At 38.7% G+C, this 102,055-nt stretch overlaps 2 protein-coding genes and 1 long non-coding RNA gene across 6 annotated transcripts; 2 read left to right on the top strand and 1 right to left on the bottom strand.

The window, feature by feature from the left end:
• Positions 1–3,755: 3,755 nt before the first annotated feature.
• Positions 3,756–19,176, top strand: FRRS1L (ferric chelate reductase 1 like). Its single transcript, XM_039570163.1, has 5 exons — positions 3,756–3,987; positions 5,654–5,738; positions 6,223–6,361; positions 9,393–9,639; positions 10,112–19,176. The coding sequence occupies exons 1-5, from the start codon at positions 3,783–3,785 to the stop codon at positions 10,282–10,284; spliced, it is 849 nt and encodes a 282-aa protein (XP_039426097.1). The 5' UTR covers positions 3,756–3,782; the 3' UTR covers positions 10,285–19,176.
• Positions 5,810–22,568, bottom strand: LOC109143850. Its single transcript, XR_002044224.2, has 3 exons — positions 21,919–22,568; positions 19,980–20,062; positions 5,810–9,674 (listed from the first exon to the last, which is right to left on the bottom strand). It is a non-coding gene; the product is annotated as an uncharacterized LOC109143850 (long non-coding RNA).
• Positions 22,569–22,621: 53 nt separating this feature from the next.
• TMEM245 (transmembrane protein 245) lies at positions 22,622–101,763 on the top strand. Of its 4 annotated transcripts, XM_019282542.3 has the most exons (19): positions 22,636–23,137; positions 32,626–32,743; positions 33,915–34,016; positions 34,917–35,024; positions 40,009–40,230; positions 44,261–44,430; positions 49,272–49,295; positions 52,481–52,543; positions 55,315–55,419; positions 56,767–56,849; positions 58,993–59,083; positions 59,887–59,985; positions 61,858–61,989; positions 69,063–69,185; positions 73,044–73,189; positions 89,257–89,357; positions 90,732–90,906; positions 93,631–93,825; positions 94,861–101,763. In XM_019282542.3, exons 1-19 carry the CDS (start codon positions 22,637–22,639, stop codon positions 94,904–94,906), a joined length of 2,604 nt encoding a protein of 867 aa, XP_019138087.2. In that variant the 5' UTR covers position 22,636; the 3' UTR covers positions 94,907–101,763. The 4 variants fall into 4 exon arrangements, with proteins under 4 accessions (XP_039426095.1, XP_019138087.2, XP_039426084.1 ...); XM_039570161.1 differs by lacking the exon at positions 52,481–52,543 and having other exon boundaries at positions 22,622–23,137; XM_039570150.1 differs by lacking the exon at positions 49,272–49,295.
• Positions 101,764–102,055: the final 292 nt, after the last annotated feature.

Below are 102,055 nucleotides of genomic sequence, written 5' to 3'. Positions count from 1 at the left end.
AGTGACAGAAGGTAAAAAAATACAATATTGGGAGAAAAGTTATAAACTACCTGATGTAAACCAACACACACACACACATACACATAAACACCCAAACCAACAACAAAAAAAGCTGCAGTTATAATATACCTTGGGACGGGTCCATAGTGCTTACTGAAGCAAAACTCATGCTGATTTAATGTCTAAAGCTGCTGGACTTAGTCTTTAGATTGTTGTATGTTATGCTTAGAAAAGAGCTCAGAGACATTGCTTTTTCCCCTACATTAGATTAATTTTATAGAAAGAGTGCTGTTGTGGGCAGTAATGGCTGCAAAGGCACGATCACTGTTGAAGCAAGACCAGATACATAACTCAGTGGCAGCGGAAAATGAAAAATTCACCAGTGCTGAGCAAAAGATGATCTAATTCAGTTTATATTTGGATGATAGCATGTTTAGAGCCTATATTTTCTTGCCTTTCTCCAGAAGGTCTGAAGCAATACCATGCCTCCAAAAAGCTCACTCATCTCTTCTGTGAGCGCCTTTCAGAAATAGCACACATCTTTTTCCTTTGCAATGCTTTGGTTTTTCTAAGGCAGTTACTTAGTTTTCACTTTTCTCATAGGAGATGTACTTAATCTATTGGCATTTGACATATTTTCCATCATCAATCTGTTTTGTACACTGTGAAAAGGCTCTGCTTGCAAGAAATTCCTAGTGTATATTCTCCCATGTCTTAGTCTGAGTAACTAACACCATAAGCATGTTTCTGTAGAGTCCCAGGTGGTTAACTAGAGCATGGGATAAATGACTACTAATGAAAACATATGATTCAACAATTTCTCAATTTATTGTTGTTTAAAAAAGGAAAGCCCAAGACAAATTACTTGTGGAGTAGACACATTCCCCATATTGAACAAGATTGTTGTAAGAGTTTGAGAAAACTGCCTATGAATTACAAACTCTGGTTCAGGTTGCTACAGATTTACTGTAAGAAAACTGCTGTCTCAGGAGTTGTTTCCTCAGTCACCACTGATGGATACATACTAATTTTTCAGTACATGTTGATTGGATGGAAATGATCAGGAGAACTAAACAAGATTTTTTTCTGAATGTCTGTGACATAAACTATGACTTATCCCTGAAACTTTAATTTCTAGTCCAAAGGCCCCAAAAAGCATGAGCCTCCAGGGCAAAGGTGTATTTTGAATGACAAAACAGCCAAGAAAGAAGGCGCGGTTGGCCTCAAGGATAAGCTGGGGATAAATCTGGTCTCCAGTCCTGGGAAGACACCCACAGACTGAGCGCTAGCACCACAGAATCGCCTGAGCTAGAGCAATTAATCATCCAAAGAATTTGACTGCTAGATTCCCCTGAGGCAGGAGGCGATGGTGCAGGAAGTGGTGGAAACGCCCACATCTCTAATTTAGTAAAAGCAAGAGGACTCCTGCTGTCGGAGGACGGCAATGCCTTCCAGCCCGCGGTTCGCACACCGCTTGCTTGTGTCTCCTCTAAGAAAGGCCTTACAAGCACCTGCAAGCTGAGAAACACGGCATTCAGAAAGTTCAGGCGTTTGAGAGTTAAGGCTGCTCATGCAATTGCAGTTTGGGCTCCTTCTGCTAATGCTTTTTTTGATGACAACCTCAATTACTTGATCAGATAAGGATCTTTCCTGCAGTACTGCTGGCAGTGCTGTTAGTTTCAGCGTAGACCTTTCTGTCTAGTGAAAACTGAAGGTATTCATAAGACCTCGACCTGTTTCAGCGTGATGTTGCTTCCCATGAGCAACCCATTTTTGTGATAAGGGACAACCTTCAGGCAAGCACAAGAGGTTCTACTAAGCAACAAAAAAATTCAGGAGTGTTTTAGTCTTAATTTTTAAGGATTTACTAGGAGGAAGGTCAGTCTCTTAGCCATATCTTCACTTCAGAAAATCAGTGCAGCTCCACCGTAATCACAGACAGTTATCTCAGCTGCCAGATTTAAAATGATAGGTGTCATGTAGGCACAAACAATACATGACAAATATTCTAAGTGTTTACCATAACTGTGAAGCATTGCCCATATCACAGTGTGCTAAAGCCTGTTCCCAGGGAGGAAAAACCAGCACGCAGCTGACAGCTGCTCCCTCCCTGAGCAAATGCTTCTTCACAGGCAGCACAACCCTCGGCTAGCTATTTCAAAAAGGGAGACGGGGGGCCTTCATCAGACTTGATTATTGCCAGAAAGAATGAGCTCCAGCCTTACTCTCCTGTTAGCCTGATTTATAAGGGCTTTTCTGTTGCCATTTGTTTGCTCGTTTTCCACTGGCCTGCTAAAGTTTGCCAAGCTCAGCGAGGTAGGAAGAAGGGACTCAGTATTTTGCAGCTGAACTTGCTGTTGCTTTCCTATAGCTTTTTCCATATGCTACACGAAACACGTTGAATTTGCATGCATTTGGAATTATTTTCGCAACTTATCTTTTTCCTCTGCATGGCTATTCCTCTATTTGCAGTGAGAAATAGCATGCTACTTCACCAGAGTAAACCATGGAGATGTGAATTAACATCCTCCATTTGATGCAGCTGAGCACACTTCGGTATGACAAGCAACCGCTCAGCCCAAGGGAATGAACTGATCCCTAATGCAGCCTAGGTCTTGGGCAGTCTCAGTGCCCCACCAAAAAGTAACTCGGTGCAGTCATTGATACTAAAAAAAGAAAATATTTAAATTGAGGGTTATTTTAATTTTCAGACGATTACTGACTGCTGCGTCTTCTTCTTTCTCCCTCCCTCCCCCCGATGTTTTGCTGAATTTTATTCCAGACTCTCAGAGGAGGCAGTGTGACCATGCATAACAATATAAAAACAAAAGTATAGTTATAACCAGAAGACAGCAATCCAAATCCAAGAAAAAAAAGCCACTTTTACAAATGCAAGGGATGAAAGGCCATGGTTTTTCCATCAACTCGTGGACACCATGGCACAGCAAGAACGCAGTTGTGTCCTTAATGCCTAGCTGCAAGTCCAACATCAGATACCAGAACCCAAGACAACTTTGCGGGCAACCTGGGATCTTTTTCAATCCTGCCAGGTTTGGAGTATATTGGCATCGCTGCAGTTACATTGTATAAGATACAAAGCAAGAACATGCAATCAGATAGCGAACGCTCACTACCATGGGGTTTTACCTGAAAACAATGTTAAGTCGCGCTGTGTCTCCAGTTCCATCTCAGAAGTCATTAATAATAACAATAATAATAATAATAATAATAATAATAAATTTTTAAAAATAGGAAAACAGCGAAGTTTGCCCGGCAATTACTGAGCAGGATTTACACGTCCTCTTGAAGCACATGCCAAGAGTCTTTAGTGAATCGAGGCCACGGCGACAGCCAGGGAAGGCTGGGTACTGCCCCTCGACAGCTGTGCCCCGCAGCGGGGGTTTCTGCTGGGTGGGGCGGGCTGTGGGATGCGGGAAGTCAGTGATCCATGGAAGGCCACCGCGCAACCCTTCGGCGGCGGTCCCTGCGGGAGGGCTCGGTGCTGCCAGGGCTGTGCCTGTCACCGCCCGCGCATTCCACTCCCGGCGCATCCCGCTCCCGGCGCATCCTCCTCCCGCGCACGCCGTTCCCACGCGCATCCCCGCGCACACGCCGCCCCGACACCTCTTCCCCCCAACACCCTCCCACGCCGTCCCTTCGCCCACGCCCGCGGTCCCTCCGGCACCGCCCGTCCCCGGGGCTGGATCCCCCCGGCCGCCTCCCCCGCTCCCCCGCGGAGCCGCGCTCGGGCGCCGCCGCCTCCCCGCCCCGCCGCCGCCGCCATGGCGGAGCGGAGCCGCGGCGCTCGGCGGCGGCTGCTCCTGCTGCTGCTCCTGGCCGGCTCCGCCGCCAGCCCGGCGGAGGAGGGCGGCGGGCGGCGCGAGGCGGGCGGCGGGGAGCACGGGGAGGAGGCGGCGCGGCACCACGACTCCTCGTACGGCACCTTCGCCAGCGAGTTCTACGACCTGCGCTACCTCTCCGAGGAGGGTGCGGCGGCGGCCGGGGCGGGCGGCGGGGCCGGGCGGGGCGCGGCGGGCGAGGGGAGCAGCCCGGCGCGGGCCGGCAGGGAGCGGCGGGCCGGGCGGGCGCGGGGGCGGCGGGCGCGCTGTTCAGCACGAAGGCCAGCGCCCGCCGCCATCTTCCGCCGGCCGGGCGGCCTCAGGCAGCGCTGCCGCTCGGGGCCGGGGCCGCCGCGGGGCCCCGGGTGCCCTGCCCCCGCTCTCCGCAGAGCCGCCGCGTCGCTCCGCGGCCATCCCCGGACACGGGCATCTCCCCGGGCGGGAGGCCGGGCCGGGGGCCGTCGCCTTCTCGCAGAGCGGGGCCGGCCGGCGGCGCCTCGCCTTCCCCTCTTGCAAAGCTTTCCGGGTTGGAAGCGTAAAAAGGAGTCCTGGGGTGTGTGGGCTTCGAAAGGACGTGTGAGGGATGCCCTAAAGTGTCACGAAACAGTGTGCTCGTGGGTTTGGGGGTGTGCTTTTTTTTTTTCATTTACAAATGGCGGAATGTTAGAACTCCACTTTTGCGGCTCGGCTGCATTTGTTCAGTGGATTTGAAAATACGTAAGAGGTGAGAAACTAGCATATCCTGTGACCTGTGTTTCAGTAATGCGCCGCTACACACTGCTGTGAAATTCTGTGAACTTATTTGTGCAGGGTAATTTACCCGGCCCTTGATACAGTTGGTGGAGCTGTGATTTGCAGCTTTCAGCATACTTCTCCATTGCCATTGTCAGAAATCTAGGGAAGTGAGTCAAGGCTCCCAAATGCCCAAAGTTGTGTAGGTCAAAAGTTTGTGTGCTGATGCTGTAACTAACTGCAGTGTTCATTTCCTACTCAACGAAGCGCTATGCCTACTCAATGAAGCGTTTTCAGAGGACTTTCTAGTTTCACAGCCAGCACTTTGGTTTTCATCTGGCTAAGTAAAAGAATATCCTATTAAAATACCTGTGCTTATGCAACAGCCACCAGCTCCCACAAGCCAAGACTGAATAGGTCTGTTAGTAAATGTTCTCACTTTCTCCTTGGTACTGTCGTGCAGCAGACAGAGGATTGCTTGGAATCATAGCTCTCATTGTCTGGCTCTTCTGCGTCTGCCTTCACAAGTGATTGCAGGCCATAACTGCAGGCAGTTCCCTCTCTTGATACTCTCTTACCTTTTACTGCAATATGTGTTTTATTTTACTTCATAAAGGAGGATGTATTATAAGGTCCTTTCAGTATCCATTCCTACAGCTCTGCATCTAGTGCCCTGCCTGCATTTATACCTAATGCTGTCGTTTAGGGCTGAGGAGTCAGTTCTCTTTCCTGAGGGGACTACGAGTGCACAAAGAGATAGCTGAGTGGAGATCCCTAATTGTTGGTTGACTACAGTAGTCCATGGTCCTGCTGCCTTACATTAACTTTTGCCCTTCGGCATTCTTCCCCTTCCTTGATGAATGTAGGAGACCTGAGAAAAGTTTTGTTTTCAGTTATTCACATTACTTTGGTACCTGGATCCAGGACTATCTGAGCAGTGAATTGTGTACTTGACAAAGTAGTCACTCATCTGAACAGTTCAGGTATCAGCAAATTAAATGCTACTGGAACACCTTCTCTTTAGTATTAATGTTTTTTAGTCCTTGTATTTTATTTAGTAATGATTTATTCTGGTTATACAGGTTACCCTTTCCCTGCTGCTCCTCCTGTGGACCCATTTGCAAAAATCAGAGTGGATGACTGTGGAAAAACCAAGGGATGCTTCAGGTCAGTCTGAGATAAGAGATAAAGATACCTTTATGTTTACAGATGCTGACTGATGGTATTGGAGACTTTGGTTAGTGTTTCACAGTCATTTTAATAAATGTTCATTATTTAAGAACATTCTTTGTAGTACAGGCTATATTATTTGAGGACACTAGTTTATTTAAGAATACATGTCATAGTTATGGACGTACAATTCCTTCACATTTCTTGTATTTTCATGAAGCGCTTAAAAAGCCTGAGCAAGGAAGGTCAACAGAGTAATATTGTGTGTAATTGTTTGCTGTACTGTTTGAATACTATACATTCTTACACTAAAAGAGTAATAACTGCAAACAATTAATGCTACTTTATGTCCAGCAGAATATATGTTTTACTGCCATTATACTGAAATGCATTCTTCTAGGTTTTTTTCTTGCAAAACCTTTATTAAGTTCCATAGCAGGAAATTTCAAGGAAAAGGTTATGTTTATTCAATTCCATTTAGGTATGGTAAACCTGGATGTAATGCAGAAACTTGTGACTACTTCCTAAGCTACCGCAGAATTGGAGCTGATGTTGAATTTGAGTTGAGTGCTGACACAGATGGCTGGGTGGCAGTGGGATTTTCCTCAGACAAGAAAATGGTAAGATGCGTACAGTTCTTCGTGTTGGCAATATATGCACTTTCACATGCTAGGATTTCAATGGTTTATATATATTTGTATATTTGATTGGTGAGAAACAGAGCATTTAAGGTAGAAGTGACTTGCTGAAAACAAAGCACCATTCAGTAGCCCCCCTGGGAGCACTGCCTCACAGAAAACTGCTTCATCCTTCCTAACATCTCCTTTCCCTTCTTCTCTGAGAACTACAACAGTATTTCAGTTCAGCTCTGAATGTTTGAATGTCACTAGCTTTTTGTCTTTTTATTAGAAAAGCCCTCAGGGATAAGCCAATTCACATGGAAATGTCCTGTTGTGCTTTATGTCAGTGTAATTTGGGCAAAAGACACACCATAAACTGAATAGCAAGTGATTTTATTCTTCAGTAAATCAGCTGACTTTCAGCAATATAAATTTTTATTTCACTATTTAATTTAGGAAATTTTTGTGTTTCTTTCATACCTATGTGTTGTTCCAGGGAAGCCACAAATGTGTGAGAAAATGATTCCTGCTAATTTAAACATATATACTCTAGAAAGCAGTCTTGTTAAACTTTCTTCCCTCTTCTGGATTTTTATTTGATTTGGTTTTATGCTTATTCCTGTACTTACTTTTTCATTCAAAAGCTCCACTTTTCATTGAGTCTTAATGAGCAAAACAGAAGCATGTAATGTGTGGACTTCAGAAAACCTGGGCAATAGGTGACTTATGCAAAGATGTTTTGTCTGTGATCCTGGTAAAATGTTTAGGATTAAAATTCAGTTTATAATATAGGTGTTCATGTACAGAAACATGCATGAGTATATAAAACAATACTGGGCCTATGTCCTAAATCACAAGTCAAAGAAAGGACTGTTTCTTGTAAGGTTGAAAGTAGCAGTCTGAAAAGATACAGGAATTAGACATCCTGGCCTAGAACCTACAAAAAAAAAATTATTTGGAAGACTTGCACTGACTTAACAGCATTTTTACCAGACCCAAAATGAAAAACAGAAAGCAAAGGTGCTTCTCAGTCATTATTACACATGCTTTAATATGACACTGGAAATAAACACAATGAAGATAGAAGGTTTTTGTGTCATAAAGAACAGTTCCTGTCACAAGAAACAGTTTGTGGTTTTGATGTAAAGAATGGCTTTACAGCCAAGTTTTGGGAAGAGTTTAGAAGCCTGGCAATGCAAGTTCTCAACAGGGTTTTCAAAGCAGCTCAGCACCTTTAAGTATTTGTCCTCAGGCTATCAGATTGTGTTTCCAGTTTGTAGCTCTGAGGTACCTGCAGTGGACTGCAGGGTCCCACTGCCCTCCTCTCATCAGCCACTGCGTATCATGTAATGCCCGTAAGTCAGCTGGGCTAAACCAGCCAGCATCTGTCTTCCTCTCTGGCTCCCCTGCTGACTCCATCTTTTTCATAACTTCCAGGATGTTTTGGTGTCCTGGGATGCACAGGCTTTGATGGTAAAATGGCTCTGAGTCAAAACAGCTCAGCTGTGAGAAATGGGCTGTGCTTTGGAGGCCCTAATCAAAATGGTGTGGCCTGGATAGCTTCAGAAGTTCAGGAAAAAAAACTACTTTGTGTCCTCAATAGATTTTTTAAAAGTCCTATGACCTATTTCTTTGTATCAAATAACATTTGCTTTTCCACTTGCAGGCTTTTGTGCCTTGGCAGGATTTTGTAATGTCATTCTGTTAACTGAAATTCAAAATGTTTTTTTCTTTCTTTTTTAGTTTTCTCCTTCAGTGTAAAAACAGCTTTATTTTTGCCTTTTTCGCCTTAAGAATGAGGGATTTGTGCTTAGATGTATAAAAGTTAAGTTGGAAAATAAGTTATGGAGAGCAATCATAGTCTCAAGACAGAAGCTGGAAAGGTTGTCTGTAGCAGCACCAAGGTGCAGAAACTGTTCAAGCATGTGTTTTACCTAGTCGTCCCCTCTTTCCCCTCACTTTTGGCACATATTTTACAAATGCCCATTGCAATATTCCCACAGTGCTGAAATACATGCTTTTTCTCTCTTTTCCCTGTAACAAAGAACCGAGGGGTGATCACACTAGCAAGCATCACGTCTATCATCAGTATGACATATCAGAAAGATGAGTATGGGAGGAGCAGGGCCTGTGTTTAATACAGCACTGATAGCTGTGGCACTCATCCAGCTTGGATAGTGTTTTAATGGCTCTTGGTGCTAAGGCTTCTGTGAGATAGCACTCCTGAAGTTAATGCTCATCCCTGAGTGTTACAGAGCTCTACCACTTTGTCAGTCACCTTGAGTAACTGTTCCAGCAACTGCTTTGGTATTTCAATGAATGACCTCCACAAATAAGTGTCTCCTTCTTCCTTCTGTCTGTTGGTTCTTTGCTGGCTGTTTATGCTAAGTGAAGAAGCACATGTTGATTACTTTTTTCCTTGTATCTTATGGCACACTGTATTCTGTTATTACATGCTGAACATTTCTTATAAGAGATAAAAGAGATAGGAAAAGTGATGTTCCCTTAAGTGAACATGAGAAGAGATTAGAAAAGACTTACTTTAATTGATGCTATTATTTTCTCATATGTAGTAGATTTATTTCCTCTGTCTCACTAAATAGTGTATTGGTTTTCTGTCCATGATTTGATGCAGTGGATTTTGTACACATCATGGATTCAAGACTGCCACATTTTATGAAGCAGTATCCCAGAACTTCACAAATAGCGAAGAAAACAGCCTTCCACAGATCAATTAATTATGTGATATCAGAGTGATATCATATCCTACAAATATATGTTAAGTAAATAACTTTTAGAAAGATCCAAAAGAGAATTCAGAGATAGTAAGGGTAAGTAACTATTGCTACCCAGTTACATGCTTTTCAATCTTACTGAAGACACCTGGTTAGGGGAACACATATTTGTGTATATATAACTTAGAAAGAAGGAAGGAGTGTCCCAGGTCTTGATTAGTTTTGAATTACATAAATGAGGAAGTGGTTTATGACGCTTTTGTTTTCCATCTTCCAATTTTTTTTTAACCTTGTAGGGAGGAGATGATGTCATGGCTTGCGTTCATGATGATAACGGAAGAGTCCGAATACAGCACTTCTATAATGTTGGTCAGTGGGCTAAAGAAATCCAGAGAAATCCTGCTCGAGATGAGGAAGGGGTTTTTGAAAACAACCGTGTAACGTGTCGATTCAAGCGTCCTGTGTATGTTCCCCGAGAAGAAACCATCGTAGATTTGCACTTGAGTTGGTACTACCTGTTTGCTTGGGGTCCAGCAATCCAGGGTAAGTTGATCTCTGTTACCAGCAGAACTGATGTGCTGAGATGGATAAATGTCTTTCAATAACATGATTCTTACTAGACATGCCCTCCCCGCCAAATTTTTGTTTTTTTTAATGAGCTAAAATTCTGGCAGCATGAGGCTTAAAAATGGATAAAAAGAAAGACAGGAGTCCAACATGTCTTGTTTTTTTGGCTATATACCCACTATCACCACTTCCCAAAGCTGAATTTAGAAGAACTTTGTAACTAGAAGTTCTTAATTCCTTTGAAGAATGTTTGTTGTTTACTTGAATTTCATTTGTTTTATTCAGAAATTTAATTTCAGAAAGGAAAGAAATGAGCCTACTCCCTGACAGTGTAATATTGCATGCTTTTGTAGGTTTGAAAATTACCTGTCTGCCTACCTGTTTCTTTGGTGGAGTTATAGAAAAAATTGCATCTGACATTATTTCTTTCTGCCCTTACCTGCTAAAGGTTCTATAACTCGTCACGATATAGACTCTCCACCCGTGTCAGAGCGTGTTGTCAGTATTTACAAGTATGAAGATATTTTCATGCCTTCGGCTGCCTATCAGACCTTCTCTTCTCCTTTCTGCTTGCTCCTCATTGTTGCACTGACCTTCTATTTATTGATGGGAACCCCATGACCAATGGAAAATAGCAAGAATTTGGCAGTGGAAGTTTCTCAGGATGGACGGCTATATGGATGGACAGTGCATTTTTCTATTGGAATTTATATCACATCACCATCCTCATCTAGCTGCTTTTGAACATAGTTAGCTTCTCAGAAGAGTGAAATAACCATCTCCTTTGAGTGACAGAGTGGTGACAAATCATTTAAGAATAATCAGTGAACACATAGGAGAATATTTTCAGTGTTGTGATTTCTTGCTTAAAGAAAATGAGACTTTTGTAAAATCAATGTGTGTGTGTGCGTATGTGTGTTTGGGAGGGGTGCCTGTATGTGTGTTTAGGTGAATTTAGTGATGGACATCTTATCAAATAACAAAATTGCCTTCCAAATTGCTTCAAAAAAGCAAATTTGGCAAAACACTGTAATGCTGTTTGGTTCTTCTAGAGCAGGGAGCACAACTGCAAGTGCAGTTTCTGATCTGCAGATCTGGATACCAACACAGCAGTATAAAAGTAGTGGACAGTTCTCCCAATTTCTTTTTTTTTTTTGTAATATATTTATCAAAGTGTGCTTGCTGTGGTACTTTCCAAAACTAAACTTGCATATTCAAGCATTAGCATGGGTTTTTTTCCAACAGAAAGAGATGACGAATGTCTTTATTGTGTTTCAGTAGCCTTTTGGAAAGAAATGGCTACTTCTTTTAAGAGTGAGATATAAAGTAATTTAAACAAGGGGAAGGGAGAATACAGCAATATAAATTCTCCATACATAGGAAAACCAGGTGTAAAGCATGCAGAATATAAAAGTTCCCAACAAGCCATAGGATGTCCTCCTAATAGATTAAATCAATTTTTCTCTTTTTATGAAAAAAACAGTAATTTTGCTGACATGTAAATATATTTTTAAGTAATTGTGCAGTAGTATGAAGTAATCTCTTTTTCTGTGTTGTATGCCATTATATCCTGTTCATGTTAAAGGTGACTGTGGGCAGCTGGTGTTATCTTACAAAGAAATATAAATGAGATTATTTGTAAGGAAAGACAGGGATTAATAAGAACAGCAGTATCTTTTGTTCATCAAACCACTGCTAAAATGTAGCTATTGTGGAAAAAGATGAGCTAAAAAGGAAACACGTTAGCTGTTTTTATCACCAGTAAATAGTAGAAGAGGAATGCTAAATATTACAGAGATGAAAAGTGTCAAAATGTATTTATGAACCACAGAATATTATAAAAACTTTGAGTGTTCTTCACATAATAGGAAGCGTACGACACATTTACATGTAGCAGTCAAATGTACTTAGGTAAGGTTACTCATTCACTTTCCAACTTACACTAAAATTCTACTTAAGTAGAATTAAAATCTAAATAGTGCCAAAGTTTTATCTAATGTGGTGCGCTTGAGGACTCTCTAACATAGAATGTGGTAAAGTATTTGTAAAGCAACTCCTTTCTAGTCTCATTGCTGCATGGAGTATAAAATAGTTAACTAGCTTGGCTGGGTTTGCATCCTTATTCACAGAATGATGTTTGTAAACTAAGTTTTTTTAGGCTCAGAATTCTTCAAACCTATGCTTAAGGTATATGAATTAGATTGAAGATGAACTTACCTTCATAGCAAACACTTTGTCCCTATTTCAAAAGAAAGATTGGTTAATTTTTTATATTTTCATTGATGTCTTTAAGGATTTGTTCACTTAAAATTACTGGACTAGAGTTGGGGAGAGGGAAGAGAAATTCAGAAAGAAGTGAACTTTAAAAGTGCATACAATAGCTTTATTTAGTATAGATTACTTCTCTCGGGTTGGTTTACTTACTCATCACCTGATCAAGTAGAGACCACCTAATAAGGTCTGCTTTGGCCCACGACAGCTGCATAATTTAACTTTAAGATTGGCTGGAGCAGATAAGCAGAAGCCTGGATAATGAGCTTTACATTCAGCAAACAGGTGAAGTGAAGAAATCATTAGAGTAAATTCTTTGTCCTTCGTACTAATTTGTAGGCAGCTGGGAGACTGCAGCTCTTTCAGGGTTGCTTTAGTTTATGGCTTGGTATTTACCGTTTCAGCGATTTGCCTGATTACCCACTAAAGGGCTAATTTAATAACTTAAAGGTACTGAGCTAGGATAGAAACCCGGTTTGGCTCCTCTTTTCTTTAATAGAGTTCTGGATTTAGGATAGCCTGGTTGGACCTGAGCACACAGGTATGTTATAGATGACAATAATAATACTAAGATAAAATTGTGTGACAGCTGTCAGTCTGCTTTCTACATATATGAAGTTGGGTGTGTTTAAAATACAGGATTTAAAGCAAGAGCAAAGTACTTTACATTATATTTTATTCCTTTTTCAGATTACTTGTCAGTGTGCTGTGTTTTTCTCATCATGTTTTTTCTCTTGTTGAAGTACTAGCAGAAATGAGCAGTTCTAAAAAAAATTTCACCTAAGCTTCACAGTACTTAATTAGCCTAATAAAGTGTCTAATTAAAAGGGAGGAAATAAAAGGCCACAGGAAGCAGAAAAACAATCTATTATCTGGCATTTAAGTGGATGGTTGAGTTTAGCACTGAGTTTATCTAAGAGTTCCTCTTCACAGTGGGAAAATCAGGACTATGGAATTCAAGTTAACAAAGAAGGTATGAGTTATCTAGAAATTACTAGTTGGGATGAAATCTGAGGAGAAGGTTATAAGGGAAATGTGGTATGTAAGTTTGTATGATCCTTCGTAAGTCTTAACATTTGAGTGGGCATGCATAGTAACTTGCCATGGAGGGTATTTTGGTTTTCAAATGTTTTGTCTTTTTGGTTTCTTTTTAATATTGGAAAGTAGGATTTATCCCTGTTATACAAAGTTACTATAAAGTAGCAGTCTTCAAAGTAATTTTTAAGTGATTATGGCATTTCAAATATTTTCTGTTTTATTTTTTTTTCTAAGTGACTGGTACCAGCAGAAACTAGAAGAAAAGGCCTGCATTGGAAAAGGAGGCAGATATTTCCCTCTCCAAATAATTTTTTGTTTCTCTAGTGTGATTACGACCAAACAACTGTTAAAGAGCACATTTCCTAAGTACTTTAAGAATTGCTTGCTGCACAGTGACTTAATACAGAGGCAAGGAGCTTAGAGAGGGCATATTTAGAGTATGGTGGTGGTTGGAAATGTGACTGTAATTATTAATTAGAAAGATTTTTTTTTTGCGTAATTCCTTTTTTTTTTCATTGCTGGTTTCAAATAACTGTATATTTTTAGGTATAGGTGAGGTGCTAATTGATTTCCCCCATCAGAAAAAAAAAAGCACCTAGCTGATTTGATAATGTCATTGAACACAGGGTGATGCTGTCTTCTCTTACCATAAGGGAAATATTCTGGTTTTGAAAGAGAACATATTGATGAGAAAAGTTTGAACTCCCTCTGTGGCCTTCTTGTCCATCTTGACTGGTTTTGCAATACTTGGGTAGCAAGAGAATAAACACTTGTGGCCTCCCTAATCTGAAGGAACCCCCAGTTTGGGTTAAATAATGTTAAAGCTGTGTTTGGCACTGACTTTCCCAATCTTCAGTGCAGGGATTAGAGAATGATTGATGTGGTGTACATCAGCATGCCACTCAGGCAGTGGTCTTGAAGCTCACTTGGGGCACCATATCCTGGGTCTGGAACAAAAAAAGAGCCCTGCAACTGCCTCCATGTACTAAATATCTACTCAGTTATTTCTCAGTTACTGCTATAACTCACATAACTGCTGTAAGTTTAAGGGAAGACACAGGTCTTTCTTTTTTTTGTTTGGTCTTCTCCTTACTTTCTCATCTGTCAAATGCATCAGACATTTACATAAAAGGAATTTTTTTTTGTTTTAGAGAGTAGACCTCTGTCAGTTCTTTCACGTTTTTTCTGGGTCCATAGGAAGTTTGCACCCTCTGGTACTCTAGAGTCAGAATTAAAGTTTATATGCAAATTATGTAACTTTAACAGCATGTAAATGGCATTTTGTGACTTTGTGGTTTCATTGGTTTGCCACACTCTTGTGTAGCAGGTGTATTTCCCCCCACCCTCCTCTTGTTCTAACATCTCCAAATAATTTCCCAAAAGTAAAGTATTTGTTAATAGCTTTACAAGAAGGAAATACATATTTCAGAGAATTACAGAAGGTCTAATATCAGTTATTTTCAGAGGTAACTATTGTAAGTGTTAGTGTTTTGTACAAAATATGACTTTGCGTAGAGCCTTACATTTATGATAAAAATCAGAAATACATTTAAATATTACAGTGTTTCTCTGCTTCATGGAGCTGTGGATGCGCATAGCTGACATGAATTGGTATGATCCCTTTCAACCCTGACTCCACAGCATGTAGTGACACTGGTAAAGCAGTTTGCTTGAATGCTGCACGGTGGGGCATTGATGACTCCCAGCAGTTTGGAACAGAAGACTGGAGAGACTGGGTAAGGACAAATGACCCGGGAGGGCTAATGGTTTTGGCATACCTTCTATTGTATAAGTTTACATGTGACAGCGCCCATCTGGCACCCTTTATCCAGGCAAATATTACTTGATGTCATGAGAAGGGAGTCTGATTTGAATGAGATTTTGGCTTTTAGGCAGGTCCCAGCTGTGTAAGGGCTGATGTGGGCAACTGGTCAGACTATGCCACAAGATGTCCTCTGCTGTTAAGCCTCAAGGTAAGAGCTGGAGGCTTGATCTGGCCTTCAGAGGTATAAAAACCTCTCAAGACCCCAGAGGCAGTAGTGGCAGTGGGCTGCAGCAGGGAGTACTTGCTCAGTTTGTTTAATGGCCAGTGAGCAGGTACTCCCTACTGGCTGCAGTCTGGGTATCAAAGGATGGGGGCTCTAAATCTTACCTTAGCGGCTCCGTACATTAGCTCCTCTAATTAAAATTTCATTATCAGTATTTCTGTAGCAGTGTGTTTGGGCAGCTCTCCCTCAACCTGCCCAGGATAGCTATGGCTCTTAACTGAAAGATTTGAAAGAAAATGTCAAGTCCCTGTGTACAAAAACTAATAAAAAAGAAAATAATTTTTTTAACCATATGCCAGCTTTTTACATTTTTTTGTCCATATCTATTTATTTATATGCAATTTGTATGTTGAGGTATCTGATTTTTGCAAATACAGAGTAAGATCTAGGTAAGCCTTCCTTTTCTAAACATTTTTTATTAATATGAAATAATCACTTTGGTAACTTTTTTTTTCTGTTTTCACAGTAGGTTTTATAAAATTACATATGCTTAGACATGGTTATTTAACTAATTTGGGCTCAGATAGTGAGGCAAAAGAAGTGCAATTTTGAAATGTCAGAGAGGATATGTGCAGCTTGTGGAGTCGATAGGTGTGAAAATACAGACTTAAAAGACATTACTTGGTTTGAAAATCTGTGTTATGACTTGGCAATAGCAATGAATCTACTGTAAAGAAAGGGGCAGATTTTTTTTCTTGGGTTACAAAGTATTTTGAATAGCACTCATAGACTTACAGACTATCTCAGGTTGGCAGGGACCCATAAGGATCTTAGAGGCCAACAAACACCCTGCTCCTCACAGGACTGCCTGAAGCTAACCCATATGACTAAGAGCATCATCCAGATGCTCCTTAACTTCCCTGCAGAGCTTGTTCCAGTGACCGGCCACCCTCTCAGAGAAGAACCTTTTCCTAAGCTCCCATCTGAACTTCCCCTGACACGGTTCCATAGGCATTCCCAACTGTTGCTTTTGCCCTCTTCCTGTGTTACTTATCGAAGTAGGAATGCTCTTCCAAACCAGTGTGAGGTTGGAATAAGTGCAGGACTTCACAACCTGTATCTTAGAACAGCTGCTGCTCCACATAGGCTCATTCTGATCTGCAGTTAGAGGCTGTTTAGGAATGTCCTTACAAGATGAGCTTTTCTGTGGCATTCTTAAGAAATTTTCTGTAAAGGTGTTGTACTCTTTATAGACAAGAGCATTACAGAATTACCAGTACTCTTCTGAGCTGTTCCTAAATGATTCTTAAATTCATATTTGTGTTTTTAAAGAAGTAATTGGATTTTTCAGAAGTGCTGAGCAGCTGCAAATCTTTTATGGCTCCAATGCTTACTCAGGGAAGCGAACATTTTATAGTAACTAGTGATTTAGCTTCATATCTCTCTCTTAGTTTCGACATCATTCAGTTCAATTTCCTAAGGTGGTGTTGGTAGAAGGCTAAATAAATGAAATATTCACTTAGGTTTTGTGCCAGGGAATAAAAATATTCCTGCTGATTTTTCACAACAGTGATCTGTAAGGTTTAGATTAATGAAAAATATTCTTCACAGAATTAATGTTTAGGCAGTGTGGTTTTGCTGAAGATATTTGTATGTGCATGTAAAGTCTGAGGTTTATATAAGAAAGTATAAAAACAAAAGGCTAGATTCTGCTCTGGAGACAAGACAAAATACAGAACTCTACCTGTTCCCTGGCTGCTAGCTGATTTTTGGGAGACAGAATGATCCAGGAAAATATATATAAACCTGAGATACTATGTGTGTGGGGATTATGTTTGCAGTTCTTATACATACACCTTCTTTCACTTTCTTCAGTACAAAAATTAGCCTCACAGTCTTAGACTTACTATGGTGTTATCTTCACTTTTTTTACTCTGAACAAGCTGAAACAAGGATAAGTTCAGTAAGTCAAAAGAATGTTGTCATATAGAGTATTAGGGTAATAGGAAAGTAAGCACAGATGCCACAGTCAAACCTAGGAGAAAAAAAAAAAATCTCATTATTTAACTCCAGAATATGGTGTGTGCTTCTAAAATACTTGGCTGCTCACATATAAAGCAATGGGTACTTTTTCAGTTTTTTACCTTTGGTGATATGAAACGAATGATAAATATTGAAATATAAAAAAACTACCACAATAGATTTTTTTTTTAAATCTGGAATTAGCATTCAAGTCTTCATAAAGTGATTCAAAGATGAAATTTCAAACCTATTAACTCATTAGAAAAATGAAATAGTGGGACCTTGACATTTGTGTGTGATGTCCCCAGCCTTTATTTTAGGCAGATATATTTCATTAGCATATTGAGTTCTGTTTAGGTTAAAACAGATGCTTAGTATGCCTTGGTATTTCTGATTTATATGTCATGAGGTCTGGTTTGCTTTAACCTCTTTGCAGATAAGCAGGCTGTCATAACCGTGTGAACTCTTGCCACTTGTTTTGTATTACATGAAGTGTAATGGTTTAACCTGAAATGTCATCTCTACCTTTTGACTTTGTTCAGCGTTCTCAAGACTAATATACAGATAAAACATACAAATAAGCAACTTGTAACTATAGCGTTAAGTGGTGTTCTGCATTCTTTATGCCAGGCTTCGTTCTGTACGCCAATACCCAGCAGCCACATGGAGTCAATGAGCATTTGGTTGGGTAAGAGTGCAGAATGGGGTTTTTGTAGCCCAGAAGAATTTGCCAAACTTCTTTGTATTTATGCTCTAGTCTTTTCAGCAAAAATAACACAGGGTGAATAGATAATGAAATTACAGTGACCTACGGGACTGCTTCACAATCAGTGCATGCCCTAAAATATTGCTTTGTAACATCTGTTTTATACTAAATGTTGGTGTTCAAGTGAGCCTTGTTAGCTATTTGACAGTGACAGACAACAATATTTATAAAACTGTTGCAATAAATGCCTTTTTAGTCTAAGAAAATGTGTGGTATGGCATTTATAAAGGGGGGAAAAAGTCTCTTTGAGGTTAAAGAAGTCTCTGCTGCTGCCTGTGTTAATAATTAATTCCCATGCCATGGGCTTGAATTTTAGCCTGACTAATTCCATTTAAGTCAGTGAGGCTGGTCACAGTAGCAAATTAACAGACATGAGAAGACCACCTTTTTTTTTCACCATGCAAATCACAGTGAAGCTGTAAGTAAATGTGATCATCTCTATTTTAGCCAAGTATTAACCCCATTGTCCCTTGCTATTAAGTATGTAGAATTTAGAGGTTCCTATGGTGACCTCTATGCTGTGTTTTTGTAACCTATTTGATACAAATATGATCGAGTTGCAATATTACAAATTTGGGTGTTCTTTATCTACTGTCATCACTGCCCTGTTCTGTGGCCAGAGTGGCTCCTGAAGCAGCCAGAACAGGCTTTTGCAGAAAAGAAGGAATGAAATTATATTAAAGATTGGCAACAGAGAGGAGGAAATGCCATGATACTCGGCAAGCAAAAGCAGCTGGAGAAGTCTCTCAAACAGGGATGTTTTGATTTCTGAGATCTCTCAGGTTTGAGCAGGTATTTTATCTCCTTACTGGTGGGCTGAGAAGAAGAGTTGGCTCAGGGCAACAAGAAATGTTTTGCTTTTACACTGTGTGGTCTGTTTGTTGTGTTTGTAGTATTATTGCAAGCCTGTAGCTGCAGGACAGGATGGCTCTTGTGTGTGTCAGCTACTTCTGCACTGTCCAAGCCATCACGATCAGTAGAGGCATTACATATACCAAATACATTTAAGTAGATTTAAATAATATTCTCTTTGTCTTGCACTATGTGACTGCTGACGGATCGGTGAGGAATTTGTCACAAACCTGACGAATCCAACACATTCTCCTGTTACTCAGATCTCTCTATATCCAGCTCTTGTTCTCTGCACACAGCTATCGTGTGGGATAACCCTGCAAGATAGTGCTCTGGATTTTGTCCATCCACAGGTCCTAGTGGTGCTGTTTTGCATGCCTTTTCCAGCGACTCACCATTTGTGTTGGTGCTATTGACTGCTCTGCCTTACAACCACACATTCCATTCCTCTTGTTAACTGAACGAGATTCAGTCTTCTGTGTGAATCCTTCAAGTGTAGCTCTGCTATAATTTTGTATACTTTAACTGAGATGTTGAACAAAGTTGTTTCTGCAATAAAGTCAGGCACTGCTATAATCACTGGGTACAATCAGACATGGTGTTCCTAAGGATTGGTTTTCATTTTATTTTCACCAATATTTTATACATGACATTTAACTTGGAGCCTTCTCACCTTAGCAGTTGAGCTGCATAAAAGACTAATTTTTTCTTTAGCCCAAAATGCAAAGGTATATGCAGGTGACCTCAAGATGCAAGGTTTGTATCTTAACGATTAACTTTAAAGATAATATTTTTTTTTCTTTGCTTCTGCTGCTAGTGAAACTGTAGTAGTTTACATTGAGTATTTTTCATTGATCTGAAGATGGTATTACTTTGTCATTAAACTGAGGTGAGTTAATGAAGTGACACTATCCTCAACTGAATGTCCACAAATGTTCAGGAGTGCAGGTTAAAACAAAGTGTCTCATGCAGGGAGTTATTTTCTAAATACACAGGCCGGTGCTGACACCTTGTGGCTTTGTTCCTGACTTATTTTATAGCTCCATGTGGTTATTTTGGGTGTAAATAATGATTAACTTCCAGTTGCTGGAGACAATGCTGGCATTGTCTGTCTCCTCTGCTTTGTGGCTGCCTCAGTGCCCAGTATTTTGGTATCATGTAAGACAGCTTAGAACTTTGGTCTGACTGCACATCGAGTGAATAAAGAGCTAGGGGTGTCTGACCTCTTGAACAGGACTCAAAAGGTGTCAGTTCAGAGCACAAAATCGTGGGTGCTAGTGCAGAAGCACACAGAAAGTATAAGTTTCTCTTTCACTAATTAATACTTGATTTAATACTTCCCTCTACACAGGAGAGCACCAAAGGCTGTCAGTACTTACCACATGTACTTTTAGGTGCATACATATTTTCTCCACTGATGCAAAAGCATTCCTTTGCTGCCCTCTTCACCTTCAAAGAATTACTAATAGGAAAAATATTGAAAGAGACTGCTGTAGAATTTCTGGCAGTATAGGAGCCTGAGGTGTGCTACTTATCTTCGACCCTAAAAATGCCTAAATCACAATGTATCAGTGCAATTTATACCTAAATGGGTATCTAATCTAAGATCTCTTACCATTTCAAATCTTAGACAAAATCAGCTGTTAAGTCGCTATTTGAAATCTGTTGTGGAATTAAGCTTTAGAGGCTGGGGTGTGTCTTGTGAAGATCACACATCCTCTCTCAGCTGTCAAAGAGATTCAGAGATTGTTTACTGATATTTATGGGTCATGTCCCTGTCCCTAAGTGTTCCTGTTATGGTAATACATGAATTAGAAATCTTTATTTTATTGCATTGTTCGGTTTTTTTCCCCTTTCTAATATGTTTAGTTGTTTATAATGGATAGTGAAAAACATAATGGGAAAGGAAAGGCCTTAAATAGTAGGGACCAGATCCTTGGCTTATGTAAATCAAGTTGAAGAGGTGACAATAATTTCTGTTCCTGAAGAACACGGCTGACTGAGTCTGTTAAGAAAAATGAAAGGAATAAGGATGTGCCTATGAAGATTTGATTGGCTGGCATTTCTGTTTACCTAACAGAAGGATTGGAACTCTCTGCTCTCCCCCGGGTAAATTTTAATTGACACTTGCTAATTGAATTTTAATGCAATAAAGGTATTGTAATGAGCCATTAGAGTTTGGCTTCTGAACTAAAGAGAGTAGTTCAGGTAGCAATGCATTCTTGTTACCTATTTCAGCACCCTGCCAGGAGGCAGATCTATCTGATCAAAGGGCTGTGAGTGACAGTATCAGTTTAAAGTTCAATAAAAGCTTCTCGTATGGACAACTGTTTATAATGCCTCATCACCATCAGGATCAAACAAAGTGCCTGTAGGTTTTTAAGTGCTTTCACTGCATAAAATTAAAGCACTTTGTTGAACCTACACGTGATCTATTCAGCAAAGGGGAAACAAGGAGCTCCAGGAGCTCAGAGGAACCTTTACATGTGTGAGCTTCTGTGTAACTGGCAGGAAAGGCTTTGCAGGGACAAGTCAGGACTGCAGTGCAAAAACCTCAAAAAACTGGCTTGGGCCCAGCCCCACCTACAGTTTCAGTATGCAACATAGTCACAGGAAGTGTGTGGGAAAACCTCTACCTTTCACCCTTGGTATGATGGTAGGGATAGGTCTCATCTAGCCGTTGTCTTTGTATTGCTCTGCATTTAAAAGCTAGGTTATGAATAGGTATATTCCCACTTTACAAGTTAAAGACAATTGTGCTCAGATCATTTCAGCTTTTTGACATCTCCATCCTGCAAGAAATGTTCCGTGGACTCCAATCTAACATGAAGTTACATAAGGTTAAATGTGCACGTAAATTGGAAAAAATACAGGAATTTGATTTTTTTTTTCTTTTAAAAAAAATATCTGTGCACTTTCTATATGTTCAGTGGTATGAGACCTCTTTATTATGATGTAGAGGATATGCTCTATCTCCTTGAAAAGAAAGAGGAAGATCCCTCTGAGGGTTTAATGGCAGCATTACCAATAGGGTTGTGTTAAGCTGTGGAAGGAAAACTGAGTAGCACAGTGCCAGTACTGAGCTAGTTCAAACGTCATGGATTTCAGCCCTTGCAAAACTTGCTCAGACGACGTGTATTTATTACAGATGCATTCAGACAACCTGTTAAAATGGTAGCTGTTGCCCCCATGCCCTTTGATCAGGGGTCTGGTGTATGCCAGCTGCAGGAAATCAGCTCCTCTAGATTATTTGCAAATAGCATTCGATGCGATACAGCGTCATAAATGTCAGGTCTAAAAACCAGACAGAACACCTACCTCTTCAGTGTGCCTGATTGCCAATAAAAGAGTGGATGCTTCCTTGTTAAATACTTTGGTTCCAGAACATGTTCAGACAAGACAAAATTCTCCAGCTGGTCTAACCAGTCTTGCTCTCCCACCATGCAATGACGCTCCAAATCTCCGAATTTGTTCCGCTCCCCGAGACTACAACAGCAGTAGGGAGAGGAGAGCGTATAGCGAAGCAGGACGGGGCTGCACTTCTAGGATAGGGGTGAGGTTGTGCCGTAAGCTGCTGCGCTCTTCCGTGCTCCAGCCCTTGGCCGCCTTCTTCCCAAACGTCGCGAAGGGGCCGGGCAGCCTGGGCCCGCACTCGGCGGCGGCCGGGCAGTGTCAGAGCCCCGGGACAGCCCCGCAGGTGCTGCCGGGCGCAGAGGGCGCGGCCGGCGGCTCTCCCGGAGCAGAACTACATTTCCCAGCACGCTTCCCGGCCGGCACCGCCCCTTTCCCGCCGGGCTGGGCGCACGCCCGGAGCCCCTCGGCGGCGGCACTACAGCCCGGGCCCCCTGCGCGCCCTCGGGCACGACCGGCCCGGCCGCGCTCCGCGCCCGTGCCTGCCATGGCTGACAGCGCAGAGCCCGCGGCGCCTCCCGACGCCGGTCCCGCCGCGGCTCCGGACGCGGGTCCCGCCGCGGCCCCTCCGGGCTCTCCGGCGCGGGAGCGGCGGCCGGGCGGCTCCCCCGGCGCGGGCGCGGCCATGCCGCGGCTGCCGCTGGGCGGCCCGGGCGGGGCGGCGGGGATGTCGCTGCCGCGGCTGGAGAAGCCGATCAAGCAGGCCTTCTACAACACCGGGGCGCTGCTGTTCGCGGGGCTGTGCTGCGGCGCCGCCGTGCTCGTGTACTTCATCCTGGAGGCGTTCCTGCGGCCCCTGCTCTGGGCCGTGCTCTGCGGCACCTTCCTGCATCCCTTCAAGACCTCGCTGACGGCGCTGGGGCGGCGCTGGCTCGGCCGCCTGCACCGCTCCCGCACCCCGGTGCTCCTGGCCGCCCTCCTCCTGCCCATCTGCTTCGCCAACTACGGCGTGGAGGCGCTGGGCGAGCAGGTGCTGCGGCGGCGGCGGCTCCTGCTGCTGCTGGGCGCCGGGGGGCCGCTGCTCTACGGGCTCTACTGCCTGGGCAGCTCCTTGGGCGTGCAGGTGCTGCTGACACAGGCCGCCCGCGTCATCTGCCAGGGGCTCGACTACTTCAGCAGCCAGTGGGTGAGTGACTGAGTGAGTGTCGGTGTTCCGCGGCCGCGCTTTAGTCATGCCCCGCTTCTGGAGATGCTGTTAAGTGAGGGGTGATTCGGTTGAGTTCTTGTGCAAACATCGAGGCTTGTTGAGCTCTAGGGTGTGTATTAAAGTGTTGTGAAATAGCAGCACAGCTCCACAAGTGACCTGAGGTGGGGGAAGGCACCTTAAGGCTTGTTTCTCAGTGTACTGTGTAGGGTTTTCTTCTTGTTCTTCGGATATCAAACTGCAAACTCAATTTGAACTTTAAAAAGTAAAGTTGTTTAATTTACGAATGTTACTGATAGTAACAAAGCCTGGGGAGACTACTTTTGCCTGTGTTCTGTTCAGTAGGTAAGATAGTTAAAAGTTCTGGCAGAAGTCTTTTACACTTTGTTAGTTAAAATTGAAAATACAAAAAGTACTACCTATCAGAAACAGATAGATATGTGAAAGATCAGAAGATTGGCAAGTTGTACTATCCTTAAATACTGATGTACAACTGGTGTACTCAGATCTCTTAGTGTCAAAGACTTTCCAAAAGCTGCTCTGTTTTTTTTAAAAATCAAAGTATGCCCTTTCCCTGGGTAACAATATTCCTGAATGGACTGACAGAGAATATTTTGACACACTGCCTGTAGTGTGAATAGAATAGACAGGAGAATGTGTTTAGTCTCTTCAAAGTAAACAGTGGAGGAAAAGATATTCTTGGTGCTGGAAGATGTCAGAGGACATCCATTTGTCCTCAGAAGTATAGTTAGGACTGAGTAGACAGAGATACATTCTCACTTTATAAAGAGGCAAGATACCAGCATGTTTACTTTCAGCAGAGTAGTGGCAGAACTAAAGCATGACCTCGTACTGGTGGGAAGCTTTGACTTGTTGCCGTACAATTTACTCGATAAGCTTTTCTTTTGCACTGACCTCTCTGTTTCATTTTTAACAAATCGATAATATTGCTACACTAACTGACCTGGCTAAGTTCAGGCTTTTATTAAAACTTTGTTAATTAAACCACACTTACACTGCGTAAATATAGGAGTACTGAAGGAAGCTGCACTTTCTTAACCTCATAACTATGGTTGTAATGCACTGCTGGATGTCTGTGCATGCTCAGTGCAACTTTGTTTAGCAGTCCCTGATCCTTCTGGTTGGCACTGGTGTTTCTGATTTAACTCTTGTGTTCATTGAACTGCTGTAATATTTTAACTGCACAAGACATAGTAAGCTCCCAGAACTCTTCAGACTTGAGATCTTGGGAAGATTTTGGGTCTGTGTCAAGGTAACTGATCACAGACTTCCTTAAGCAAACCAGTTGCTTTATAAGCAAGCTGTCTGTCTCTCTTTCTGGGACCTTACAGGAGAAAAAAGCTGTGGGCTTTCTTTTGTAAATGACTGCAACTCGGTCTGGCATCATCTGTACACTTTGCAGTGTTTTCCTAGCCCTGTTTTTTGAATTTAGATGTTACTTGATGCGTATTATCTCAGCGCTGTAGCAGGATAATTTAATTTTATCCATGCTGTTGAGGAGCCCTGAGCTGGATCAGTTAATAGTGTCAGCTTTAACTTCAGTTAAGCACTTCAAAGCCCTTTAATTGCCATGTTATGTTGCAGGACTGTTTGCATGCATGTGTTGTGCTTGTTAGCTGCACAGGAATTCTGGATATTATGGGTCGGTTTCTCCATTGTACTGGTCTTCTCTGGGCTCTCAATCCTCCACGATTCCTTCTATATGCATGATTGTCTTCTCCCTTTCGGATTCCCTCTGCTGTACTAGAGAAGTGAGTGGATGCCTATCATTAGAACTATGGGGATTTGCAATACTAATTTGGTATTCTGTAACTAAAGGTATTTTTATGATGTCTATTAGGCCATGATACCGAGAAAGAAATTCTCCTCTTAAGTTCCCGAAAAAAAAGTTCTTCAAATGCAGCAATTGTGTGTGACAATGACATGGTAAGGTGTATCTTGGCACCAGTATGTTAAAGAGCTTTCTTGTCCTGTGGTCCTCAAATTTGGCAAAGCCATTCATGACGTTGATGAGTGAAGATTCAGAAGTGCCTATGTTCCTGCCCAAGGTTCTTAAGTCACACTTGCAATACAGGAACTTGCAACCCCAGGGTACCTCCATCACTGGATTGTTGATAGCTGATTGCAAAACACTGCATTTGAAGAGCAAGTTCAAGATCTTAGGCTAGTCTACAAGCATTGTGCTTCCACGGTCTCCTTTTCTTTCCCTTCAGACTTTATAATCTTTGAAGAAGCTTGCTCAGGAAATGTAGTTGGCTGCTGGGCCTTAAATCTAGGGGCTGGTTAAAAATTTCAGATGAGTTACTTGTTCTGACTCTAGCCTTCTCCAGGTTATTTGCAGAATTCTTATGCAGAGGGCCCTGCACAAACTGCAGTTTCATTTACTAGGGAAAGGGAATGTTTTTCTCTATCTTTTTTTTCTTGGAATGGGTGGGAGTTTGTCCCATAGTGCAGTGAATATAGCCCTACACGCTTTTGTGCTGCAGCAGTTTCAGTAGTTTTGTCAGAAGTATGCCTGTGTCCAGCACTGTATCTAAAAACCAAATCCTTTTGCTTTGTGGCAAGAGTTCAAATTACTTTGGGCTGACATTTTACCCTTGGGTTAATATACATCTAATGCCAGCTATTCATTATATTTTCTTCATTTTTAGAAGAATTCACACACTAGTATTTATTTGGAATATGGATAGTTTGTAGATCCCAGCAGATGTGAAGAATTATACAGCTGCTCTGTGTTGGCTCTGAGGTTCATCTTAGTAAATTAAATTTGATGTAATCATAATGAGCAGAATTCTCTGTAATGAACTTGATTACAGGGCTGTCAAAATCTTTCTCTGCTGGCCAGTCTTTCTTCCTTGGTTTGTCACAAGTTATTGGTCAGGCTCACAACTGTGTACTCACATGCATTTGTCACTGTATTTTTATATCTCTGACTGTACTAGGTACAGCTCGTTTTGTTTTGGGGCTTTCCACGCAGTTAGAGGACTTAATCTTAACCTTACCGGGGTGCTGGGCAAATTTGGAAATGCCATTGCTGTGTCTGCTGTATTGGAATATTGTCAGAGTATGTGTTAGCTGTTTTGGCCGGTGGACTGTCTGCTCCCCATCAGGGATTCTGCGAAAGACATCCACCAGGGAAGCCTCCATTTGTGTTGGCATTAAATATCAGCAGTTCCCCAAGCAGCCCTTGCAGAGTGAAATTCTCCAAGTGGGCAAATTTCCTGGCAAATGCTTTGGGTCCCATGCTCTGAGATGTTTGGCTTCCACAGCCCTATTGAGTATCACGTGTGGGGGCAAAAAAGCATCTACATTTTGTCAAGTTCACCTGATGGGGCAATTTCCCTTCTAGTAAAGGAAAAGACATAGTTCTGATTTTTGATGTGCACGTGATTTCTATTTTTTTGAGGGTTTAGGATGGGTGGGCTTTTTTTCCTTCCCTTTCTTCTTAAAGTAGGCTTTCAGGTTTCTAAAACCTGCCCACCATACCCCCCCCCTCCCCACCCTCCCAAAAAAAAAAAAACCACCAAAAAAACACCTGTAAAAACTCTTAAGTATTCTTTCTGCTGTTTATAATCCTTCATTATTATGGCATCTTGGCTTAAAAATCATACAGTGCTTATAAATCATACAGCCAAGTACTGTCTGTAAACACATCTTACAAAACCACAGTTTTTGGTTTGTTTTCACAACTTTTCTTGGTAGAGATAAACTGTGTAGAGACCACACGTGGCCTACTTAAAAACAAGACGGGAGAGAGGCAGGGAAAGTCTGCGATGTTGATAGTGTTTTCTTTTCTACTGTTGTTTTTCTCTTCCACACCCGCTCTCAGTTTTGGAAGAGCCTGCAGTGAGGTACCTTTCTTGGAGAGGCTGAGGAGCTTGTTCTGATTTATATGCAGGAACTACAGCCTTGAAGCTAGCACTACACTAAAGCCTAATGATATGTGCTACATAATATTAGTTATTTATTGGTATTTATATGTATTGGTTGACCACAATGATGTTTCTTTTTCTACCACCTCTGAAAGGAATGATCATTATGAAACTGTCCAGCAAAATTTTAACAGTGCTCTATATAGTAAAAGAAGAAGGTGAAGAAATTGCGTGTGTGGAGGAGCCATCTCTTGAAAACATGTCACCATGAAGTATTTCAGAGGAGTGGTGCTCGTCTGCATGGAAAGAATTTGGTGTTCTCTTTCTTTTTGCAAGAGAATCTTGCTAAGTTTGATTTCTGAATAGCATTTTTATTGCGAGTTTCTTGTATGTAGCTTTTGTATTGAGACAGGAAAAGTGAACTAAAGGAGAAGTATTCTCAATATCCATTGTTGCAGTTTTCTGGATATCTTACATTTAATGTTTTTTTTTCTTAAATTCAGTGTAGGAAATGTTGCAGGACACACTGAAAATAATTTTTAACCCATGTGTGGCAGCGTTGACTTTGATGGTCCGTTCCCCCCACCCCAGGGTTTATAAGTTCATACTTTTATCCCTTCAAAAAGAGGTGATCTCACTAAACACCATGTTTCTTTTTCACGTACTTTAGTAGTCTGTATGTTTTAATGCCAGAAATATCAACATGAATATATGTCACATTTGGGGGTTCTAGAAGAAACAGAATGGGTGCACTGTTCTAGTCCTTTGAACTTGGGACAAGGAATAACTTACTTGTGTTCACTTAGAACCTGCTTTAGGTAAATGAAGGCTTCCTTAGTGAAGGGACGAGGTGGTTGTTTTTGCTCTGAGGTGAACAATAGTCTTATAATAAATTGTGATTAGTTGAAGTTTGGGTATTTTCTTACATGTTTGACAAAGGCTGGCTCCATGCTAAAGGGCAGGCAGTTACATGTTCTTATTCTGCCAGACTCTGCGCATCATGGGATGTTTCCTCTGGTGTACTAGGAAAAATGCACTAAAGCTACATTAAATTTTGGTTCTGGAAACTGGAGTCAAAATGACAGTTTTATAATTTGTCACCTGCCTCCTTATTATCTTTTGTATTGTTTAGAAAACCATTTTCAAATGAACAGGCAATTAGAGAAAACACTGTGATATTTTTGAAGGCAAACACAGTTTGGCTTTTACCAGTGCATTTAATGCCTTGTGTCACTTGATTTTTCAAGTCCAACACTCTTCTGCTCAGCTGTTGTGGTAGGTTTGTTTTTCTTTGTCAGTCTGAATCACTGCTGAGGAGGAAGATGTAGAAATAGTGAACTGGTGTCGTAAGATCACTTCCTTCAACCATCTCTGTTCTGCAGCATTGTTTTAAAAGGTTGTAAAAGTGCTGTGTTAATGCTTTGTCAATATTTTTAATGATTTTCTATTTTAAGAAAAACTAGTTATTCCCAAATGAAAATTTTGTTTTAAGATATTAAAGGGAACTGATGAGGTAGTTCAGCCTTCTTTTCTTTCTTTTTTTTTTTTTTGTTCAAAACACTGAAACAAACTGGAAAATAGAAAGCAATTTAAAACAGTTTTAAATTTAAAGCTTAATTAACATCCCCCCAAACAAACCAAAACATAAACAGAACTCTGAAAAACCTTGCTGTATGATTTCCAAGTGGGAAAGAGCAGCCTGGGAAAAAAAAATCATTTCAAAATGGCCAAGGGAGACGGTAGAGCTGCAATTAAAAAAGGAAGGAATTCAAACACTCCATTTTGTAGGTACTGACTTGCTAAAACCTGAAAAATTTTGGCAGGTTGGCAGGGGGTACATCAAAAGAAGTAACTGCTGGTTCATCTTCTCAGTGTTCACCGTTGTGTTTACTTGTGGGGTGGTTCATAGAATCCCAGAATATCCTGAATTGGAAGAGGCCCAGAATGATCACTGAAATCCCACTCCTGGCCCTGCACAAGACCACCCCAAGAATCACACCATGTGCCTGAGAAGGCACGTGAAGGAGGTGGGAAATGTTTGCTGCTGGATGTAGAGTTGTTGGGGCAACATTCCAAGGAAGACTGAATCATTCCAACAGCTTTGCTGTCTTCTACAGTGGGAAGCTGTTCTTGCTTATCCCACTTCTGACATACACTTTGGTTGCCCTGTTGTTGGTGCCTGTTCTATTTCTGTGAGCCTGTTTTGCTATAACTGAATTACAGGTAGGTTTTTTATGAGCTTAGGGAGCTTGAGCTGGCTGGATGAATGTTGAAGCTGTTGTGCAGAAGAGGTGGGACTGCCCAGCTGGCGGTAGGAGACAAGGAATTGGCACTTTCAGTAGCAGTGAGTTACTGAATGCTCTCATCTGCAAAACCCTCCCCTTAGAGGTTAACTTGTTGATCGGAAAAAAGGGAGGGAACCGTGTAAACAAGGAATTTCACTCTCCAGTATCAATTAATATAAATGTTGTCCGAAGTTGAGTAGTGAGAGTTTTTTCTTGAAAAATAAGGCCAAAGCCAAAAGAATGGCTCAGATTTTCAAATCCTTCACTTCTAACAGGAAGAGGAAACAAACTTTCAGTAATGCTGGTGATAGTTCATGCTGATAAATCCTAGACTTTCCAAAACTGAAACTTCAAAGAAAAATCACTGAAGCAGATGCTTGAATTTAACATAAAAGCTGCATCTTTCTATGGTGTAATTCTGTCTCCAGTTGGCAATTTTAAGAGAACTGAAGCCCTTCATAGTTGCCTTAGATGTCTCAAAATCTGCCTCTTAAATTTACCACTTCAACACAGAAATGGATGTTAAAATCCAAAAAGTTACACTGCAGTCTTAGAGCTATTTATTCAGAGAAGCAGGCAGTTTTACATGTCTAAAGGCAAAGCAACACTTTGTTCAGTTTGTGAGAGATGCTACAAAATGCAGAGGAGATGTGAAAAAAGATGTTTTTGCTGTCTATTAAAACAACAAAGATAGGTGAAGGAAGGAAGAAGGGCAGCTTGCAGGATTAAACTATTCCAAAGTTGTGATATATGGAAGTTGTGCATGTCTGTAAATAATAGTTGTGATTGAGTAGTTATTTAAAATCTCACAGTACATGGTGAAAGCTAGGCATCTGCAACTAACTTCAGCTTGATAAATAGTTTATGGTAGCTAATGCATTCTGCAAAATCTGAAGTGTATCTATTAGTTACCTGGTTAACTGCACGCTCTTAGAAATCAAATTTATAGGCATTTCAGCTTAGCATGGAATCTTATCAATTACAGTTTCAGTGCAAGAATTGCAGTAGTTTAATTTTAGTGAAAGTAGGCAGTATCTTTCATTCTTTGTTTCAATTATGTCAGTTCTTGAGAATGACATATAATAGTCATTTATAGAGGCTATTAATATTCTCCATGCTTTTCCAGCCAAAACCTTTGGAGACCATCCAAAAAAGCAGTGGGGAGGATTATGTAACTTGCTTTTAAAGGGTTAAGAAAAAAGAGAAAGTATGCTATTGCCAAGTTAGTGTGGGATGAAATCCCAGTCCATGTCAGTTTAAGTTAATTTGCTTTGTCAGTTGCTTTCAGCTATGAACTGTTGGAAGTAGGCTACCCTAGTTCCTGTGCAGCGGTTCTTGCAGCGTAGGGATGTGCTTGGCCATAATATTAACCAGTGAAGAGCTGATTATTCTGTGGTGCCGCAGAAATGGAACTTCTTGCACCAGTTGACTGCATAGTTCTTCTTACAGGGCTTCAGAAAGGTTATTGTTTGATCTCTGAAACAGGGTGACTGGTTTATTTTAGAGTGAGCTATTTCTCTCTATTCAATGGAAATAAATTCTTTTACTTGGGTCATTTGCTAAGCTTTTAGGAATGAGAACTGATTAATTATGTTAACTTAGAACACAAAAAAATTACTAAACCTAAACCCTATCATGTTCAGCTATGTGCATGGCTAAAAGCAGTGCAGTGTGTTTTTCTGTGTTGGCTGTTAAACACAGGCTTATACCCTGTTAGTCTCCTACTTTTGGCTTGTTTTTAAACAGAAAGTTCAAATTACTGAACGTACTGAGTCTCCTGTTTGTAATTTATCATTAAATTTCAAAGCTAAAGAGAAAATCAGCTTGGAAGTGGAACATTTATCATACAAAGATGCTGTGTGGCTGATGTTGGGGAGTAGGATAGTATCTTTGTGATGAGTTCTCTTGCAATTACAGCTGTGCTGTGAAGTGCCTTATGAGGGAATTTATGTTTCAAACCTATGCTGTTAAAGGACTGCCACTGTGCATTTCTGGTAAAAATTCGTGTTTGTTTGTTTATGACTTTACTCTTGATGTCCATGGGTTGTGTTAGTTTGGGGCATCTGTCTTGTGTCCTCACTTGGCCCATAAGCATTATGCAGCTTTGTTGATGCAAAACTAGGGATGAGTGAAAAGTTGGAGATCTGCTTAGATGAGAAATAGTAGTGTGCAAAGGTTACACCTTTGTTCACATATCTTAAGTGGTTTTAAATTACCTTGCATATGCAATCGTTCCCTCTGAAGTTATCAAGGACCATCACTCGCTGCTTGTCTGCTCAATTCAGTACAGCTAAGATTGCCTCTCCACCAGTTAGATACGTGGCAGTAGTCACACAAACCTGCTTTTCACAGGGACTGTTGCCTCTTCAGCATGAATTGTATAGTGCAGAGTAAAGAGGTGAAAACTCTCGTGGTGTGTTCTGCCTAATTACTTGTTCCACGTCTCTGCTGTGCATTCTTTCTTCTTACAGTGATGTCTGATTTCAGCAAATGCTCTTAATAGAAATTCTGTTAAAACTTCATTGAGATTTATAGATTTGTAAGTGTAAATTTGTAGGTGTACTTAACTGGTAATGGATAGGTAATGCTTATTCTATTTGAGCCAGAAATGTCTTTAGTTATTTAAGAATGCAACACTGAGTTTTAATTTTTACAGGTTTTCATAGTTCTTTTATTTCATATCTTCTCCTGAGTAGCAACTTTTCACCTCCTGTTGCCTCTTCTGGTTTCTGCTTCCTTCTTTCTTTTCAGCATTTTCAAGATCAAATTGATTATCTCAGGATTCTTAATTCCAAATCTGTATTGTGATTTATCTGATGAGTGGAGTTGTAGAAGGCAGAAGCAGCAAACCCAAGTTGTCACTGATATCTTCCTGTCTCCTTGGTTTTTTCTAGTTAAAAAAATTAAAAAATTATATGTCACACGTCTTATAAAGGCATCTCTGTTTTGTGGGCCAACACCACTGAGGAACAGCAGTTTTTGTTGTGCTTCCTAATGGCTTCTTTGGCTTAACCCCCTTTTTGTCTCTTTGGACTGAAACAAGGAGCTGGCAAATTGCTCCATGCTGGAATGAGTGCTGCTGTGCTGGCCAGCTCTGTCTCCCTGTGGCCACACAGGTGCTGCTGATGAACTCATGTAATTAATTGAAATGTGGGCTTCTTAAAGACTTAGAAGCTGACTTCTGTTCTCTCTCTGTGGCAGTTATGGGTATGTGTATGAACATGCATACACAAGTACAAATAGCTCTCTTTTGATGTATGTATACATACCTATGTGTATCTTTTTCTTAAAGATATGGACATTGGTAGTTGGTTACCTGCTGATGGTTTCATTCAAGTGGAATATAAGCACTGAACGTTACTTAAAAGCAGTCTCTGTTCCTGTCTGGATTATGCTGCTCTTTCACTTAGGTGAGTAACAAGAAGTTATTCTTCTGATAACTGTGGGTTCTGTCAACGAAGCTCCTCACTTGCTCTTCTGCTACATCTGTAAAATAAGAGTCTTAGCTGAAATGCAAACTGTTTTGTCTGCTCAGTAATTCTGGCTGCATGTGTCCAGAAGGGAGCATTTGAGTAGGGAATGGGAAGGCATCAAGATGCTGAGCAATGTGTCTTCCAGTCCTCATGCCTAGTTTGTACTTCCCATGGTTTTCCCTTATTTGAGTCACAGACTAGGTACTGCTTGGCAGTGAGGAAGGGTTGGGGGCACATGAGGCTGGCTTTAGACTTTCACTTGTGATATTTTATTGGAAGCCTGCCATTAACCAAGGCTGAAGCTGTAAAATGCATTTAATAGTAGTAATAGAAGCAAAAAAAAAAAAAAATTCTATCAGTAGTCAACAATCATGTCATGATGCTATCACCAGTATAAAATACATTTGCCAGTAATCTATATAATCTGTTTACATAAATATAAGATTATAGTAATCTTTTAGACTTATGTTACACATTTAATGTAATAGATTATCATCTTATGTTCTCATATCAGAGTTTATGGTGGAAGTATCGTGTGATTAATAGAAGACTACCATGATAGAAGGTTTCACAGTGTACTTCATGATTTACTTTACTTTAGCAGCAGGTTTCAGGAGTTCTTCTGACCATGTGGGGATGCTTTCCTGAGGTTTAAGCTATATGTAGTGGCTTTGCATTTGCTTAAATTTTGACAGTTTTGTATTTGCTGGAAGTACAGGCTGAATAGGCAAAATGCAAGAAAAAACCCATTCTGTGGAGATCTAATGTAAATACACATTTTTGGGGGGAACATGACTTTCCTCTGATATCTAAAATACTTTAATTTTGTGTGTATTTTCATGTGATTTTGAATGTTGTTTATAAAATTGTTCTCTATATCAACGTAAAGTCACTGAAGTTAGGAACAGTCACAACTTGGTTTGCTCATTGAGAAACTTCTTCATGTTTGTTTTCTATTCTTCGTTTTCTTTAATGTAGAAAGCCTATTTGTTTTATGACTTCTTTGTTTTTTGGTTGATATGCTGACTGTCTTGGTTTTGCTAAATGTAGTTATTAATGGTGTCATTTTTCTGGTAAAAAAAAAAAATCCCAACACTGTATCTTTCAGCTTCTGTGGCAGGTTCCTGGAGAATTCCTGTATTTCTGGTTATAGTTGTTCTGATGACAGTAGGCATGTTGCATGAACAGCAGAATGGAAAGGAGTCTTCTGGTAAGGAAAAGTCACTGTTTCTTTTATTGTTAGAGGCAAAAATTCACTGAAGTCACATGAAATAATCTGGACTGTATCCCTGTAAATTCAGCAGCATATGGATTGGCAGAGTTTACTATAGGATGTTTAGTGTGTTTCAAAGTGGTTTACTCATGCTGAAGTGAATCTTGGATTCTTTACAGAAAATGATTGCAATGGACTGATGTTTCTTTTCCTTGTCAAAGTAGCGACTCATTATGGAGCCAAATTCCTTGAGTTTATAGATTTCAATATGTAGTTCTAGGCATGACGGTAGCCCAGGGCATTTGAAATCAGGGGCCAATTTTGAAAGAAACGAGCAATACAGGTTTAGTAGCTCCTATAATACTGAGTATGAGAGAAACGGAGACAACTCCATCCAGCAAGTTTCCTATATCCAGTCATTTGTTTTTAAAATAGTTTCTTAAAAATATGTTTTGAGTTTAGATTTTGAGAAGAATAGGTTTTTCCTGTTGCAAGCCAGTTTTGAAAAAAGCAAAGGCATCGTGTTTCTGATGAAGGAAACTTTTTTCCTGTCTTGCAGTTTTAGTTGGTTAGTAAAGTTGATTAACTGGTATAAAAATTTGTTTAATAATCAGACTGCCAGCAGCTGTGAATGTCTTGGTTGGTAGCAGTTCATTACCAAGAAAAGCACTGAGCAAATAACTGGTTTTGAGTTTTGGCTGCAGGTGTATTGGAATACTAAAATTAATAGCACTCATTCCTGTTTGATCACATTGACTACATATAATACATACTAAAAACTAACAGTGTCTAGCCATATAATTTCTGCTGCTTGACAGCTCCAGTGGGTATCTAACCAAATAAAACATTTTAAGACTCACGCTTTTTGTTACTTACATGCACGTATATATTTTACAGGGGCAGAGCTTCCTGGTCAGATGATTTCCATTGCTGCTTCAACAATTGCCATGGCAATTTCAATGACAGAAGATGAGTCCAATAATGAACACTCCTCCCAACCCTCAGGTGACTGAATACTCTGTAAGAAACATTTGAATTTGCTTTAAAGGCATGAAACTGGAGGGAATTCAGAAAAAAATTTCAAAATAGTCCATAACCTCTTCATTCTGTCCAAAAGAGTGTCCAAATTGTGGATCAGGTTTATCTGTTTTAAAAAACTGTCAGGAAGATGCTAGTATAAAAGCTATCTAGCAAAGGATAGGTTATGTGGCTGGCTGTACTTTTTGAAGGCCTGACTAGAAGGATTTATTATGGTTTTGGGTTGTTTGTTTAGAATGAAGGTGTGATTTTTTTTTTTCCCTCTTATTTTCCTAGCCTTTTGATTTGTTGGCAGTTACATGTTATATAACTGGATTTCTGGACCAGATACAGACGGACTGGAGGAATTTTTGTGTGCATTGCAGTGAGAGAAAAACCCCACTTTAACTATGGCATGCTCAAAGTTCTTCCTATAGTGGGTTTACTTGACTTTGTAGCTTGAGTCCCATGATGCTTTCATTTGGAATAACACAACTGGCTTAAAAGAGTTGAAAGAAAGTGTTTTGCTGTGCATCACTGATTTTGAACCTTACCGTAACTTCTTTGGGTAGGTCTTTGATGAAACATGATACTGGAAAGTTACACTGTTACTGAGATCTCTGGAAACTGAAAAGTTTCATCCATTTCCTGCAGGTAGACCAAAAAGATCATTCGACTTGACAGAATGTGAACTTCCCAAACTTAATTTTTGAATCTAAAAAAGGCAGCTTTGGACAACTTGCTCTTATCTTTTTTTTTTCCTACATTTTACATGACTAACATCAATATAAACATAGAAGCCTATGGAACTATGTCCTGAAATTGGAGATCAGAGCATCATGGTGACAGTTCTCTTGTATTTCTGTGTCTAATCTTTAATTTTTTTAATTAGATTTTTTTTTTGAGCTGAATTTTGAAATCTGGAAAAGCAACAGATGCCCACAAATGGGCTATATAAGTGGTTGTGTTATTTTGTTGTTGTTTTTTTTTTAACTTACCAGTTCTTATTTTTCCACTTCTTTAAGACAGTTTCCCTTCTGTTTTCAAGAAGAGAAAACTACAGCAGTTTTTCAAAGGTGTCTTTTATGGTTTTTTTTACTTACTTTCTTGAAACAGTAAACCAGATGAGATTTTTTTTTTTCTTGTGAATTCTGTTGTTGTTTTCCTTCACAGCAGAAAAAGAACAAACATGGAGTTTTCTTTTAACTCCTAACACAGTTAAAATAATTTTCCAACAATCTGGCAAAAATTAGTGTTCTGTTCTGCGATATATTAAGCATAATTTTGGCCATCTTTGGTTTGGATCTTTTGTGAATGGTGATGAAACATTCCTGTACAGCAAAAGGTTTTACCTACAGGCTTAAGGACCTACAACTTTTTTGGTTTTCCTTATACTGTATTAAATCCACTACAGAACAATTAGTATTTAATTTGTTTATTAAAAGACCATCAAGGGATATAAGCTTTGTTAATTTTCTGGGTTTTTTTGTGAACACTCATGTTTTTCCATATTTTATTGTTCACTACTGGTATTCAGTACTGGGGACGAGGAGTTTAATGATACCAGTTCAGGTGGTCTGAGTGGTCCTTCCTGGTGTTCCAAGAGTTTCCAGTGTATACAGCAAAGAAAAAGCCTGCAATTTCTGAAGCAGATACCACTGCAGTACTTTGTAGGCAAGATTCAGTTGTCTTGTTGGCTTTGGATATGATAGGTACTGAAATCCTTAAATGTAGTCATGACTCTTAGGCTCGCTTTTGGCCTCACTTCTTTGTTTTCTTAGAAAAAAGCGTAAGAAATATTTTTCTCTTGGAATTACAGAAAGATGTGGTTCTTCATGAAGGAGTACCTTCATACCTTCAAGGGGTACCTTGTTCTGAAGACTTCTTCATTAATAGTAATAAAATCACTGTTTTCCTAACTGATGCCCTGCACAGAGGTACAGACACCTGCCTTTCTGTGTATGTTACTGTTTCATTTTCTTCTCCTTGGGGAGGAGGATAATTCAAAATTCTGTGACAGCAAGAAATGGAGGTGACAGAGAACGTATTGTGTAAGGAAAAGAACAGGTCTTAATTAGACTGGCTGGAAAATTTGCTTTTTTTGTTGTTGTTCAGAGAAGTAGCATACATTCTGATTTTGGTAGAATTCTTTACTGAGTATTGTGCTAGCTGTTTAGACTGTCATACTTCCATTAGCTGGAAGGTAGAAAGGTGTTTTTTAGGTTTCATCTCTCAAAATATGAAGCACACTAAATGGGATTTTATAGAACCTGAAGTTACTCAAAATCACTGTACTGACAGTTCTTTTTTTCCTATTTGTGTTGACAAGGCACTCATGCCTTGGTTTGCAGAGCATATCTTGCCAGCAGAAGGTGAATTCTTTCATTTGCAATTTTGGTAGTTTTCTGGGTGGATCAGCTTTGTGAACTGGCTTATGAGAGTTATCTGAATGGCAGTTCTGATGCAGGCCTGTGTTTGTCATGAGAAGAATACTGGGTCACTGGTAGTGACAATTTAGCTTTGCTAAAGTGCTGCAGAACAGCATTCTGAAAAAACTTTCTTGGCTTGGGATCCCCTAGGAGTTTTTCCTTTTTTTCCCCTTTTTTCCCTCCTCTTTTCCTTTTTTTTCCCTTTTTTTTTTTATTTTTTTTCCCCTTTTTTTACCCCCTCAGCTCTCTCCCATGTGATTTACATTCTGTGTACAGTCTGCTTACCGGGAAACTGTAAGAAATAAGGCTCTTTAATTGTTACTGCTCTTAACATTACTGTTGCTGTTATTTAATTAAATCTTCCTTCATTGCAAAAATACATCAATCAAACTTTTCATTACGAAAAGAAGGAATGTTCCTTTTTATTTCACAAAGGCAACTCTACTAAGGAGTTTTTGGGCAAAAAATGTTGAATAACTTTAATCTTAGGTATAGACTTCATCTTATTACTCTGTTTTGGCTTTTAGTGCTTCTTTCTGTTTGATAAATATTTGAATTTCTGCTTGTTGTATTGTTACTTCTTATGTTGATTATATTAGTTTTGGAGCAAAACAGTAAGAAGTGTTGAATATACTGAAGGGGAAAATTCTTTATTACAGGTATACTGCTTTCAGATTTTGTGTTCCTTTAGTGCTTCCATTTGTTTCTGTTAGTACTCTTCTACTTTATTAAATATAGACTGAGAAGTACAGGGGAATCATAGACCCTTTTCTATATGCCAAAAAGTCTTTTTAGGAAAATTTATGTTTACAGGTAACTTCTGCTTTCCCCTTATGAAAAATTGAGTCTTTTTCTCCAAAATGTAGTTTGTATAGTTGGGCTGACTGTCATCCCATTGAGATACACACTGATTTGCCAAGAACCTTCCCACCTGAAGCTTCTGCTGTGCTTAGCTGCTTGCAGAATTCCTTCTTTCAGGTTGTGTGTTGTAATTCCTTCACGAATATTCTGAAGTTCCACCAAATACATAACCAGCAATCAGCTGGTGTTTCTGTCATTATTCCAATGTCAATCCCAGTTGGGTGAATCAGTCAATTTGCATTGTTGTCTTAGTGTGGTGGGGGATGTGTTCATAAGCTGTACCAAGTAGTTCCACTTACCTGGAGAACACCAGTGCAGATTTCTGCAACAAAAGAGGAGTGTTCATCTGCTGTGAGGATGCAGTTTGTCACTTACTGCTGCTGTATGACAAATGAGCCTTGCCTTTCTGAACATTTTAGCTGTCATGCTTTAGGCTAGAAATGGCTTCAGTGACACACTGCAGCTAAAAACACGTGTGGAACATGAGTTGTTTGACTGCTGTGCATGTAGTATTTTGTAGTACAGTTTTTCTTCATGGGAGAAACTGTGTCTGTGATACAAGTCCAGTGAAAGAGTTGTGCTCATTATTTACCAACTGTGGTATGTACCAGCATAATAAATTGCCTTTTATTCTTCAGCACAGAGTAACTTTTCAAGTTTCCCTGTGTGTGCATTCCTCCCCTATGGCTGCAGACTTTTCTCAAGTAGGGGTGTGTGGGAAATGAGTGCATTTCGACATCAGCACGGAGCCTCAGTGAAAGTTAATACTGGTGTTTTCAGGGAGAGATTTTACATAGAGTGGCTGAAGATAGATTTTGTGTCATCCAGCAGCTGAAAGATTAAATAGATAAATGAATTGCCATTGTCTGCATTCAAGAATTTTAATTTGAACATAATATTTGTGCATGAAACGACTATTGATTATGTGTAGGGTCTTTAACATGTCAGTTTACATTTTGTAATTTAATTTCTCGTTTGCTAACTTAAGAGTGATAGACTGACAAAATTTGTTATCCACTAACTTGTGCTTGATGTTAATAGTGTTTGTTACACAGAGTAAGGAATTTAGGATGACAGTGTGAGTGCTATGTTTGTGTTGTGAGTGTTCAGGAAAAGTAGCAGTAAGACAGTTGTAAGATACAAGCTTTCTCTTTTATGTATACTCTATATTTTTTGTTGTTTAAATGAGCTTTGAGCAAATCTAAGATTCCTTTTTGAGTACTTGAATGCAAGTCAAAGATTTATTTTAAGACTTCAGATTTCTTTTAGAAGTTAATTATATTTTGTGTTTTTCATGGTTTTATGGTTCTTTGATAAAATATATTTGGCTTGTAATTTACCTGCAGTGACTGGAGCCCTCTTAGAGGCTGTAGCAACTTTTCTTCTCTCCTCCTCTCAGCATTGCTTGGCGTGGTGTTGCAGGATGTGGGAGAGTTTACACAGCCCTGTTCTAGCTTTTCAAAATGCAGACCAATGCCTAGGCAGTTTCAGTCTTTTAGAGAAATTACAGAAAAAACCCCAACACCAAAACAACAGAAACACAGCCTTCTGCTGCTGTCCCTCCCTTCACCCCCACCTTCCAAAAAAGAAAAAGATAATTTGGGAACAGGGAACAGATTCTGTTTTGTGGTGAATGTTAAGGTGATAATTTCTGTTTCTTTGTTTGCATGTGTTTGTTTTAGGAGCAACAGAAGGTGATCAGCCTCCACCTCCACGTGCTTCATTATCTTCCACTTCCTCCTCTTCATCATCTTCTGGGAACAGACAAAGACCTGAGATTGGATCTTTTCTTAGAAAAAAGAAAACTAGTGATATTTACTTTGTTACTCTTGTGTGGGCCATTGTCATTGTTCAGATCTGGCTAAATTTTTGGATTGTGCAGCTGTTACCAGTGCCTTTTGCAGGTAATAATCCAACTGCTAGAAATGTTTGGCATCATGTTCAATAAAACAGGAGGAAAGGCTTGTAGGCTTGTATGAGTTTTAAATAAAAACTTTTTCAAGACTTGTTAAGACAAGATGAACTGTAGCTTCAAAAAGGAAGATTGATGTGTACTGTCTGTCACCATGTAGTGGACAACTCTTTAATTACTTTGTCTATTGACTATTGTAGTTACCTGAAATAATGTTGTGCCATACCTTACATAGTAAGAATACTTCTGGGTTAGAGCAGTTAGTTTTATTTCCTCTTGATGTCAATTCCTTCATATTTTTGCACCAATAAATGAAGAATATTGTAGCAGTTTTTCAATAGTGAAGTAGAGCTCATGTTAACTTTTAATTTCTGTAAAAAAGGGGTTGCTAGGCTCTGTGGACAAGTCACAAGATAAATTTGGTTCCAATTTTAGCTCTGAGGTTAATTAGCTTTATTGTTTCACATCTGCATACATCTGTTCTCCTATATATTGAGGAAGAATTGGAGTAGTTATGATAGCTGTTGAAAGACATTATTTTAAGACTGTATGCCTCTTTTCCCTGGACTCTTTTGGGGGAGTGAAAAGGGAAGATGGGAACTCCAGGAGTATGTCTGAGCTCCTATGAACTGGGAGGCATTTCTTCCCATCCCCTTACTGTAAACAAAATGAGTTTTTCTAGTTTGCTTGGATTTTCTCTAAACTTCAGTTAAAATGCTAGTTTTTAGCATTTTTAAATGCATTTAGCACTTAAATGTAGCTATTTTTTTTTTTACTAAGTGTGGTGGGTTGGCCCCAGCTAGTGGTCAAGTACGCACAAAGGCAGTCACTCTTCCAGTCTTTTAATGTGGGCTTATCCATGAGCTGCATTCCCTTTAGGGAGGTGCAGGCTCAGGATTCTCCTTATCCCTAGGCCACGGTCCCTTCAAGAGGTGTTCCTGCTCCAGCATGGATCCTCTGTAGGCCATGGTCCCTCTGAGTGGTGTGTCTGCTCTGCTGTGGAGCACTTCTGCTTCCCTGGCCTTTTCATTGCCTCTGTTCATCCCTCTGTTCCTTCTTCTCTCTAGTCACTTGTTCTGTGTTCCTTCCACTTCTCCCTGCCAAGTGCTTTCTGCCCTTTCTTAGATACATTTTCACTGCAGTACCACACCCGTGCCTGATGGGTTCAGCTTTGCCCAGTGATGGATCTGTTGCAGAGCCGCCTGGAACTGTGTCTGGCACAAGTCAACTCCTGGTCCCGTCCTGTGGAGGCCACCCCAGAGGCCTCCCTGCTACCAAAACCCTGAGATCTGCACACAGTACACAAAGCTACTGTAAACCATCTCGTTGTCCTTCTGGAAATTGTAGCTTGGGGTCATACTTACTGATTTGAAGGGCTGTGAGCTCCGAGGCACGGAGAAAGGAACAGCTGCACCTTTGGCTGTGGCACTGCAGCAGCAGCTAAAGGGTAATGTGATGGCAAGACGTATAAATAGCTGAATGCAGGGTAAGAGAAGAGAGGGGTTTGACCTTTGTTTCATTTTAGTGTAGTTACTACAGAAGAAAGAAACTTCCCAGTTTTGGTGTCTGGGCATCATGGGAAATGGCAATCCCAAGTGAAAAATGAATTAGAAAATAAATTTTAGACATATTAGAAGCAGAGTTTATGTGGCTAGTTCATTGAAAGGTCAAGGAGTAACTTAACCACTGTTCAGAAGCACCTACGTGGGAGGAAGAAGGGAAGCAGCAGTTCTGCAGTTAGACAGCAGTGAATGGTTTTAAGCTTGAGCCACACAAATCTAGATTAAAGTGCGTATCTATAAATGAAACAGCTGAATACTGCTCCTGACAGTCATTAGGTCTAAAATAACTACCCAAACAATAAACTCATGACAAAAGAGAAATTACTTTTGGAAGTATTTGTGACTTGTTGCCTTAGCAGTGACACTGGGCCATTAAGTGCTTTTTCATGGCATATAACTGAATCATCACAAAAATATTACAAATAGGCAGTATAATGATGAACAGAGCCAAATTTAGATTACATCAAACATCAGAAGGTGAGAGATGATAATCTGCATGGCTAAAAGAGAGGTAATACTAAAGTACAAGGAAAATAGGAAGGGTAGTAAAGCAAGTTTCCTTACAACTGTGCAAGTTTAAGGAGACTAATAACTTGAGGCACTTCTGAGACCTTAAAGAGGATGCTTCTAGTATGTAAAAAAAATGCAAAAAACTCCCTAAAACCTTCAATAGAAAGGTGTTAATTTCACCAGAATTCCTTCTATTGGTAAAGAGGACTCATAGAAAGCAGCATTTAGATTATGAGAAACATCTTGGTATCATTAACATTTTTCCTTGAATGCATTTGTGCTTCAATTGGAATGAAATGGTCTTTTAAAATTGCTTAGTGTAGAGAGTGGAAAAATGATACCATAATTAAACCATAAAATGAAAAGGTGAAAGAGCTGCTGTGAATTGAAAAGCTAAGCAATGAACCGCGTTGTGGAACACTTGGCAGCATTTTGTTACAGTGATGTGAGCCTGGAAATCCTGGTATTGTCTGTTTTTAAGGTCTTTCATTTTCTTCCTTGCTTGTTCTGTTGTACCCCTTTTTTTTTTTAAATTGTCTTCAGGTAATTCTCTGCTTCCTGGAGATGTTTGGAACTTGTTATTATGCAGCCTTTTTCTTGTTTTGCTCACTGCTTTCTACAATCCTGTAGCTTCTTCTCTCTTGTCTCTTTTTAACCTAATATAATTACGGACGTTTGATTGACTGTAGCACCTCCTGACACCACCTGTGCAATGAGCGTACACTCATTTATTGTAAAATATATTGTTGAAACAAATAATAGTGGAAGGTTAGAATGCCATTTGAGGTATTGTATTTGTAAATGCAAGCTTGCCTGGCTTTGCTGAGCAGCAGTTTGTGTAGTGACTGTGAGCTACATTTCATCATACAAAACTTCAGCCTTTAACTTCAGTGCTGGCACTTGCACTGTATTTTCTCCTTTTTTGTATGTTTGCCACTCATTTTATTGGAGAAATTATTGGATTATTCTGTTTCTTCAAGAGAATAAATCCTGTATTTGCCACGTGGTGGTGCCAGAGGGTAAGTGAACTAAATGTCAGGAAATTGTTGCACTGGCTCTCCAAAACAAGAACAAGAGCATAAACTGTTAATGTGTGTGGCTTGCAGAGAATAGGCTCTTGTGGAACTTGGATAGATGCCCTGTAGGCAGTAAAAGTTAACCTTTTTGGCTATGTATGTCATTTTACACATCTCCAAGTAGAAACATGGTGTGAATTTTTGATGATGAAGTAGTGTACTGCCAACTGTTGTGGAGCTCATGTATGCCAGTAAGTTATCAGTCTGGTTTGGAGAACAGTCGCAATAAGAAAAAAAGATATATTAGAAGTAAAGTTACTTGTAGTGGTAACTACAAGTTGCTGAGATAAAATGCTAATCTCAAATAGCTTTTTTAATGTTTAAAAGCAAAATCTATCAGTAGTATTTCAATAGAAGATTTAAATGGGTGCTTCGTTACTGTGAAGTTCCACAGGATGTACTTTCAGTTCTGAAAGGAAAGATACACTTAACAGCTTAGAAGGCCTAAAACTTAAGAATTTAGGCTGAAAATTTTATGTGTAATGTGCTGTTAAGTTCTGATTGTGGTACTTTATGTGGAGTCATTTGGCATGGTGTATGTGTGAATATGTAAGAAATCAACTGTACTGGAATCATGGAGCGGCACCTTCTTATCCCAGGCCTTGCTCAAGTCTGTTAGCTGCATTATTGAGTAGTGTGCAGACACTTTGCTTCTGCTGTCATCTAAGTTCCATGTGGATAAGCACAGCTGCAAAGCTAGAGAGGAGATTAGTACTAAAATCACTGGAAAGTTCCAGAGGTGGTTTCTAATGGGAAATAAAACTCAAGAGTCTTTTCCTTTCTTTTTCATTGCTCTTCCTGAATAGAATAGATAAGTAGTCTTGTGGTGCTCCTCTGAAATCTCTGATACTTAATTTCCTTCTTGTGGTTACAGTTTGGGCACTTAAGAAATTAGTGATTCATTTTGGAGTTTTGAACTTCATGGCAAACCACTGCAAAAGTTGGTGGCAACTTGTTGAAAATTTTGTGAAGGAACGTCAGGAAGCTCTTGCACCACGGCCCATCAGAGGACTCGGAAGTGTTATGCTAAAGCTTGACAGTAAGGTATTTCTATTTACTTCCTTAAGCAACTTGAAAGTTTGTTTTATTCTCTGTTCACCGTATTCTGAGATGCTTTAATTCTAAGATAAATGTCTGTCACTAATGAATATGTCTTTCATGTAAAACTCTTATCTGTTTTATGGTGTATTTTAAATTATGTCTCTTCTATCACTATTCACACTTAAGTACACATTTAAATTTAAATGTTCAATGGTTGCATGCAAACCTTGACAGAAGTCACTTTTAAAGTGCTGAATCAGCTGTATAAGATTCCTTATCTGAGTAAGGCAAACTTCTCATGCTTTAGTCACCTTACCTGGTTACAAAGATTTTGAATTTAAACCTAATGAGCTTTAGTCTGAAGGATAAGATGTTCCTACTTCTTATGAGAAAATTTAATTAAAAAGCAGACCATTGTGTTCTGTAAGTACAGCCCGAGTTAGTTCAGACACATTTGTCTATACTGTGTGGAAGCAAAGTTGTTGCACACAATAGTATGGTGGTACAGAAATGAGTCTTCCCTCTCTAAGTGAAGAAATATGTGGGATAAAGTATTTGGGAAATGCCATAGAATAAAGCTTCTGTGTTACCCTCCCTTCTCCCCCCACGTGAAATATGCCTACATTTGCATTGCAAAATGCAGAGTTGGAAAGCTCCATAAGATTTATACAGTTTCTTTCATTAAGAATGGTAAGTTTTCACGTAAATGGATGGATTATTTTGTTTGCAATAGCTATGGCAGTGTATAAGAATGTGCTTTCTGTAACTGTGTTGTTGACGTATTCTCTGCTCTGGAAAAAGCCATTATCTTAGGGCTTCTGTAACTGATGAACTGAACCCTGTAAGTACATTTGTCAGAGCATCTGTACCTTGGCAGATTGGTTTTGCAGTTAATAGCTCTGAATTCCTACAGGAGAGGGAGGAGCTTAAGCCTGGATCTAATGGGTGAATGGAAGACAAAAGGTCAACAAAGGCATGAAATGCCTCTAGGAAAAAAGTAGTGATTTCACAGGGTTCATTGAGGAAGAATATGAAAAAGGAAAAGCCTTTCAAAATACAGCTATGAACACAATAAAGTGGTTTTCCAAAGGTAGTGGAAATTACATGTTGGGATAAAAGCTTACGTTATACAAAGCTTTTCATAAAAACGTTTTTTTCTGTAAGTAAGAAGACTCTCTGGATGCAATATTGAATGTATTTTTATTTCATGAGTTGTCAAGTTTGGTATCCTTGTATTGCATAACTATATGATACAATATCCTTCCTAATTCCAGCAAGTCTTTTCTCCTTAAAGAAGGTAGGGCTTTAATGTGCAGCAGAACCTCTCGCTCTTCAGCTTAAATGTACTTAAGGTCAGTTTATCTACATGTTGTTTTATGTCTAACAGATAGAACAGTGTTGGCACAGCTCATTTCTCCATCTCCCTTCGCCCCTCCATTTTTTAGATGACAGCTGTAATTCCTCCTGAGTCTGCGCTGTGTATTAAAGTAATTTGAGCTCTCCCAGCCATTACAAGAAAGGCGCTTGATAATCTGCATGATTCTGTTGTCCTCATTTGTGCCTATTTTAATTCTGTTTCAGCTGGCATTTAGCATGGGTGGCTGGGATTATATGTAGTCTTCCAACGCTTATCACACTAATACTTCCGTATCTTTTAAGTTCTACTGGCTATGCTTATTCTGTGTATGGTAGGATGATGGATGCATGGTACCTCAGAATTTGGGAAGCAGTGCCACAGAATATTGTCTGTTATGTTTCTTGTAGGGACAGGGAAACAAGAGGAATGAAAATGACATCCTTGCAAGATTTTTTAAGTTGGATTACTGAATGTTTCAGCTTCAGTAGGTACTGTTGAAGAGGAAGTAAAAAATACGCAAACACAAAATAGAAATTTGGGGAGTAAGTTGTTACAGGTTGCCTGTTATGGGTGTGTGTGAGAAACCAAGACCTAGGGATCATTTCGTTTGCAATTAGATGTTTAACTTTTTAATATTCTATTTGTAGTTTCTTTTCATGGGAGCTGAATCTGCTTAGGGTTTTTGTTTTGTTTGGTTTTTTGTTTGTATGCTGAGTTAATTGGAAACTGAACCTTAGCATCAGGATGTATTGAGGCTCTTAGCTACGTACAACAAGCCACTGAGAAGGTCTGTTTTACACAAATATTTAGTGGTACTGCTTGGGCTGGCAAACATGGTATGCCCAGTTAGGAAATAGTTCCAGATTTGAGTGAAATGCAGTGAGAAGGAGGAATACATCTTAGAGTGGCATGTCTTCCTGCCAAACAAATTTTAGGAGGCTAGTGTAGATAGTGTGGAAAATAACCCATTGTGAGAAATGGGTGAGTACTGCTCACACATGCAAATCTGAGCTTTATTGATTATATCTGTAACAAAAGCATCAAGAAAAGAACTGCTTCTCTTCTTTCACAATTATCATTTACCCCGATTATCTCAGAAGTGCAGAGAAACTTGAAATGAAGAGAAATTCTGATCAAGAGAAAAGAAAGGGCATTGTTTTTCTTTTTTTTTTTTTGTAAGCAGTAGGTCAGTCTGTCTGAATGTGCCTCCTTTAAATATTGACTATGAAAATAGGATGTTGCTACTTATTCTTTAGTCCCTGTCTGTGCATTTTCCTCATGGAGGGTCAACAGACAGGTGTGAGAGACTTCCTGGAGGGGAGAGTAGGGAGGTTTCTGTTGTCAGCCACCGAACCATCTTAATAGATATGGTATCATGTGTGTTCTTATTAACAACAAAGAATTAATAACTCTCTTTACTGATAATTTTTTATTTTAAAGAAGACTGTTGTCTTTCAATATGGTGACTACAGTTGGATTATAGAATTTGTGAGTGAGTTCAGCAGCATTGGCAGTAGCTGAGCTGCATGCAATAGACTTTTACTTGTTGGAATGTACTAATATTTTACATGCATGCTTTCTAGTGTACTTGAGTGAATCATGTAGTTGTTATATGCTTTTTCTTGGTATAGTGCACTAGAATTTTATATGTGGATTGTTTACATTATTTGGACTTTGGATAAAGTTAACTTTTATTTCTTCTGGTACCACACTTAGCATATAGTTTAGCCAAGCACAGAAAACAAGCAGAATCTCTGCCAGTACTTACATTATTTTAGAAAATACTTTCATAGACATGTAAGATCTTAGATGAATAGTTTTCCAATAAAATACTGGAAAAATGGTTATAGCCTTATTAATTTTGTATGACTTGAAGATTAGAATTAAGCTGTAGCCTATTTTCAAATGCAGGTTGATTACATTTGTAGAACTACTTAAACATCAGTATTGGTAAGCTAGTAGGCAGGTAGAGCCTCCCAGGTATTGTCTTAAACAAGAATAAAAAATACTGTTATTTTTGACATTCAAGTGTTATTTATTTCCTAGTTACTGCATTTATTATCCAATTCCCAGAGGCTGAAATTAGAGGAAAATACCAAAGACTTCCTTTCACATTCTGGAAAAATCATAGTGCTCTTTTGTTGTATTTTGTACGGAATTGCAAAGGGGAGCAATACAGTACAGCCATGAGCTCTATGGTTTTTCCAAAATGAAGTAGGTTTTAAAGTTCAGTAGTAAAGTTAAAAGTATGTCATTGAATCAGAAAACAACTTCGCCTTTTTTCACAGATAAGTTATTCCATAAGTGAAGAGGTAAAGTAGAAACAAATTCTACAGTGTCAGTTTGAGGCTTTTGAAGCTTTGTAATGGATTTCTCTGACTGTGACTCTTTCCATGAGTAGTAAAAACTAGTAAACGTGGGTGCTTTGTGACATTTTATTTTCATGTTTCCTAATGTTCATGTTTCTTTGTCAGTCTGCTTCTAACTTGATCAACTTTATTAATGAGATTTTTATAAATTTGAAATATTCTTACCTTCTGTTTCCATTGGGAGCTAATATAATTTCTGGCAGCTGGCAAACACGCTAGATTTACTGAGAATTCAGTGATCTTGTTTTCAGAGAGAAACAAAACTTTACTTATGTGATCTTAATCCCTAACACAGATGAATAACAGCATTAAAGCTCTTCACTGCTGTGTTTATGCTAATAATTGGTTACTAATGGTTAGAATTAAGAGTGTAGTCCTACATGAACTAGATCCTAAAATGGGTGTACTTTAGCATGTGGATGAGCATCAGTAAAGAAAAATAACTTTAGTGCAAAAGGAGAAATTGACTGTTGAGAGGTGCAAGGAGAATTACATGAAATCTCTGTACATTTATATGATCTACAATTTGCTGTTGTATGTCAGACTTAATTATGTATTTGATGTTTTGCTGTTGAATATGAATGCTTTAATATGAATGTGGTACCAAAAAAACATATAAAATCTGTTCAACAGTAATTGACATAATAGGAGTGTTTTGAAATGCATAGAATGGGAGTGTTTGAGTGCCTGAATGGGAGTATTAATGCCCTAAACAAATATCTCTTGTTAAGATTTGGTGTTTTACTGAAATGCTCTTCTTGGAGTACTTTTACAAGTCCTGCTCTGAAATCTGATGGTAGCTCTCAGTATAATTAAACTGGAATTGCCCAGATTGTGCTGATAGCTCTGTTAATACCATTGAAGTTGTTCGTATTTGTTATATCCCTTTGTTTCAAAAGTGCATGTTGATAGTAAAACCCAGGTTCTTGCTTTAGAAGTTGTTATCTTTTCTTCCTATTGCAATTTACCTTTGTGTCTAGAACAATTTCATTTTCATTCTGTGGATGACTTTGCCTGCCTCTCATTGCTTTTTTTCCCTATTTACTGCATTTTTCAATAATTTTCCACTGTGTTGTGTTTTTTTCCCTTTTCTTCCATCTCCCCCTGCCACTGACAAGCTGTGGCACTGGCTTAATAAGAAGGTAAATAAATAGAAAAATTGTGATTCCAACTAATGGATTCTGTGGTTTTGGGGAGTTTGATTTTTTTATAATTATTTTTTTTTATTTTGCAGCATGAACACTCTTTAACATGCCTTGCTTCATAGATTTGTCTCTCAAATGCCTCTTTTCCAGCTCTTGGTATAAGCTACTGAAGGTCATATAATTCTATCTGATCTCTTCTACTCCAGTGAATGCACATAGTTAAATGTTTTGTACAGCAGAGTATTGCATTAGCCTTTCAAGGGGTAGTTTGATTTATGGGCACTTTCATTTAAGAACAGTTGATCTTCACCTGGTCCCTACTTGTACGCCTAACAAAACCAGTTCTCTCCAGTCTGGAGAGCTACTCTCTGCTCAGAGAAAGCAGTTAATTGAATTAACATGGGAGTGGCAAGGGTGTGAAGCACAGTTATAAAGCTGAGTGTAAGTGCATGGACTAGGTTCAGTGCGTGCTGTCCATCTTTTACTTCTGAAGTGTCAAACTTGTCTGTGTACACAGGCATAGTATGTAGTGTACCAGCAGTGAATACATACAAAATGAGGCTTTGCATGGCCTCAGAACTGCTGATTCTTAACAAGTGTGAAGGGAAGAGAGAGGCTAGTAAAAAAAAAAAAAAAAAAAAAAAGTAGTTGGTATGGCTAAAATCTCTTTTTTCCTGTTGAGTAGCTTTTAAAAGAAGTGTGTGATGTTTCCTAAGGAATGTTATTCCCAGTTCCCATGGTTCATTTTAGCCAACTAGGTTTAACTATTGTTCTTTGGGGAACTGTCATCCCAAGAGAAGTTACAGCTGCTTTGGCTTCATGTGTGACTGAGATCTGAACAGCAACTAAATTCAGTGATATCTCTCTGTGACTTGAGCAGTGGCATTGCTTCAGACAAGTGCAGAGCTAGGGAGGGATGCCTATAGCAGGCACCATATAAAAAACAAATAACAACAAAAACCCTCAGAGTTTACAGGTGAAAATCTGGTATGTGATAAAATATATATAAAAGGTTCTTGTAAACAAGGAAGTGAGGGTACACAGCTGGTATCTGCCATGAATGGCTGATGGGGAGTAATGCTAATAGTGACACATGTAGTTCTAGGCTGAGCAGATACAATGAATTTAGAAAGTTTGATCTTCAGTATTTAATAAATGAGCACAGGATTCTATGTTGAGAGGGCTTTCTGTGTTTCTGAAAAAGAGGAAGGAGTTGCTTGCTTCATGGTTCAGTTAAAATTGTCCATGAAGAGGGGCATTTTTGAATGTTCTTTTGCCCTTGACTGTATTTCTCCTGTTTTAAAATTACTTTTTTATTTCCCAACTTTGAAATGTTTGTCTTATGTGAGTGACTTGTGGTTAGTAAATATGTGCAACCGTAGTTCTTCATAATTTTTTTTTATTAGATATTGGTTTGTTGGCAGAGTTCAGGTGAAGAGCTGCATTTGGTGAGCCACAAGAGAACGTGTATTCTCAACTGCTTTTTTTCTGGCTCTGAATTTGTCATTTTCTTTGAAAATTCATATGTGTAGATACGTTTTTTTTCCTTAATATGAGTAGGTTCTAAAAAAAATTTAATTGCTCTAAATGCTAAAATGCCTGGATTTTATTTTCACTTTAGAAATTAGCATTATTTGGCAAAACCTTGTGGATATAGTTTCTTAACAGAGTGTAGGTTTTTTTAGTTCCTTGGAGTTGTTTTTGAGTACTTTACAGTTTCATAAGTAGAAATCCTGAAAGTCCTATAGTATTACATACAGTGTTGACTTCTGTGCATGAACATACAGTAGTAATATTATAATCAGTGAAAAAAATGTGCAGTCAGTGGGTTTGTTTTGTTGTGTGTGGTGTTTTGATGATTTTTTTAAAAATTAAAAAAAAAGTCATATTCTGTCACAGGCAAAGAAAGGAGGAGATTTGTAATACAGAACACTGGTTGTAGTTAAAAAGTGATTTTTTTGTGTGTGTCTTTCTCCTTTTTGCTTTGTCTTTGAAGGGAATTACTTGAGAGAACACCAAGATAAATTTCTGATAATCCAGCAGGAAATTAAAAATCATATGGATATGGCAGAGTTTGAAATGATGGTTGATTATGACTGCTAGCGATAGACCTTGGCTTTTTGATTCCTGTTCATGGTATATGTAGCTCAAAGTATAGAACAGATTCCATCAGTCTAGCATAATTTGTTCTTAATAACATTTTCTGTGGCAGGAGTCTTTAGGAGGAATTGCTAAATTCTTCTGCTGCTGTTGGAGGGACACTGGTTTAAGTAGACTTGAGACCTCACATACTCTGTTTTCTACCTTTTCTAGCTTAACTACTCAGCTGATTCATTTCAGCATAACCTTGGGATGTGTTCTGGTTACAGACTTCCCCTTATTCTCTGCAGATGATATTAAGGAGATGGTGGTATCTTCAAATATTAACTGAACTAAAGGGAAATGACAAGTCTAAGGAATGTCTTGGGAAAAAATCTTCATAAATAGTGGAGTTGTTTACAGAAAATAATAAAAGTTCTTGTTGGTAATTTTATATAAATTCAGTTGAAAATGAAGTGGATGCCTAGATGTGCTTCACTGTTTGGGTAATGTAGTAAATCAAACGTGCTAGAAAAACTACTGCTCTGAAGGCTGTGCAGTATGCAACATGCAAATATTAATTCATAGATGATGTATCATACTGCATAACATGGAGAACCTGTCTAGATGGCAGGATTTCTGAATTTTAAGTATGGGCTGTAGTTCTTTTACAGCTTAGTATAATACGGTTTGTATCATCATCCAAAAGCTGAAAGAGGAAGTGCTCGCAAATTATTGAGGAGCTTTCCAATAGAGTGTAACTCAATCAAAAAAACCTTTTTACAGTGAGCTAAATTTAAAAAAAAAACCTTGATAATTGCATTTCAAAACTGTGACAATTAAGGATAGGTTTTTTTGGACAGCCTATCACAAATCAGTAACATTTCAGTTTGGTTTTACGAGTGTGACCTTCTGTAGCTTAGGAGCCTGCCTTTCCTTGACCTTTGCATAATTTCAGATGTTGTGGCAGCCTCAGCTTTCCTCTGTTGACTAACCTTTAGCTTAGAAGCTTGGAACCAAATATAAAACTTCGTGACCTCTGGCTAATGAGTAGCATTTAGTCAGTACATGTTTGTCTCTGTGTGCATGCCCATGGTTTACAGGAAGGGTGTAAAGGGAGGCCTGGCACGGTTGGGGTAGGAGTGAAGTCTGGACCTGATTCAGTGGTAAGTACAACCACACAGGCATTTAACAGTGTAGCTTCCCTGCAGCGAGTAGCTTAGCTGCTCCTATGCATTGTTTAGCATGAGTGTGCAAAGGTGAGGGTTTGCTAAGGAAGTATTGGGGGTTAATGTAGGGAAATGAAGTGTGTTTTTATAGGAAAAAAAAAAAGAGTAAATATAGCCTTAAGTGAATGTTGTCCATCTGCTTTTACTTCTGTGATACTCAGTGCAATTCAGTCTTCTCCTGTGGTACGTCTGTACCACTTGTATAACTTGGATCCCCTTAAGCCTGTGTTGAGAGATGTAATTGCAGTACCTGTAGGCTTGCCAATGCTGGCTTTCATCAAGCCTTCCTTGGGCTGCCTGACTGAGTAAATAGAGACAAGGTGGACTTGCTTGGCTGAGGCTGCTGCACCTCATCAGTGCTGCCATGACTTTGCTAACTAGATTAAAGGTAATCCAGGATTTACATGTGCTGTAACTGCACTTTAATGGCAGTCAGGCATGTTTGAACCCACAGTACAAGTGTCAGGTAAGATACCTTGTCTGTCATGTGCCATCTTGGAGAGAGTCATCATCCTGGTCTTTTGGAGTTTGACCTTCCAGTAGTTGCTACGTGGCAAAACATCTAATGTATTCAGCCTTAGCTCCACTGACATTTCACCTATTTGATACCCCTTACACAACCATTGAGCCTAGCATTTTTGGAAATCTTTGACAGTACTTCAGTTACATGGATTCAGTGATTCTGATTAAGGTGCTCTATGTAAGACTACTGGATTTCTTTTATCTCTGACTTAGAAAGTAAATAGCAGTTTGAACTTTGTCTGAAATGACAAGGGCAGCTTTAATTTTTAGTAGCTTCATTTTGAAGTCCATGCTGTAAAATTTTCTTCCCCTGCCCATCCAGTGGTGGTTTTTTGGTGATATTTTTGATTTCTGTCCTTTAAAACAAGGACTTTTATTTCTTGCTTCTCTTGCATAATCATTAGATGTACACGAAGCTTGGAAGGGCACGGCAAGTCCTGTTTCAGTCTTATTTCCAAAGAGGTAACCTCTATATATACACCATATATATGCCCTGTGTAGGGGGTACTCAAAGTTTTTCAGAGAGCTGCAGTACTACTGCAGGCAGGTCACCTCCTTCCAGCACTGGCAAGGCATTTCTGATGGCTGAAGTATTTCAGCAATGCTGAAAACTGTTAAAACTATGTAAGACAAAAGATTTTTTCACAATGCCTCATGTTCCCTGAGTTCCTTTCTGCAGTTCTTAATGTAGTGCAGATCTTGTTACAAAAACTTGCTGGCTCAACACCTTGTTACTTCTAAAAGGATTTTACTTTCTTTTAGTTTTTGTCATCATTTTGAACAACAGTTCTAAAATGCTGAATATAATCCTTGAGTTAATTTAGATCAAACAAGGAGCTGGTTGTAAAAACCTGAAGTTTAAAAATAATTGCTTGATGTACATTAAATGCTCAGATGCTACCAGATGAACACACACAAAAAGAATCCTTTTTCAAATAGGAGATCTAACTTCAGTGTTGACCAATTCAATCATCACACAGCAGTCTGAGAAGTTCGTTGTTCCAGGGTTGATTTCATGTGTAGGGCTAGGGTAAATAATGAAGAAGGAACTAATGTAAACCATCAGCATGCATATTAGTAGCTTTATAAGATCTCTAACTAAAATGTTACAACTTAATTGTTGAATATGTAACTTGTACTCAAAAGTACTTTTGCTTACTACACATTGGCTTTGACCTCAGTTCTCTTAAATCACAAATTTTACAGTTGTTTTGTTGCTTTTTCCTGTAGTAATGCTAAATGGAGTAGAAATAGACCTGGTATTTGAACCATAGGAGCTAGAAGAATGTATTTGGTCATATTTGCATGTGCTTTCACAGCTTTTTATGTAAACAGTCAATTTGTGTATGAGATGAAGCTCAGCTTGCACTATTCCAGAGCACTCTGCAAAGTCATGTGACTGAGCAGTTTCATTGTTTTGAATGACATTATCAGAATTTCTCTACTTGAATGTGGTATCACCATTTGCTTATGGACATGTATAGAATGGGCCTTTTTGTAAGCATGCCTATTTCCTGTATCAGTCAGTTCAGCTGATGCATGCTTAATGCTGAGCATTCTCCTGAGACTGGAAGTGGATAGAAATAGTTGATGGTGAATAATTGGCCTGATATTCAATAATGTAGAACCCCACCTGTCCCATTTAAGTTCAGAAGGTGATGAGGCAGCTTTAAAAATTTTATTACTTGCAAAAATACCTCATTTGTCATTTAGATGGCTCTTAGCTATTCAAATCTGAAAGTTATGGTTGTGCTTTACAGTATACCTTGGTAGCTTTGAAATCCTGTGCAGACAGTGTCTGTAAGTTTCCAAGTTGCTGAAGGACAAGAAACAAAGACAAAATTCTGGGTTCTAGCTGACATGAATGTCTTTTTTAGGTACTTCTCTAGGTCTAGTAAGTAACTGTTGAATTATTGCTTGCTTTGCAGAGAGCTTGCCGTGTTGTGTGGTAATGTGTACATGTTTTTTGCAAAATCACATGTCATACCATGACCTTAATCATGCTAACATCGCTTGTTAATTGTTCATTTCCAAGCTTGGGCATAAATGCTGTTTGATTAGAGCCTGATTTTGTACTGTGATTATAAATAAAAATAACAATACTGTCGCATAGCATATAGCATTGCTTTCATAAAAGATTGATTTATATGCTATAATTTGTTTTTTCTTTTTTTTTTTCTGCACAGATTATCGTGTGGTTGGAGAAAATGCTAGATAAAATAATCAGCATTTTCATAATATTTTTGCTAGTGATAGGAACCCTTCTGCTAGCTCTTCTCCTTACAGCAAAGGTACAGTGTGCTAATGAATACAATTGTAGAGCTCATTTTCATTGCTGATGGAGGTTACTGATACTTATACGAGATTGTATAGCTTTAAGAGTTTTTATAAATGCTTAGGAACTAATTGCTCTCTAGTTGAACTTGTCACCATTCCAAGACTATAGAATGAATATACAAAAATATACCAAAATCTCAATATTTATATTTCTTTGTATTTTTGTGGTTTTTTACGTATGTGACAAGGCTAATATATAGACATTTGGAAATGCAAAATTTATTCTAGTGAAAGAATTACTAGCTTATGTATTACAGGAACAGATTTATTTCGCATCCTGTCAGCACCTTCCTTGTCAACAGAAGAACTCCTTAGAATTTTTTCTTTTAATTTACCTTGCATCAGAAACATTTGCAAAATGCTTAAGGTGTGTTTGCAGATTTTTTGGTGTAATTGCCTGTAATAACCTCATGGTATCCTTTTCTGAGTTAAATGTACTGAGATTCATGATCAGATATTCTCTGAAATTGATTTTTGGTTTATGGTTGCGTGTGGGTTTGTTGGGTTTTTTTTTGTTCACCAGAAGAGGTCACTCATGGACTTTTTTTTTTTCCTTTTTCCCTAATGGAGCTGTGTTCATACTTGAAACGATCAATGGAGATTGACTGTTTGATTTGAATACAGTTATGGAACAAAGATCAGTCGGTTATGATGTCAATCTCCTTTTTCCAAAATGTAGCATATATAGTGTTGAGTACTTAAAATTGAAAACCTTAGAAGTTGTGCAAACATTCCTGCCTAAAGCTTCCTTATATTCATAAAAGGACTATTAAGATATTTATAAAAGGTGTATTTTATCATTCTTACTGAAGAATTTATTTGGTCAGGCACTTCATAGCATGACTGGTCATGTTAGAGTTAAGTATTCATTAATTTTTATGCTTCTTTGATCCATGGCTTAAAAAATTATATTTGAAACTGTGCTTTATATTTTACTGCTTCCCTTGACAGCACTGCTGTTACTGTTAAATTTTTTTCCACTGATGTGATAAGGTTTAAATTTCCATTTGCTATTACTAGTGACCAGAATTTTCAAAACAGAGTGATGATTATTGTATTGACTAGGTTTTTCTTGGGTTAATGGAACTTCCTTCTTCATAGTGGGTTGTTTGCACTGGAAGAATTATTTTTTAAATGTACAAACTGGTCACTTCCCCCCTCCTCCTCTTCCCCCACCACCCCATCCTCTTCCTCCCAATACCTGCCCCCCACCCCCAAAAAAAAAAAAAAAAATCTTTCTGAATGTAGGAAGAGCTGTAGTTTGCACTACATAACACTTCTCCTCTCTGTCTTTAATTTAGGTACATCAGGAGAGCGTTCACATGATTCAAGTCACAAGCAGCTTGATCAATGAGACAGTAGCCAGTCACCCAGAATGGGCAAAGTAAGAATGCTGAAGTTAAGCAAATAGTATAGGGGGGATGAACAAACTTCCAGGTGCTCTAATGAATAGTTTTTAATTTGAAAAATCCCCTGGATGAACAGAAATGTGGGTGGCTCTCGCAGGCAGATGTAAAAGCTAAACTCTCAGACAGCAGGGATGTTTATGCATCACTGTGGAGGACTGTCAGTGTGATACTTCATTTGAGGACTGGTTGGATTTTGGTGGTGAAGGATGGCTGTATGAACTTTTCTAGCTACAGTTGTGGAGAAGAAACCTGTATAGTGCCGAGAAAAAAAGAGATCAGTATGTTTTTCGTATGAAAGAAAAGTGCTGGCAAAGAATGCTCTCTCTGGAAAGTTTCAAGACAGAGCTAAATTATTTTTTCAGTGTGGAGAGATCGATGCAGAATGCCTTTGAGGGCATAGGAGTTGAAGACATTGTTTCTGGAGTGAACTGAAGAAGAGTTCAAGGGTGGAAAGAATGGTGGATGGGGAGAGTTTGGTATGAATCAGTTGGGGAGGGCCATTCCTATTAAGGGAGATGTGTATAGTGTGCGCAGTGGGAAGTTTGTAAGGTTTAGTCTGTGTAATGATTAAAGTAAACACCAAGGCAAATGTTAAGGGAGAGAGAAGGTTTTGAGAGAAATGCATGTAGAGGAAAACAAGGGCATGCTGGTGAGTAAAGGAGTGATTGCATGAACATCTGAGGGGGAATAAGTGAGACTGAAAAAGTGTGATTTTAGGGGGGGCAGGTTTCAGGTGGCTTTCATTCTGCTTCAGCTAAACAGACATTGGGCAAAGGTGAGATACCAGTTTAATGCCAGGAAAAAAAGATCCCTCCAGAATAAGAATGGTTGACTCTTTCAAGGGCCCATTCTAATCAAAAGTGATGGTGGTTTAAGAAAATTGAAAGAAAGCACATTCAGTATTATAAGAGCAAAACGATTTTTCAGAAACAGAACTAAAAGGATGTAGTTAATAACCACTGTAGTAATACATGCTTTAGCACTAAAGTAATCACAGTGATGAGAACAGAAAGCACTTAAAGTGGTTTTACTTCTTCATGGCATCTCTTGTGTTGTTTGGCCTTTCTGTTTTGCTGTAAGATGGAAATAAGTGGGACTAATGAAAATGGAAATTTGACTGTCAGAAGCTTATTTACATGATGAAACTACTGGAGTACTAGTTGAATCATTAGCAGAATTGTAGCGTAACTTTTTACTTTCAGTGTTTTCTTCCAAATTTGAAGTATCCAGAAGAGTATATTTAATTCACAAAGAGTAAGAATATCTCTTGCCAAATCCATGAAGCTTTACCAGCTTTCAGAGCTTGATGCTCATATTATGTTTAGAGGTGAGTGACTGAAATATCTTGGAATTCCAATCTGGGACATTTCTGAAGCTTTATACAGGCAGAAGAGCTTCCATGTTGATCTTCAGACAGGTGAACAAGTATAGCAGTTTTATTTCCTGAGTGCTTTCGTTTTGTTTTGGAAGGGCTCCAACAAGTGCCGTTGAAATCAAGATGTAAAAAGAAAGTCAAAGCAGAGATTGTGTGCCCTATATTCACAAGTGGTGAGATGCTGGCAACTCAGTAGGGTACATTGCTTGAAAGTGATGTGAGTCCCTGAAGAAATTCACAAGCAGGTAGTTTGGTGAGGACTTAGAAATAAGTGATGTCCAAACCCTTTTTCAACTGGTTGCTTTTTCATGGAAACTATGTTAACAATTTACATTCAGCTTGTAATTCAGAAGGTTGTGTTTGCAGCTAGATGTGACTGCTTCATACAGTATTTTCAGAAAACTCTGGGGGAAAAAAATGTAGTATGAATAGCACACATACAGATTGAAGAGATCTCTTTTGAAAAAGTCGAGATATCAATTTAATTAAGGTTTCAGGAACCTTGGAGGATTTTAAATGCAATGACATGCCCTAGATTTAATTGTGCTTTGCTTATGGGAAAATCTATTCCTTGATATGTAGAAGGAAACATTAGAGTTGTAATAAGTTTATATGTATTTAACTGTAATGATTTGTTGTTGTTTCAAAAATGTTAATTTGCAATGTGTTTTGGGTGTAATGAAATGTGTGTAGTATATGGCAGTTAACTTTGTTTTCCCTCTTTAAACTCCCCCCCCACCCAGCTGGCTCCCAGAAGCCCAGGTCATTCAGAAGGCGCTCAATTCCGCAGCGAACAACGTATACCAGTATGGCCGAGAATGGATCACACACAAGGTAGGAGTCAGCTCTCAAAAACCTCCAGTTGTTCTTTAATTTCTTGTATTTCATAAGAGTAAAAAGAAATAAAAATGTATTTGTCAGTAGTTCTTTTCTGTGTGCTTAACCATTTTGTTGACAGATCTGTTCTTTCTACTCTCTGGCTTGTGACTTTTGAAGGAAGAGTGGGAGTTATTTCAGTAGTCTTTTCTGCTCAGAGGATAGTTTATTTTTAAGAGCTGCAGAATCTGTCATCATTCTAATGATTCCCAGTGAAAATGCATCAAATGAAATGGTGTAGTTTTTTTTTTAACTGGCTTTAGCTGTCCTATCATAGACAGCGTAGACTTCCATTGCGACCACCACCCCTCCCTCTCCCCAGTATTCTAATTTCTGTGTGGGCTGGGTGTGGTGCACTGGACATTTTTTTAATCATAATTTATATAGTTAAGCTAACTTCAGAAGAAATTGCCAAGATTCTTACTTATATATTTTGATATCTAGCACACATCTCAAATTATTTGAAATATTTACCCTAAAGATATGATCAAGGGTTTTGGATTAAGCATTCTAGAGACAGCATTGGTTTTTCAGCTCAGAAAGAAGTCCTTAGTGCAGCAGAATGTTTTTCAACACAGTCTTTGTATTGTAAACCATGTTATCTGAAGTGTGTATTTCACATTGATACTAATTTTTTCTAGTAATTTGGGTGTGAGACATACCTTTACAGACACTCTTATGTGATTCATCAAGCTTGAAGTTCATCAGTAGATGGCTGCTTTATTCTGTCCTGTGTAATAAAAGATTTTTATGTGTTTTAGCTCCATAAGATTTTAGGAGAAAAAGTAAATAACACTGCTGTGATTGAGAAACAAGTGCTGGAGCTCTGGGACAGGCTTTATCACTCTTGGTTTGTGAAGGTGGGTAACTTATTTAAATGGTATTTATATAAACTATCACTTAATACTCTGAGATAATTATGCTAAGTATGCATTTCTGAGGAAGGGATTAGCAGAAAGTTGGAAGGTTGAGTAAAGGTCAGTAAAAAAAAGGTAAAAATGTAGAACGTGTGTAAGATCATGCTGCAGTCACAGTTTGAGTACAGCCAGAGCTGTGTCCTACACTTAAGTAGTTGTGTTTTTATGTGTGCCATTTAATTTACGGTTTTCTCACTCTTTATAATTAGTATTTCTTAGTTTAGCACTTTCTGCTGAATTTTTGTGTCACTGAGGTGTTGGGAAAAGGAAACTGGTCTTCTTCATGATTTGTGTAACTTCTATAAATTTGAAATTGTGAGAAAGTAATTGTCCTCTTGTTAGGTTCCTTGCAGTGCATTTTTGCAGCCATCTTATAATGGGTTCTGTACACTGAATCTTGAAAAGTTCAAGAGTTAAATAATTTTTATGCTGCCAGTGCTGTTTGCCTTTTAAAGGAAAAACCAATTCATTAGTCATTGCGCAATGGAAATACCAAATTCAGAAGTCATATTCCTGAAATACTTCTGTATATTTAAATGATTGTGATTCTATTAACACTTTTCTTCATGCAGTTATTTTTCAAGTACCTCTGAAGTTCTGAGAAGATCTTTGCATTAAAGAAGTAACATTTTCAGTACAGAACTAGATGAACAGATGATAGGTTTTCATACAGTTTACAAATACAGAAGGCCTGTTGGAGGGAGGTTTTTGACTACTCATATGGTTCTGCCCTAAATAAATTGCCCATTCAGAAGAAAGGTCTCCGTGTTGGTGGTGGATTGTTAATGAAGGTTGCTAATTGTGCATCACAAAGTGTAACGGTGCATCTAGAGAGAATTGGTAATAAGCAGAAAATGTAATGCTCTTAGATAAATCAGTGCAGGGACCTCACTTGGGATGTTACTTGCCATTTGTGGCAAAAAAAGATAGTGTCATTTTGAATGCAGGCTGGTAAGGCTAAAAGTGTTCTGAAAATTTTAACAAGTAGTGGAATGCTTATTATAAAAATCAGAGTTAAGAACTTGAGAAGTCTCCTTCTATTAAAGACTAGGATGTTGTAGTCAGCAGGTTTGCTTAAGCTTGCTTACAGACATTTTTGGCATCCTTCTCTGAAACACTTGTCACAGTCCCAGACTGAGTCAAATAGCCTCATTCAAGATGGTGATCAGGTGTGATTCACTGGGCAATAGGCAACTTCATAATTAGGGAGGAGCCACTTAAGGAGTTAGCTGTTGTTTTTATGGCCATGTCCTGTTGTCTTGTTGTGTTGCAGTTACAAAGGTGTGTAGTCAGAAGAAATCCTCCATGCATCCAGTTCAGCTTTTAGGTTTTGTTTGATGGAACATTACCTGTGGAGAGGTAGAAACTAATAGTAGAGAAAAATACTTGCTTCAACTTCTGCTTGCATTTTTCTTTATGGGCTATACTGGGAAAACTTGGATGTTGCAAACAGTAAATTATGTAGGCAATAACTGAAATCATTACCTCTTTCTAGTGTGCTCTCATTAAAAGCAAAATAGATACCATTGTGTCAGTCACGCAGTAGTTAGTTTTTAACAGAGTTGAATCAGTATGATATACAGATATGTAATTAAATGGGATCATTAACTACAGTTTTCTGTCAGATTTTAATTTTCCCAGTGTACAGAGTACTTCCAGCTATTTTTGGGGATACCAGTTAAAGCAGCTCTCAGTATTTAGATGCATGTTGGATCTATTCCTCATTAAGAAAACATCAGTGTAAATCATTAGCTTTTGACTTTCTCATTTCTCTGTATTTTATTTGAATGTCTATTTTCTTTGTCTCTTTTTAAGAATGTAACACATTCTGGAAGACACAAAGGACACAAGTGGCACATTAACCGTCAGAACAGCTGGCTTGGAGATATTTTGGACTGGCAAGATGTTGCATCATTTGTTCATGATAACATTGAAACATTTCTCTCCGTACGTATTCTTTGCACTTACTATGAAATTGGTCTAATTTTTTAACTGATAGCAATTTCTCCTTGGAGTACCACTAAGGTTATGGATTCAAGTACATGGAAAATTAGGGAAACACTGCTAGTGTTACTTACAATTACCTAAGCAATTATTGTAAACCTATTTAAGATATAACTGTAAAACAAACAGAAGTGTTCATGATAAAGAAGCTCTTGTGATTTCAGCATCTTCGTGGATACCAGCTTCCCAGCTGTCTTCCTGAGGCAGGTTGTTACCTGTGTCACCTGCAAGCTGATTTTCAATGCATTATTTTATGCAGTCTTTTCTCTTTAAAGAAGAAACCAGGTGGTATAGGTTATAACTGAAGAAGCTATTAACTAAGAGGTTATGAAAATAAAACCAAGCAATAAAAGCAGGGGTCATCTCTTTTTTTGCCTCAAATTATTATTATTTGTTGGATTGAAAGCAGCTTATTTTTCTTTTTTATGAAAGTTCTGTGGAGAGTGAAATAAATATTTTACACAGTGTGAATTCCTGAATAAAAACCTTTCACCTTATGAGGAGAAAATGAGGAAGCATTGAAAGCAGTCCAAACTGAAGTGTTTCACTAAAAAATCATGTTAAGTCCAAAATGCTTAATATACAGAGTCAATCCCCAATACAGTTCATCTTTGACTTGAGCTGTTGTCATTATTAGAAGTATCTTCAATTTTGGAAGACTTATTATTTATACCTAACTGGCACCATGGCAGCTCTGTGGATGCAATTAAAGCTAGTATTTGCCTCCAGGCAGTTCTTGGTTTAGACTGATAGGCATGTGTGCTTTTTCTGTCTTCCCAACTGCTGCTTAAATTGTTACAGCTTCTACCAGAGAACAAGACATGAAACAAGAAAAAGTTGAGAGAAACTTTATTGCAGTAAACCTTTTTTCAGTTAATAATGAAATTTGCTTAATGCTTTCTCAAAGTTGGCCATGCATGCTTGAGGCAGAGGATTTAAAAATGCACAGCACATCATGATTTAAAATCAATGTGGAGTTTCCTTCTAGGCAAGAGGAGCAGAAGGAGGAGAAACTACATGATAAGAGCGTGTCATTTGCAGCATTGCTGCACAGTGCTCAGAAACCATGATGTAAAGTGTGCTTCAGTAATCTAAGCAGGCTAGAGAGAGGGGAAGAAAAGTCTAAAGAGAATAAATATTTAAGAATGAAAAACATTAATATTAAAATTTTCATCTAGCTAACATGCTTGCTTTACTTCTAAAAACTGGTTTCGAAATTCAAGAAAAAAAGTGCCAGCAATTGACTTGCTTTCCTGTTTATTTCCAGGAACTCATTACTCATCAGCTGTGGGGAAACACCTGTCTTTTTTCTCCATATACTCATGTCCTTAATGACAGACTGTGAAACAGTCATCTTAGTATAAAGCTCTAAATCCTAATTTCACATCCGTACTGGGCAGCATTTTCTTTCCTGGCTTGCTCATTTACAGTGCATTGCATAAATATTACTCATACTAATATTTTAAATTAAAATTTATGAAAATATGATCTCTGTGCTGGTTTAGGTCATTAAAACATGGAGAGTATGAAAATAAGAAAAGTTTTTGCTGAAGTCTGGTATTTTTAAGTAAGTTTCTTACCTAGCCTAAGATACAAAGCAACCTTACTGTATTCAGGATTTATGTTCTTATCACAGCATGAAAATCTTTCTCCTGGTATTTTGAAGTAGAAGAATGGGTTATTAGGATGGCATACTGAATTGGGAAGGGTTAATATTTTAAATTATGTGGGTGCTTTTGGGAGTGTGTGTTCTGGGGATTTGATTTTTTTTTTTTGCTTAGATTCTTTGGTTTGGGTTTCTTGCTTGTTTGCTGTTTTCATATTTTATGGAACTTTGAGTGGGATTTAGACCAGATTAGATGGGGCTTGGAGCAACCTGGCCTAAGGAAAGGTGGCCCTGCCTGTGGCAGGGGGATTGGGACCAGATGATCTTTAAAGTCCCTTCCAACCCAAACTGTTACAACTTTTTTTTTTTTTTTGGTTGAGTGTGTTGTTTATGGGGAGAGTGAGGTTGAACACTTGAAATCAATGCTAGTTTGCAGTTCTTAAGAATATGGCAAGACACAGTACAGTCCTAAAGCTGTGTTGACAGGTTTTTTTAACATGGAGATAATTTAAAGACAATGAGATAGCTGTAAAGAAGTGGATATGCGGCTCTAATGAGATTTCCTCCACTTTTGGAAAAGAATAATTGTGTATGATTACACTACTTGCATGTAACAAATATTTAAGCATAGATTGAGTTTACCAAAAAATAAATGTCTTGCTTGCCCCTTGGCTTTCTGAAGTATTTCAGAATAGAACAGATGTCAGTTTTCTCTGAAAATACAGCTATTTGACAGTGTCATTAGAGCCACAAGCAGATAAGCTCTTTTCCATCGATGGAAATCCTAGGAAGTGTTTTTCCTCCTTAATAAGTGAAGGAGCATTTGCTTTAAGAAAAACATTAAAGGAAGACAGCTGCTAGTGTTTCACTTCAGGCTTTTTCCTGTAGTGGAAGAATTTTTCATTTTAGAGTTGAAAGCATGTAATTAAATCACTGATGTAGGTGTGTTGGGGAATTGCTGCTGTTCGTTTAATTTGTAACAACATGCATTGATTCAAAATTCTGAGTATCAGGTAAAGCTTGGAAGACTTGTGTACCCCCCTCAAAATGTGCTGTTCATTATAGCAGTTATGCTTAGCTGTAGTTTGATGTAGACAGACCTTAACTATTTTAAAGTAATTTACTATATAAACATGTAAATTGCCTGGAGATTTAATATGAAGTTAAGCTTTTCCAAGTCATCAGTTAGCTTTTTTTCTAAAAGCTTTGGTGTTAGCAGCACTGCTACCTTTTTCCAGTATTAAACAGTAGTGTTTAAAACCAGTATAGTATAATCAGTGATGTGTTTCTGAAGTGGAGTTTATTTCACCTCATTCTTTGCAAAGAGAGCAAGAATGGATCCTCACTTATGCCTTGTATTTTGCACCCCATGCTTCACTCTAAGGTAGTTTATCAGATGGATTAAATAGGCAGCACATAGCTGGACTATTAAGATTTAATTTCTAAAAAATAAAAAAGATTCATTCTTTCCTCATTCATCTGCTTTTCCATTCATACCCTTTTTCTCCATTTCTTGTATGCTTGTAGCACTGAGAAAGTGAATCGCTGCTGGCTAAATCAGTGAATGATGACTCAGAGCTCCCTTGATGTTATAGGAGACATTGCTAATGTCTTCTTAATTTGATCTTTCGGCTCCTTGCACCAGAATACTCATCATTCCACCAGCGGGTGGTATCTCGTTCAGAGATCTCCCAGACAGGAAGACAAAAGACCTTCCACGGAGTAGTACACAGGGAGCTTCAGCTTAGTTAGGTTTCTGTTTCCGTTTCTGTGCCTTTAGCATGACTGATCTGTATGTTTTAAATCAAGTCAGCTTCTCAAATATTTCAGTGAGTTACTACATATCCTAATATTTTCTCTGGCTCCAGTAATTTATTCAAGTAATCCCATAAGTTTATAGCTAATTCAGTCCATTTTGCAGTAATATATCAATTAGCGTGGTTTTTTGGGGTTTTTTTACATCTTTGTGTCCAGTTTTGTTCCCTTTATATGTCTGTTGATCTTTAGAATCAAGTTAGGTACATAGATTTATCTGGCTTCCGGAAGTTTGCTGACTTGAAGTTCTGAGCAAATTACTGTTTTGGTCAAGTGCCTTTTAACCCTCATTTTCAGGTGCTGACCAGTTTATAAGTGGCCAAGAGGACACCCTAGATGCCTGAGAACATTGTGTGCAGTTTTGCTTTCTTGCCTGTTACAGATTGGAAAGGCACAGGAACTGATGCTGATGGTGACACAGCACAGTGTGATGTTGAAGGGCGTGCTGAATTCTGCACAGCTTCATAGCTCTTTTAAACATTGATCCCTTATGGCTGCTTACAGAGCAGTGGTTTGGGGAAAGAGGTGTGGTTTTCAGTTATTTAATAATAAAAAAGTAACTGAAAGTACTGTAACATTGCATAAATATTCACACTTGTTGTGCTTTGGAGAACTCTCAGCTGGCAAGGTGTTAACAATTCTTTATGTGTAGTAGGTGAGCTCATCTACTCAGCTGCAGTAGGCTCTGGGAAGTGAACAGCATTATGAACTCTTAGGTGCAGCTGCACATCATTTGATTTTGTGAGTGATAGGGAAGTATTTGAGCACGTTCTGGTACTGTATTCAGTAATGATTAATGTTTGCTCTGTCTGTCTTCTCAGCCTAGCTATGAAAAGCTTGTATCTTGAAATTTTAATGATACATATGGGTAACGAGGAATTATTCTGTAGTTGGAGACGCGTCGTAAAAGATGCAGTTGCTTTCATAAGACATGCCAGAGCTGTAGAAGGGCACTAACTGCACTTATGCTAAAGCAAATGCTGGTGATAACTAGTTCAATAGTTCAAATCAATGACTCCACCAAACAAGGATGTTCATGTAGGAGAACCGTTCCTGATGTTAATTGAATGACGTGATACCTACATTGAAACCACCTGCAGTTTGTATACTCCTGGTTATCAGCCCTCAGGCTAAAGCTTCTACAGAAAGTGTTCAATAAATCCTGCCTGTACTGGAGAAACATCATATTTTGAAGTAAACTGCTACGGTCTCACTAATTGTGCTTTTCTCTGGCAGATGGAACAAGCTCCTCTCTTTGTGAATTCTCACTGGTGTCAGCTCAGCTTATGTGTTGCAAGTGAGGGTCTTAAGAGTTGCTGTGATTTGTATTTAGAAGACTGTTAAATCAGGCTAGTTTTACTCTCTAGAGCAAAACTTGACTAGACCAATTTTCATTACCAATGCACTTCATGCTAATGGTTTGCTTTACAGTCTCCTAGTTTTTTCATTATGTATTCCAAGTGGTCAGTCCTTAGCAATCGTGTCCTACATGGGCTGTGAGGATAAAATACCATCATGATGGTGCTGTGTAGTTGGCACCAATAGAGGCTGTCCTTAATGGTCTGAGTTACAGGAGTCTAAATGAGCTGGCTCAAGAGCTCTTAGGTATGGACAGCTGGAACTTAATGGACATCATCTTCCCTCAAATTAAGGAGCTTGTCCTTTCATAAAGTGTTTTTATTCCAGACAACTCCTGCCCCTTGACCTCTGCCGTGGACTATCTGCTGTCATACTTGGGAGAAATATTAATTTTCCAGGTCATGACAGGTGCCTTGTCCTGTTGTTTGCCTTTTGAGGTGTTTTTCCCCTTTCTTAGTTCCTACCTCATTTTCTTGAAGGAAAAGCAGTCTTCCTAGCTCTAAAGGTTGTGCATCTTCAATGCCTTCTTACTCAAAGCACTGCTCCTGTTTCACGGGCCTTTGTTTTCAACCTGTGTCCCTATTTTCAAGGCCTTTGCTGCTGTTCTGTGATTAAACTCCACATTATAACAGAAGACCTGTGGCACAGAAGCTCCTGTTCGCACTCCTGTTCATACAGTGCTTGTAACAGGCTTAAATATCTGGGAGGGGAACCTTGCATACAATTTAAGGCCTGCTATTAGCAATGATAGCACTATCTTTACTCAATACCAGCTGGAAGGCCTCTGCTTTGGCTACCAACCATTGCCTCAGAATTCACTGTCCTCTGTGTTTACAGTCCTCACAGCATAATGTGCACATAATGTTACCTGGGGGCTGGATGAGCTTACAGCACTGCTGCACCCCCAGGGTGAATTTGTAATCCATAGAAGAAGCAAAGGAACAGGTACCAGTAGGAGAACATTTTTCAGCAGTGTCCTCTTCACTTCTAACCTCACTTGAATTCTCAAGAGAGACTAATAAAATCTGTGCAAAAGATGAGCTTTGACATTCATAATTCCCATTGAATAGTAGGAAGCATGAGCTAAGTAGGTCTTTCTGTTTTTAATTCCCTGTCATTTCCCCCAGCACTTGTGCCCTCTCAAGTTCATGCTTAATAAATTAAGTTTGATATGATTCACTCACTTCTAGAGGAGAGGTGATCACATGGCTTACATTCCTTTGTCTGCTTTACAAATGCTGCGTACTGGGGAAGGGTTTTTTTGGTTTTAGGGGAGTTTTGGTTGGTTAGTTTTGTTTTAATTCACCCTTATTTCCATTTGTTAAACCAAGACTAACAGTTGCTAGTTTTGAAGTCTTCACTTACAACTTTGAACCTGAAGGGCTTTTGTGTCAGAGCTTTACAGTTTTTCCAGTTACCTTAGTTAATCTGAAAGAAGATTTGTTTGTGACCTTGCTGCTTTTATTTGTTAGAATCACTTTGGCTGATACATTCTTACTGTATTCCTTCTGGATGAAATACATGTTTGAAACTGGTGTGCATTGTATTTAGGATGCCTCCATGTTCCTCCTTTTGATGCATCAAAACTAGTCTTTACTGTATGTATCCATAAGCAATCAGTTCCCCAAGCCAGTACAAATTTTAATAGATTATCTAAGATTGTTTGATTTATTTTTCATAGTTACTTGACTAACTGATGCATCCTTACTCAAAATCACAACTTTTGCATTTCTCTGCAGATATTATTAAAAACATGCATTTCATTACCATGAAAGCTTTTAAAAACAAATTTATTGAAGTAGCACTTTTAGTATTTGATTTGAAGCTTCAGATTTATTTCTACCTTGTGATGTTACTCCTTGTTCTTTGTGTCTTAACATTTCTGCCTTTGAAAAGGTGAATATTTTCTCTCAAGGCAAGATCTGCTTGACAGCAATGTTAATGACAGTAAAAAGTGTCACCACATCTAGTTTTTTTGCAATTTTGCATAATGAAATAATTTTGAATATTGGGAGAAAAATTCCAAAACCTTGTAATCAGCTGCATAGAAACTTACCTTTGGTAGACATTTTCACTTGATAGAACCTGCTGTAGTGTAGGTGTGAGGGAAGATGATTTTTTTTTAAAAGTCATTTTTGTATAGCTTGATGGAGACAAAACACTCAGTAAGTAGTTTTCTGTCCTTGCTAATAGCATCCAGTGCCTGACTTTGCTTTACTTCTCCCTTGTTTTTCAGATCCTGGAGTCTCTGTGGATCGTGATGAGTCGCAATGTGAGCCTCTTGTTTACTACGGTTACAACATTAGTGACAATCCTCTTCCACAGTGGCACAGCTCTTCTCAATTTCGTGCTTTCAGTGGTAAGTGGTATGTCATTGGTTCACATGACCCATTTTACTGGAAAAGCCTAATTGCACATGTTGTAACAATGAAAACTCAAACCTAAAGCATTGGAAACATCTTCTAAACTTACCTAATACCAAAATTCTTTTAAGATTTTGCAAATTCCATATCTGTCTGGGGGCATTCTAGACAGAGGGCAAGATTTGTGTAACTTTTACATTAGGAGGTAATAAGTCTTCCTGTCATCCTATTAGTTGAAAATTCTTGTTTCAGGCCTTGAAGATACTAAGCTGTAACTTGTGATATGCTACATAACTGCTGAAGTCTTATGGTGTGTCCTCATAAGCATATCCCTGTACAAGTCATTGCTTTCAGAAGATGGAAAAAATTGTTACAGGGGGATCAGCAATTTGTTCTCTAGTTGTCTTGCATAAAAAAAAGATTGCATGGGAGTATTTTATTTCTTCCTTAGTCCACAACTTCACCCAACATGGCACATTTAAAACTGTGTCTGAAAAGTTAATGTACAAAAATTGCAAGCTAATTGCCAATGATTTCAAGGCACTCAGGCTCAGACACAAAATTTATCTTTAGATGCCTAATGACTTACATCAAGTTCATTGCATGCTGTTACTGTGATGCATGATCTGACTTTTTGTCTGCCAGCAGGGTCCTGCCTCTTGCTGAGGCACTGTGCAGTCAGCTGGTTTAGCAGAGGTAGTTGGGATCTTGCTGTGTTGGAATTCTTTTAAAGATTAGATGCTTGAACTGTACTCTTAATTTTTCAAGTTTCCTAGTTGCTACAGAAAAGTTTTTACTAGTTTGGAGTGGCACAAACTATCCTAAGTTTTCCAACAAGATAATACTCAAAGTGGTTAGTTTTTCTACTGATTACATTTCAGTCCAATTTTAGTCATCTTGAATAGAAATTAAAACACTGAATTTCATTTTGATAAAAGGTATAAAAATTTGTACTTTAAAACATGGAAATAATGGACACTTTGTTCAGAACCTCCATTTTGAAAAATACGTCTTTTATCAAAACGTTCAGTAGGAATGTCAGTCAGTGTAGCACATCCATCCACAATCCAGTAAGACTCTTCAGATCCTCACCAGGCTTTTGAAAACTGATTATTAGTCATGGAAGTGTCACTTGTATTTCACTTCTGAATACCAGTTCCTGTCTGCACATGTGCATGTGGATGTATGTATATGCTTTCGTGCTGGTGTATAAATATGCACATGTGTGTACTCACATGTGCTCCTATTCTGTTACAAAGATTGGAAGAGAAAAAGCTCCATTTGGCTGATGGGCATCTACAGTCCTGCAGGGAATGTGCAGATTTTGTAAAACACACAACTAAACAAACAACCAGAAAACCCAAAACAAGCAAAAAACTCCCAACAAACAAAAACCCTGAAGCTTTACAGCAGAAAATTGAGTATGAAAAGCAGATACAAAAGTGTTTACTGAATCACTGGACCTGATGCACAAGTAATTAGGTTGTATGTTTCTTGGTATCTGTGGAAATGCTGAATTATCATTTTGGAAGAGAGTGTTTACCCAGAGCTTTCTCCTTGAATTCAGTCTATCCCTCCTCAAATTAGAGTATTTAATGTTTTCAGCTACAGAACAAATTCTACAGCATGAAATAGTAATCCATCAACTGTTTAACTATGGAAAAGTCTTACTGTTTTGTATTTGGTAAATTATTCCTTGTAGGCATTGGCAGGATCTTGAATTGTTGCTTAGGAAACAATTTAAGTATCTCAGATATCCTGTAAAAGAGGTCTGAAAACTTATAGCCTCCAGTTGCTCTAAGATAGTACGTATCTTTTGCTGCTGAAAGTAGTATTGAGGCTATTCTACTTGTTGGAAGAGTCAGTGAGCCATTTGATAATATTTTATTGTATACAGTGACTACGGCTTCTTTTTGCATTTCTACACCTATTGTGCTAAAGGAAAAATGTTAATTTCCTAAAAGGCAGGTATTCCAAAATTCAGTTAATTTTGTATGGTGCTGTGGTTACATCCATCTTCTTTTAGCAGAAATTGAGTAGGGTTTGTATTTTTTCCTAGCTTGTAGTTCAGCTTAACACCATTTTATTCCACTGCTGTTCATTCCCAGCCATTGCTTTGGCTTTTACACTGCAGGTGGGTACATCTATCTTGTATCTCCTTAAGAAGGCAAGTTTCTTCTGTAAACACTGGGGAAGAACAGTCAGGATAAGTAGCTATTATACTTACTGTACTTAGAGCAATATGCTGCTCTCTGTGTTGAAAACTGCATGTGCAAGAAGGATCTCGAGGCTGAGCTCAGTGAAAGGAAGACACAGCTTCATCTGGGTGCCTGCTTTAGTATAGAGTTTTCTAGTGAAATCAGGAAATATTACAGTAGCTTAGGAGAAATGGCAGAGCCCATCAAGGAAGAAAAATAACCATAACTGCAGAATTACAAAGGATGTTAAAATGTGATTCAAGTTTTAAGATTCTGTCATTTGAAACTCTAACAAAACATAGTTTATACTGCTACTGGCACTAGACTATTTCCCATTAAAGCAAAGCTTAATTATTTTTATTATTTTTTAATCTCAAAATGAATGTTAACAGCATGCTGTTTAAATCTGCTGATATGACTTGTTTTATTAGCTAGATTGGTTTATCACCCAAGGCAGAAGCTAAACACCTGGGAAGATGTAATATAGCCTAAACCAATATATGACATTTTGGACAGGGGTCATTATAGGTGAATAGTTGAGTGTGACCTTCCAGTTAAAGTCTGGGAGGGTAGAGTAGGGGGAAAATGGTAGTAGCATTTTACTGAGTATAGAGAAATTAGGAACAGAGGCAGATGCCATTCTTGAGATTGGTAATGAAATACTGCAGTGCTGTCTGCATTTTGTTTTCTGAGCATCTTCAGAGAGAATGAAGGAAAAGAGCATGAGGTGTCTGCAAACTGGATAAAATGCTTGAAAGTAAGAGACTTACGGAAGTCAGGCTGTTTGGCTCATAAAAAAAGATTAAGATATGGTTTATTCTAGAATATAAGTAGGTTGGAAAAAAGGAAAGAATTCTTTCTAATCTTGGGAAGAGAGAAGAAATATCTGAAACTTGTAGATGAAGCAAATATAAGCCATAGTTTACATTTGAAGCATACAAAATGGATTTTTATTGTTCGAGGTATTCTGTTTCATGATGGACACAGTTTGTGATTTATGCTTACCCAAGAAGTTGCGGAGCCCACTGACAGGAAAATAAGAGAAATGTACTTGACTGCCACATAGAGGAAGCTAATCCAATCTGATTGTAATTTTTTTGTCTTTTAACTGAAACAATGGAACTGCCATTCCTTCTGCTGAGACTCATCATCAAACTCACAGAAGGAATGTTCACTTAGGAATGCCAGCGTAACATAAAATGTATGGTTGTGAATTTTTGTGTAATTCCTATCTGATACCCAGCTGCATAAAGACTCTTGAGATAGCCCAAATTTATTTGGCACTTTTGTTTGCTTGTTTTGAGAATAGATGTAACTATTCAGCAATTTTTTGATCCGTTAAACATGCTGAAAAAGAACCAAAAACCACCACAACTAGAATGTTTATCAGCATTCTAGTTGTTTGGTCTAGATGTGACTTTGGGAAGAGGCTGAACAGAAGCAGAAGTTTTATAATGTCTGGCTGTGAATATTAAGTCCTTTGTGGAGCAGGGGAGAAAATTACTCTTTCAGCTCTGTGTGTTTTTCTAAATCCAGGCTTGTGGAAGAGTATCTTATTCCTTTCCAGTAAAATTCAGTATCTGAAGCATAGCTGCATACTCTAATTCTGTAAAGTATTTATTACCTTTTAATTTAAAACTTAAATTTGTTTTGCAGGTGATTTTTCTGACCACACTGTTCTACCTGTTGAGCTCCAGTGATGAGTATTACAAGCCAGTAAAATGGGTGATAAGCCTGACACCTTTGTCTCAGCCAGGTCCCTCCTCAAATATAGTTGGCCAGTCCGTGGAGGAAGCAATAAGGTACCTTGCTGATTTCTTGCCCTTTCTTTAAAATTCCTTTTTAAATTTGATGTTCAACTGCAAATAATTAACAATTGCAACAGCTTGTGTTTCAAAGATGAGTTGCAAATCTCAGAGATTTCAAGAACCTAGCATCGATGATTTTTTTCCCCTTTGATTGTTGGTAGAGCAGTTTGATTGGACTTGACTAAAAAAATTTCAGAGATCTGTGAAGTCATGTATACTAGTGTTCAGTGAAACTGCTACACCCATGACATCCCTAACTCATCAGGAAGCAGTGTTTGCAGTTGTGTTGGCAGTAGCAGCTAGGGCAGCTCAGTAGGAGCAGATTCATGCAGCAAAACAGTAGAAATGGAGGAACTGACATCCGTGCTGTACACATTTGAGAAGTACTTGGTTTGAAGTATTTTGTCTAATATGGGAGAATAAGTACCCATTTGTACCTGGAATGTATTAGATATGCTTCTGGAGTATATTTTCCAGTTTAATTTCATCTGAAAGAAATCTAGTTCATGAACTCCGTAAACCAAATTACCTCAAAGAGAGCAACAGGGGAGCGCTCTCCTTATCACGCTTGGAACACTACTGTACTGCACCTGCAGAGTACATTCATGGTGTTTCATGCTTAGTCACCAATCTTGTGTGTCAGCTCTAAACTACTTCAGTAATTGAAGAAGGATTTTTTATGTTTTTAGATATGGTTCACAAAGATTACACAGTAAAGCTATTTTTGGGGTGGTGCAGTAATGTTCATTCGTCACAGATGAATGAAATCACCAGCTTTCACCTGTTAGCAGCTTGAAACACTAACATGCTGGTAATGTAATAAACTAGATTTTATATGATGTGTTTAAATCATAGTGTACTTTTACAAAAAAGTTGATGGTCTGGGCAAAGTGAACAGACTCCATGCTAAATTCTGTGTAGCCATTGCCTCTTATACCACTGCTTTCTGTGTCATCTTGTGCATATGTACAATACATGAGTGAGCTTTAAACTGGGGAGGTATTAAAGTGCTTTCCAAAATTGCTAAGTGATTGCCATTTTAACAATGGGAAAGTTATATTACGTTGTGTAGGGTCTTGAACAACAGTGCTAACTGCTGTAGTCATTTGAAATGAAGGGGCAATTCAGGCAGACAACAACAGATTTGGAATTCTGCCAAACAGTTAATAGCCCTTCTCTTGAGTGACTACTATTGAGTTTTCATTGATCACATGGTTAGTATCTCAGTTCTATCTTTTCTGAATAGTGTGAGCAGATTCAGAAACTCATACTTGTCTCACAAATTGTTCTCTTTAGCCCACGCTAGAGGGGAACAGTGTGAAAACCTAGGATATGGTTTATCTGGGCATGGATACTATGTGAGGAGGATTGTATTAAATGCAGTTATAAGTTTACAGGTATGTGACTAAGGTGACCCAAGGTATTTATCAGAATTAGAATGGAGGAAAGAAAGAAAATAATTTTAGAAAAGCCACAGGAAAATGAGTAGGAAAGAGCCAGCATGCATCAGTAACTGCAAATATGATGAGCAAAAGCCAGTGTCTGGAGAATCTGGAGAATGTGGAATGTGAAGCAGCTTGTCATACACAAGGGATCTCCGTCTTTGTATTCACTAAGGTAGCCTGAATCAGTCATTCATATTTGTTTGGAGCAGCCTGTACTTGGTGCCTTATTTGAATTCTTTGGAATGATTCTTCTGAGATTTTCAGAATTTCCTCACTTCTCAGTTGTACCTAAGGATTTATCCTAATGGTTCTCAGTTAGCTTGCATTCCACTCCAGACTTACTGTGATCTTCAGTAGGTAAGTATGGCAACTACAGTAACAATTTCTCAAGAGTTTATGCATGCCTAATCGGTTGCGTTATGAAAAAGAATTGCTACTTCAAGCCCTTTCTTTTGTCACAAAGTAGCAACTACTCTTTCCTTTTGGAGATGAGTTGTTGCTGCAGGGTTAGGAACCTAAAAATGGCTTCTTCACCTACCTCATTTGTAAATGGCATGCGAAATGAATGTTAGTGCTCGGTGGTAGGATGGAAGAGGCTTCATTTGTGTTATGAATTTTGTCAAATAATGAAACATCTGTAGTTGCTTTCATCATTAGACTATGACAGCATTACACAACATGAATTCACCCTCAAAATATCCATGCTTTCAAGTAGACCAAAAAGATTAAGTTAATGAATCTCAAAAGTCACCAGCTGTGTTCCAGCGCCCACCACTCTTCAGCAGGACAGAGCATGTGCACAAAGCTAAGACAGCATCTAACTAGTCCTGTCTAGAGGGCAAGGATCCTCTTAGCAAGAGATAGACCTAATCTCTCTATTGCTCATAAACCAAATGACATAAAAACAATAATCCTCCAAGTTGTCAGTCACTTCTGTTGCTCTTTTACTTAAAAAGTGTTTGCGAAAAGCACTAGGAAACTTGGATGTAATCACAGAAGTCTGTTCCCTTGTGTGCTTTGCCATTTATTTCAGAGGAAAAGAGCAAGGGGGAAAGAAGAGGAGGGCACTTGGCAACTCATTTCTGTAGCTCAAGAAATCCCTTAATTTAAAGATGTTACCCAGCAAGCTCTTAAATAAACCAAGACCTTTTCCCATTTCAATTTCTCTCATCGGAACTGTGCTGTGTTTTTTTATTTTATGGACTATAAGTAGCTATACATTTTATAAATATTTTTCTAACTCCCTTGATGATGAATTTGCAAATACAGTGACAGTTCTCTGTTCACACAAATAGATTTATGAGCTACAGAGGGGTAAGAGCAGCTTTCCAGGCTGCTTTGAGCCAAGTGTTGAATCTCACTGTTTCTGTCAAAATACCTCAGATTATAAATTTGAACTTGAGTAGTGGGAAAAAATAGATGCAGCTGTAGTGACATGATAGGAGTTTTGAAGAAGCTGAGTGTAATCCAAGAACTGCCTGCTGCAAACCATGGGATGAATTCCCCTCCTGGCCTTTGATGGGAAATTCATTCATCCAGGACACCAGGGAGGCAGAATGCCAGCAACATGTATCAGGTGGTGGGATCGACCAGGGATTTGATGAAGCATCATGCCATGCCTGAGCCAAGAGCTTGTTTGGCAAACCTAGGGGTCCAAAGGCAGAGCCATGAAAGACAGAAGCTGGCTTGGGTGGACCAGCCAGCACAGTTCCACCAAGGATAAGTTGTGCTGGGAATAGCATGCGCTTTGAGGAGGTGACTGTCCTAGTGGGACCAGGGGAGAGCAGTGACTGCCACTTGCTCCGACCTCAGCAAGTGACAGCCTCCAGTAACCAGCTGGGTGAGCATGGACAGGCGAAGGGGACGGCTGTAGGAGCACTGCTGTGTGCTCAGCAGGACAAATTCCTGTGGGGATGCTGCTGGTGATGGAGAAACAATTGTGGGGATGCTGCTGGTTGTGGGATGACTCAGGGCAGTGGTGGGGCTGATGCTGGTTTGAAGTCAAGGCTTGGGTGGTGGTTGGACAGGTTACTTTCTGCGTGGTTATGGGTGTCCCTTCCCATCTGGGGAAGGCAGGACAGCTGGTGGGAATGTCCCTTGCCACGTGGGGAAGGCAGCAGCTTGATGGAAGGAAGGTCCTCCTCTCCCCAGTCCTTCAGCCCTCAGTGCTGAAGAGATGGCATCTCTTCATGAAGGGAAAGAAGGGGCCACACATCCCTTGACAGTCAACAAAAGAACTGTTTTCTAGGTCTCTGTCAGGACTGGAGGGCAAAGGGCAACCCAAGGGATGATCTGCTGCTAGTTTGGTCTTTTCCCAGATTGTGGATGTGACTGTAAGCTGGGCATTTGCCCTTGCCCCAGATACCTGCCTTTGACTGAGTTATCCCAGTTCTGACAGGCAATGCTGCCTGCCTCCAAGCAGCCCTCCAGATGGGAACCAGCAGTGTTTGGGCTATAGAACACAGATTTGCAAATTGGTCATAAACCAGTTTTCCCAATTTTCAGTAACTTTCATCACAAAAATGCTCCTATGATTTTAGACTAAACAGTTGTGTGTGCTTTGTTGTCATATATTGCATTTGCTTCTCCTCATTGTTTGCATCTTGTGGAAGGCAGAGTTTAATCTACAGGGAAGAGGAGAGGTCAGTAGTTGTATGGTGATTCCCTAAAAGGCAGTAAAAAACCTGGGAGAAAGATCAGTACCAATGGCATATGTGACCAAAGGGATTTCTGACTGATGTATGAAGTACTGGTTCTCTTTCAAATCAACCAGCTAATTCAAAATTCCATGCTGGAATTTCATGTGCCACTGCCTGTAAATGAGGTGGGAAATAAAAATTTAGGGAAGTTATAATAATCCTAAATACTGCTAATGCCTCAGCAGTAAAAGAGCTTCTGTTCTCTAGTAGTTTTGGTCCTTCATGCCCAGTTGGTTTATCTGTTTCCCCTCTTCTTGGTTTGCAATCTCAGGTCTTTCTCAGTTTGATTCTGACTTTCCTGGTGTGGCCACATTTCTTTACTCTTTTTTCTTCTTGATAAATTCATAAATTCTTCATTTGTCCTTTGCTTTTCATCCCTCCACGGTTCTGTCCTTTTTTGTTGTTGTTGCTTGGGGTTTTTTTTGTTTGTTTGTTTGTTTGGGTTTTTTTTGTTAATTTTTTTCCCCTGTTTTCCATATTGCATAAGTGGGTATCAGGAAAAAAATGTGATGAATTACAAAGGTAATATTTCATTATGTGCAAGAGTCTCCCTTGACTGACAGAGGTGCTTAGTTGCCTGTGAATATAGTAAATACATTATTTACTTTCACTGAAACCACTTAAAGTCAGCCATAGGAATCTGAAGAAAGGGGGACAGGGAGGGGAATGGCAACTGTAGCAGAAGGGTTATGCCAAAGTAGGTTCAGCTGCAGGAATTCTTTTGGCACCACCCTATCAGGTTTAGGAAGATTACTTGCTTTACAAATATGAGGACCACTTGGACCAGTTTACTGTATTTAGATAATTTTAGTTCTCAATAGTAGTTAGTGAAATTCTTCGTTGTAACTATAATTAATAATGTAGTACTTTGAAGGTTGAGGGGAATCATTTTCTGCCCATAACAGTGTGAGGTTTGCTTTATTCAGAAGGGTGGTTCATGAGTCGCCTGCTTCACTGCGTAAGTAGGAAAATTATATTCTTTACCCCTGAAATAGGGAGGGGGTGCTCTTGTCTGGATTTTGATTTTTGTTTTGTTTTTGTCCTGAATGGATGAAGCAGTAATTCTCACAGGTTTCCAAGTAGTAGCATGCACACCTTTGCCTGAACCATTTTCCTTGCCCTGAGCAGCATGTTGTTCTCTTCCTGAATGCACCATACCCTTCTTCCCCGAAGCTCCCATTCTGCTTGCTCTGGTGGAGATATTGCACATTACTAAGTTGCATGTTCTCACGGCCTCAGTGCAATTTAGTGTGTGCGATACTTTCACATGAGTGCATGCACACGGGTATGGCTGTGGCTTACAGTTACTGCAGCTTTCAGTTTTGGTGGGGCCTAATTACGTTGTGAAATGGTCTTAAACCCCAGTTAGTACTTTGAGTGATGCCTTGAAACATGTGTTAGTGGAAGTTTGTTCTGTAATGCCGGGAAGATGAGTACTGTTTGTTTTCAGTCTGAGAAAGGTTATCATTATTTGCTCCATTTTCTTCATTTGCCGTGCACACCTCAAATTTGATCAGATTTTTCATTGGTTATAGAAAAGTCACTTTAAATAGTATGTATTTATAAAGAGGAAATTGTTATACTTAGCTGAAATCGGTTGGAAATTCAGAAAAAGGATTTGATATGAAAAAAACCTATAGTGTCTTGACGGATGAAATAGGTTCTCAATGAAATTTTAACTTTTATTTATTAGCCTCTAAAGAGATCTGAAATGAGCTAGCATGCAAACAAATGAATAAACAAACAAACAAACAAAAATCCCAGCTGTTTAAACATCTAATTGGTTGGCTGTGGCATCCTGGCAGTGATTATGGAGAAAATGAGACAATGATACAATTCCCACAGAAAACAATAATCTTCCAGCATGTTAAGCTAATGCTTAGAAAAAGCAAAATGCGTGATCTTGTTTATTTTACCTCAACATTAATAATTTCTTTCAGATTAATTTTTCAAAGATAACTGTTAACTGATTATGTTTTGACAGAATTTTTGCATGCAGTGAATGTTCTTTAGTAGCAGGAGTTATCTCTTGCTGAAATCTTTTGTCACATGACTGCATTTAATAGGACCGTACTGAAATCTTTCAAGCTTTACTTAAGGTGTATGTTATGAGATGGGAATAGAATTGAAAAATACTCTGTCTTAATGTTTCTGTCTTAATCATGAAGTCAATGGCACCTGGCTTGTATCAGGAATAGTGTGGCCAGCAGGACCAGGGCTGTGATTGTCGCCCTGTACTCGGCTCTGGTGAGGGCACACCTCAAGTGCTGTGTCCAGTTCTGGGCCCCTCACTGCAAGAAAGACATTGAGGGGCTGGAGCGTGTCCAGAGAGGGGCAATGGAGCTGGTGAAGGGTCAGGAGCACAAGTCCTGTGAGGAGCAGCTGAGGGAGCTGGGGTTCTTTAGCCTGGAGAAAAGGAGGCTCAGGGGGGACCTTATCCCTCTCTACAACTCCTGAAAGGAGTGTGGAGCCAGGTGGGGTTCGATCTCTTCTCTGAGGTGACAAGCAACAGGATGAGAGGAAATGGCCTCAGGTGGTACCAGGGGAGGTTTAAGTTGGACATTAGGAAGAATTTCTTCACAGAAAGGTTTGTCAAGCATTGGAATGGACTGTCCAGGGAGGTGGTGAAGTCACTATTCCTAGAAGTGTTCAAGAAACAACCAGACATGCCATTCACTGCTGTGGTTTAGTTTACAAGGTGGTGATTGGTAAAAGGTTGGACTTGATGATCTTGGACGTCTTTTCCAACCTTAATGATTGTATGATTCTGTAATGAAATAATTGCCTAGTCTAAAACAGGGAATAACAGACATATTTTGTGTTTCATTACACTGAAGAGAGGAAAGCTTCAGCTGAGTTATTGGAAAAAAAATACAATATGGTCTGCAAATCTGTATGAGATGCTACATTGTTTTAGTGCATATGTGGACCCAAACTGACAGTAACCATAACCTGATCACCCTAGTGGGATAGATAGTAGTATTTTAGCTGCCTGTTTTAGAAGCAATAAACACATGACTTGCTCACAGTACTTTTTTAGTCTTAAATATTCTCATATTTGCAAAAAGAGCCACCCTAGAATTTGTCTTTACCCGTATTTCCTTTTATATAGAGAATACTTGTTCTTAAGCACAGCTGTCTTTGTATTGCTTTATGTACACATGATTTCAATCAGTTATTCAAATAATATTTCAAAGAAAAACAGACCTTCAAAGAAAATTTCAGAAAATAATTTATTTGCTTATTCTTAGTCTTTACTCCAAAATTTACTTGAAACTATGAAAAAATGTTCATTATTATACACATTAATTTGGGTGAAGTATGTCACACAGTCTGTAAATTTAGTCTGAATTTTGCAGTTTACTACCCCTAATTCACAAGATTATCTAAGTGCATAACCTGATGCTGAAACGGACAGTTGTATTCTCTCTGCCCTGCAGGCTGGTATCAAACACATTGAGAGGCTGCTAAGGACTCCTTGCTTTATCTGAGACAGGGCTGATATTTTGCTATTGGCTTCTTTCATATACCAGGTGGCATGTTCTGTATGTTCTAACAGCAGTTTGTCTTAGTGAATATTTCTAGTGTGTAATTCTGTGGCTGCCCAGTGTTTTTTAAGACTGAAGATTTCTGTAAACGTGGAGGATGTAGGTCAGTGTGTGTTTGTGTGGGAACACTTTTAAACACATAAGTAGATTTTCCTGCAACCTTTAAGAATAATGTAACTACATTGCATCTTACATACTAGTCCCTTAATTATGTGTTGCACTTAGGCTTTTGTATATATGCACAACTTTTCTTTTACTACAGCACCAACTTTTTAAAATTTAGTTGTATGTCAGAACCTATTTGAGTGAAAGTTTAGTTGGTAATGACATAAGCTGTATCAGTAAAGAGAGTGATGCTTAATTTACATCTGGAATTTAGCTCAGCCAGTTAGTTTTTCTCTTTGCTTCTAAAGCAGGCTAACTGGGAGGCATGGAAGGACAAGGGTTGCTGAAAGACTTATTAAATATATAGGGAAAAGATCTTCCATCAGGTATTTCTAAGAATAAAAGTATACTATTGGAATTATTTTTGGTATAATGTTGCAGGGTTCTATGCTTGCATGTCTAATAATTCTTCATGTGTGTATTTAATGTTGCAGTATATGTTAATATAACCTTGGTTAGATTTCTGCTATCTAAAATACAGATCTATTGTAGTGTAAGAAGACAGCATGAAATCTTACATAAAACTTCAGGATTTCCTGATATTTCAAAGATTTAACATCACAGCTTTAGCTTTTCCCTTTTTTTTTGAGCTGAAAGGTCAATCCATTATTTATTGTCTCCACCAAGACAGGCAATGAAAATACCCCCTTATGCTTGTGTTTCGTAATTTTATAATCAGAATAGTCTGAACAGTTTGGGAGTTTCTTAATGTAAGACTGCAATGGATCTCAAGCAGTATTGACTCCAGCTAGCTGTTGCTCTCATTCATGAACTTTTCAAGCTAAAATGGGAATCTAAAGAATTTACTTCCTTACAAGTGGTGTGGAGAATAATAAATGTTAGTGCCAGTGCATGCTAACAGCTAAGTAAGGCTGAAGGGAAGAGAGAGTACATACCTGAGCAGCAAAATATTAAAGGCCAAGGAAATGAGAAACTATCCTCTAAAAAGGTGAAGTTTCTGCTAAACAAATGAAAGGATCATAAACTTCAGCAGATAGAAATAAGCCTAAAGTGTGAGGGTGGTGGTGGTGCTGAGTTGGATTCATTTACTCAAAGCTCCACAAAATGCTATTAAACCAAAGTATAATTTTTCATATGTGGCGGGAGCAACAAGCAGTCAGAGGGCTGAGGGATGACAAGGAGTGCTCAGCAACCACAAGGCTGCTGCAGGTTGTTGCAGGGGGGAGGTAAATTGATGCTGTGAAGGCAAGTGGAGGGAGTCACATTGTGAAACTCTTCTTATGGATGAGCTACAGCAGAATCTCTCAGAAATTACAGTGTCTGTAGAAGAGCTTGTAGAAAAAAAACAGATTAAATAAGCAGTGGCAAATGGTTGGGAGTGACTGATGATAACTCACTGTAGAAATCTCAAGGGCAAAATAAAAAAAAAATTGTTCCAGGGAACCCAGAAAGTACTCACTTGTAAGCTGGATATTGGTACTGTAAAGCTTAGTAGGAACTTAAGGACATGCCAGCACATGGTGAATATGATTTAGTTTTAAAGAATCAGCAGAGTTTTCACAGAAAGAAGTTCTGCCTTACTCCTCATGTTTTTTGAAGTGTGGGCAAGCAGGACCCTTAATAAGTTCATCTGTCTGCTATGTTCTACCAAAATTTAAGAAAGGCTTTTTACAGTATCTCTTTCCTGAGACTTTCAAGGACAAGAAGTATTATCTATAAACAGGAAGAGAGTAGGTTTCAATTAGATATAAGGAAGAAATTCTTTACTGTGAGAGTGGTGAGACACTGGAACAGCTTGCCCAGAGAAGGCGTGGATGCAGCAGGATTGTAGGGAAACTCCGTTAGAGGAGAGCAGTGTCTGGGAGATAAAGTGACTGATGAAATGTCATGTACATGAAAGTGATGCATGCGGGCGAGAACCAGTCCTAACTTCACACATAAACTCATTACTGCTGTGTTCTTACCACTTGGGAGTTGTATTTTCTGGTGCACAGGCTAGCACAGTGCTTGGTAATATTTAAAAAACATCTGCCAGGCATATCAAATGTTAAGATTTGTTACCACAGACCTGGACAACAGAAGCACAGAATATTACTCCCATTGTATGAAACCATGATTTGCCTGTACCCTGAGTTACTGTGTGCCATTGTGGTTTCTGCATCTCAAAAAGCTAGGAGTGCAACAAGACTGGTTAGAGAAATGAAGGCATGCATCAGTTTCGCTGGGAGGAGTGACTGAGCTGGTTAGAACTCTTCAGCCTGGAAAAAAGGATGTTGCACAAGTGAAGTTTGTAAAATTGGAACCAGCGTGAAAAGGATGACTGAGTTGGACTGCCTATGGTCTCTCCTAGGATAAAATCTTAGCGTCACCAAAAAGCAAGCAGGCGCTTCCAAAAAAAGTGTTGGTTCATGCAGCAGGCAGTAGGTAGGCATGGGTAGGATTTTGCAAAAGAACGCTGGAGTTGTAGCAACTTGCAGGATTGAACAGGAGGACTAAGAAGAGATATTAATTGAAGATTAATTAATAGAAGGCCTGCATGAGGTTCCTAATATCCCCTGACATGAAAATAGAGGTTGGAAGAATGTTCAGGGGGGATTGTTGAATAGATTTGTCCTATTTCTTTTGTTCCCTTAGCATCTGCTTCTGGACTGTACTGGAGATGTGATGCTGGCTAGACAGATCTTTGGTCTGAACAAGTTTGCATTTTTATATGTTGTGTTCTAAGATCCATTTTAAGACTAGTTCAGTATTGCATTTAGTAAACATCGTCTATTCATGATAAAAATGTGGAAATGTTAGAACTAGGTGATTCAGAAATAACTGGTCCTTTCAAATGTGCTTCTCAGAAGAATAATTGTAAGCTTTTACAAGTACAGGCCAAAGTAGTAATTAAAAAATTAAGACAAATACAAAAGTATTTTAAAGAAATAATCAGATGTGGAATTTCTTACAGGTTGTTATTTGTTGTAGAATGTAGACATTTCTCTGTTAGAGAAGAAAGTTTGTGTGTTACTGTGTCCTTCAGACTGGTTGTCACGCTTTAATGATGTTTTGATAAAGTTATTGGAGCCTTGTCCTTCCTTGGGAGGTGTATGCAGTATTTGCATCAGTTATACTATCTGGAGGAACTATGCTTTGATACAAGACTGTATCACTTTATCTGATTAGTGTCATTACTAGCCTGCATATGTTGGAGCTGTTTTGATCACTTGTATCATTCATGAGGAGGAATTAATTTCAGCAGCAAAGCTGTTGAAATCTTGTCATGGAGTCATCTCTGAAAGTAATTTGCATATTTATATTGCTCCTGAGATGGTTTTACTCTGTCAAGAAACATGTCCTGCCACTTCTCCTTTATTCATAGCTGAAATCTATCTTAGTGCACTTTGCTTACTTTCATGTTTAATTTGAAACTGAAATATAAAGAGGGCCATTTTTTATCCCTAAAAGAACAGAACCCTTAGAGAGAGTCAAAGAACATCTTAAGAGGTTTTTTTCAAAAGGACTTTGAGTCATTTTATTCTTCAATGTTCTCCTGGTGATCACTTGAAATTTGGGGGATCATTGTAGAAGAAGAATACCTTGGTCTTTCTTAAGATAATAGCTGTCACTGGCAGCTTATCTTTTGAAACAGATCTTGGTGGTGTGTGAAGAAAGAAAGTTCTTCAGACACCACCAAGAGTCCTTTGGTTTTGAAGTTACGGTGACAGTGAGTGTTAGTTTCAGCTGGGGTAAGTACACTGATGTGTTCTTGCTCTCCAGCCAGGAGTGTACTGGCTTCTTTCCTGATGGGAATGCAGCTGTTTAAGCCACTGCTTATGAGTTGGCCGGGGATTAGAGACCTGAGCTATATTTTAGTAAAAACTAATGTATCATAAAACCATTGTCAGCTGAATTCATTGTAAAAGGTGTCCTGGCACATAATGGAGACTGTGCTGGCAGGTAGACAGAGGAAGGGTCATCTGGGACAGAAGTGAATCTGGAGAGCAGAGGAATGGGAAGGCTCCTTTCCTGTGACACTTCTGAGCTAACCTGATCTGAAATAAATTGTGAAACCATGCTGTGAAGTTTTGAATGCATTTCACTTATATTTTGAACTCTCTACTTTTAAAATGTGACAGTTGTATTCTCAGAAGAAACTGAATAACTGAAATCTCTTAAAGCATCGTTTTCAGTTAGCTTTCTATACAGAAAGATTTTGCAACGAAGATACGGTACAATCCTTTTAGTGTCTGTTAGAGAATATGGGAAATACCAAACATCAGTGGTGTGAGGAAGATGACAAAAGAGTGAAATTGTCTTTTTCTAACAGTATATTTGGCTGAGGGTGTTCTTGTTACCAAGCCTGCATTTTAATTGGATTGTAAACTGTTGTATGGCTTGTAAAGTGATTTGTAAGGCGTTTAGAGAAATGCTATTTCTTGCAAACTTTTCCAAAGACAAATAGCACTTTTGTCTAGTTTTTACTCTTAGGCCCATTCACAAGCCAGGGTTCATATGCCTGTTCATTTAAGTTTAGTATAATAACCAGAAAATCCCTCTTCTGAACTCATGATATGCTTACTCTAATCTTTCTGGTAACTCAAATCCTCATTATTTCAGCCCATATGCTCTTCTTTCCTTCAGTGCTCTGGGAACAGAGAGATCTAGAAAATCAAATTAACTCTGAGGTCAAAAAAATTCATGATCTGAGCTGAAAGGCTCTTTTCAGCTGGGGTTGTTGCAGTATTAGGTTGAAGTTTTTGAAATCTCATTGTGTCAATAAAAGTGAATAGACTTTACCATCAGGCTCTGTGAAGTGAACCGGAATTCAGGTGGACATACATTTGATACAAACTATAGTAGTAATAAAAGGGAAGCTCCAGACTTTTTATGGCCAATCAGTAAAAAAAAAAATCCACCAAACCCATAAAATGAAAAGGTGGCCCTTTTCCTTGTGGAATCTACAAGTAAATTCCCTAGCTTAGGGAAAGAACTTAGTAGAAGGAACTACTTTTGTACCCAAAAAAAAAAAAAGTAGTCCAGCTGTGCAGAAGCATTTCACAGAAGTTTCTTCATTTTTAATCTGAATAATGTGAAGCATGACCCATGTCCTCTGATTTTTTTTTTTTAAATATTTTACATGCTTTTCAAAACTCTATAAAATGGAATATGTATGTCTAAGTACGCCTTATGCCAAACTGGCATTAAGTGCTCATAAATTACACATTCGCAGATGTCAGCTCTTGCAGGTAAAGTGGTTCATCCAGATACAGTGCCAAAGTGAGACGTGAGCAGCAATCGGATTTTCTGATTTCTGAATCATACAATTACTTCTGTATATAAAAGGAAGCTGTATGTGTGCCAGTAATGTATTAAGAGATGAAACTGACTTACTGTCACAATTACACCAGGAAGGCCTGCATTTTACAGATGGTAATAAATTCATGCAGCACCGGCACTAGCATACCTCATGATCTTTAAGGTCTGGTGTCTCAGGTGCAGACCAGCTGAAGCAAACTGCTGATAAGATTCTGGTTAATGTTTTCAGAATTTTTTTTTTTGGCTGCCTTAACTGTGAAGAAAAATAGATACGAATTTCCAGAGACTTTAAGATAATGATTTTTAGTTTTGGTGGCAGTTACCAGAAAGTAACAAACAGGAGTTTTCAGAGACTTTAAAGTTCTCCTGGTCCACACCTGCCACAAAGTAGAATCCCTTGTACCTTTTTAATGACGTTTTATAACTTTAGTTGAGGCAGACACAAACCAAGGGGAAGGAGAGGAGGAGAATTAAACTAGGTGTAGCCTCCTCTGGTTTCCTGCTTGACCACTTCCCAGCTTCCCAGCTCTGTGTGATGCCTTCCCCTCTCAGCTTATTAGCTGTGTGTATTAGCAGTACAGAGCCAGAGAGAGGCTGTACTGTCGTACAGTCTTTCAGAGGTATGCACTGTTTGGCCATTGAAATATATTCCATGTCAGCTTGCAGAATGACATCAGACCAGGACTACCTCTTAGTCCTGGACTAATTTTTCTGTTGTCCTACTAGTGCATCTGACTGCCAAGTCCTTGAACTGAGACTAAGAAAGTAACTTGTTTTATAGACACCTTCAACATTTTTCTTCCCTGGCTTGCTGTCTCTCTTTGGGTTACCATAAAAGCACTGTTTTCCCTTCTTTTGTAGTCTCTCTGGGAATATCGGTACTACAGTATAGAAAACAGCTCTTGGAAAAAATAAGGAGATACTGAAGGACAGTTAAAAATGTTTTTGACAACTGTGATGTATTTGTGCCACAGTTCCTGTTTGATAAGAAAAATATTTGCTTGAAGATCACTGCACAGGTTCTCCTTAGAAAGATATTATGCTCCTATGATATCCTCAGAAAGAGTAGACTTTGGGTAAATGTCACAGAAGATGCAGAAAAGTAAGACCTTTGAGTAGCTAAAGTATTCAAATATCTTGAATTCTTAATGCAAACTCACATTTAGCATTGCTACTGTGGCCTTGGGTTTGGGGATTTTCTTGCCTCCTCGCCAAATTATTTTTTTATGTCTGAATCTTCTTTTCTTATAACTCAAATACAAGTGAGTGTGTCACTCTTCAAAATCTGTAGATTTTATATATTTTGGAGTGACTTTCCATTTTTATATAATAGAAGTTTATGTAAACTGAGAAGTATTGAGACTTTTGGTTACTGAGGCCACCACATATTTGTAAATATTCCCTCCCTTTCTTTATGCACCACGTAATTCTTGCCTGTCAAAGGTTAGAGTTGTTACTTTAGGTCATTCTTTAAAGCTTGCTTTTTTTCTGTATTTTCCCTTTCCCTCTTTTGGAGCAAAAAATGGCTGACAACAGTTGTTCCTAGTTAGTCTGTTAAGAGAATCTCACATTTTGAACAGTAGTGTTGATGTGTGAGATTTAATATGCACTCATAACTTCCAGTGAATGAATTTTAAATAAGATCATTTTGATTCTGAAGTCATTTAGAAATCTAAAAGTGATCCCTTAGGTAGGAAACGAGGGCAAAAATATTCACACTGCCTACAGAAATAAGAATGAGGATGGTGGCCAAAGAAGCAAAAACTGGGATGGGAGTCTTGGAATTCTTGCTAGTAGTTCAGAAAAGATTCTACCTAGTAATTTAATATCAGAGAAGGTTTCTTTCCTAGAAGGCCTTATGGACTCAATGGAGGAAGGAAACTGTGCTGTTACAGACTTTAGATCCAGAAAGGGCTGTTTTTCTATGCAGACTGTGTTCCCCTTCAAAGTGCAGTGAAAATCTTCCCACTCATCCTCTGGCTCAAAAATTTCTGTTGTATGTCTTCCTGTCCTCTTTGCCCTCTTGCCAGAGTTCCCAAAACCGCAAAGACACAACCAATGTAACTAAAAGCATGAATTATAAATGGAAACTTAACATCAGCAAACTTCACATGTATCTTTGCTAAGAGGGTGCGTGTGCCACCCCTTCTGCAATGATGTAACTGTTAGGACTGTTCTGAGTTGTGAGACTCAGGGTGGTTTGGTTCCTTGGATTCAGGCCAAAATAGTGATTTTGGGAAACTTCACTTCTCAAATATGGGTGAAAATCTGACACAATGCAATAATGAGATTTAGCAGTTTGAGATTATGGGTTTTGTGGCTGTACACTTAAGGCATGGGTTTCCAGTTCAGTTATGGGGTACTCCACATGTGTATATGTCCTAGTGCTGTAAAAATTTCACAGCACTTAGCTGTCTGTTTGCTGAGAGGAGAACTTTGGGTGTAGATTCAGCAGGACTGAATTAGATTACCAGATTTACTATTTAGTTTTTAGTAATGTAACCTAGTAAGCAACCTAAAAGCTAGGGGGATCCAATGAAAAAAAGCAGGTATAGAAATGTAAGCAGATAATGAGTGAACACCTAGAAGTGGAAAAGAGGAAATAAAAAGTACTTTGTATGTAGAATGGTACTGCTTCTCATAGAAAAAAGGTTATTTTTGATAGAGAATGTGGTCTGATACTTGAGCAGTTTCTTTCAAGGGATTTATCCCTGGAACCCCTTGGGTTTTGTGTCTAAATGCCTTTAATGACAGATGTGGTGAATATTTATTCTTCTCAGAGGGGGAACAGATGTATAAAGGGTTCAGTGCTACATTTTGAGATGTGTTATTTGTGGCGCTGATGGGTTTTCAGTTATTCAAAGTAACTTGTGTGTGTATCTTCATAGTTCTTGGAATCCTCTTGCTAATAAAAATTAACAGAGTTTCTTTGATCGTTTTAGAGGTGTGTTTGATGCTTCCCTCAAAATGGCTGGGTTCTATGGACTCTACACTTGGCTGACTCACACTATATTTGGGATTAACATAGTCTTCATACCATCTGGTAAGAATTTGAACAATTACAACATTTTTATAAATAAGATTACATAATTAGTTGGTGTACAAAATCAGAAATATTAAGTGTTGCTGACAAGCTTAGTCTCGTCTTGGAGAATATGGCTGTGGGCAGGGTGGAGAGAAGGCCCTGATTGCTTTCTCACCTCTGAGCCTTGCCTTTTCCTGTTTCCACAACACATTACCTACCAGCTATTTTACCTCTTCTTTCTGTTTCGTTTGCTGGATGTAATTCCTTCTCCCTTGTATTCAGTCCAAGTCTTTTCAGGTTTTAACTTCATTCTGCCTGTCTTGGCTTCTGTTTCTCTCACAGTTGACAGGTGCTGATTTTTCAAGATGCCTAAATGCAGGAAGATGTGTTATCATGGAAATGCATGATAAATATATGCTTCTTATTCTCAGTACTGTTGTCTGACTGTACTACTAGCCTCTGGTTTTCTTTTATTCTTTAATCTTAGTTTTGGAAATGGCTGGACAGTTTCTCAGAGAAAAGCCTTCTCCCTTGTTCCTCTTTTGCCCTTCTTTCTCTAGAAAGAATGATGATAGTAATAGTAATTGCACCATGTTTGTGTACAAGGAAGCATAAGGAAAAGCTATAAAGCCACAAACCCCAATATAATAGGAAATGGCTGTATTATAAAGTGCAACTACCTTAAAGGCATTGTCACTAGACCTACTTAGAAGGTCTAATCATTATTTTTTTTCTTTAAATAAAAGGAAAATCTTTAAAGTTTTTGCTTACTGGTTAACGAGACCAAAAAAAAAAAGAGAAAGAAAAATACCCCACTTGGTTGTGCTTTGTATTATGTTTATTCCTGGTGAATTAAGTTATAGTGGCAGCAGAACTGTTTTGTTTTAGATTACAACAGGTCTCTGTATAATCAGAAGGGTGTGTGCCTGTGCACACACGTTTGCATACAGAAATAGGTGAGCCATAAATCTCCTGTTTGCCTGCTTTCTCACTATTATGGATGACTGCAGGAGATGCAGTAAGTTAGAGTGAGACTTGGGCTCGTATGCTTCCTTACACAGTTGCTAATTTGAAATTATGTAAAAGTTTGAAATGTGCATGATTGGTTTAACTAGAAATTTTTCTAAATTGATGCATCTTTTGGAAGTAACTCCTTATGACTGTCAGTTGCTGAAGCTCTTCTGTACAGGGAATGGTGTAATTTTCTTTTTTCCTAAATCACAGCTATAAAACACCAAGAGCCTCATGTGGCACTTCTTCAATGCTTTATTTACGACAGTTGATGGAAGTGGGACTTACTGGTGTGGCAAAAGTGTCAGAATGTAACTGTAAATATATTTGTGAAATATGTTTCTGTGATATTTTTTTCACTTCTGCTTCTGTGTGCTCTAGCATTAGCAGCAATCCTTGGAGCAGTGCCATTTCTGGGGACATACTGGGCAGCAGTCCCTGCAGTGCTAGATTTGTGGCTTGTGCAAGGACAGGGATGCAAAGCCATTTTGCTCTTGGTTTTTCACCTCTTGCCAACCTATTTTGTAGATACAGCGATTTATTCAGATATATCAGGGTAAGTACATTGAGTGCTTTTTAAAATTAGTATTGTAAAAATGATTGACAATCACTGATGCCTTTAATTAAACTCATTTTGCTGAAGCGTGCAAAACCATATCTTCAAGCACAGGAGTAACCTCATAGTAGGAAGTCTTACTGGCCTAAGTGCCTTTGTTTTCCAGGCCTCTTTTCTGTGAACTTTGACACTTCAGAGGTGTTGAACTCATCATCAGCAAAATGAACCATTTCAGTTGAGATTGGTAGAATTAGTTTATGTTTTCTATTTATCTAATTATTGACTAAAGGTGTGTAACATTTCCTTTATATCTCCTAGTGCCAGATGATGCTGTAGAGCAGATAAAACCATGAGCTGTTTAGGGACCAAAAAAAATAGTTTAGTTTTTCAGAATTAATTGTGAGAATTTTGAGGATTATTTTGTTCTGTCACCATACTCTAGTGCAAAAATCTATTGAAATTGCAAAACTGGAGATAGGCTTTTGCTGAGACAGTAGCCAGTGCTGTTTTCCTATTGTGGGAGGTAGGCACAGACTTCTTGAAAAAACTTGGTAGGTGTTTGGCTGCCTCTTTTGACTTGAAATGCCTCCTGGTTTCAGCTTTGAGCTTGTACACAGAGAAACAAACTCCAAATGGTGGAGACAAAGTGAGTGTTGGCAGTTGTATGTGAGATGCAGCTGAAATGTTCACTGACATTTTGTGCAGCTGAAATATCTCGTGAATCCCTTTACACAACTCGGAGTGGGAGACAGAGCAGCACAGTTCAACAGAGCTGGCAAAGACATGGACTACTGAGTTTCAGACGTACAGGACCTGGTCACAACCGTGTACAATATCGATACCAGGGTGTCCTTCTCTGTTACTGCTTCAGTCCTGATCCTCAGAAACAATCCTAGTAAACTGTCTGAATCAGGGACTTCATGGTCCAGACTTAGTTACGTGCTGGTACTAGACCCGCATTTGTGCTGATTTTTATTACAGGAGAGTTAATGTAGAATAAGGACATAAAGTGGTTCAGTTTTGTGTTGTTAGAAATTTGTATTTTTGTTCACTAAATATAATTACACTGAACAGAGAGTACCTAATGGTAATATGCCCAATATTAATACTAATTTTCATAGACTGTGGCTCTAGTTATTTTACATTAATTAAAGCTACCAAGTGAAGTATAATCAAATTACTTTTTTTCCCAACAGTAAATCATGGGTGAATTTAAGGCTGGTAGCTATTTAAGCAGCCAATAATTCTTCTGCTTACTAGAATACATTTTTTTTTTAGACAGTAGAGGATGCAAACTCTGCTTACTGTCTAGAAAATACATGGGGGAGGAATAGATTTTCTGACAGTGGAGGAAATTTGTATTCTTCCCAATAAATTGAACAGTAAGCATCGTGCTGTCTTACAGATTAGATTAAACCTATTTGAAATGTCTATAATTACGTTATGCAGGGTTTTCTAAATGGATATAGTCCTATTTCATCAGGTGATCTGTTGTTTAATTTAGAAAACTAGCCAAAAGAATGTTTAAACTGATGAACATGCTGGAAATAAAATTGAAGTTTTCAAAGGTTTTGAAATTAATATTGTCTGTTGTTGGAGAAACATAAAACTTTAAGGTCAAGTTTGTCCCCTCAGGAAAGCAATCTGGTCCTGCCAGTAGGTGAAGTTTGATCTAGGTGATACATGACTGAGGTGTGTATGATTTAATAGGTCATGTTTCTTGGCCTTGTTTTGCACACAGTTGCAATGAAGGCAAAGACTTAAAATTTGGGAGTTGAGTAGAAATCAGGACCACAGTAGAAACCTCAGGAGCTGCTGGAGCTCTGAACTGACTGCCTGGTATTTTCTATGTATTACACTCAGAATTTAGAGGAACTTCTGAGAATTGCATGCTAAGTTTCAACTGTAGTTTTTCTTATACAATTCCATATCTTATATAATTCCACATTATTTTAGGTATAAAGAATGAGGAATGATGAGGAGGTTTTGTGTAAATGTTCTTGGTAGAATTCACGTTTTACACCTGAACTGAGACACAGAAAATAAAAATGGCATGGTTTACTTACTGCCGTAAGAGCTCTTATCAAAAAGCTCTGCTGGCCCCAACTTTCCAGTAAATACTAGTATGTTCATTAAAATCCGATTTTGTTTTTCATATGAAAACATTAAAAGCTAATGATAACAAACAGTCTGAGAGGCTTTTTTATAAGAAAATGAGAAGACATGGCTATTTCTTTAAAGACTGTATGCTAACTGTTCTTTGAAAGATGCACTGCAAGTCGCTGTCATCATGTAACTGAATGGCTTTGCTCAGGGGTGCTCATAGTACATGTCTCTAATTTTGTTAAGCTTTAACAGTTCTTGACCATAAAGCATGAACAGTCTGTGTAACCAACCATCTTTCCATTCTCAGAATGGAAGTGTGTTTGCCATTAAGTCCTTCAGACTTTCTTCAGCAGATGTCTATAAAGCAGCTACTCCGTTGTGGATATTGCCAGCGTTCCATGCCTCAATACTGTTTGATCTGTTGTGCAAATACAGCACAGAATACAGCTTGGAACCTTTGTGCAGTCATTCAGACAGCAGTTTATAGTGTAAATATGGGCAGCTATAGCTAGCTGTGTCATTTCCTAGGCTTAATAAAACTTCATTGTTAATTCACATTTCATAATTGATAATGCTGTGTTTGTTGTTCTTAATTTAATCTTACTGTTCTTGTGGCAGAGGTGGTCACCCTTACCTGACAGGCCTTGCGGTAGCTGGTGGAGCATATTACCTGGGGCTGGAAGGGGCCATCATAGGACCAATTCTACTTTGTATACTTGTGGTTGCTTCCAACATATATAGTGCCATGTTGGTGAGTCCAACCAATTCTGTGCCCACTCCATCACAAGCAGCGTGGCCATTACAGATTTACCGGTGAGCTGTCCATGTCTTACTTGTATGAATGATGTTTTCTCACACGTCAGTGTACGTATGCACAGGTGTGGAGAATGTGTGTGTGTGCCTGAGTTTTCTGTAAGAGTGTGCACTCACATCTGCACGAGTATTGTAGTGTTTGAAGAGGATTCAGCTGTCCCATATTCTAGAAATAAAAAGTATGGTAAAGTAAAACACTCACTGGGACATGTATGCTGGAAGTGATGTCTCTCAGCCTCTTACAGAAGGCTCGGTTAGAAAATTCGCTGATAATACCTTTGTGTCCTATAATTTATGTGTTGATGTTGTGCTAGGAGATGATTGAACATAATTTTTAAACTATTATTCATGGTTATCTAATAGAGTTCATTGCCCTTAATAAGGGGCATGCCCAAAAATACTTCATTTTTATGTTCTAATGTACAATACTGCAAAATATAAACATACTTAGATTTAAAAAAATAATAATAATGATAACGTTACATGCCGTTATTCCATTAAAAGTATGGTACTTAGTAATGTCATTATGGATGTTACAAAATGTGGGCTATAGAAATGTATCTTTAAACTGTACAGTCAGGAATGGGCTAATAACAATGATACAGTTAGGAACAAACTTGTAATTGAATAACTACTTAGGATTGTAAATCACATTGTGACAGTATTAACAGTGGCTATTTTAATGTTTCTACTGTCTTGTTAAATTGTATAGGTTAGCTCATTATACATATCTCTTGAAGAGGATTCTCTGCTTGTCAGAAATAATCCTTTGCTTTATTCACATGAACAGTGTTGTCTTCTTTCATCTGGGTAATTTAGGAGAAAAACTGCTCATTGGACCTGTCTGTAGTCTCTGGCTTGTAAAAGTTACATTCCTGTTGCCCTGTATGGACACAGATAGAGCTTCCACATTACACAAAGAAAATCTTCATGTGTTTGTTTCGCCTTTATTTTATAGGAAACAATTGTTTGGAATCACTGGGGCAGATTTATGTCTTACCTTTCACTTTTCTTTTCCTTCCCCCCACCCCCCAGGTCACCTAGAGAGAGTCCTGAGGAGATGAAAATGTCTGCAGAGTGATGGAAGTGCTGTGCTGCACCTCTGCAACATGAGGGAATCGATGTCTTCTGTCTTGGGTTCACAACAGCCATGGCCTTCTGTGCCTGGGGCAGCTCACAGGGAAGCATAGCTTGGGTTTTAGGAGAAAGCACTAGAACATCTGCTGGCCTTACATTATTGTGCACTTTGCCTCTTCAAGAGAGAATGTCTACTTCCCATGGCTTTGCATACCAACACACAGTCAGCTGCCTTGCTGAAGACTTTGAAGACCTTCTGTCTTACCAAAAGAATAGTTAAGAGGACAGGTACATCCACTGGAGTCATTATCTTATCTGCTGAAATTACTAACTTGGCTTTTATTTATTGGGTTATTTGTCTTATTGAATTGTAGTAGCTTTAAAGAAAGCTGTAATTCCAAAATATTTATTTTTAGTTAATCTGGTGGCAAAAGAAGTGCAAACCCCTCATTGTGAAATGAAAGTATAATAGAATAGTTTGTTCCTCCTCAAGGTATTTCTTTATAAGCTTCAATCATCATCTGTAACTCATAGCACTTAAATATTATTCTCTTACACACACTAAATTTAATGTTGTTGGAGATGGGTATTTTTAATACCTTCCTGAAATTAATAGGAATGCAAACTGTTAAATGTGGGTTTTCCTCTTACTGACATAGGAGGACTTGTTTAAATAGTTTAAATCTTGCCCACATTTGCAGTGAAGTCTGATAATATTTTGCTGTTTATCCACCCTCCCAGTGGAGTCATCTTGTCAACTAAATTTAGTCAAAGGCCTTAAATGTTTGCAGACAGTAGTAATGTAGGATGGTTGCATCTCCTTCCAGTAATTGGAGGAAGTTTAATGGGGATTGTTTAATGTTGGTTTTCAAGTGCTGTGGCTGAGTTCAATTAACTTTTCAAACAAATCTTGCTTCCAGAGAGAAAGGGGAGAGAGCATGAATTTTGGTTTGGTTTAGTTCGGGGCTTTTTTAACCCTGTAAGCCTCTGGTCAATATCTTACTGAGATATAGGATATATCTTAATATATTAAGGTACATCTTACTAATAAAGTTCTTAAATTTCTGAAATTATGTATTGCCTAGGTCACAGCATCAAACCCTCTAGTGTTTTTCTTTCATACATAATTTTGCTTAAAATGCAGCTTTGGTGACATTTAAGGCCTTTTGTATTGGTTGTCGAAACATTTTGACACAATGGATCTTTATAAATGGATCCTTTTTGTAAATGGGAAGTGGGTTTTTTTGGTAAATATTTCATACTTGCACAGCTTTTCCACAAATCCAGTGAGGACCTGGGTACAAAGTAGCAGATGGACTTGCTTAACCAAAGAACCACCATTCAGTTTCCAGGAACTGGAATTGGTTTCAGAGTTTGATTGATAATGTGTTGTACAAAATACAGGCATGCCTTGTATTTATTGTTGACAGTAATTCAATGCTTGAAACAAAGGGATCTTATCCAGGAATAAGGATATCTAAGATGTGTGCACAAACAGCTTGCAGTAACTGAGATGTTTTACTTGAGTTCTAGGAGTCCTGATAGATTTGGAAGGTTCTTCTTTTCATAACATTGTATGTATTTTTACATTGTTTCTAAAAATACATTGCCATGGAAAGTGATTGGAAAGTGCTCTGATACTGAGTGAAGTCCTGCTATAGGTTTGCAATAAACAGGCTGCCTAAGACACAAAGAGTCTGCTCCTCAGATTCTCAGAATGAGCTGCTGCAATTTTACTGATGAAATTTTATGTTTTAAGTGAGGGAGGTTGAGTACGTTGTTTGTGCACACTTGCAGGTATATGTTTGAGGGACAGACTTGGGCTTAATTTACTAGGTTGACTCAGGTTTATCAAAATATGAAAACAGCCCATTTAATATTTTAAATTCTGAATTCATCACTTTCAACTAACTGAATGAGAAGAATGTGTTGCTTGAATCAAGTATCTGTTTTATCTCCTTGGTTTTGTGGCTTACAGAAAAGCTTAAATGAAACACATTTTTATAATTGTTGCTGGCTAGGGTGGAGGATGTGGAAAAACCTGAGGCTGTCCTGAAATACTAACCACCTTGAATGAAACCACTAAGATAATTAGGGAACTTCTTTATTGTAATTTTTTTTTTATTTCACAATTTTGCACTGAATTGTTGTGTTCTTGTTGTAGCTTCTTGTAGCCTTTAAAGCACCTCTTTGCTCACTGGTCAAGACATGTTTATTGTCCACATTTGCTATCCCATTTTCTGAGACAATCTTTCATACTCATGTGGTACTCAACATAGTCATTTTAAAGAGTCATTAAAAAGCATTATTTTGTTTGGTTTTTAGTTTTCTTCTTCCCCTTCAACCGATTGCCTTAGATCAAAGAAGGGTCTCTGCTATGAATGGCGGATGAGTAAAATCACCTGAGAAGATACATTGCTATTTTGAAGTGTTCCTTTCCCAACGTGAAATCATTTTGTATAGAGAGTTCATATCTGATGAAGTGTTGTTAGTTTGTCCTCCTTTGAAATGAGGCTCCGTATCAATGCTTTCTGTTCCAAATTCAGTCAGACATGCCATGAAGAGCCATCCATGGTATGTCCTTACTCAGTAAATGTAGCTTCAGGAGCTCGTGCTGTGTGCTGTACCTGATTGAGGAACCAACTGTATGGTTCAGTAATGGTGCAGTAACAGTACACTGCCAAAAAGAAAAGAAAAATAAGGAACAAAACTTCCAATACCACCTTCTTGGAATAGGAAATACTCACTGATTTTCACCATGTTTAGAAAAAAAAAAAAAAACAACACCAAAACCATGAAATACCACCTTATGAAAGGGCATACTTTGATTATTTGGGTTTTTTGTTTAGCAAGTGTCTAATTACCAGCAGAAATAGAAGACCTTGTTGTTGGTTATTTTGTAGTCTATACTATTTTCTGAGCAGACTCAGCCTGTTTAAGAACAGTTTAGTTTAGATCAATCTCGCATTAATGTGAAAGTAATCAAACTGGTCATTTTGACTTCTGGTCTTTATAAAGTGCTGGTTCATGGTTATATTGCCTCATCTGCAAAAACAACCAGCAGTTTGGGGGGATAAATTTTTAGTACATGGATTGTAGCTTTCAAAATAACCAAACTAATGCATCCACCCCTCCAAGACCCCACAACAACAACAACAACCACCAAACAAACAACAAAAAAAGCCCTAGCCCTCTCTCCAGTGTAGTTTTCTTAGGAGAGACCATCTTTTCTGTAATGTTTATAGGCAAGAAGTTCATGGTCTTTAGCTTTACTGTAAACAGTCATTCCAGGTACTTTCTAATTGTATTTAGTACATTTAGTGTTCAATAATTTAGAGTTCAGAAGGGAATGCTTGTAGTAATGCAAGACAATGTGGTCTCGTGGTATTGTGAAATTCAACTGTACTGGTTTCTATCGTTCTCTTCTGGGAAATCAGGCTTGTTGCAATGAAGTGTAGTGCCAAAGGGCTGGTGCTGTTTCTGGCACTCGAGTCTGAGACAGCCTTTCCTTCCTGTACCTTGGCTGAACACTGCTGTAACAGAGCTGGCAGAGGTGACTGTGTGCCAGTTCACAGCCCAGCATGTTAACTTCAGGTCACTGTAAATCCTGGCTTAATTGGATCCATGAAGCAACAAACTGCAATGGGCAAGAATCTGGCACACATTCATTGTGCCAGCCTTACTACAATATGGTGGCTTTCAGCACAGGTGCACTGTGACCAGGTGGGAGCAGAAATGGCTGAGTGGCTGCTTAAAAAAAAAAAAAACAGTTTAGCATTATAATAATACCTATAAGGCACATCAGAAGTTAAGTCGATACCCACGTGTCTGACAATGGAAACAGCAGTCAGATCTTTCCATGCACAGTGCTGTGTATGTGCAGATTGTCACTTAGGCTTGTCTGATTTCAAGCTCTCTGTGGCTTCTCTTAAAGACTCAGTGAGGAGGATATACTGGATGTGTATTTTGTCAGTGATTATTGGAATAGGAAATCCATAATCTGTTTAATTAAAATAAGAAAAAAGCATTGTTCAGGGGAAATCGGATGCTATCTCCAGTATTATCCATTGTGGGTATCAGCATAACTTTTGAAATAGGTGTATGGCTGCAGTGTTAAACACTGTTTTTCAGCAAGCCTGAGAAAGCAAAATGGGATGAAATTGTTCTCCGGTAAAAGCAGCAGCTGAATTGCTGTGCTGCTGATCCCTAGTCCTGGGAATTCTGCAGAGTGTTGCCTTTCCTATGGACCCGATACACTGAGGATGGAAAAACACCATTATTCTACTGAGATTCCATAGCTTTGTGTCGTTGGTAGTGGATGTTTCCACAGCTGCCTTTATTCAAGCATAGTGTTTATATTATATTGACTTAAATTTGTCACTGCAGATAGTGCCACCTTAATGGATGCTGCCTCTGGAAATGGCTACGATTTCCTCTGAAGGTACTGAAAGGTGTTGGGATTGGAGTTAGCGTTCATAATGTTTAATAGCAGAGGTAGCATTCTTCTCGAAATGAAGTTGCTTACCTTGAAGTTTGCAATTTTACAAGAGAAAATTGATTTCCCAGATAATCTTTACTGAGTGACAACAGACATCTCTTAAATCCATGGATGCATCATCTTTATAAACTCTATATTGACTTGTATTTCAAATGGTTTCTTCTTAGTATTATTTCCTACACTTTTTGCTGAAGCAAACTTTGACAATTTCCTTGTTATTTCTACAAAACTAGAATCACTTAAAACTCTTAACAAACATTAGGGAGACTTGATCTTTAACCTGGTACTGTTTATCTGACAGTTTTATTAAGGTACGTTAATGCTTTATGGTAAAATTTTTCAAAATTGCTTTTAAGTGATAAAATTGGAAATAAGGAAAAAAAAAAGTGGAAAATCATTTTTGTGTTTTGAAACAAGAGACAATATGTTTCTGAATATGCCAGAAGTCATAGGCGTATTCAGGGATTCTACACTGGGTTTGTAAATTGATATATTGATACACAGTGTTATATAAATATTGGGAGTCTCTGTCCTATTCAGACTTTAACTGAAATTTTGTCCTATGGTTTGGTTTTTTTTAGAGATACCTGAGAACAAAATAGTGCCTGTATATAATGAAAACAAGCAGCATTTTCTACAATTCATGTTTACTTGATACAGATTGAGGAAGAGCCAAGCAAATACTGGTAGTGTGACTACCACTGCTTTATTGTAGTTCATATAAAGTAGGAAAAAGCTGCTAGTAATGCATTGCTGAGAGATCACTGTTCCTGGAAGTATTTGCATACATCCTCTAAAAAGCTGCCAGAATTAATAGGTCGTGAAATACATCTTCAGTTCCCCAGACTCTTAAACTCATCCACACCTCCTCTGGTATCTTGTTTGGAATATGGTTTAGTACATGAGAGTATTGCTTCATCCCCTTCTGGGAATCAATTCCAGGACCTGAAGGCATGCTTTGAGTGTCCATCTTGTTTATGTCCAATTCAGGAAGGAGGTTTGATTGGAACAGTAAGTGCATCCTTGATCTGCTCTGCATATGGATGGACCTGGACAAATATAATTCATGTTGCTTTGAATTGGAGGTTAATTTTTTAATATAAGTACTATTTGGTGACACCAAAGCCAGGTTAGAGTGAGAAGTAGGGCAGATCTGCTTACAACAGGGTGCATCTGCAAGCTAATAAAGCAGAGTGAGGGCTCTAGCATATATATATATATATATACATATATATGAAGAGTTTTTAGAGTGATGGTTTTAAAGCAAAAAGCTTATTTCTTTTCCTAGCCTCACTTTTTACTCACTAGAGTGTCATGTACAGTGATCCAATGAGGACCTAAAGTCAAATAAACGTTTCATGGTATTGCTGTGGCTTAAATGTAAGAAACATCACAAAGACAAAAAGTAGCCACAGTACAAAAGTTCATTAGCCTTAAGAACTGGCATCTAGACCATAAGGTTGGAAAACCAAAATCCCAATATTTACTGCTCTTTCTGCCAGTCTCAGCCTAAACCTGAATCTTTTTCAAGTATCAGTAAAAACTACTTTTGTGTTGTTCATAACTTACTGTCTGTGTAGATCAATGTTTTCAGCTTGTTACCTGTCACCACAAGTATATTCGGCAAGCATTCAATTTTTTCAGATTGTTGCCTTTAAAAACAAATTTTCTGTGCTTCAGTGATGGTTGGAAGGTTGGAAACCAACTTTTTGTATCAGTAGTTAGGTGCATACCTATATATACATATATATATGTGTATATATATATATGCTAGGTAGTGTTTGATGTTTTGGTTGAAAGACATGGGAGGGTTGGGGGCTTTTTTCCCCTTAGGAAATTCACCAAACCAAATCCAAAGAAACTTTTGACATCACATCCTAAGACTGGCTACACCCTACCCAAACCTAACAGCAGATGTTTTGCATTACAGAGCACGGGTTGTTCTAAAGTGTATGTTCCTACCAGGCCCCGTGGGGATTTGGAGCAATAACTTCTATTGTCCATTGGCACAAATTTTGTCTGTACACATTATACATCTTCAGAATGGAGCTGTGTTCAAAACTGACATTGCCATAATTGGGTTTGGTACAGTACCTGGTTCTGCATGTATAGTATTGACAATATAACCCCTACGTCCATCTGTGGCCCAATAAAATGTGTAAGTTAAGGCTGAGAAGTACTTGTGTAGACTGCAGAGGTATATAAACTAAATCATTTTGATTGTATGCACCAGTCCTCATCCTAATAAAAATGGGTTTTGTAGCAGGTTTAAGAAGCTTTTAACTTGATATTGTATTCACACTGCAGTCTTTTGTAAACACAGAATGGTTAATATATTTTGCAATAAAATGCCATTAACATAAGGAGAACTGAGTTTGATTTGAATGATGGGCTCTTTGGAATCAGCCAAAAAGGCAGCAGTTAATCAGGTGAAATAACAGGTGTGCTGGAGGCAAAGCTGCATCCGCAGTCCCTGTGTATAACTGATGTCACTGAGAGAAGCCATACTTCACTTTTCCTTACATTTTTTATGGGAAAGGGAAGGATGTGTGCCTCCAGAGTAGCTGTGGCTCAGCTGGCACCTGGCAATTTGCTGCACTGCCTGCAGTCCCACAACCACACATCCAGACCCTACTGAAGCTCCCGTTCAGCCCC

The sequence above is a fragment of the Corvus cornix genome, chromosome 2 (genome assembly GCF_000738735.6).
Source record: "Corvus cornix cornix isolate S_Up_H32 chromosome 2, ASM73873v5, whole genome shotgun sequence".
Lineage (NCBI taxonomy): Eukaryota > Metazoa > Chordata > Aves > Passeriformes > Corvidae > Corvus > Corvus cornix.
Note: the sequence above shows the minus strand (reverse complement) of the source record. Positions and strands in the feature narration are given on the sequence as shown.

What these genes read in the sequence shown, in the direction of transcription:
- TMEM245 (XM_019282542.3), top strand. Translation starts at nt 22,637, where the DNA reads ATGCCGCGGCTGCCGCTGGGCGGCCCGGGCGGGGCGGCGGGGATGTCG. An exon ending in GGCACTGGCTTAATAAGAAG is followed by an intron (nt 49,296 to 52,480) that starts GTAAATAAATAG and finishes CATGGTTTACAG; the next exon opens with GAAGGGTGTAAAGGGAGGCC. An exon ending in AGTCTGGACCTGATTCAGTG is followed by an intron (nt 52,544 to 55,314) that starts GTAAGTACAACC and finishes TTTTCTGCACAG; the next exon opens with ATTATCGTGTGGTTGGAGAA.
- FRRS1L (XM_039570163.1), top strand. Translation starts at nt 3,783, where the DNA reads ATGGCGGAGCGGAGCCGCGGCGCTCGGCGGCGGCTGCTCCTGCTGCTG. An exon ending in AAAACCAAGGGATGCTTCAG is followed by an intron (nt 5,739 to 6,222) that starts GTCAGTCTGAGA and finishes AATTCCATTTAG; the next exon opens with GTATGGTAAACCTGGATGTA. An exon ending in TTGGGGTCCAGCAATCCAGG is followed by an intron (nt 9,640 to 10,111) that starts GTAAGTTGATCT and finishes TACCTGCTAAAG; the next exon opens with GTTCTATAACTCGTCACGAT.